Source organism: Sceloporus occidentalis, unplaced genomic scaffold, assembly GCF_023333645.1.
Source record: "Sceloporus occidentalis isolate IW3139 unplaced genomic scaffold, rSceOcc1.0.p SCAF_66, whole genome shotgun sequence".
Taxonomy (NCBI): domain Eukaryota; kingdom Metazoa; phylum Chordata; class Lepidosauria; order Squamata; family Phrynosomatidae; genus Sceloporus; species Sceloporus occidentalis.
In genome coordinates this window covers 2408516-2526546 of record NW_028317046.1, presented here as the reverse complement: position 1 = coordinate 2526546, position 118031 = coordinate 2408516, and the positions used below count along the sequence as shown (strand labels likewise).

General features: G+C 46.3%; 6 protein-coding genes across 6 annotated transcripts; 3 read left to right on the top strand and 3 right to left on the bottom strand.

Moving 5' to 3' along the window:
- The first annotated feature begins 3122 nt into the window (after positions 1–3122).
- On the top strand, positions 3123–6255 carry LOC149286860 (transmembrane protein 201-like). Its single transcript, XM_089493675.1, has 6 exons — positions 3123–3136; positions 3625–3745; positions 4280–4471; positions 5219–5395; positions 5617–5936; positions 6033–6255. Exons 1-6 carry the CDS (start codon positions 3123–3125, stop codon positions 6253–6255), a joined length of 1047 nt encoding a protein of 348 aa, XP_089349801.1.
- A 22986-nt stretch (positions 6256–29241) lies between these two features.
- Positions 29242–41307, top strand: LOC149286859 (phosphatidylinositol 4,5-bisphosphate 3-kinase catalytic subunit delta isoform-like). The gene is made up of 22 exons (XM_089493810.1): positions 29242–29382; positions 29634–29862; positions 30318–30541; positions 31005–31184; positions 31360–31503; positions 33940–34029; positions 34379–34597; positions 34704–34800; positions 35624–35751; positions 36016–36042; positions 36289–36504; positions 37046–37167; positions 37245–37388; positions 37678–37777; positions 38152–38330; positions 38811–38920; positions 38998–39076; positions 39405–39572; positions 39719–39842; positions 40278–40423; positions 40843–40975; positions 41170–41307. The coding sequence occupies exons 1-22, from the start codon at positions 29242–29244 to the stop codon at positions 41305–41307; spliced, it is 3138 nt and encodes a 1045-aa protein (XP_089349936.1).
- Positions 41308–45200: 3893 nt separating this feature from the next.
- Positions 45201–73074, bottom strand: LOC149286858 (calsyntenin-1-like). The gene is made up of 19 exons (XM_089493673.1): positions 72996–73074; positions 64003–64125; positions 56759–56788; positions 54800–54995; positions 54051–54259; positions 53486–53635; positions 52892–53077; positions 52529–52777; positions 51781–51902; positions 51425–51587; positions 50889–50939; positions 49892–50049; positions 48837–48985; positions 47969–48195; positions 47441–47611; positions 46897–47042; positions 46397–46532; positions 45749–45933; positions 45201–45401 (listed from the first exon to the last, which is right to left on the bottom strand). The coding sequence occupies exons 1-19, from the start codon at positions 73072–73074 to the stop codon at positions 45201–45203; spliced, it is 2931 nt and encodes a 976-aa protein (XP_089349799.1).
- Positions 73075–85039: 11965 nt separating this feature from the next.
- LOC149286857 (beta-catenin-interacting protein 1-like) lies at positions 85040–87671 on the bottom strand. The gene is made up of 3 exons (XM_089493782.1): positions 87576–87671; positions 87399–87489; positions 85040–85098 (listed from the first exon to the last, which is right to left on the bottom strand). Exons 1-3 carry the CDS (start codon positions 87669–87671, stop codon positions 85040–85042), a joined length of 246 nt encoding a protein of 81 aa, XP_089349908.1.
- Positions 87672–91919: 4248 nt separating this feature from the next.
- LOC149286856 (protein LZIC) lies at positions 91920–94661 on the bottom strand. The gene is made up of 6 exons (XM_089493770.1): positions 94561–94661; positions 93838–93973; positions 93059–93157; positions 92543–92638; positions 92174–92255; positions 91920–91978 (listed from the first exon to the last, which is right to left on the bottom strand). Exons 1-6 carry the CDS (start codon positions 94659–94661, stop codon positions 91920–91922), a joined length of 573 nt encoding a protein of 190 aa, XP_089349896.1.
- Positions 94662–104446: 9785 nt separating this feature from the next.
- On the top strand, positions 104447–106577 carry LOC149286855 (nicotinamide/nicotinic acid mononucleotide adenylyltransferase 1-like). The gene is made up of 4 exons (XM_089493759.1): positions 104447–104564; positions 105083–105266; positions 105459–105595; positions 106183–106577. The coding sequence occupies exons 1-4, from the start codon at positions 104447–104449 to the stop codon at positions 106575–106577; spliced, it is 834 nt and encodes a 277-aa protein (XP_089349885.1).
- Positions 106578–118031: the final 11454 nt, after the last annotated feature.

Sequence of the window (118031 nt, the reverse complement as noted above, 5' to 3'; positions counted from 1 at the left end):
GCAGGACGGGTGCTGCTCGGTGTATTGGGGGGGCAGGCGGGACGGGTGATGCCTTCGGCTTTCTTCATAATGTATAAAAAGTTGAACCAGTGCAAGGTATGGGATGTGCATTTAATCCTATATCATTCTATGAGATGGCACGTTTGGTTTATTTCCACAAATGTCAGACAGTTTTACCTTACTGAGAGGTGGTGGATAAGTGGAACAGCCTCCCAGCAGAAGTGGTAGAGGGTAATACAGTGAGGGGATTTAAACATCCATGGGATAGACAGGTTAACGACTGATTAAGGTTTTCGTTTTTGCAACATTTGTTTAATGCTCTTTTTCTGCTATTTGTTGCTATGGTGATAAGACTTGGCGCTGTAAGCTTTTATACACAACCCTGCTGTAATCATCGCACAGTTGGGGTAAAATCTGCCCATCAAATGGTCGTTTCTCAGTGGTCATTATTGTAACTGTCCTTTATTCAGCGATAACATATTCCGCGGCGCTGTACAATATAAAGATGTGCTGCTTATCAAACACACGTTTAACGAGCCACTGGAGTCCCGTACCAAATAAACCGACTGCTGGCTGGACCCTTCCATGGCTCCGGTGCGGCAGAGCAAGTCCTGCTTTCTGAAGGCTATATTTTGGATCCTGCATAGGGATCCATTGGATCTTTCTTGTTGCCCTCTGCGGCGGATGCTGATTGGTTGCCGAGTAGTGTAAAAGTGGTAAGCGCTTTGTGGCAGCGCCGGAGCGTATTGGTACCGGATCTCTTTACCGTGGGCTGTACGGTGGGTTTCCCGCAATATAGCCGGATGCCACTTGCGTACCAATGGAATTGTTCCAGATTCTAGAAGTAAAGGACACAAAACTTTCAGCCGAGGGGGTTTCGTTAATTTGAGAAGTTATCGTGATACATCGTGTAAGAAGTGATGCAGGTACTTTTTATTTGTAACATTTCATATATCACCATAGCAACCACTAGATTCCGCTGATTGGGACTTTTCATTGGTTGCTTTGGTGAGAGGACTACTTGTCAATCTTTGCACCTTTTACGCAGAAGACCCTGTGTTTCCTAGATCTCCTTTTCCATTTATATGATTGATTATAGCTCTTCTGTTCTTAGAAATATGAATATAATATTTAGCTTTCCCCGGGTATCTATAATGTTTCCGTGTAAAAATGTCATGCTACTGTGTAACGTGTTTGGAAGAAATGCATTTTATATGTTCAACATCTCCAATGCTACTCTTCACAATAAAAGCAGAATAGTTGTAGCAACATCTAAACTAAACGTTAAGATTCGTACAATCGCCATCATGTCATTGATGAAAAGGAAGTTTCCCTTTACTGAGACGGTGGTGGATAAGTAGAACAGCCTCCTAGCAGAAGTGGTAGAGGGTAATACAGTGAGGGGATTAAACATGCATGGGATAGGGCATATGGCTCCTGAATCTAAGACGAGACCAACGTCTGATTAAGGTTTGCGTCTTTACAGCAGGAGAAACGGGGGCCGAATGGGGCCGATCTGCCGGCAGGTTCTGTGTTCCTCTGCTTTATTGTCCGTCGTTGTATTCCCCTCGGCAGACATGATAATCGGAGGCTGTTCATCGCGTCTTGCGGGAGGAATCCTCTTTTCTCGTTATGTAACAAGCACACTGCTTGCTATTCAGGCAGCAGCCTTAAACGGCACCGAATGACCTTGTGCTCATAGACAGGTTGGTTTATTGGTGAAGCGATGACCTTGGACAGCCCCAAGCCAGCTCTGGCCAAGAGATAACTGTGGAGATGCCTGCATGATAAGCAGGTTCCCCCTGTGTACCTGCGCAGCATGATGTTCGCCAGGTTACGGTCTATCCTCTGCTATGTGTTACCCGGATTCCCCAGCCAGTTAGTGGGATTAGTAGGCATCCCAATGTTACCTGCAATGGTGTCTGTGTGTGTGTGTGTCTGTCTGTGTGTCTGTCTGTGTGTCTGTCTGTGTGTCTGTCTGTGTGTCTGTCTGTGTGTCTGTCTGTGTGTCTGTCTGTGTGTGTGTCTGTGTGTGTGTCTGTGTGTGTGTCTGTGTGTGTGTCTGTGTGTGTGTCTGTCTGTCTGTCTGTCTGTGTGTCTGTCTGTGTGTCTGTCTGTGTGTCTGTCTGTGTGTCTGTCTGTGTGTCTGTCTGTGTGTCTGTCTGTGTGTGTGTCTGTGTGTCTGTCTGTCTCTGTGTCTGTCTGTGTCTGTCTCTGTCTGTCTGTTTCATTTAGGAATCATGGGAGTTGCCTGTAGATTCACAGAAAGCCGGTTTTGTACTTTTTTTGCCAGATCTTAGGGCGTGAAATGTAAGATTTCAAGTACGTTTGTCAGCACATCATACAAATTGGATACATTTTTGAAATGCTATTGTTTTTGGTAAAATGCAGGCTATGGAGTCCTACAAACTGATCGCTGTAACTGACGTTCCGTTGGTGTAATGATTGTTCCTTTTGTTATCGTGAGCGTGCGGAGATGTCCCAGTTTGCTCTCCTATGTGGGGAGTATCACAGATCGCCAGAGTCCCTCTTTCTGTGAAAGATTATTAATAATGATTATATTTTATTTATATTGAGTAAAGAATTCCCGCAGCGCTTCTTACAGTCCCTACGTTCAAAAGACCTGAAAAAACTAGAACCGACAGACTAAGACGAGCCGATACGTTAGGGAAAGAGGTTAAGTGATATTTTGTCTATTTTGTTCTTTTGAGACAATTTTAATGAATGTTAATCATAGAGTTATATTATAGGCAATAAATTGTTAGGTTTGTGGTGTCTGGGAATCTCCTTCATTATGAAATATATTAAATAGGGATGAATGCTTTTCCCGTGTTGGCACATGTCCTCTGGACTGGCCCGGGGGTGAACGGCAAAGCGGATCAATAACGTTTTGTCTAGCGTTGTTTTGTAGTTCTTTGGTTTAACGCGTTCGGCAGGGCTCGGGCGGCTTTGATTCATAGGAATTAACTCTGCCGAGGGGGTCTAGTGTCTGCCTTTTGTGTGCGTCTGGGATTGGCTTCCCCTGCCCGTGTATACGGAGCCGTGTGACGAGGCTCTTTGTGTACAACAGACATGTTCCAGGCTCTGTGTGGGACTGTCGTGGGGGACGGCTGCTGTCGGCGATGGAGTTGGTGGGGTAGGTTTGCCATGTGTGAAAACGCATCTTCTAACAGCTTCATTTGTTTAGTATTCGGGTGTTGAGCATCGATATCCCAGCCGCCTTGTACGTCGCTTTGTTTCTGGAGCAGATTACTGTAGTTATGTGAATGTCTCAGGAACCGGCTGATACAGCTTATAGGATACAGACAGAGGAACAGAGACACGTGACATAATGGGTACAATGTTCCAAGCGTGTCAGTATCTGGAAATAACAATGATGGTTCCAAGGTGGTGGAGGGATCACCCGATCTTCATTCTTACGCTTTATTTAGATTTTCTATTTTATTTTTTTATGCAATACAAAAATGACCTGTTTTGCGTTGTGGGAGCTGCCATATTGTGTGTTTTTAATTGCTGCCTGACTTGAAAATGTATGATTTATGGACTCCTAAATATGTGTGTGTGTGTGTGTTCTGCCGGTTTTATTTTTTATTAAATATTGCTTTCCTATTTTGTGATTAACAGGAGACGTCCTACACATGTGCCTGTGAATTGCTGGTTCTGTAACCAGAACACGGTGGTGCCGTATGGTAATCGGAACTGCTGGGACTGCCCCAACTGTGAACAATATAATGGCTTCCAGGAGGTAAGTCGAGAGAGGTATATTATTAGGGGGTATGAGGAGGATACCTTCCAGATCAGAGCACTGTCAGCCTCGTCATTAGCTGGATGCATGTTTTCTGCAGGTCATTCACAACATACATTGACACATTTATCGCTTTCAGATCTGGGGGGGGCTGACCGTATGATTTAGTAGTAGTCAGAATGTCTGTAAATGTCCAAATGTAAGTTCTGCAGGAACAAAGGTTTCCACCCGACCTCTTGTCTTTTGGTTCCTATTTTGTATAGCTACGTATTTCAAGTCCAGGCAATCTCTGCCACCATCATGGCCACCACGCCAGCTCCAGTTTTCTTCACTCGTAATGCTCTGCGTATGTTGAGCATATAGGCAGCTCTTGACTTGAAACTCATGTCGTTTGACTAACCTGTACATGTTCTAGAATCTGCACTGTAGATAATTGAAGGTGTCAGAGCTGTGAAGTTATCCAATGTGCTTTTGAAGCCTTTCCCGTTTCGTGCTTGCCCTAACTTTTTTTTTTATTTATTTAATGCTCTACAGAATGGAGACTACAACAAGCCCATTCCTGCCCAACACAGCGAACATCTGAATCACGTGCTGTATGGAGGAAACAGCGAGTCTGATGCCAAACCCCAGCAATGGGTCAACTCCCAAATGCTGCTGTGCAAGAAATGCAACAACAATCAAAGTACCAAGATAAAGCTGCTGGCGTCCTTCTCGCCCCGGGAAGAGGTAGGTACTGTCCTCTGCTAGGCTTTTAGGCTCCTTACTGACACTAACCTTCCTCTTCCAGTGGTTGTGATGCCAAAAACATACTTGGTGTTTCTTGCCATCTCGTTTCTTGACTTGCTACACAAGACCAGTTTGTTGCCATCATCAAAATGCACCAAAATCAAAGCATATGCATTTAAAATAATAAAATGTAAGCAAAATTAAAAAAGCATGGTTTTTTTTTTCCGTCAAATAAGCCATTAGCGAGGCTGACACGCTTCAAAACAACACTGCTGATTAGCGTAGTTGGTCGTTTATTGACTACTTTTGCTGCACTTCTTTAGGTTAACTTCAGTACGTCAACAAGTTCTGTCTACATTATTGACTTTGTTGGTCTATTAAATAACTATTAGTGCATCACGTGATTAACAGAGAGATGACAATGTAGGGGCAGCTGCTTGCTGCGCTCACAATGAACCCTTTCGAAATAACAGCTGCAGGCAACAGGCGGTTGTCATTTTTATGCCCCAAAGGCATGTATCAACTCTGAAGAACCGTTCAGAGATTGATATTTGTGATTGGGCTCACGTAAACGGGCCGTTTTTTGTTGTTTGTTTTGGGCCTTAATCGGGATTAGAAATTCAGATTCGTTGTAAACCTCTGCTTATGGACCGATTTGTGATCTGTGGTGCTTTTCCTGCCCCTAGGCGATTTCCCTGTGTGGATGAGTGAGGTTAACCAGGCTTTAAATCATTTTGTTCTGCCTAGGATCAGTACGATGAAGAGATTGAGGTCTTCAAGCACCACCTAGAGCAGATGTACAAGCTGTGTCGTCCGTGCCAGGCCGCCGTAGACTATTATGTGAAACACCAGAATCGTCAGCTGAGGGCGTTGATGCTGAACCACCAACTAAAACGCAGGGAGATGGATAAAACCTTGGTGCAGGTGGGTAAACTTTGGATCTTGTGCCCCCTGGGGGTAGGTCGAAGTGAGAGGGGTAGCATATATTATAGGGCCACCAGTATTCTCATGGCTCTAATTAAAATATTTTTTTTTTCTTTCTAGATGCAGTAATGGTACCATCAACTTTTCACAGTTTAAAGTGTTGAATCGTTTAGCTTTAAAATAAAATAGTAATTTTTTTTTCTTTTCTTCTTTTCTGCCAGAGCTGCTTTACATCCAGCAGAGCCCCCATGCATGTCATCGCCTTTCGTTTCCTTGCCTTCCTAAGCTGTGCATTCCTGTTGTCCTGGGCATTATTAGACTTCAAAGATGTGTCTCTCGGAGAGCAGACTCAGACGGCCAGCTCTTCACCTGATCGTGCCAAGAACAGCTCCTTCTGGGAAGAAATCCTGTTCATGGTACCTGAGCCAACACTGGAGACCCTGAATATTGCCTGGCGCTTTGGCCTTGCCCACCAGACAGAAGTAGTGTTTATAGGGTTCCTGATGTGCATCTTTGCCATACTCTTGGGCGGACGTGTGAGGTCAGTATGTACGATTGCTTTCTAGGAATGATTTGTAACATAGCGTCTGTTTGCTATTGGGTTCCGTATGAATTGTAAACATTTTTTATTTTGCAGGCTGCGGAGGGTTGACGTGTTTGCTTCCTTTCTTTGGATGCTAGTTGCTGGTCTCTACCTCTCCGAGGAATATCTGCTGGCAGAGTCACCAAGCTGGCTGGACACTGCCAAACTTGGTACCACCTCTCTGTGCTGTCTCGTTGGCTTCACAGCAGCCGTCGCCACACACAAAGCCACAGGTCAACGGAGACACCGGCCAAGAAGGTCAGAACCAGAGCAGTGAACCCTGGGACCGGAAAACGCACTTCCCGATTCTCAGCTGTTCAGTCTGCATCTCTACCTCTCCGTCCTTCATGGTTTTCTCTCAGCGCTCTGTTCATGTTTCGTGTTCGTTCCTTTGCTTTGCAAAGGCTAGTATTAACTTGCATCCACATTTCTCTTCATGGCTGAGAGTAGACTGGCTTTTTATATGTTGGGAAATGGTAATGTGAAAAGTATATTTTATTGTGGGTGGGAAAAAAATGAAGTCCCAGCACCCTTCTGCTCGCTGCCAGTGTGTCTAGTTGGCCTCGCCTATTTAATAATGGAGTGTTCACTTACTAGGGGTGCATGCATTCAGAGCATGTGTTAAAAAACAAGGGGAGCCGTTGCATTCAGGGAGTATTATGTAAGCTTTGATTAGAAATTCTAATAATGTGAAAGTGCCAATGAACCATTTTTTATTTTTTTTTTCATCTTGCAAAAAAATATTTAAGTAGGACTTATTTACCTTTTAACGTTTCCAGAATTGTTCCCTTAAGAGATAAATTCCTGCTTTGCTTCTCCCTGCTTGCCTTCTCCATTCTGTTAACTGTTCAGCCGGCCTCCGCTGAGCCGTCTGTCTATACAGTGCAGTCCGATCCTGTAGAGGGAACTGAACCTTCACAGGAAAGCAAAGATGGAATTACATATAAAGGAAAGGTTTTGAGAACCCTACTTTTAATGTCCTAAAGAGTTTCACCAATGATTTAAGTATATTAAAGTGCTTACTACGTCAATATGCATTTTTTAGATAAGGGGGTCTAACCTTGTTAAAATGTTGTAGTGCGCTGCCTCCTCCTCTCTGCAGGGGAGGGACTCACTATAGAAAGCAACAACTGCGCATGAGAGATCTTGGCAATCACACAAGTGTATGTGATGTGACAGGGACAGGAGCTTTTTGGGGAGGAGGGAGCAGGTTATCTTGAATCTTTGTCAAACAGGTAAGTAGAGGCTGACTCCCAAGTGTGTCTAAAGAAAAGCTGCATAAAGTCGTGGCTTCTCCGCGTTGAATGGTTTATGAGCCGTGTGTGAACCGTGTGATGGTTCCCACTGGAATAACTGCAATTTAAGTTAGTGTTCCTTGTGGCAGGATCATTTTGTGAAGATTTACTCTTTTATTGTGTGTATGCAAATCATCATAAAGATTTCGGGAAACCGCTTAGAATCAAGCAGAACAGATCTTCCGAACTAAAGTTAAGGTTTCCAGTAATTCATCCGCAAAGCGTAATCCTTACAATGTGTGTTCTTTGTGTGCTTGTCACATCTTGAAATCATGCAGTTTGGGCTTCGTTTACACCAAATGGCAATATGCTTTAAAAATCATGCCACTTAGAGAGAGAGAATCTCAATCTAATTCTTCTAACTAACAGTACAATTATTTTTTTTATTTTTTTTTCCTTCTCCACTTGAGGATCCATCCGGTGATGGCTTTTAATTGGGTATAATTGTTCTGGAAGGATAAAACAGTACATGTTGTGGGTGTTTTTTTTAATCTTTTTAGTGAATTTGAAGGTAGGCGATCAATGATGGTGATCAATAAAGTACTGCTTCCTCATTTACATTTGTGGAAGGCAACACTACAGTTTTTGTGTTTTTACTGTTTTTAATTTCTTTTAAATATCTTGTAATAAGAGCACAACTTGATACAATTATGTATTAATTCACTATGTAGAATATTAGGGGAGCTTTGTAATCCCATGCCTTTTATTTAATTTGTTTGGCGGTGTTATTTATTATACTCTTTGTATCTTATTTAATAGAGGGGCAAGCGTGAGATGGACCTTTTTGAATCCTTGGTCCATATTACCGACTACGTAAGGGCATTAAAACACAAACTGGATTGTACAGCACATCCGTGGGTTCCCTAAATGCCTAGAGTGTCAGAGGGGCGCCCTGTACGGTATTTACCAGCACGTGAGCTGCCCGTGTCCCGGTGCGATTACACGGATGACTGCTGTTTTGTCTGCTTTGTAACTTTTTTTTAAATTTTAATGATTTTTCCTAATTTCATCTCAAATTGGCACGGCTGTTTTTTGTTCGTGATCCGTTTTCCCAGCTAGCCTCGGCTGTTCCGTTTCGCTGTGCCTCTCCACCGGTCTTCCTGTGACTCTTTTATGGTTTTATAATTTGAGCACTCTGTATTTGCAAATCATAGCAGTCAATTTTTGTTTTAAATAAATGGCCGTAGAGCCCGTTACACCAAACCAACTCGAGTCAAAGATGTGTGTTTTCATACAGTGTACACGGAGGGTGGAATCTGAACCAGCTTGTGATGGCCCCTTTTATGTGGTTATTGCTTCATTTCTACAATAAACAGCTTGCGTTTCAAATGGCAAGAGGGGGCAAAATGTATCATTTTATATACACACACCAGTAAAAAGGCCTAGTGGTGACAGGAAACCGTTCATTGACTGGATTAATTATGGAGGAGCTACCTTGTCCTGGGTGGCCCTGCGTGATGTATAGTTAATATAGTGAGATACTATTCTTTGGTGACTATGCCACATTTTGATTTATTTATTAAGGAAAAGGTTGTTTCAGCTCCTTTACAATACATTTATTGGTCCAATCACAAGGAACTTCTGCTAAACTAAGAGCTTGGCTGGCCCTGTATAATGGATAATAAAGTCACTGAGATTTCTTCAAATTCTCATCACCCATTGACCTATACATTATACAAGACCGACTGAGCCCCTCTTGCTCGAGAGACTTGCCAGTGTTGGCCCTTAGTAATACATATTGAAGTGAGAGTTAAATCCCCCGCTCTTTAGCGCATGAACCCCTTAACCACGGGGGAAACTAGCAGTGTTGGGGGGGGGACTGGCTAATTGATCAGCTGGGAGTCTTTAAACCATAAAAATCCCAAAATGCTCCTATTGCAGCGAATTCCTTCATGGGGACATTAAAGATCCCTCTTTATAAACCAGTTCTCCAGATAAGGCTACAATTTTAACGTCACTCTCCCTATGACTTACAATATGCTTTTGCTTCAGTACCCACAATGCATATCTCCAGGGCTTTTGACCCTTTAGGGCTCATTCCAGGACGTGTAGCGGAAGGGACAGCTGCTTTAATTAATTTCCCGAATATGTTTCATTCCTACAAAACAGCTGCTAACGATCGGGATGTTGATACTTTGTCTGCCAGATAATCGCATTTGCACCAACTGTGGGGACAAGTGTCCGTGGATTAGGCTTCCCGTTTTCCTTTGTTTTCCTGTCCGCCTCTCGGTAAAAACAAACTCAAAGGAGCCAGACTCCCGCAGACGAAATACGAGGCGTTTAAAATAGAATCCGATCCTCTGCCGCCCCACCATGGCCAACTACTTGCCGGGCTGAGTGCGGGGAAACACTACTCCTTTGTTCAAAGCTCTGGGATCTTGCGTTAAATTTGCCCTCTTTACAAACTGTTATCGTGCAGCCTCATTGTTTTAAAAGGGAACTATTCTAGAGATAATCAAATTAAAATTAAAAAATAATAGTATTTAAGCAAACTTTATCAAGTTACAGAACCCTAGATGTTCTTAGGAGAATCTAGAAGCCAGCTTTGTTTTTTTGTTCCTGTATGTAATGCGATGACTTCATAAATTCTTAGGCTTTGAGTGTTTTATTTCAGTTTATTTACCCCAAAATGTTATTTAACCCCCTCTCCCCACCCCAGCAGGTATACATCTGGAGACCCGACCTTCCTCTTCCGGAGCCTGACCAGCGGCTGTGCTGCCCCCGAAGTGCCAACTCCCCAGCTGTCTACTCCCCCAGGACTTGTGCATCTGTTAACCCAAGAGACGTGCCGCCAGTCGGACGCGTTCCCCTCATCGCTGCCGAGACGCCTGTACAAGGCTCTGTCTCTGGGGACCCTACCCTCGCTTACACGGACAGGTAACACCACCATTCCAAACACTTATTTATAATGTGGTTGATCAGAATGATTTTGTAAAAAAGAAAAAAAAAAAAAACTACGGCACAATCATTTTGAAAATTTCATTTTTAATCCGCAGCTAATAAAATTATTCAAATTTGAGTATCGACAAATCACCCGGGTATTTTGCTTTCATGGCACGCGAGTGTTCTTTAAATTTGTTTGAAATCAGTGCCTTTGGTTAAAGATATTTTGTCAAACCTTGCGAGTCGCTTCATCCCTGAACAGGAAGGCTTTTAGGAAATAATTTGTTTGCGTTACAGACTCTGGGTACCTGTTTAGCGGCAGCCGACCCCCTTCCGTCACCTCTGCGTACAAGTATTCTCCCGGATCAGGTAGGAACTTCTGGCCGCCTAAGAACATGTTTGTAGGTACATTCTTGTGGAGTCTGTGGCTTCGATTGGGGGCTGAAAGACTTTATGATTGACAGAAGAAGTATTTACATACCGTTCTTGTACTTTCAGATTATTATTCGCTGTTGTCTGGAAGCTCTCCTCTGCCCTCGCCAACACCTTCAGTCGCCGGCTCCGCCACGTCCAGCAACGGGTCCCTGTATCACAGACGTCCGTTGATCAGTCCCCCCCGCTTCAACCTGCAGGCGCAGAGGCTTGGGATTTCAAACGCAGAGCCCAACGGGCATCTCGCCAGAAGGAGGAGTTTCGAGGAGACGTCTCACCCGGACAGCACAGCGTCGCCCGCAGACGTCGCGTACTACGTGGCCAAGAATCAGGGTGAGTGTCCTGCTCTCGAGACACAACCCTGTAGGCTTTGATTACAACAATACCGCGCCGCACATAACGAGCTGTATAAATGAAAATGAATCGGTGTATATGGGTTAGTACAGGGATTATTTATTATATAATAACCTTTTATTTATATAACACTTCTTACAATAAATATATTCAAGGGATACGACTAGAATTGACCGGCCAATACATTAGATAGAGGGTCCTGCTCGCAAGTGGGATTAGCATTCATAATATATTTTAAAGCATTTTATTACAGGAATAGATAGATAGACCTTCTTCTTTGTTTGCAGCCAACACAAAGGTCTTGTTAGATTCGGCAAGCGTCTCCAGCAATCCGATACACAAGATGGAGAACTGCACTACCCATTCCTCGGAGTGTCAAGTGGACACGACCACGGGCTTCTTGGATTCCCGATCTACCTCGGGGGGTACGTGGGGGGGTCGTAGGATACCCGGGGTCTGCGCATGCGTCTGAATCCAACTTCATCGTCCCTTTTCTGTTCTGCTCCACAGGTCGTAACGGGCTCAAGCTGACCCACGGCTTTCTGGTTGTAAGCCTCACGGTGAACGTCGTCTTCTCCTGTTGCTGCCTGTACCTCCTATATCACTGACCGTATGGACTCTGTACAGAGAGCGATATGTCGTTTATTTAATGGTGCTCCTGAAAGCACGGCGGCCGCCTGACCATCCAGCTGGTATCCCGCGCTGCTCCGTCTCAGTGCTGCTGCAATCTAACCCCGAGGAGCCTGGCCTGGTTTAACCCATTGCTGTTTTACGGGGTCTTCTTGGGGAGGTGCTACGTGTTACAATCCCCCCGTGCTTCGTACTGACGTTCGGACCCCTCCAGGCCTGCTGCTTAAGTAAAGGGGAATTCCCACCAACACTTTATTACTCGAGAATCAGAGAAAAATCCGTTCATACATTGTTCCGTTTTCCTATTTAAACAGTTCTATTTTTACATAATTGAATGTTTTCAGGCAGCTGCGTGTTACCCATTTGTATGTGTTCTGTTATCTGAGCCCAATGTGCTAGACGAACACCCCGACTCCTTATTATATTGCTTGTGGTAAATAGTAGAGTGCCTCGGTCTTAATCCCCCGGCCAGACATGCTGACTAATGAAAGTAATGTGACGGAAACCAAGTTTTGGGCGACGTTAAGCTCGGTTTCTCTGTATCGCACTGTATGTTATCCTCGAGGAGAGGATTTTGATGAGACTTCCCCTTTAAGTACGCATCGTGAACAGGATCTGGATGCTCAGGCAGTGACCGCGTTTCTAGTATGCATCAAAACGAAAAAACATTTTGGGTGCTAGAATGTTCCTTGGGGGGGGGGGTTCGAAAGGAGGGGTGGGAATAAAAAGACTGAAAAAAAATATTCTAGCAGTTTTTTTTGTTTTTTTTCCCCCCTTTTTGAATGGTTCACTTTTATCCAAGGATGGGGAAGTGTATCTTAAGTCAGATCAATACATTTTATTTTTCGCAATGATGGGAAAGCATGGTTTCATAGTGTTGCTGATCGCAGTGTGATGCGTGCGCAGGAAGCGCTCTGGTTGCGTTTCTTTAGGTAAGTATTTTATTTGCTGTGTGTTACCTGGTACCTAACATCCATTTTCCTTGGTGGTGCTGTTTGGGGCAACAAACTTCCCTTTAATGCCACAAAACGCTTTGCAGGTTGTACTGTACAAAAGTGTTTCTTCACTGGGAGGGCAGTGGATAAGGGGAACCGCCTTTCAGCAGAAATGTAAAAATTCAGTCCACTGAAATAGTTTACTTTTACAGGAGCTGAAACCATCGTGAAGATAACCCAAGAACTAAGCAGGTTTCAGGTCCTATAGCATAGAATGAATGGGCCAATCCGGTGCATCAGGGGGCTTCCTAAAATACCCCAAACAATCAATTCACCAAAGACGAAGGCAAAAGCTCCTGGACACGCAGCTTAGAAATGCAGGGAAGCGTCAGACTCTGCCTTATGTTGTCAGGGTGATGATGGGTTTTCAGGCTTAAAGTATTACTGAGTTATAGCAGCAGCAAAAAAACAAAAAAAAAATCCCTGTGTGGGAGACCTGTAGAGCTGCCTTTATATTTATTCTTGCTACAAACCAAGACACCTGGTACGTGCATGCACCAACCTCCCAGCTGAAGAGGTATGGGCTAATACAGTGAAAAGGGTATTTAAACGTGCATAGGGTTGGTTTGGGGTATATGGATGGGGCAGGAATGCAGTCAGAGGCAGCCTCTGGTGGGGTCTCCGGCTTTTTTTCTCCAGGCAGGCTGCAGGGCCGATGTGTTACTTTGTTACACTGTGCGGGGTCAGGCCCGGGGCTCTGGGTCAGGGCTGGGTCAGGAATAATGTGTAAGAGATCCTGACCCTCTGGTGACACCGGCTACTGGGCGGAGCTACGACCCTGGTGGGTGTGAGCAGGTGTAGGAGCCACACAGCACCTAGCTCACATGGGCGTGGGAGAAGCCTGCTTGGGTGTGACCTCACTGGTAAGTAACTTGATGGGGCGTGGTTAGCTAACTAACAGGAGCGTTCAGAGGAAGAGCGCGTAATGGCCCTGGGCGTGGTTTGGAAGACCTCTTACTCCCGGCGGGCGTGGAACGTGGTACCGGTCCATCCATGTACTGCTCCAGGGAGCTGTCGGGCTGCAGTTTGCAGCGGGGAGCGGGTGCTGAGGACATGCAGGAGCGGAGCGAGTACCCACAGGAGCCCGCGGACCACAAGCCCCCTTACTCGTACGTGGCCCTGATTGCAATGGTCCTGGAGGAGAGCCCAGGGAGGCGGCTGACCCTGAGGGACATCTACAGGGCCATTGAGCAGCGATTTCCGTACTACAGGCGGACCGAGTCCAAGGGCTGGCAGAACAGCATCCGTCACAACCTCAGCCTCAACGAGTGTTTCATCAAACTGCCCCGAGACCACGCCCCCGCGGGGAACAGGAAGGGTAGCCTGTGGGCACTGGACCCCACCTTTCGTGATATGTTTGAGAAAGGCAACTACCGGAGGCGGCGGAGGGCTCGAGGGACCAGTCAACCCCCCATCAGCGAGCCCTACGCATCTTACCCCGGCCCCCCTACCTTCCGCTACCAAGAGCCGGCTGGTTACTACCTACAGCAGGGATCCTTCCATCTGCTGAGTGGCCCCTGGGGCCCCCATCCTAGAAGCAGCCCACCTCACATGCTGCTCTCCGCGAGGTCCCCTCTATACCCGGGGCTGCCACCGCATCTCTACCCACCAGGCTGTTACCCCACGGAGGGCCCAATGCTGCACTACTGGGAAGAGGAGCGGCAGTACGATCCCTTCATACCAGCTCGGATGGATGCCTGATCTTCGCACTCACTACTCTTTGGAGTGCTCCACACTACGCCCATAAGGAAAGCCCTGTGCTGGATTAAAGAGCATGAACCCCACAGAACAGATCTGCCTGCCGGTGCCACATCTGCCTGTGATAGCAGCACTTCCCGCTGATTACCGGACTCCATACAACCACAGCCTGGACTACAACTCCTATCATCCATTACCCAGCCTGATTTAACCCCCAGGAATGTGTTCCCCAGATATTCTAGATGTAAAACCTATAGGCAGACATTGATTGTACCCCCCCCGCCCGTGGGGGGGCACTCTGATTATTTCTTTAAAATATATATTTTCCCCCAGAATTTCTTAAACACCCAATAGCTTCTGATCTTTAATATTTTCAAATAATTTATCCCCACAAATTAATTTTCTCTTTTAAAAAACGCTCATCCCCATCATTAAAATATTTTGAAATTAATTTGATCATTTCTGTGTACAAGGAGTTCGTTTCCAATGTTTAAAAAAACCCACCAAATTCTGAATTGATTAATTAATAATAAATGCAATTAATTAATAAAATAATAGTTATATATTTTTCTTAAACTATAGACTGAAACATTTGTTAGATTTTGGAATTGGTGGTTTTCTGTTGAAACATTAATTTCCTGATATTTTTTTTATAGAAAACAGTTAATTATTAAGTGTTAATGAATGTTTGGAACGGAATATTTGTTGCGTTTTCTATTCTGTTTATTAAATGTTTTCAGCCGTGTTATTAATGTTTGGATTATTTTATTCTCTATCAGACATTTGGTAAAGATGCTGCCTTTATCGGCTAACTGACGTATAATAGATTGCAAGCTTTTGAGACAATCTGGGTCTCTTCTTCAGGGATAGAGACCTTAATAGTCATCTTTTTATCAAATTTTTACTAATTCTGTGGTTGACACGCAACAGCTCTATACAAAGGCTGGTTTGTATAGCAAAGTTCTGCAAGCTGTCAAACAATGCTGGCTGGGGGTCATGGGAGTTGCCTTTGGTTTCTGATGTTGACCAGTACAACGACTGCTCTCAGGGGGCGAAAAAACTCCTTCTGCAAATGGTAATCGTAGGCACAGGAAATATATCAGATACTGCCAACAGAAGTGCAAGCAAGTGTATAGATCAAAAAAAAAAAAAGTTTGTAAACTGCAATGCATGAAGACAACAGATTTCTCACTTTTTTCTTTGAAATTTATTTAAATCAAATTTTAAACCCATAAACTACTTGCTTACCGGCCTATATGTATGTACCGGGTATAATGTATAGGTCAACCAAGGTCCAGGACGTGACCTTCAGACAGGTGAAGGATCTCTTCTTCAGTATCTCCAGGAGCCACGGTGTATTGTAACCTGTCCTCCGGCCCCCAGAGGGTTAAAATAAAAATATATCTGTCCAAAGAGACGCCTCACATCCTGGAGAGACTGCAACCAAGCAGAACGTCTGCATCCAGGGACTTAAGTGTATGTAAATATTACTAAGTATACTTCCCACGGGGGTTATTCCCTCGACGTGTTTATACTCTAACGAGGCGAGATAATTGGGTCCCCAGCGAGCCGTTATTATATTTAAGAGATCTGCTGTCATTGTGATGATGGCTGCACATAGTGCGCGTAAACTAGTTGGGGATCCATAAATGCTGCAGCGAGGTCGGTTAAGCATATGCCTCAGCCGGAGGTCCCGATTAAAACTATGGGTCAATCTAAAACTGGGGGTGGAACAGCCTCCCAGCAGAAGTGGTAGAGGGTAATACAGTGAGGGGATTAAACATGCATGGGATAGACATACGGCTCCTGAGTCTAAGACGAGACCAACGACTGATTAAGGTTTGAGTCTTTACAGCAGGAGAAACGGGCGACTAGATGGGGGCCGGATGGGGCCGATGCGCCTGCAGGTTCTGTGTCAAGCCGTTAGTTTTCCAGACCTTTGGCTCAGAGTGTTGAGTTTGTTTGAGTTTCTGGAAGCCGAGCGCGTTGCGTGGAAAGCTCTATGATCGGCTTCCATGGATGTCTCAATCGCAGCACCGACTCCCAGCAGCAGGGGGCGCCCTGTGAATGCAGAATCAGTACAGCATCTGTCAGGCTGCGTGGGGCAAGTTTGCATTTGATGGCTGTAAGACTTGAGATCAGGTGCATGGTCCGTCGTTCCACACACCCGCCATGTTTACCCCGTTCACCCACAATTATTACCGTTTAAATGGCAGCGATGCACAATACGATAAATCACAAAAAAGATGGCCTCTAATGAATGAGATGATGAAGTGATGACGCTCCTGGGCCTAAGAGCTTACAATCTAACACCTTCTAGTCTCGCAAAATACACCCAAAAATAATGGTTACAGTTACAGCCTCACGACCTTTCACCTTTCCACTTGCCAGATGGCAACCTTCGCAGGGCAATAACTGGAAGAATTGGGTGTCAGAATTCCAGCAGTGCAGGCGGCACTCGTTCTGTGGTTCCTCGGAGTTGTCGTTGGGTAACAGGGGCGATATTTCTGTTCGCGCTGCAAGCAAAGAAGAAGAGAAACTCGTTTCCCGTAAACGTTACTTCTCGTTATTAATGTGGGGAGGAAATAACCGTTCACCCAGGGAAAGGGAACTCGCAGATTAGGTGCCTGATGCCCGGGCAGAAACAGGAGAGGCTGCAACGACCTTAATCAGTCTTAGATTCAGGAGCCGTATGCCTATCCCATGCATGTTTAATACCCTCACTGTATTACCCTCTACCACCTCTGCTGGGAGGCTGTTCCATGTAGCTACCACCTTCTCGGTAAAGTAAAACTTTGCAGGAAATGAATCCATAACAGTTCAGGGAGAGGGTTAACCAGCAAGACGTTAGTGAAAGCGTAGAGTGAGTGAGGAGAGGAAGCGAAAGGACGAGGAAGAAGAAAATGCAACAGGAAGCAAAAAGCCGCGGCACGGGCAGAAAAACGCAGCTCACGGGCGCGCATGTCCAGCTACCGGCCACGCTGACCCAGGACGGCCCGACCACCACAAACCCGGCCCTGGTGTTATATAGGGTTGCCATATCAGCATCTTTTATATCTCATTTCTTTCTCCCATACAGTATGAGGGATGTCCAAAGAATGGAAGGGGGGAAATTGCTGATATGGCAACCATGAGATTTACTCAATGAAAGATATTCTCTAGATTGTAAACCCGCCTCACCTGTTTCTGTAAGTCAGTTTGTTATGTGCTACTTGTCTGCCCACTGTACAGCGCTACGGAATATGATGGCGCTATATAAATCAATATAATAATAATTCAAAGATCAGAAAACTTCCCGCAGAGGAGGGTTAGCCGGCCCTGGTGCAGAGTCCCGGAGCAGAGGAGACGTTGGAGATCTGGAGTCGGCTTCCATCAACCTGCCCCTTAACCCCTGAATGTGCCCCTCAACCTCTCATCATGCCCCTCAACACCCCATTATGCCCCTCAGCCCCTCAATGTGCCCCTCAACCTCTCATCATGCCCCTCAACACCTCATCATGCCCCTCAACACCCCATTATGCCCCTCAGCCCCTCAATGTGCCCCTCAACGCCTCATCATGCCCCTCAACCCTTCATTGTACCCCTCAAGGTGCCCCTCAGCCCCTCAACACCCCATCATGCCCCTCAACGTGCCCCTCAGTCACTCCAACTTGCCATGTGCCACCGCATGGCTTCCTGTGTGCGCCGCCATGTTTAAAAGACCCACATAAAAGCGTTAGTGGCAATGGCTGAAGTGTGGTGACTATAAACATGCGCAGCGCCTCGGATCCCGGCTGCTGGTAACCACCCATCTTTTCTTTCATCTGAAAACCTTTTTTTTTAAATTGCCACAATGTAAAGATTAACTAAAGTGAACGTCTCTTTGGTCTGCTCTCGGGAGCCGATGTTTGTTGAAGAGACTTGCGAGCCTCCACCACGGAGTTGTTGTGTTTCCGGTGGTTAACGTGTTTCTAGAATCGTCCGACCCCCTCTGCCGGGAGGCGAAACGCGCTGACTTTTTCAGAAAGCAGTTCTACAAAACAAGCCTTATTTCCTCTTTCCAAAATAGCAAAGCAAGAAGCTAACCGCCGGCTGATAACAGCTTCGGGCGGGAATCCGCAACAACTACTTTTGCAATCGTTGTTGCCCTGTTTGGCACGGCCGGGCTGTTAACCAGTTCCGTACCGTCATGGCCACGGCGGCTCGTCGCTGGTTTTCATGGCATTTGCCCAGATTTAACGAGAGATAACCCGGCCGTCGGCGTTGCCGTGGCTCCCCATCCATCGGGCTTCAGTGGTGACTCGGAAGCTGAATTCTGAGTTTTTCACCCCCGTTCTTGTAAGGTTCAGCTGCTGGCGGGGGCTGTTACTCGTTACCCCGTGTAAGATCCGCAGAGGCCGATAGGTCTTCCTATAGCTTTACTACTCCATACCTCCCAAGTGCCCTATTTTTCACCAAATAGCCTCGATGTTGGGCACCATCTTGTTATCCTGGGTAGTTGCCCCGCTGTCCCGCTTTTTGCCACCTCTGATCTCCCCTGACTGACCCAATGGGGGTCTGTGCTGGTGCCTCCTTGCTGATCGTTCCAAGGTGGTCCCACTGCTGCTCTGTCCCCCTAACACAGTTGTCCCGATTTGGATACCTGAAATGTTGGCGGCATGGCAACCAGTGACCAGGCCGTTCTATTGTCTTAGCCAATCAGGATGAGTCAGATTATCCCTCATTGGTTCCTTTTACATCCCGGATCCGCGGCTCAGTTGACAACCCTACCGGCATATGTGGACCCTTAGGCCACGTCTCTAAATACGACCTGAGTACAACTCAATAAGTGGCCACCGCATTAGGCCGTTATCACAGAGACCCTGTTGACGTCAATGAATCTTTGGGATTTCGGGTGAAGTCGTGGGGACCGTTGTGCCGAGACCCCCTTATATTCTGTAACGGAACCTTATTTACCTTCATTGGCTTTTACTGAAAAATTTATTGAAATGATTGCTTAATATTATTTTTCGGGAGCTTTACGCTTTTTTCAGAGAAATTATATTTACCGTTTGGCTATTTACAGGTTCTGGAGTCTCCGAAGAAGACCACTAATGGCTCCCAATAAGGGGGGCGCGGGGGGGGGTCTTTCTTTCTCCAGCTGGCCTCCTTGAGAAGGACCTTCAAGATCACGTTACTTAATTAAGTGAAATCTAGACCCGCAAATCAATAATAAGAAGCCGGCGTTCTGTGATTTATGACTCTGAGATGAGCGGATATGGTGGAGATACCATGTATGGACCTCTTTCTTCGCCTTAAACCGAGGGGCTCACCTACGGTTAAAGTAACAGAGGGGTCTTTGTGTTGGTAGCAGGTGTGGGTTACGCCCCGGCGGGTGGTGAATTTATGACGGACCGGCAGCTGCCTGTTATGTTTCTGATCGGCCTTATCTTAAAGGGAAGCAGTGGTTAATATGTAACTTTCTTCTTTTATAACAGCCGCAAACACACCTGTCAGGGTTTCCATACCGGGAATTTACTGAGAAACTGCGTGGACTGTTTGCCAGCAGGTTGGGGGAACTATTTCACGTGGCGCACCTCGCCTGCTCGCTGTTCTGTACAATGACCTCTTGGGTAAAATGTGCTAAGGTCACTTTGTGCACCGGAAAATGATTTCCCCTAGAAACATACTATTCTTCCTTCCATAATGATATGAGTATGACTGTGGAAACAATAGAACGGCTCAGTTTTAATCACCCAGCCAGACTCTCTGTCTAATGAAAGTCTATGGAGGAACGGACTTCATTAGCATCGCCATAAAGCATCAGCTCAGTGTGGTGTTTGAGCCGGGAAAGTCACCCAAAATATCACATGACTGACAGCAACGGCGGCTCCAGGTCTGCAGATAAAGGGAGTTTATTGGAAGAAAATGAGAAAAAAACAGGTTTTGAAATTCCCCAGTTCTACATTCAAAACAAAATACATCCAGAAAGAGCATGAAAAATCGAAATAATGTTAAAATAATGAAAATGTATGTATTTTTCACTCATTTTATTCATTAGGTTACTGAATTGCAGCAAAAACGTATATAGTTTTTTTACGTTGTTTTTAGTTGTTTTTAAGTTAGATTTATTACCCTCCACGAAGCTTTAGTGCGGATTTTAATAATGAATCACATTTTCACGTTCTGACTTCAAAACTTTACATTCAGATTTTTTACAGTAGAATTCTGACATCACAATTCTGACATCATCATGTTCTAGCTGAATATCGGTAGAGTCCGTGTGAGTCATTATAAGAACTTTGGCTGAACTTCACATCGCTATCAGAATATTTTGTTCCATATAAAGCATTTTCTTCCTTCTTTTTCATTAAAAGTCTAGCTGATTCAGCCTGATATATTGTTATATGATTGTTATTATGTATTTTTGTTTCCTTTTTTTATACTTTACTTTGTTTCTTTTTTATTAGCTTTTCTTCAATTTTTTTGCATCTATATGAAACAATTCTTCTGGATATATTTATTATTATTATTATTTATTTGTTATTATTTTTTATTTATTTATTTTGTCAATTTATAACCTTTTTAGACAAATCTCTATCCGAATTATTAGCCTTTATTCTCGACTTTTTCAACAATATTTTTTTCCTGCTTTGCCCCTGGTGAGTTCAGCCAAAAGGAGGATATTTTTTATTAGTTTGGCTCATGTAAGATATGGAGCTTCAGCCCAAATGAGCTTTAACAGAACCTGAATGACTCTCGCTACGCCATGACTCCCCATCTGTAACAGCATATATATATACAGTATATATAGCATGATGTATGATATATATGATATATGAGATATATAACATGTATGATATTGTCAAATTTTAATTATCGTTTTTGAAGTCTTTTCACTATTGTAACAGCACCTCGGTATCTGCTAACCGGAATGTGACTCATATACCGTAGGGGATATGATGCGTTATCCAATCCGCACACAGGACACGATGATATATTATCAGAGTCAGACATCATATATGAGTCATACCCGGCGTGTTAATCATTCAGAGTACTGAATAAGAAGCTGTAGGTAACGGTAATAACGGGAGTGAGTTACCCCGGGGGGGGGGGGGGATTCCGCTTTAAATGGTTTCTACAATTAAAGTGCAAAAGTGTAAAAAATCACTTAAGGGGAAGCTGCAGCTCCTGAGCTTCGGATCCACGCCTCCTCTGTGGTCGGACAGTTCTCCGATTGGCTGCTTGGCACACAGAGGGTCTCATTAGACTTCATCCCAGCACTGAAAGGGAGATTTAAAGAGACCCCTCAGCTGTCATAGACAGTACATGGCTGGAGCGTCTCTTTAAAGCCATTACCTGCTTTGATTCAGGTGGGTCTCTCCGTGCTTAATACTCTTTGTCCGGCCTGGCGCGGCGATGCTTCTTTCTGCTTCCATGCGGACGGTTATTTATAGATAAGATATACGGTTACACAAATGCAGAAGTGCCGCGATCTTTACCAACAAAACCCGCTGCTTCTGTTTCAATTTCTAAAATTGCATTATTTTCTAAATAACTTCTGGGAATCGCAGAGGAGGCGAGGGGACCACGGAGACGGCGGAGACAGGGGAGACGGGGGAGACGGGGGGAGACGGGGGAGACGGGGGAGACGGGGGGAGACAGGGGAGACGGGGGAGACGGGGGGAGACGGGGGAGACGGGGGAGACGGGGGGAGACAGGGGAGACGGGGGAGACGGCGGAGACAGGGGAGACGGGGGAGACAGGGGGAGACGGGGGAGACGGCGGAGACGGGGGAGACGGCGGAGACAGGGGGAGACAGGGGGGGACGGGGGAGACGGGGGAGACGGAGGAGATGGGGGAGACGGCTGAGACGGCGGAGACAGGGGGAGATGGGGGAGACGGCAGAGACAGGGGGAGACGGGGGAGACGGCAGAGACAGGGGGAGACGGAGGAGATGGGGGAGACGGCTGAGACGGGGGAGACGGCGGAGACGGGGGGAGACAGGGGAGACGGGGGAGACGGGGGAGACAGGGGAGACGGGGGAGACGGCGGAGACATTGGGAGACGGGGGAGACGGGGGAGACGGGGGAGACGGGGGAGACGGCGGAGATGGGGGAGACGGCAGAGACAGGGGGAGATGGCGGAGACGGGGGAGACGGCAGAGACAGGGGGAGACGGAGGAGACGGCGGAGACGGGGCAGACGGAGGAGACAGCGGAGGAATCGCGGAGACGGGGCAGACAGAGGAGACAGCGGCGACGGCGGAGGAAGTGCGGAGACGGCGGAGACGGCAGAGGAAGCTCGGAGACGGCGGAGACGGCAGAGGAAGCTCGGAGACGGTGGAGACAGCAGAGGAAGCGCGGAGACGGCGGAGACGGCGGAGACGGCAGAGGAAGCGCGGAGACGGCGGAGACAGCAGAGGAAGCGCGGAGATGGTGGAGACAGCAGAGGAAGCGCGGAGATGGTGGAGACGGCTCCAGGCTCTCCTCTACATTTAAGAATAATACAAAAATATATAACTAAATTAGGGGGAAAACCCCAGATTATGGCAAAAATGAAAATCCATGTAGATTATAGATTTTTTTTTGATTATTCCGGATATATGTAAAGACTCGAAAGACGTATTTTTCAGTTGCAGGTCAGTGGCGGGTATAAGGCGATGACATCATAATTGCAAAATATACATTTTCTTTCGACATCACGTACGGGCACGGGGGGGGGGAGTGTAAACCCACCCTAAATGAGCATTTCTTCTGTTTTCAGGCATTTCAGCGACCCGTAAAGTCAAGGTATGGGAATTTTCCATATAGTTTAACCCTTTCCACACCTGGGAAATAAATATAATATATAATTGGAGAAAGACCAAGAAAAACCACAAAAATTGCCCCCACCTGTAGGGTAAACTTGCCCCGGTCCTGACGGGGTATATACTGACTGCTGTCCAGGTAATTCAATTATTCTTTAGGATTATACATTTCCACATTTTAATTAAATCCTTAAATGAGTCAACTCTTCTCAAGCAGGGTTTTTTTTTTTATTTAAATGACACATCACGTAACACCAGTGGGGGACTTTACGTACAGTTTTTGTGCCCCCCGGGCAGGTAATGGACTTCTCTGGCCATTAGCCCCACACATTCACCTCATCTAAAGGCTACGGTGACCGGATTTGCCCCTGCTTGGTGAGCGTATCCGGCCGCTGGCCTTAAAGTGATAGGACTGCCTCGTCATCGCCAGGTGCTGTAGCGGATACACCAAGAGATCCTCCATATACTCCAGTCGGCTGGGAGTGATATGAGTTGTAGGCCAGACCTGAGCTCCCTATGCCTGCTCTATATCATGTTTGTATGTCGCGCATGTTGTATGTCGCACTATTTATTTATAGAACGCCTGATGTTTTGTGATATCTCCTCTCCTCATTACAAGCAGGAAGCCGAAATCTGCTTCCAGTAGAGACATCAAAGCGTCTTATCAGACAGCCGGCCGATAACAGCTTGAGGCGAGGCGTGAACATAAAGGGTTAAAGTCCCAGAAGAGCTGAGCATGGCAAACAAATCTCTGTGGGCTTTAACCGCTAAACTGTGAGTTTGCGAGTTGATTGCTGCAGCTCCCTTTATTCAACATGCAGAGCGCCTAATTACCGTGGGGCTGCCGCTCCTCAGCGCTGAGCGCCGGGATATGATGTAATACCCCAGAGCTCCGCCTTTTAAAGACAGATGGCGCCACGGCCGAAGTGTTATGGACTCGGCACAGTCCTCCATAGTGTTTGTGGTTCTGGGTTCCGGCCGCGGCACCGGTTCAGGTGCCCGGTGTAGGAACGCCCCCCCCGTAAAGCATGGCGGTAATATAGGGAAGGAGTAATAATGATGTCAGAGGGGCAAAACGGAAAAAACATTACTGATATCTAAAAATAATGTTCAAAAAAACATTTAACAGAAAGGTGCGTAATTATCACAAAAAAAAGATGTTTTATTGCCAAAAAACCCTAAGAGAGTGTGTGTGTGTGTGTGTATGTATGTGTGTTTGTGTTTATGTATGTGTGTGTATGTGTATGTAAGTGTGTCTGTGTGTGTCTATGTATGTGTGTGTATATGTGTTGAGTGTGTGTGTATGTATGAGTGTCTGTGTCTGTATGTATGTGTGTGTGTGTGTATGAATGTATGTGTGTATGTATGTATATATGGATGTGTGTGTATGTGTGTCTGTGTGTGTATATGTGTATGTATGTGTGTATGTGTGTGCATGAATGTACGTCTGTGTGACAATGAAAGAGTTAAAGGGGTGTGGCTGACCTGCACGATCGCTGTCAGACATGACAGTCACGCTCCCACAAAGCCCTTTCCACGCCCACCTTTCCAGTGGATACACGCTGTGATTCGCTGCCGCCTCCTGATCACGCCCATTCCACCTCTTATGGGAATCGCCCGGCAGTTGGAGACCGGCCTGTACCAGGGAAGGAGCTGCGGGCTGCCGCTGGAAAGGGGTTCGGGCGCCGGGTCTCCCTCCGACCCGCTTATCTGACATCACTGCCCGCAGACGGCGCTCTGCTGGCCGGGTTCATGCCGTCTGGATACGGAGCGCAGGGCGGCGGGGTGACGGCAGGTGAGAGCTGAGTATCCTCCAGGAGCCGGGCCTGTTATTGGCTGCACGGAGGCTTTCACTGCCTGCCGGTTACCGGCTTACGCCCGGCTGACAGAGTGCGGGAGGAGCAGCGCTCCAGTCAGAGGCCCGAATTTAACACTAGGGGGTCAGAGGCTGAGACGGAACGGAAGGAAGTTTTACTTTACTGGGAGGGTAGTAGATAAGTGGAACAGCGTCCAAGCAGAAGTGGTAGAGGGTAATACAGTGAGGGGATTTAAACATGTATGGGATAAACATACGGCTCCTGAATCTGAGAAAGGCGCTATGAGGGCTGAATGGCTCTTATCTGCTGGCAAATGTTATGTTATGCTCCTCTCAGGGCATCAGCGTGGCCCCGGGGCCCGTGTGGGAGCCCAACATATGACACGCGTGTCTCGCACTCAGCCGGGTATCTGGTTTTTGTTCTTGTTTATAAACACTGCTGGAATGTGAAGAAGTTGAGACAATGTATCTGTCACCGTGTCGGCCGTTCAATGGCGAGTGACCCCCCCCTAACCCGCCCAGGGGGCTACCGACGCGTCCTATTCGGGGTCTCCCCAAGAGCTGACATCCTCCGGGTATTTGATGTGTTTTTGGGAATGAGGCGTGAGATGAGGATGAGTCAGCCGGACAGTAAGCGCTGTCACTCAGGGTGATAATTACACCGAGTGACATGCGGTGGGGGGTAAAATGCGGTTGTTGTATCTGCTGCTTATACAACGCAGAGATGTGTGCTGGTAATATGTAGAGCCGGACCACAACATCGCATCAGGACCGTTTATCACTTTGTGAAATGAGTAAAAAGAGCTTACAATCTAGAGGGCTTTGCGGTTGGCGTGCGAGGCCGGGCCGTACGGCTGGGGGTTCTGGGACGATGCGAGTGAATGAAATCTGTTAATGTGTTTGTTGATCTGAGAAGGAGACTCTCCTGTCCTCTGATGGGAAGTCTGCAGCCGATTGTTTGTTTTTCTTTGTGTAAAAACATTTCTTTGCTGCGGCCAAACAGAGAATCATCCGGCCCCGGCTGCTCGCCCGTTTCTCCTGCTGTATCAACTCAAACCTTAATCGGTCATTTAGATTCAGGAGCCGTATGTCTATCCCATGCATGTTTAATACCCTCACTGTATTACCCTCTACCACTTGTGCTGGGAGGCTGTTCCACTTATCTACCACCCTCTCAGTAAAGTAAAACTTCCTTCCGTTCCGTCTCTGACCCCCTAGTGTTGGATTCCGGTCTCTCGTTGACGTTTCTGCAATTTGTTAAATCTGTTTATGGATTTAGTTGTTTTTTTTTTTCTTCTATTAACATGAATGAAACTGTTTATTATAATGTTTATTTCTTTAACCCCTTAAGGACAATGGGTGGTCCCAAAAACCCATTGAAAACAATGCGTTTTGAGCCTGTACATGTACGGGCTTTGTCATTAAGGGGTTAATATCTGCTGTTTTTCCGTAAAGCTGTTTCTCGTGGTCTCCGTTTATAACTTTTGTTTTGGGGGGGATATTGGCGCAGGGAAACGGGAACGTCTTGGGTCACGTGACGAGCATTAAGCAGGGGCGGGAGGGAGGCGGGGTTTATGTGAGCGTGGATGTGTAACTGTGTGTCAGAGTGTATGTAGGGCAAAGAAGGCACAGACAAGTAGTTTGGGGGGGGGGGGCAATGATGGCACAGCCCAGCTGCTGATGTTTGGGGGCCCCAGGGGTATTTTTGCACCAGGGCCCCATGGCTCCTCGTTGCGCCCCAGCTCCCTGATATTCGGCGATTCTGGTGTGAGACGGGGTCTTTTAATCATAGCGGAGAATTCAATGTTCTTTCGGATTGATTCTGTTGGTTGCTATGGAGATAAGAGTACTTTTTAGAACTTTGAAAAATGACTATTTTTATTATATGGTATATTCTGTACATTGGGGGGGGCTATTTAGCGAGCCCCCATGTGATTTCCCAGCAGAAGGAATTTAGCAGCCATGAGAAAATCTCGTGGTTTTTTGGGGGGGGAGTGTACCCCCTTCATGTATCCGTGCCGTTATTACCGTATTATTTATGGGCTGTAAGCTCTTCGGCTCTTCCGACCTATATTCAGTTTTATTGATGGCTGCGAGTTCATTTATTTAATCGTTTTTATGGCCGTTACCCGATCTCCCGGGAAGCGAGGATCAGCGTTGAGGAGCGGGGCTGCGGCAGAAACGTAACGCCCGTCGGGTGTATCCTGTAATAAATATCAGATTGACCCAAATATTAGAATGTGGTGGGTTGTTTTTTTGTTTTGTTTTTCCTTGATTTTATTCATGTCGGTAAAGTTGCTTTAAAAAAAATAAAATAAAAATTGCGGTTGCTCTGCGTCTGATTGGTTGGTATCTGTTTAGAGTGAAACTTTTCAGATTTCTTTTTAAATATTTTCTCGCATTCTTTCCTCCCTGAAAAATGGCAAAAAAAAATTAATGATATAGTGCCAACGGTTCCCGCAGCGCTTCTTACAGTCCCTGCATTCAGGGGGTCTGATAAATCTAGAACCCTGCGGGACGGAGCCGATGCGTTTTGGGGGGAAATTTTATCTCTGATTGTAAGAGAAACACGCGGGGAAAACCCAAATCTGTTTATTTTCAATACCGTTTGTTGTCACGAATTCCGCTCGATTCTGACTCGGCGAGGAAACCAAATTATACAAAGAAAAAAAAAAATATCGCCCGCCGGCCCAAACTGCGCTTGGCTCGCTTTGACCCTTTAAGTGCCAGAAGGGTGTGCAGCACGTGGCATTACGTCGGCCTTCCAGTCCTCAAAGGGTTAAAGGTGCGGCCAAAGTCTGGCATTTGCGACATATTTGGGAGTAGTTCGTTGCCGGGTCACGGATACAAAACCTGAAGCTAAAGCTTTTCTAAGTACTTAACCCTTAAAATGTATTTTGTTGGTTTTCACCAGTTTCCGTATAATAATAATAATAATAATAATTTAATAGCATTTCGAGTCAAGAAAACCAGGCAGACCAGATGGGCCGAACGATTCGCCTCCCGATTCTTTCCGTATCGCCTAGAGTGTAAGCTCTGCGTATATACTACATATATATGCATCTGCACTGTGTGAACTCCAATCTAAATAAAATACACAGCAAATTGTAGAGAAAACCCTAAACATGGCTTTCCCGTTCCCATGCTAGATTCTGGAGCCAAATCGGGGAGGAAAACATGTTTTTTTTGTGTGTCTGTAATGAGGTCATCTGCCCGGTGACTCAGATCTTACCTACTCCAGCGGAGAATCCCCCACCGAACTTCGTTCATTTATTCCAGCGTTTCATTAATGTTTGCGGGAGAAAAGACGTTTTCTTTAGAAGTTGGGTTGTTTTTTTTTTTTTTTGACACTTTTTTTCTTTTCTTTTTAAATTTGTAAAGTTAACTGTATACATGCCGGTGTCTGGGCGAGGCAGAGGGAAGGAACGGGGGTCGATTGCGAGCTGCGCTGCGGAACCTAAGAAAAACAATCGCCAAAATTGTCAAAGTTACAAATTTCAAAATGTAACATTTTTATGCGTTTTATTTATTTGCGCTTCTGCTAAACCATGAACTTCGCACCGGTCTGAGCAGCCGAGTCGCCTCCTCGATACACGTTTTTCTGATCCTTATTACAGCAGCAGCAACGGTGAAATATTTTTTATATATATATATATATATATATATATATATATATATATATATATATATATATATATATATATATATATATAAAAAAAATGCACAAATTTAATACTTTTGTTATAAACGTAGGGCTGTCCTTGGTGCGGCTCGTGGGAAGTGTCTAAGCTATAAAACAAAGGCACCGGTACACCGTGAACACGGAACACGCGGTCTGAGGACCGCAGGGCGCCGCTCACCAACCTCCTAGGGGGGTCATCGACAAACTCCTCGGGGTTTGTGGCGAGAGCGAACGCTTGCGTCTTTACAGCCATTGGATGTTTCTTTACTAATCTCCTCCATAATGCTTTAAACAGCCAATCACAGCGTGAGATGCAACCTGGCCGAAAACTACTTTAGATTAAGATTAATCAACGACTAACGATGAGTATCGAGTCGGTTGGTGTCCTCGGCGCCGGTTGCCGTGCAGACGGTTCTCGTGCCTCCTGGCCTTGGCTGTGTGCCGTGGTGGTGATGGTATGTCCGAGGGCCCTGTGGCACGATTTCTGGTCCTGTTGGGTTATTTTAGGCTGCAGGGGCTATTGGCACAATCAGACTCCCATCACTGAGATGACGTCCATCTGTCGGCAAACATGGACGCCGCGAGGATTGTTGGTTGCTATGGCTGCTTCTGGCTTATAATGAGCGAACCGGCCAGAGCGTGGCTTTCCGCCTCTAATACTCCATCTTCTTCTCTCTTGCCAGGGCTGGTGGGGCGGTAGCCGCCGGGCAGGATGCCTCCTGGAGTTTACTGCCCAGTGGACTTCTGGGCCAAAGAAGAGAAGCAGAGCATCTCGGTGGATTTCCTGCTTCCGACTGGCATTTATCTCAACTTCTCTGTGCCATGCAGCGCCAGCCTAGGAAACATCAAAAAGGTACAAGAGGCCTCGCTTCACACACACATTCGTATACTTACACGCATACTCGCGCCATCCTCATTCGCATACTCGCGCCATCCTCATTCACACACACATGAGTTTCCCAATGGATTTACGCTGAACCACGTAGATAGTATTACGGCAGAGATTGACCTAGACCATGCGCCGCCCGGGAAAAATTACTTTCTAATCTCCACCATCGTGTCCTGAGTAAGGATTCCCGCTGTTTTTTTAAATTGTGTTTTCAGCTGCTATGGCAACGGGCGCAGCAGGAGCCTCTGTTCCACATGCTCAGCCGTCCCTCGTCCTACGTATTCACCTGCATCAACCAGACGGCGGAGCAGCAGGAGCTGGAGGACGAGCAGAGGCGGCTCTGCGACATCCAACCCTTCCTCCCGGTGCTGCGGCTCGTGGCCAGGGAGGGCGACCGAGCCGAAAAGTTACTCAACTCCCAGATCAGCCTCCTCATTGGCAAAGGTGAGACCCCAAAGTCAATAATATAAATAAAATAAAAAAATAAAAAAAAAATACATGTAGAATATAAGGGTTTGTGTAAAATGGCCTTTATTTCCCGTTCCTTGCCGCGTGTGACCCGCCAGGAAGTTCTGTGTTTGAGACGAGCGGAGAGGATCCTGTTTCACGCGTTCTTCGCGTTGGATCTGATCTCCGGTTACAAATACATTTATTTATAGAGCTCTGTGGTGGCGTCACAACGGCGGAGGGGATAAAAATTAGCAATAACAATGAAACTGACAATATACGTTGTGTTTGAGACATACTGGTACAGGGGGAGGAGGAGAGGTTCCGGTTCATGGGAGCTTGCAATCTATCTGTGTGGCTACAATGTTGCACACGCGTCACACACACCTGTACCTGCCTGAATCTGTTGGCTGCGTCTTCTGACACCCAACCCCCCCGGTCTCCCCGTCCAGGTCTCCACGAATTCGACTCCCTCAATGACCCAGAAATAAACGATTTCCGCTGCAGCATCCGCCAGCTGTGCGAAGAGACGGCGGTTTGCCGGCAGCAAATGGACTGGCAGGACTGGATGGGGAAGAACTTTCCACCCCAACTTGTAGCGGCTGCTAAGATGTTACCCCGGGGATGGACGTCCAGCAAAACGCTCATGATTAACGTCAAGTTTGAAAGCAGCGAGGTACCGTCCCGGGGGTCTTTAATCCAGAACATTGTTTAGAAACTCAACGTTTGTTGAACAACCACCGTTTGTTTTCAGGGACCCCAAAAAAATGTGCGTCTAAAGGGGCGCTAATAAAATTCAACACGTTTTAATGGTTTTGATCCACACATTTTTCCAGCAAATGAGCAAATGCGTGGATCAAAAGTTATTTGGTTTTTACATTTTTTTTTTTTTTCCCCCTCCTCGTCTTGAAATTCTATTGGTGTTTTGCGAGGGTCTAAGTGGTGGTCTGTCTCCATTGTATTGAGTGAGCCCTTTTTCCAGTTCATACTGGGATCAGCCCAGACCAACCAGTATCCTCCCTGTGATACGAGTCAAGCAGACCACTTTTTTTTTTTTTTTTCTTTTTTTCCTCCTCTCCCCCTCCATCGTTCTTCTTTCCCTCCTTGAAGCCTCGCTATATTTTTTGTTTCTTTTTCAGCAAAGCTTCACCCTCCAGGTATCGCCGATGGACCCCCCCATATCCCTCATCTCCTTGGCGCTGAAGAAAAAATCCAACGTCTCCGGCCAGCCGTTCCTGGAGCGGCCAGAGGAATACACCCTGCAGGTCAACGGGGTGCTGGAATATGTCTACGGAAACTACCCCCTGTGTCAGTTTACAGTAAGTGACAGATCTGGCCACATCTCCGTACCCCAAATAACTTGGGGAGCAGTCCTCAACTTCCTGTTCTCAGGACCTGCATGATTTATTCCTCCCCACGTAGTTATCCCTCTCATCTTCTTGATCTTTCCTCCCATACCCTCTTCTGAGATCTTTCTATTCTCTTAACTTCCAGTATATCAACGGCTGCCTGCGCCAAAACCGCACCGCTCACCTCACCCTGGTCTCCTTGTCGTCCACGATACCGGACAAGCCCGGGGACTTCATCATCCCCGGCTCCAAACTGCGCCAGAAACCACCGCCGCTGCCAACCAAGAAGGTGAGAGACCCGCGGGGGCCACTCGTCCCTCTGGGTGGGTGCAACCGTGCTTCAAATTAGGAAGGCTCAACCTGTAGACTTTCAGATGATCTTTAACCCCTTAATGACAATTGCCGGTTCTGGCACGGCACAGAAAAACAAGTCGATTATGACAAATGACGTGCCAGAACCGGCACGCCTTTAAACGGGTGCAGAAAACGATCTACGTTCGCTTTCTGCACCCAAACGGCGTTGCTGTAATGCCTCGACCTCGAGGCATTCAGCAACGCCACGATCGGCACCAGGGGCCATGTCTGGCCCCTCCCCAGGGCGTCAACAACCGCCATACATTGTATGGCGGCAGACGCCCGTTTTAAAAGCGTTTAGGAGGCGATCAACGATCACCTCCTAAACTTAAATGGTGTCGCTGGAATGCCTCGATCAGGAGGCATCCAGCGACACCAAACACTTACCTCTAGATGGACTGTGACCGCTCTCCGGTGATCTTCGCCATCAGCAAGATGGCGGCGGCCCGGAAAAAAAACCAATAAAGGTGAAAAAGTTCGCTAGAGGGTCTCCAGACCCTCTAGAGAACTCTGGCTCCACTTGCAGGTTGAATACAGGTACTGCATTCAACCATGCAAGTCAATGGAGCCCAGCTTTCTAATCACAGTGTGATTAGTAAAAATAAATTAAATAAAATTAATAATAATTAGAAAAAATAGTAAAAAAAAACAGTAAAATGTAAAAATAATTTCCCACTGATGTCACTATCAGGGGAACCTTCAAGTTGAAATGTTTATTAAAAAAGGCAAAAAAAAATAAATATATATATATATATATATATATATATATATATAAAAATATATTTTTGTGAGCAAGTCCTAAAATTAGCACATTAGCTTAAAACAATTCTCGCATGGAAAGAGTTAAAATACTGGCATATTAAATGCCCATGGGGTGTCTACTTTAAAAAAAATGTATGATTTGATGGGGTAAATTGAATTGGCCGGGTTCAACAATGTCCCAAATAACACAGAAAAATGCACACGTACCAAATGTGGCCTTTTAGTTCCCCCAAAAAATGACAAACCCATGCATGTGGGGTATCACTGCGCTCAGGAGATGTTGCTGAACACATATTGGGGTGTCGTGTGACAGCGGCATAAACCAGGAGCTGTAAATTCATACATAAAGTAGGTGTGTGTGGGAAAAATACACACACAAAAATACTACTGCAAACTTTGAAAAAATGCTGGTGGTAAAATGTGTGCATGCAAAGAGTTAAAATACCAGCATTTAAAATACCCTGGGGTGTCTAGTTTTCAAAAATATATGGGTTTATTGGGCACACTGAAATGGTCTGGCTCAAAGATGTACCAAATAGGGCATGGGCAGTGGATCCCCAAATGCCAAAGTTCAACATTGAAAAATGCGCATGCCCCAAATGTGGCCCTTTTGCCCCCAAACAGCCAGGCAAAATCATTCATGTGAGGTATCACTGCGCTCAGGAGATGTTGCTAAACACATATTGGGGTGTTTTGTGATAGTGACATATACCAGAACCTTTTAATTCATACCTGAAGTAAAATGTGTGTGGAAAAACAAATGCAAAAAAAATGACTACCATAAAGTTTGACAAAGGCTGATGGTAGAATTAGTGCTTGGAAAGGGTTAAAATACTAGCATTTGGAATACCCTGGGCTGTCTAGTTTTCAAAAATATATGATTTGATGGGGTAAATTTTATTGGCCGGCTTCAAAGATACCCGAAATGGCACATGGGGGGAAGAATTACCAGATTTGGAAAAAATGGCTTTGAAATAGCAAAACGCTACCTGTACTTTTTGCCCCATAATGTGTAGAAAAAAGCAAAAAAACATAAAACCATTGGGTATTTCTAAACTCAGGACAAATAGTAGAATCTATTTAGCAGGTTTTTTTATTACCTTTTATAGATGAGTAAAAGATTTTTCAACTAAAAGTTAGAAAGTCATTTTTTTTCTAAATTTTTCACCATATTTTATACTTTTTTTAATAATAAATAATATGATACAATCAAAACAATGTCATCTAAAGAAAGCCCTTCTTGTCCTGAAAAAAACAATATCTAATGTGTGTGGGTTCAGTAAACGGGAAAGAAGAAAATTACAACTAAACACAAGCAGCGCAGAAATGTTAAAACGGCCATTGTCACGAAGGGTACAAAAAGTAAAATCAGCCTTTGTCTCGAAGGGGTTAAAGCAACGCCCACAATCCTCAACCTAGAAAGAATGAATTTTTGGGGGATGTTTTGTTTTGGGGGGGGGGTAGGTTTTGGTAAAATGACTCTGACTTCCCAGCTTATGTAAGATACGGACTGTGATGCTTCAACACTTTCTGATCTTCATTAAAAACATTATTTTTTATTATCTAAAAAATAAATATATATATATATATATATTTTTTTTTTTTCCAGCCGCATTACTTCTCGCTCTGGAAAACCGAGCAGCCGTTCTCCATCCACCTCATTCAAGGAAGCAACGTAAATGCAGACGAAGGATTAAAGGTTAGGGGGCGCTCTGTGTTTAAGGGGGGTCTTGCTTACGCTGAGCGGATCCGGTGTCGTGTATTCTCCGTCACGGAATAAAGGACGACCGGGGAACGGCTTCTGGTTGCCGTTCTCATGGCGTCCGCACACGCGGCCCGTAACAAATCTTTTTGGGGTAAAATGATATTGTCTGTCTCATGGCCCCTGAAGTATCAAAGTTTTGTCTTCTGAACCGTAAGACGGTGCAGAAGACTTCGTGGTGTAACGCAGCTGTTGTAGTCCTCAGAGCTGTCCTGGGTTCTGCGGAGCTATAACCCGGAAAGTTCTCGTCGTGGGTTCTGGTTGCTCCTGACTCCCGTTCTCGTAGCTCCTGGTCCAAAGCGGTCTGTACCACGGCAATGAACTCCTGTGCAAAACCGTGGCCAGCAGTGAGGTGGACGCCACGTCGGACCCGGTGTGGAAACAGACTCTGGTGTTCGACATCTCCGTGTGTGACCTTCCGCGCATGACCCGGCTCAGCCTGGTGCTCTACACCGTGGACAAGTCCAAGAGGGCCAGGTCGACCAAGAAAAAATCCAAGAAGGCCGTGAGTCCCTTTCATTTTTCTGTATTCCCGCGGGTCCCCCGCAGACGCGGGTTTATTGATCCCCTTCGGCAGGTCTTCGCGGTGACCCCGTTTATTTCTTGGGCAGGATTACCCCATTGCCTGGGTGAACACCATGGTTTTTGACTACAAGGACATGCTGAAGTCTGGAGATTATTCTCTCTGTATGTGGTCCTCGTTTCCAGGTAAGAAAAAGAAAAAATGAAGTCATGCAGACTTGTTTCACTCACTTGTCTGGACGGGTGATTAAGACTGAGCCATTCTACTGCTCCCCACGGGCAGTATGATAAGGAGTCGGGGGGGGGGGGGTTTGTCTAGTAGATTGGGGCTCGGATAACAGAGCAGCTGCCTGAAAACATTTTCTGCAACAAAAAATAAACAAGTTTTAGGAATATTTTCAAACCTGTTTTTCAGGAACAGTGTTTCATTTTTTTTTATTTTTTGTAACAACAAAATGTTAAAGGAGTTTTCGGGTTTGTTTTTGTTGGTTTTGGGCACGTACCCGGGGCGTTCCCGTCCGCTTATTCACAAGAATCGTTGTTTGTTTTTTATTTTTTCTGCTTCCTTCCCCTCGGTATCTGTCGGCCGCTCGCTTCACCACAAAATTCTGTAGAATTACACCCGGTCAGAACGTACGCAGAAAAGCCACACGACAGCCGCATGGGGCCGCAAATAACATCTAACAACTGTTACTGGCTGAATGGGGCAGTAACTATGGAAACCGTCATTCCCTAATTTCTTTATACAATATGACTGCATAACAGGGCTGGAGTTGCCTTATGACCTCGTGTAACATGTATTTTATTTTTTATATATATATTTGATGTTGATGAGTCGAACGCGGTCCGTTACATCACGGTTGCGTAATCCAGCGCGGGGTCCTCGCGGCTTTAAATGCTCGCGTTCTTGCTGGAAATATGAAGCCCGTCGGGTCGGCTGAGAGTTGTGGCCCTGCGACGTCTCCCTGTCTGACATCGGAAAACGTATCGCCCCTGTCCTGTCTTCCAGATGAAAAGGGGGACCTCCTGAACCCGATGGGAACCGTGCAGTGCAATCCGAACACGGAGAGCGCGGCCACCCTGCTGATCTCCTTCCCCGTGTTCGAGCACCAGGTGTATTATCCCTCCATCGATCAGGTAAATCTGCCCCGATGCTGCCGTCGGGTGTCATTGTGTTCAGCGCTGTACATGAAAGGGTCCTCCCTGTGATGTGCGTTTGAGACACGGACCCCAAAAAACCTCCGCTCTCCTACATTGTTTCCGGTTACCTTCCTTGGATTGTAACTATGACATCACAGCCCGCTGCCCCGACGTTTCATCCTTTTTATTGTATCCGTTTTAACGTCTGTTTCATCTTCGGCCAGCGGGGTATAATTTATATTCGGTTTGCCCGCCTTCTAGATCCTCGAGTTGGGAAGATGCAGCGGAGTTTCCAAAACGACCCCCAGTGAGGTAAGAAGCGGTGGCGTTGGCCCCGGGGGGGGGGCTGATTGTTCTCGGTGTTCAGAAGCTCTTTGCTAATATAATAGCGGGGAGCGGCCGCTCTCGTCTTCTTTCTCTTTAATGAACGTTCGCCTCTTTGTTGGCGTAATTGGGTCCGGACTCAGAGAAGCCGCATGACGAGGTGCCGCGTGCGTCACTGATACATAACAAGGAGACCGCTGAGGCCGTTAGGAGATGAAATGCAGCAGGTGCTTCAGTGTTTTCTTTTCCCGCGAGCAGAAGGAGCAGCTCGAGGAGATCGTGGAGCGTAAGGGACAAACCGAGTTATACGAACACGAGAAGGACCTGGTGTGGAGATTGCGTTACGCGATCCGAGATTCCCACCCGGAGGCGCTCTGCAAGGTGCTCCTCGCCACCAAGTGGAACCGGCACGAAGATGTCGCACAGGTGACAAAGTAACCAGTAATTTATCCCTCCCCGGCGCCTTATACCGTAATGTCGGAGAAACCTGGTTTTCTCTCATTTTTGTCCCAATAAACTCCCTTTATCTGCAGACCTGGAGCCGCCGTTGCTGTCAGTCATGTGATATTTTGGGTGACTTTCCCGGCTCAAACACCACACTGAGCTGATGCTTTATGGCGATGCTAATGAAGTCCGTTCCTCCATAGACTTTCATTAGTCAGAGAGTCTGGCTGGGTGGCTAAGACTGAGCCGTTCTATTGTCCCCCACAGAAAGTATAAGGAGTCGGGGTGTTTAGTAGATCGGGGATCAGATCTATGCAGCTGCCTGAAAACATATCCAAAATAAATGGTTAAAAAAAAGACAGTTTTTGAGAACTTATAAAATATATATATATATATATATATATATATATATATATATATATATATATATATATATATATATATATATATATAATTACACGTAATAAATAAAATATTTTTTTCTTGGTTTGAGGTAGTAGTCCTTGCCTTGTGTCTCCAACAGATGGTGTACTTGTTGCAGTCCTGGCCGGAGCTCCCCGTCCTCGCGTGCCTGGAGTTGTTGGACTTTAATTTCCCCGACCGTTACGTGGAGTCGTTCACCATCGGCTGCCTGAGGAAGCTGACGTGAGTGCTGCTGCCGGGGACGGGCGGCTCCTATCTGGCCGGCCGTGGGGTTTTTAGCCGTGTTTTTTGTTCCGTAGGAACGACGAGCTCTGTCAGTATCTCCTGCAGCTGGTGCAGGTCCTGAAGTACGAGTCTTATCTCGACTGTGAACTAACGAGGTTTCTCCTGGAGAGAGCCCTCATCCACCGCAAGATCGGCCACTTCCTGTTCTGGCATCTCCGGTGAGCGGCAGCCGGTTACCGAACGCTGGTCAAAAACCAGGTTTTTGGTAAAATTCTTTCTAATTTTGCCGTTCCTGTCTCTACGGCGGAGGCGGCTCCTTGTAAGGGAACCCGCTTCATGTAACTTCATTTTGGTCCATTTATTGTTGTATATCCCAAGAATCCTGCGCATCCAAAACCATTACTATAATCCGGCTATGAAAAGTAGTGTTTTTTTTGGTTTACGAATCTTCAGATTATTAAAGGTTTTTTTGGGGGGGGGGGTTCCCCCCCATCCTCGCCTTTTCAGCTCGGAGATGCACGTTCCTGCCGTGGCCGTGCGGTTTGGCCTCATTCTTGAAGCTTATTGCCGGGGAAGCAACTACCACATGAAGGTGCTCATGAAACAGGTAGGGCGCTTTCTCAATAAAACAGATCGCATCGTGAAGGGGCCGCAATTTGTCTCTTCCAACAATGTTATTATGTACTATGTCGGCAGATCGGCCCCATTCGGCCCCCGTTTAGTCGCCCGTTTCTCCTGCTGTGAAGACTCAAACCTTAATCAGTCGTTGGTCTCATCGTAGATTCAGGAGCCGTATGTCTATCCCATGCATGTTTAAGCTCCTCGCTGTATTATTTACTGGTTCAGGAGTTGACGGGTAGAAGACTGCCCCCTACTGGCCTAATTTTATCCCAAATATTTGCCGTGGCGCTCCTGGTCTTCCCTTCTCGAGGCACGTAGGACGACCTCCCGCCTGGCATCTGATCGTCTTCTGTGTTTCAGGGGGAGGCGTTGACTAAACTGCGGGGTCTGAATGAGTTTGTGAGATCCAGCGTGCAGAAGACCGGCAAACCACTGGCCAAGGAGGCCATGCATATGTGCCTGAAACAGGAGAACTACCGCGATGCCCTCTCACACATTTACTCCCCGCTGGATCCCAACCTCATACTTACCGACGTATGGTGAGCGCCGTCCCGTTCGATGCGTCCGTCTGGGTTGGACGGGATTCACCATTGAGCCTGACGTTCATGCATGCGCTCCTTACTCGCCCCGGCTCCCAAGCTAACGGGCGTTTGGAGGCAAAAATACCCCGATGTTTCTCAGGCTGGAGTAAATGCCACCTGATTGTGCAAACACCTGCAGGAGCGATGTTCTGCTGGGGGGGGGGGGGTTACTCGGCTCCGAGGTCCATATCAGGCTTCTTATAATACTGACTGTTTGTTTCCTATTCAAAGCGCCAGGACATCCCTAATTACTGATTAGGGGCTTGTATGCGCTGGATGTCTCCCCGATGGGGTCGCTTCTCATGATTTAATTGCGATGGCTGAACGCTGTGAGCTCGGACCATGCGCCCCCCTGCCGTTATCTGACATTTTATTTGGCAGCCTAGCGCCAGGGGGTCCTCGCTCCTCCTTACCTCGTTGTAACCGTCTCTTCCGCAGCGTGGATCTTTGCACCTTCAAGGATTCCAAGATGAAGCCCCTTTGGATCGTTTACAACAACGAGATGTCCGGCGGGAGCCGCATCGGGATCATGTTTAAGAATGGAGATGGTAAGATTAACCCCGCGGGGTCCGGGGACTTGTCTCCTGATGAGGCCGTCTGTCTTACTCGATGTTCTCTGGCGCAGATCTGCGGCAGGACATGCTGACCTTACAGATGATTCGGCTGATGGACTTCTTGTGGAAGAGGGAAGGTTTGGATCTCCGGTGAGGGAACCTTCAGTACTTGATATATAATTGAACTTTTGGTAGAAGCCACGGCGAGGGCCGGTGGGTTTATGGAACCCAGCAAAATATTTTTAAAAGGTCTTTTTATGAAACCATGCTTTTGGAGAAGTGAGCAGCGCCTCAACTGCTGCTCCTTTTCTTACTATTCCTTACAGACTGTAGCGGCAAAGATGGGGGATTTATTTATTTTTATATATATCAATCTGTAAAAGACAATAAGTAATATTCCCTGTAAATTGACCCAAGTCTTGGTTTTGTTGAAACTCCATATTAAGCCCCCACGTCTTTCACGTGTTTTGGTTTTTAGGGTGACTCCTTACGGGTGCCTTTCAACGGGAGACAAAACCGGCCTTATTGAGGTTGTCATGCGTTCTGACACAATCGCCAACATCCAGCGCAACAACAGCAACATGGCGGCAACGGCGGCGTTTAACAAGGATGCCCTCCTGAACTGGCTGAAGAGCAAGAATCCGGGGTAAGCGAGCAGATAATTGGTAATTTAAGGTCACCGGAAAGGCTTTTTCTGACCTTTTTAAGACTCTTGTTGGCTTTAATGAACCCGCCGGGTGGTGACTGCCTGGCCCGGCTATGAAATATTCATCGTCTGCTCTTCTCCGGCAGGGACGTCTTGGAACACGCGATCGAGGAGTTCACGCTCTCCTGCGCTGGATATTGTGTCGCTACGTATGTTCTCGGTATCGGGGACAGACACAGCGACAACATCATGATCCACGAAACCGGCCGGGTGAGTGAGCGGTCGCCAACATCTTCGGCAAACAAACCGGCGTGTCGCAGAGCGCGTGTCTTGCCGGCTTTTTAGTCTCTTATACACACTGCTCGCCAGAGTCCAGCGCAAGCAACGTATAGGACAGTAACTTGGTGGCCATATACTGTGTGTGTGTGTGTGTGTGTGTATAATTAGACTGCAGACTCCCAATACACCCATCTCAGTGTTCCAATGCCTCGTTGGACTGCGTTTATGGCTTACAGATGTGCATTGTGGGTGCGTAAAGAATGTATATGTATCGTGACATACATTGTATCAGACTATTTACATATATCGTGACATACTGTATGAATATATATATATTGTGACATACACTGTATGTTAGACTGAAGTTAAAAGCTCTGGTCTGAATTCTTTTTTTTTTTTTTTTTTTTTTTTTTTTTTTTTTTCTAGCTCTTTCACATAGATTTTGGGCACTTCTTGGGTAATTTTAAGACCAAATTTGGCATCAAGCGAGAGCGCGTCCCCTTCATATTAACGCACGACTTTGTGCACGTCATCCAGCAGGGGAGGACAAGCAACAGCGAAAAGTTCGAGAGGTGAGATGCGGCTATCCGACGACCAGAATCCAGTAATAATCCCGACAGCTGAACATTTATGTATAGATTGTGAATTGTCGGGGTGCGAGTCGCCTGTACGTTTCATGAAGCCTACGTGGAAGTCTCTCGTTAAAGTGGGACGGTCAAGGTTCTGTCTGACGCACACGAACCAGTTCGATGGTCGTCGGTCTCATTTGTAGCTGATCCCTGTGATGCGAAAAAGTCAAATTTTTTGTATTAATCAGCAGACCATAAAGTGTAAGGATTATACCCAAAAGTTAGAAAGGTAAAGAAGCTCCTGGTTGACAGTCAGTGTGCGTCTGGTAACATTGAAGAATTTTAAGCAGAAGGAACAGCTGAGCTTTAACTTTTTTTTTTTATTATAATAAATATTAAAATACTTTCTATTCCCCCTTTAGGTTCCGTGTCTGCTGTGAAAGCGCTTACATGATCCTGAGACGTCACGGCGCTCTCTTCCTCAATTTGTTTGCGCTTATGAAAGCCGCGGGTTTACCGGAGCTCAGCTGTTCAAAAGACATCCAGTATCTCAAGGTAGGATCGATTCGATTGTTTTTAAGGACAAAACATATAATTCTTACAAATTCAAAGTCTGTAAAGAGTTGAACTTCCTAACAGACGAGGTGGATAAAATGCCGCAGCTCCGCTTTTTACATCTGACAACGTGGAAGGCGCGTTGACTCAAAGACCCGTATATAATAATAATTATTCTCGGTTGTTCCCGTCAGGACTCCTTGGCGCTCGGTAAGAGCGAAGAAGACGCCTTAAAACATTTCCAGATGAAATTTAACGAAGCTCTGAGGGAGAGCTGGAAGACCAAAGTGAACTGGTTTGCCCACAATGTGTCCAAAGACAACCGCCAGTGATGGCCCGTCCGCTCTGGGGCTCGTACGATTATTACCGGTTAACCCAGTGAGAGGGATGGAACCGAACCGGCTGCGCTGGACCCAAGGCTTGAATGAAATGCCCGTTCATGGCATGGAAGCTCTCCCCCCCCCCCCCCCCCCCCCCCTTTTTAAGGAGTCTGCTGAGAAACGATGGTCCGGGTATCGCACAGGTACTTCACCACCCGGCCCCGACGCTCTCCGTCAGCTTCGACTCGCTATGAGGGTCTCGCTCCTTTTTGTAACGAGCCGGCAACAAACCCCTAACTTAAGGACCTAAACATCGAATGTCTTCTCACGCTGTAAATCCGCGGACTGGTGAAGGACTCGGAGTCCGTGTGTTTGGGACACTTTGACCAGGAGTTAGTACTGTAGCTTTATGCAATTTGGATGCCAGGTCAGGCTGGGGGTCTTCGAGGGTTCCCACCGGCTCTGTAACGATTGAGTGCTGGGGGGGGGGGGGCGCGCAAAGGGACGATGCGATCCATGTTTTGATGGGCACATTGCCACCAACTATGGCAGCCTTAACCATTACATTCATTCTTATATTATACGAGTTCGCCGTTCTATCTCGGGGAATCCTGAACTTATTCTAAGAGCGACGGGTGCTGTCTTCAAACCGTACATTCACAGGCTGAGCGTAAGCTCTTAAACCTAGCACTCAAAGGGTTGTGTGCACAGAACAAGTACGGTAATTAATAAAAGCACTCGTACAACATATTTATGAGACCTACGGATCGGGCTGTATTGCAATCTGGGCCGGAATCTGAAATTCTGGCTTTTCTTTTTGGGTATTTAATTTCAATTTGATGCCTGGAGGGTCCTAGAGGTTCTTCTATCATCACTTGGGTACTGAAAGAAGCGAATGGTTGCACTGATCTAGATAACGCAGATGACAAGTCGTCCTCTGCCAGCTTTTCAATGGATCTTAATGCCTTTTTACGAGGCAGCGGCGCAATAAACAAATGCTGTGTAATTATGTTAATAAATATGTACATTTTGCATGTTTTGTGTAAAAATGTCTTGTGAGTTAGAATAGATTGTTTTGGATGCGGTTCCCGAAGACTTGAGATATGAAGTTGATCAAACGTACAGAATGCACGTTCCTTACCCACGGACCTTTATCGCGTTAACGCTGGCTCCTGAAGGCCGAATAGGCCGCGCATGCACAACTTTCTTATGAACACCTATTTCTGCGAAGGAAATGTTGCAACAGCGCTCTGCAAGTGAGATGACCTGCGCAATTAAGTGAGTAGAGCCCAGAAGACACTTTTTAGAGGGTCTTACCTCAAACTCTGTGCCCTGGTGCAGGGCCGCTCCTCATCGTGTATTATTTCTTGTAGAAGTGAGCAAATCCTCAACCACCGCAGGTTTTCTGTTTTTCCCCAAAAAGCTGTTAGAGCCTAAAAGATCAGAAGGCTGGTAATTGTATTTCTGTCTGGCTTCTCCAGTGCCAGGGGGCGGCTTCCCCTTCAAAGCCCATTCATTGATTTATTTATGCATTATACAGGGCCATGCCACCTCGTATAGCAGGATACCTTCACCGGGGTTGGTCTTTCATAATGCGTTTAAGTCTGTCGAAAACCCCTGGTTTAGTGAATACACCCCACTGGATTTCATCGCTTTACAGAAGAGAAATCCTTCGCGGGGTGGGTGGATAGTAAACCTTAACGGACGAGACGGCGCGGACCCCGTTTCCTGGCGTATAAAACAAAAACGAGGGAAAAGATCCGTATCTTGTATTTAGAACCAGAAATTTATTGTAGCTTATAGACTGTTCAAACTGACCTATCACCAATATACAAATCTGAAAAGTTATCGTCGCGGCTACGTACAGCATCGGGAAGTTTGGGACGCGGTAGCGGGTGCGTTTCATGTCGCTTTGGGTTTTTTTTTTAGTCTAAATACAGCAGCTACGGTGATATTAAAAGGGCGGACAGATCTACACAATAACATGAACACAGGACGAGCGTCAGACAGAAGGTAAAAGGCCCCGGAATACGCGAGCGGCTATACTCAGAACGTTATCACATCATTAAAACCAAACCCCCCCCCCCCAAATATTTTACGTAGAAATCTAAGAATTTACATTTATGATAAAAAATAAAACCTAAGCCTTTTAAGCCTGCAGCTTTCTCCATAACGCCCCCCCCGCACGCTGTCTTAGGAACCTTCAAGGGCCACAGCCTGCACTCAAAGGGTTAAAGTGCCCTTTTTCTGACCCACTCTCCATAATTACCCCTTTATCACCTTTCTAATCTATGAGCTCCATTCCTTAACCATCCCGTCCCCTTCATCCCATTCTCTCTCTTTTACTAAATTACAAATCCATTGAAATCTAATTGACCAGAAACTTAACATCCATGAAGTTCCCACTTACAGAAACTACCCCACCATACCACCGCCCCGTCATACTACTACCACCCCGTCACACCACCACCGCCCCGTCATACTACTACCACCCCATCATATCACCCCATCATACCACCAACAACCCATCATGCCACCCCCTCTTACATGACCATCTGGATGGGGGGGGTTAAGGACACACAAAAAAAGTAAAGATTCTTAAAAGCCATCATTTATATACATGGAGCCAAGCTCAGCGAGCACAACAGCAGGCGAGTCGACTAATACATCTAAAATAAAAACCGCCTCCACTGGGAGGAGGAGAAAGGCCAGAAGTACCCACATGTATCATTCCTGCTTGGCAGAGCTTTAATGGTGTGCTGGCGCTTGTAGGGGTCGCTCCAGCCCCCCTCTAAGGCCTGGAGGGCAGTTTAAACCCCCAGGGTATTTATCGTAACATATAGACAGAGCTCTGCTTTAAGCGAGACAAGCTACTGTACGCTTTAACTACAACTCCCATGATCCTCAGAAGCCTTATGCTCCATGCCGATAAACCACAACTTCCATGATCCCTCACGCTTCATCTGACTGCATAAGTCGACCCCACTTGGTACTTCAACAGTAACCGAAGCCCAAGAAGGTCGGCTACGCGGTCCCCAGGGTTTCACGAACCAAAACTAATGAGCAGGTAATGAACATGCGGCGGTAATGCATTAACTCTGAGTGCAAGAGGGTTAAGCAATGCAATGCTTCCTTGTGGCACACAAAGGGTTACACTCATTTTGCCCCCCCCCCCCCCAATGCTTTGCGCGTGGATCGCTTTGCGCATCCGCAGACCTCAGCCAGCCACGGGGGGGACATTTAAAAGTCACCTCACTGAGGCTCCACAGACAACCAGCCCAAGGGGCACCGGGCTACCCAAATGCCAACCTGCGTTCCGTCAACCTGAACTCCATTTACACCACCAAGATGGACATAATTACATCGATCCTAACGTATTTACAAAAAATATTAAAAAGTTAGTTTCCCGGCTGCATTTCCCATCCCCCGTCCCCACTGAGAAGCCACTCATTGCAGAATCGGTTATATTATTCAGAAAGCCGTCTTCCCCGCCAGGAACACCCCGTCCCTCCACCAGAGAAAAGGGCGCTCGACTGGTTTTTGCCAATAATTTTCAGCATGCACTAATTCAGAAAAAATCAACTAAAAACAATAAAATCACTGGTCCTTTTGGAGTTAGTGTGCCGCCCCCCCCCACCACCACCAACTGAAATGTTTGCATCGTCCGGAAGCGAAATAAGGAATGAAGTAAGAGGTCCAGAGGTGGCCGCGTCCCGACCTTCAGGGGTGTCGGAGGGAGCGCCGGCAGAAAGTGCAGAATGGAACAAGCTTCGTGTTACACGTCCCCGGTCACCAGGGGGCAGAGGGGAGGCACGCACATATCCGTGTGTCTGGAATGGTATTGTTCATGGTGGGCTTGTGGGGGGGGGTTGAGTGTGACTTGGGCTGATGGGCGGTGTTGGCAATCAGTAGGTGAGAGTGGAGTCGTCCCACTCGAGCTGCTGCTGCCGGTTGACGTTCTGCTGGTCCTCCTCCGGCTCTCCATCCTCTTCCTCGCTGCTTTCTGAATCAGCGCTGGTGATGTCATCTTCCTCGCCGTCCTCGCTCTCCTCCTCATCGTCATCCTCCTCTTCCTCCTCCTCGCTGCTGTGCTGGTCTTCATAGGTCTGCAAATACATGAATGAAAATATAGCATTAAATAATGGAGGAATAATCTTCCATTACTATCTTGTTTTTTGAATTATGCGTGGAGCTCATCCCTGATAAAGAGTCTCCGGGGGGCCGAATCCACTAATTACATTCATCACATTAAACCGCGGCACTTCTATCTCGCCCTCACAAAGAGCGTACATCAACACAACAGACGAGCGTTGGCCAGAGGAGAACAAAAACACACAAAAATAACGCGAGCCAAATAAGTTATTTCTCATCATATTGGAGAAGCTTCTAAACCCATAAAAATATCCCGGCAACGGGTCTGATGATATGATTTTTATCACCGGATAAATCTTACCTCCATGGGGTTGACGGTGATGGTCAGAGCGGAGTCGTCCCAGTCCATCTCATTCTCCTTGCCTCCTTCCTGGTCCCTCATTGTCCGCTGGTGAGCGGCGCGGATTCGAAAAACTCCCAGGATGATCATGAAGACCAAGAAGCTGACGCACACCACAATAACAATGGTGGCCGCGCTGGGGACAACTGCGGAGGAAGACACTGGGTTAGACTACGACAGTGACAGACGAGTGCCGCCGCCGCCAACAATATATGGAGCTGGCTTGTGAAATGGCCCTCCGGACTAAAGCCAGACTCATCAAACCCCTGCCCTCCCCGTGCCAAGTAACAGAGCAGGTAATTAACACCTCCAGGATCTCCATATCCACCTCTTTACCTGAGCAGAGTCCTAGCATTTTTTTTTTTAATGGTTACTTGGAATTCTATAATCAGCATCCATAATAAATGATACTGTTGAGGCAATTATGATTGTTCCTAGAAGTAACTCATCGTTCACACAGAAGGGGGCGCTGCTGAGTTTGTCTTTGTGATAAAGAAGCATTAAATAGCGAGCATGGATTGTAAAATACTGAAGCGTTGCCTCGTTTGTATCGGCAGCCCGAGCTCCGTGGAAAGGGCCAGCAGTGGCCGGGAGCATCCTCCGACGTACCTGATGTTGCGTGAGGACTCGGTAGGTTGTGCCCAGAGAGGTCAGAGAAAGATCGGTGGACCGGATGGACAAACTGAGGCTGGGCTACGATGTGGTTGGGTGCCTCTGCCGGGCTGGCCGTATGGATGACATTCACCTGGCGAGCAAAGAAATGCAGGATATAAAAAGTCTGAACGAATGATTCATCCCATATTATCATAATAAAGGGACTGATGAAGAATGAGAATACGGTCATGGTTATCGGTCAATGTTAGTATCTTGCACCCTGGGTTCTATGAATTTGGAACATAAAAATAATGATTGATAAGGATCTTAACGTCATGTCACTGGGGCTTAATCACTAAGCAGTGAACGTAGAGTTGAAATGCGTTATCTGTGTAATATGCAGGAACAGTGACCGGTTTCACCATCTGCTTCGGAAACGTTCAATTTTAAAAACCATCATTTTACATTCTCCAAAACACACAATCTGACTTCACAAAACATCCCCCATGTCTCACCTCCACCTGGAACTCGTTGCTGCTGTAGCGCCCGTTCAGCTCGGAGCACGCCAGCTTGAATTTCCGGTCGAAGAGGGAGGCTGTGTTCCAGTTTCTGTAGCGGATCAGATGCAGAACCTCCTCGTAGTTCACCATTGTGTCAACACCTAGAAAAGAAGAAGGATCCCTTTATTGAAGGACGCGATTACTTGATCCAGTGAGAAATCAGAGGCCATTTGAGTCTAAGGTGGACTTTTTCCATGTTTTGCCTTCTTCTGGATCAACAGCGGGGTTGCACTTGATGGACGAGAGTCTTTTTTTTCCCAGACTAAATTACTTTGTTACTATTTCACATTCCCAGCAGCCAGGAACATGCGATACTGTATCACGGATCATCAAATAAAACCAACGCTGCTGGACCAAGTTACCGATCAGATCACACTGACGTAAAGCAAGATGTGTTAACCTATGCATGTAGACAATCAAACTTGCTTCAAGGTGACGCCGAGATATGAGACAGACTGAGGGCAGACCGTTTGTGGAGGTCCCCGAAGCGTTCACTCACCTGTGATGACCATGCCGAGGTTGGAGCTGCTCGTCTCCAAGCCCTTCTGCTGCAGGTGGGTCAAATCGACTTGCAGACTCTCCTGATCCGGGTTCAGCTCTTCTCCCACCACGCTGACCTCGCAGGTGTCCAAGTTATGCATGATTTCCTCTGAAACCAGGGATTCCTGAACTAAATGATAATAGAAAAATAAGCACATACATAAATACATACACACATATATATATATATATATATACACACACATACATACATACATACATACATACACACACACACACTTGCATAAAAGGAACCCCTAAAGGACATCCCATGTCTGCTTTGGTACCACAGGCTGGTTCTTAGCTCTTTAAATATGTTTTTGGGGTACACTATGACCTCAATTCCACTTTTTACATATTTTCCTTAATCCCTGGAATAGGGTCAGTCTGCATAAGGCACGGCACCCGGCCAACGGCGAGTTACCAACGCATCTCTGCCGGCGACGAAAAAACCCCCAAAACACTTCATCCGTGAGCCCAAACCCACCAGTGGGATCTTCGTCTTCATCTTCCTCCGGCTCCACTTCCCTCGTGATCGTGCTGATGATACGGAGTTCGGGGAACAGGGCGACCCCCTCGCTGCTCTCAAACTCCGAAGCGGATCGGGCGAAGTGATCGATGCCGCTGACGCTGATCTTGGGCTCTTCGGGCTGAAGCACCATGACGTACCCGTCAACATCCGGGATTGTGAGGCACGTCTCTTCGTTGAAGCATCTATTGGTTAGAAAAACAAGCGGTTTGATATCCTAAATTCAAGGTATTATTACTTCCAAAGATAAAAAGATCTCTTAAGAATAAGACAGAGAAATCTACATGTGTCACTAGAAATAATGATTTCTACATTCGCTTTTTGTCATATATAGTAATGGTAAGATGTGATCTCCTTATCAGCGACATATCTTCATTAGCTCAGAGGACTCAAGGGCGCTCGGATCTCTTTGCTGTCGAATATAAATCCTCATCATCTCTCAAATCCCTGCACTGGGAGGGTTATTATTAGGTAATAATCTTACTCTCGTCGGTCTCTGCGGAACGCCATTATATCTCCATGAATGGAACAACAGATTACACGAGATCCCGCCACCTGCGGCTCTGGGATTTAACCAGCCTCGTTCGATTCTGACGGAAAAAAACCCCACATTCCCAACATAAAAGTAGCGCATGGAAGCTTCCACCTGTTCTACACTCCCATCACTCTCAGTTATTCCAAATTAATGAGATTCTGATGAACTCTAAATCCAGAATCTCCGAGGATCATTAGTTGCGTTTACTCGGTTTTTACGGCGTGTCGCCCACCGAAGAGGTCTCTGGGATCCCGGCCCCTGCCGGACAGATCCCCCCATGGTGGTACGTACTTCACAGAGGTGGTGATTTTAAGACGCCGGATCCCAGGAGTCGGGAACTGGCGGGAGTTCAGGTAGGAGATGTGCTGCATTGCCTGGTCGAAGCGGTCGATGTCGTCTCCTTCCAGGGTCAGCGTGGACTGGTTGGGGCTCAGGTTGATCTGAACATCCAGAGACAGCAAAGGACAGATTAATAAATTATTCACAAATATCTGACGTCCCTCACCGCATTTCACCGTTCATAAAGTCCACCATCATGTTTGAAAAATGATCTATTACTATAGCAACCAACAGAATGATCCCGCTGATCCACTCTGTCGGTTTACACGCGCAAGATACCTTTAAGACAAGGCCCTCTCTGCCCCTCTCTCTCTTTAATACCCCTGCAGGCAAAACCTCTGGCTCCTATTGGTTAAAACCAGCAACACCAAAAATGCTAACTTCATGCATCAGTGATTCATGGGGGCAAATAATGGATTTTATTCCCTGTGGAAACGCAGCCCCGGGGTCTCCCTAACCGTCCCGGAGCATCCCACCGAGAAACACGTTTAGAGGCAATGCTTTTATGTTTAGATAACCTGCTCTCTTTGACCCCGCATCCCGGAGGTCCCTTTACAGGTATCTGGAAGTCCAGGGACTCTGACTTTCCAACCCAACGAAAACAGCGTTAACAAGAAATACACTTCTGCAGGAAATAACACTAGGAAATCGATATCCTCGCGTGGCCGCGAACCATTATCTAATCATTAAAAGACAGAAAAGGACGGCGGCCACCTGACCAGGAAAACATGAGTAAAAAGTAAAGTTTGTGGGAAAATTATCTACTGAATAGAGGTACACATTGTAATTATACATATACATATATATACACACATATACACACACACACACACATATATACATACACACACACACACACATATACACACACACACATATATACACACACATATATATATATACACACACAAATATTTATAGAACCTGAAAGATGTCCCTTAGAGCAGCCCGAGCAAACGGCATTGTTTTTGTATTAATAAGAATCGCCAGCGTCCTCCATGTTTTACCTTCATGCCTTTCCCGATGTTATCTGCCGGCTGGAACTCCAGCCCTTCCTTGCAGGTATACAAGCAATCGATCACCTTCTTGCTTTCCAATCTGCCGGAACGGATCATTAACCCCGCCAGATTTCCCCGGAAGAACTGGGCCATGTGGAGCTCGCCGCCTGCAGGACGAAACGAGCGAAGGTGAGCTGGGTCTCGGCACTGGCGTGCGCCGGCGGCACGGAGCCCAAGGAGTCGCCGCTCGGCAGATGGTTCGAGCCGCGCATGCAGGTAGGTTAGTAACGTTCAGTGCTTGCGAGGCTCTGGTACAGGCCCAGAGCGACGAGGGAGTCATTCACATGCAGATGGTCCCTGGCGGTGCGAGGTGGAATGGCAGACATTTTTTGGGAAGAGATGATGAGTTATACAAAATGTACCTTAAAACAAATAAAGTAGCCAATTATTACAATAATGTATAAACATTATGCGGTTTTCCCTCAGGCCATGAAGAATCTCCAACATAAGGGAAGAAGTCCTGCTTATTACTACCGTTAATTGTAAGACGTAAACATGTCCGGCAACATGGCTTTCGATATGTATTTTTCAGCGGTCTGGGTGCTGCTTATAAAGGCTACCGGCCAATATGGCTACTCAGATGGCTCTATGCGACGGTAAAATACACCAGCTGACGGGACTGACGTCTGCTGAAGTTATGTCTGGGATGTAACGTTTCCCATCAAACTTAATGTCTATCTCGGAGACACCACCATTATGTTTCAGAAGTGTAAAGCTTTGGGTTAGCATTCCCCGGCGAACAATAAGATGGAAAAAAAACATGGAAATTAAGAAAAAAAAAAAATTAAAGAGAACAGAACGGCAGCCGTCCCAAAATATGAGAATGAGAAGGAAGAAAAAAACGCAGAGAAAGTGACGTTTGTGTATCATGCGGAGGCGGATGGGGTGGAATGTCTAAACGGTTTGGTGGAAGTGGGGGATGGGAAGGGTACGAAACTGCGGCCACCTGCATCGCTCTCCGCCGCTGGGTCAGTGACATTTCCACCTCCCGAATACTCTGCAGAAAAGCAAAAAGGGGGACAGACACGGGAAGTGACCGCAGGGTTACAGACATCGTTACACCGGCACAACACGATCAACAAACGCATCGCCTAGAGCATAAAACGCTGGCTCGGGGCGCTCTTCTCTTTGTGTATTTTCACCCCGAGTTCTGTTTTTCCAGGTGTGATTTTCGTACAGAAGTTGTCATGGTTTCCAGAGCACGCGGAGAGATTTGCTCAATGATCCCTCGAGAAAGTGTCCTAACTGAGCTCTAAATAAAAAAAATCTATCCCAAAAACTGGAACACAACCGTCATTTTACAATCATAGCCGTTCCACTGCTATCAGAAAATACTCAGAAAAACCCCCCAAAAGTTATCGCCGGCAGAGAACGCCGTTCTTACTTTAGATTAGTACAGGGTTTCCCAATACGCTATAACACATGATTTAAGGCATGACACAGGATGCGGCTCCTCGTGGGCCGGAGCTGCTGAACGCTTACCTTGCCAGCAAGCACCCACCACCAGCTGGGTATCGATCTGGGCCGGGTGCAGAGGGTAATCTTCCGTCACAGTGAAAGGATCATAGGTGACACCATCCACGTACAGCGTGACGGTAGGGAATTCCACGGTGAGGACGTAGTGGTGCCATTCCTTATCGCACGCCTGAAAGAGACAAGCCACGAGGTTAACCTCCTATTTCTGCCATGTGCCTTCCCGTGGGACATGTGCGTGAGACCTTCGGGGGTGAGAAGGGTTAATGGCGGTCCCCGAGCATGGCGAGGCAGTCCCCTAAACCAGGAACCAGAATAACCGATAAAAGGCTTTTTTGGAGTACACGTTACTTTGCTGTGTTTACCTGGTCCAGTTTCCAGTGGAATTCTGCTGGCTTGTAAGTCTTCTCCTCCGAGGGCTCTTGGCGGAACAGAAAGCCCAGTTTGCAGTTGTTTATGTACAGCGAGTAATGGTGACGGTTCATTTCTGCAAAGAAGGCAAGAAACAAAGTGTTTAGACACCCCACGACGAACACAACTAAGTGACTAACGAAGGTCTTTAAGGAAAGGATTAAAACAAGATTTCCGCAAACCCCGAGGACCCGGGTGATGCAAACCCACAACGGGGACCTCCAAGCAACCCCAGAAATATAGAATCAGAAGACAAATGAGACTTTCCGCTGCAGAGGCAGCCTGTGGTTTCTATGAGATAATCCAAAGAGATGTACTACTGCCCAAAAGATTAGAACTCGCAGAGATGAGTCTTTTAATCCCGCAGGCTGCGAGGCTTCAGGAACACCGGGAGGAGCAGAAGGTCGCGTGAAGATCAAAATTGTCCATTATGGAATCATGAAGAAGGAAGACGTGCAATTAAGCTCTTTGGGTGGTTTATGCGTCATCTGGAAAAATCTATACCTTGGAATTATCAGGGCTTTTGTACGTTTGCCATGCCAGCAAAAAACGATACACAGCACAATCAATACGTGTAACGCTATCGATACGAGGGACCCCGGCGCGATGAACACGTCCAAAAACATTCACAGAATACGAGGAAAATAGTTAAAACAAAAGATCCGCTTCTGCAAAAACAAACAACGTGTAAGCTTTACTCACCCGTCTTGTCAGAATTACACAAAATGGTTTCTTTTTCTCGGCCGCCCGGCCCGTGTCTCATCCACACCGATATGACGAACGGTTCTTTCAGGTCCGCGGTCACCACGCCGTCGGGGATCTTCACGGCCTGCGTCCCGTTGAATTCAAATACCTGGTCGCTGTCATGGCCATTATCTGTAGGAAGTCCCACAGTCCAGTTGGTGGCGCTACTGGGTGGAGGCAGCAGCTCTGCGGTGTTGGAAGACGCGCCTGGGTTTAGACATAAATGTTTCATATTAAAATGGAAACAATGACTTAGACTTTGAACTCATGAAACAAGGTTTATTTTAATGCCAATAATGTGTGTGTGTGTTATAGACTTACCGCATAATCTGTGAATTGATTTCTCCGAGTAGGTGTCTCGGTCGCAGCCTTTGCCGATGTGACTGGTTTCCAGCTGCACGTTGGCTTGGATGGAGGTAATTGGTTCATCGCAAGTCTCCAAGTGTATTCCCGGAAACAAAGCCAAAGAACCGGTACCGGGCTCATACTCTATTCTTTTACTCCAGCCTGTGCGGGGAAAAAACATATAAAGATGAGTGAACAGAGATGCCGGGAGACCCGAACCACCAACGGCGAGAGCCGCGGGCCCCCGGGAGACCGGAACCACCAACGGCGAGAGCCGCGGGAGACCAGAACCACCAACGGCGAGAGCCGCGGGAGACCAGAACCACCAACGGCGAGAGCCGCGGGCCCCGAGAGACCGGAACCACCAACGGCGAGAGCCGCGGGAGACCAGAACCACCAACGGCGAGAGCCACGGGCCCCGAGAGACCAGAACCACCAACGGCGAGAGCCGCGGGAGACCAGAACCACCAACGGCGAGAGCCGCGGGAGACCAGAACCACCAACGGCGAGAGCCGCGGGAGACCAGAACCACCAACGGCGAGAGCCGCGGGAGACGAGGACGCTTCCCACCTTGCCAGCTGGCCTTGCAGGTCGGCTTAATGCTGATTTTAACCAGGATATCTTCTGCAGCCCTTTTCTTTCCGCAGTCGTAGGCGGTAACCGCGAGTTTGTACTGGCGTTCTTTCCCATAATTCAGTTTTTCTGTGTTCTTGATGTAACCTGAAAATTAAAAGGAAGCTTAATCAGTTTTGGCACATTTCAACACACACACTTTTAACTGGATGGTTTAAAAAAAACGTAAGCAAAAAAAGCAGAGGAAGCGTCTTCTTCTGCCTCAAATCCTGGTATTTGGGGACGAAGCAGCTGCAGACAGACAGACGGCGCGAGGTCTGGGGTGTAACTCGTAGGAAAAGCGAAATAATGCGTCTTCCCAGATGACCAAATACTAAGAAAAACACACTTTTTCCATTTCAAGTGGACAAAAAAAAAAAATTCTAAGTAGTTGGCATGGAAATCAGAACAGGTTTAGAAGATATGCATTTTGTATTTGCCTAATTTATTAAATTATGGATAAATGAAACATTTATTTTAACGGAGGGAAACCTCCTGAAGGATCAGGGTAACCGGGTCTTACCGTCTTTGTCGATAGTGAAGGGAACATCGGGGGTCACTATCTCGTAGCTGCAGATCTGGCTGAACTGGGGGGAGCAGTCGGCGTCCACGGCTTCCACCTTTAAAATATTATCGTATTTCTTCCCCTCGATCACCGTCGCTTTGTACGACTTCTCCTTGAAGACGGGTGCGTACTCATTAACGTCGTTCACTTGGATGTGCACGGTCGCCCTGTAGCAAACCAGTAATGTTATTCGGAACAGAGCGAGGCAGATTTTACTAAAATGGAGTAAATTATGCGCATAAATCAGCTTACGTGCCACGCAGACCACGCGCTCTCTGCCACCAGGCTGACCCTTTAAACATTAATGAAACTTTGCTGCACTCCGTAGCCGCTTATTATAACCCCATTAAAAGGAGATCGGTGAAGATGCATCGGAATCTATATGCTAAAACCGGAAGCGTGAAGGACCGGCGACCCGATGGTCCCTTTAGATATTTAGTCAATTTTAATGATTACCCATAAGCCTCCGTGGCTGAACACAGGCCCTGGTCTGAGGAGAGTCTGCAAAGAGCTTTCTGTGAGCGACACAATACAAGGTCTGATGAGCCCTCCTTTGGGTTTGGTGGACCCAAGAAACCCTAGGGAACCCCCCCTGGGTGCCATGCCTCATATTTCATTTTGGAACTTGGTCTGGGGACCCCTGTGATAAGCTGATCGGTTGCACTATGGACCCCCGAAAAATTGCCAGATCTCCCCATGCGTCTTACTTGTGGGATCTTTTTGTGTTTGAGCCGTCTGGCCCCTTGCCGCAGTCGTAGGCTTGAATGGTGAACGTGTAGTCTTTTTGTAGCTCACAGTCCAGCTTCTCCGTGGAGCGAATCAGCCCCTCTCCCGTGGATTTGTCCAGCACCACCGCCTCGAAGGGGACATCTTGGTCATGTATCTTAAAGCCACAGATTTCACCTGGAGGATTTCACACGTTACAAAGAGAAAAACGCAAAGTTACAAGTTTGAATGGGCGGCTATTTAACCCTTTTACTGACGGGAAGTCAAAAAAAAAAAATAATAATATGTAAAAGTGCAGACTTCCTCTGGCAGGAAAAGGGTTAATCCAGAACATTATGAATTGCTATAAAACAGAGAAACATACATCATCAGAAAAAAAATTAATAATAATTAAAAAAAAGAAATAACAAAACATGACAAGTTTGCAGCCAGGGTGGGTTGTGAGGATCTGTGGTCAAGGCAAAAAGCATGTTTTTAATAAATGGGGGTGAAGTGAGGTCCAAAGGTTTATTAACAAAAAATTTAAAAGTAAAGCAGATGCCTGCCAAGTAACTTCAATATATCGCATTCATTCATGCAGGAATTACAAATATATATATATATATATATATATATATATATAGACAGGCATTTCACAGGAGTACTTAGAATAATGTCAATAATGAAAATGAAACAAAAAAAGGCCAAAATAAAAATAAAAAAGAGAAATAAAAATAAAGGCATGCAGCCAAGGCGGCTGGTGTGCATGTTAAGGTAATCATATTATTGGCTAAGCATTTGGGCAGTGTCAGCACCTTTTAGATATAAAAATAAATTACATAAATATCTGTGAGGGAGAAAAAAAAATAAAAAAATAAAACTAACAGTAAGATGAAGTCTTCCTGTGCAATGAACCTGGCTAAAATTAGGGAATCGGAAGAAAAAAAGAAATCTGGATCACACAGAAATATCTACAGCTCAGACATCCATTTCAGCAGGTGACTTGCATGCGATGGTTCCGCAGGGGCGTGGCTCACGGGGGGGGACGCTCTTCAAACGTCAACCCTTTAAAAACAAAGATTCTAGTGTAGGGAGTCACTGATTCTAGTAAGGGTCCTTATGGGAAAACCATGACTTCTGAATGAGGTCACCTATATTCAAGCAGGGATGAAAGCACCGTTTTTAATGCCAGGAGCTGCGGCTACCAAAGCAGGTAAAAGATCTCAGACAACTCCCACTGACCTGAGGACAGCTGGGGTGGACATGTGTAGACACAAAAGTAGGCGGGGCCTACGTGTACAGGAAGTGAACGGCATGGTAGCGGTGTTGTAGCAGGTGGGGCCTACGTGTACAGGAAATAAATGATACTGTAGGTGTATAAAAGCAAGCGAGGCCTATGTGTACAGGAAGCGAGTGGCAGAGTAGTGGTAATAAAATAGGCGGGGCCTAGGTGTACAAGAAGTGAATAGCTTGGCACTGCCATTAAAGTGGGGCCTAGGTGTACAGGAAGTGAATAGCTTGGCACTGCCATTAAAGTAAGTGGGGCCTAGGTGTACAGGAAGTGAACGGCACAGTTGTGGTATTAAAGTGGGTGTGGCCTATCTGTACAGGAAGCGAATAGCCCAGTAGCTGTATGAGTTAGTTGGGCCTCAATGTACTGACATGGATGTCTGATCACTGGATATTTCTAACCGGAAAGGGTTGGTCACATAGCAAATCTTTTAACTTTAAAATACAAACTAAAAAATCATAATAATAAAACAGAAGACTTAAAAACGGGATCAGAGCAGTACAGGATCTTCTGTTTAACCCCTTCAGAGCCCATACAAAGTCATAGCAGGCTGACTAGCGCTGAAGGAGTTAAGTGCTGATTCCCCATTTTCAGAACAAAAAAAAAATTAAAATATAAAGGTTAGTGGGTTAATAAAAGTCGTAAGAGGATAGAAAGAGCCCTTTATCACCTTCTTTGGTGACTGTCACCTCAAAACTCTCTGAAGGGAGAAAAAATAAACCTGTGTCAGTAAATACAGGACAGAAGGAAATGCGACAAAAACACACACAGGAGACAGAAGGTAATCAGTGCAGATTAGATCGGGCACAGCAGGAGCTATGTGTAAAGAGACAATCTGGAGAAACGTGGGTGTTATCGCCATAGCAACCAATGGACTACCCATCCTGTTCCCCCCCAGCGAAACGTCTCTCTGCATATAGCTCCGAATACTTCATGTACCTGTTACACCTGGAACACAATGACGGCCTTTTGTGTGTAAATACACAGTCTTTGCCAATAATACCGCACCCCTTGTGTGCACATTTACAGAAACACTGCGGTCACATTTCCTACTATGCTTCCTTAACCTGTTAATCACCAATGCGGTATGTATTGCATTGCTTGCCCTTGACACTTAAAAGGTTAAATATCCAGAAATTACCGGACTCATACAGAAGGCAGAGAAGCACATGATGAAGCAGGGGCCGACAAGCTGGCCTCCGACAGCAATCAGAGTCCTAAATCCCAGCCAGCGCAATCTAGAACATCCGTTGTTAAAAGGTTCCTTCTGATGGACCTTTAAGAAGAGCCATAAAACAACAGGTTTCTGCTTGAGAACAGATAGCTCGGCATCTTGTGCGGCTGGGAACGCGCATATTAATTGATTTAGATAGCGCCCTCATAGTCCGCAGCGCTGTACATATGGCCTTCAGTTCAGGAATGGCGCTAGCAGAGCTTGGAAAAGAGGAGATAGACAAACAGATGTGAACAGGTCCCTAATGCCCCGCCCCTGACCACACCTTTAGCCACACCCCTAAGACTGAGTTATTAATAAGCGCTCAGTAACATCGGAAAAGTTACAAAGTACAGTAACTGGACACAGTGTTACTCAAGCTTCTCCCATGGGAGATGAAATACTATTTGACGAGTTTTATTGTTAGTGACAGTTTATTACAATGTAGAAAATTGTGTTTTACGTAGCACAAAAAAAAAAAGTTTCCGATGTCTAAAATATTGCAGAAAAAAAAAATATAAAAAAATAAAAAAATTCAGAAAAGTTAATTTTATTACATTTAAGACTCAAAAACAAAAAAGTTCAAAAGGCATCACATTAGGTAAAGTGTTAATTGCACTTTGAGATGTTGGGGGTAATTTACTTTTTCCTACCCGGCCATAAATACATGTAATCAGAAGGATTTTTTTTCTTTTCCACCTGGACGGAGGGCTCATCGCTGGATCGGCAGGGGTCTGCGAATAGTCTTTAGAAACCCATTAAGGAGAGAACATCTGAAGATGCAATCAAGCTTCTGCTTCAATCGAGATTCCCGCATCCACGTACAAACGAGCTCCGTGCAGGACAGGACACGCCACGGACGCCACGTCAAATCCCACGCCCTCCTTTTAACGCAATTACTCTTCTCTCTACTCTCTGAACTTAACTTGTTTTATAAAACACGCAGTCTGATACGCGGCTGATTGATGTACAATGTATTCCGACCAAAGTAACAATATGACAAAATAAATCCAACATAAAAATAAACATTGCATAAAATATATTGTTTCGATTTAAGTCATTTCCCTTCTAATCCATGCTCTTTGTACCTGTTTTTTTAAGGATCCACCACCTGGATTAACCTGAAAACAGGTACATCAAAAGTCTTCTCTCATGGTCTGACAAACCCAGCAGAATTGGACCATAACCCTTCATAACGGGTCAATAAAAGGGTTTTATACAGAGACTGTGGTACTATAGAGAGTCAATATACATATAGTATACAGGCCATTGAGTAGCTCCAGGAGAGGTTACCTTTTTGTATCCTCCACTGCCTATAGTACCCGTATAGTAAAGGCAAACGTCTGTCTCATAAAGAATGGATGCTGGCTTGCGGAGCGCCATATTTAGTGAGTATTGTCCTCTCTTGTCCTTGGAATCCGCTCTCCTTTGCTGCTGAAGGACATGCTATAATATGCGGGAATCTGAGATAAATGGATCTTGCCTATAAAAAAAAAAAAAAACCTATGACGCCAACCCTCTCTACCAGGCCGCCGCTCCATATGTAGAGCAGCATCAATCAATCCTAGAGGGAATTTCTGGAAACCATCAGACGCACACAGGCTCCGAAGAAATCGAGGAGGCAGATTTATATAAAAAACAAAAATAGAGTCAAAATCAGAGGGCAAAATAAAGGGTTAAAAAATAAGGGCGACGTGGAGGAAGAAGGGCTTTTTATGTAAAGTTATTACTGGTTCTTTTTAAAGGCTGCACCTTTGTAAATACACTAACACAACAAGAAGCGAGTGGTCTTGTTGAGGCACGGTGGGGTTAACGCGTTCCCCACCCTCCCCGTCACAGCGTTGGCACCAGATGTTTCGGCTAATAGTCCCCACCATTGTAATAAGGGGCGATCGGCGTGAAATGACAAGACATGCTTCCTCCTCCGTGACAAGGGGCTCGTAAGTCAGGTTTTTGTTTGGAAAGGCCTTGTAAGGAAGGCATCGTCTGCTCGGAGCCCGTATCAGGTCCCTGGAGAGGAGAGAACAGTCACATAAAGCCCCCCCCCCCCCCCCCCCGGCTTTATCAGAAGAAATACTTCAAAGGGGGGGGGGGGGGAGTTGGAGGAACCGGCCCGTGACCTCATAATTACCAGCGAGGCGTGCGCCAAATTAGCAAGATAAATAAAAAACAGACACAGGGGACAGCCGAACAAAGGAGGAGGCGCAGAGATATTTTTAAAGCCTAATTAAGGACAAACATACATCAGTCTTCCTATGGAATACACGATTCCACGCGTTCTGTAGCTTATTTCGCCAATATCTCAGTCTACCGCATACAAGGCTTTACCGCACCGGCACGTGGCCAACATGACAGTCCCCGGGTCTTGGTCATCTAGTAATTGTCCAGTGTGTACAGCGAAAGGGCCACATGGCATCAACGGTGCGCAACAAGGTTCATGATCCAACGTTTCAGTGGCACTGAGTCTGTATAACCAACCGGTCGAACTCATTGACCTATTGATAACCGAGTTACCACCAAGGCAGGGCTCCCCATTAGGCGATGAGGCGCTTGCCTAGAATACTGCTTTCTAAGAGCGCCTGCTTAGCTCTCTGGGGCAGCTTTCCCAGGTCTACTGCGCATGTGGACACAAGGGTACTGATGGCTTCCAATCCTCTCTCTTCCTCGGCAGGAAGATCTAGGATTGGCCCCTACGAGCCAAAGGAGGGAGACAAAAGACCAGCGACGTAATAAAGACGCGGCTGTTCCTTTAACCGACTCCGGTTTATGAGACCTTTATTTTGCAGTCAAGACGCTGGGAAGATGCCCCAAAAAAAGCACCGTTCCCTGCGACTTCCAGGAAAAAATGGTGAGAACAACGCTGCCGGTTTACTGGGAACCGCCAGCCCAGAAGGATCTCATGGAGGTTTCCTCCTGCGCACCATATTGAATACGAAGAGGCGACGAGCTTTAAAGAATGCAGAGATATGAAAGGAGAAAGCGGTGCGGAGGGCAGATCCCTCAAGGAATATGGAAGGCTTTGATTGCAGGAACTCGTAGCCGCCTGCAGCGAGTGGAGGCTACAATGCAAGTTCATTCAAATTCCGAGCACGGCTCCCCTTCCACTCGCAGCCGCTTCTCAAAGACCTCTTCGAGGATCAGACTCCCGTTCCCATGTTACAAACGGCATCCGTATGAACCGTGCTCGGTCTGTCCTGTCGGTTAATGATAGATCTCACGGTCACGGCTATTAGCGCGCGCGTATTCCTCGTTTCCTATTGTGCACAGCCGAGGCGCGCAGTGGAATAAATTGCCTTCCTTGACGTTAAACACAAACCGCATTATGGAAATCCATCTTCATCCATCAATAACGTGGGAAAAAAACGGCACACAACACACCTCATTTCCAGCAGCGCGTGAATACGGCGTTCATTCATTCTTAAAAAACGAAACGCGGCGAAAGAATGAATAAAAAAAAAAAAGTGCTTCTCTGCCTTAAACCTCTTTAATGGACAGCAGCAGATCAGTTACACCATTACAATGTCTGCTTAACCAGCAGTGGCCACAGGCAGATCGAACCACATGTACTCCTTTTACACTTCAGCCGAACGATAGGGAACAGCAGATATTTTAGGGTCGCATTTAAAAAGCGGTTCTGCTGCCAAGACATAGTGGTCTTTTCGCCATGGCAGCCAACCGTACGGTCCCTGGAGGGGCAACACGTTACGGTTGACTGCTGTGACAATGCCATTTAAGCACCGAGTCGGTGAGTTTAAAGTACAGTTATACTAAAAGCCTCGCAGAGTGCCGGTGCAGCCCCCGCCAAGGTAGATTGTATATTGAAATTGTCCAGTTTTAAACATCAAAATGAGCAAAAATCCTCACTTTGAGTTAATTTGCTGCTATTCAGTACATTCCAGGATACATTCCAGCCGTCGGCGGACATTACGTCAGACGCGGTTACGCGTTCCTGCCAAACGGCTCAGCTCCCCGCACTTTATTCCCGTGGAGAGGAGATACAGTTCTGGATCAATCATTGATATCATTTTACGGCCATAAACAATCCGAGCTGTTACAGAAACCGGACGGGGAGGGAAGGACGGGGGGGGGGGGGGGGGAATCGAGTCCTATAGAGAGACGCATACGAAGTATGCTGTAAACACCGGGGGGGGGGGGTTGGCAGAGGGGGCAATAAGCGTCCAGGACCCGTCCTAACTACAATCGCAAAAGCAGTCCCAGGCTGGGCCGTGAGTCCCGACCATCGTGGTGAGACCTCGATAAGCTCTTAAACACGTCGGTGCAATCAGATCCTGCATGAAAACATTCTCACCCCTAGTCAATGGCCTTTACGCTATTCACACCCCACAAAACACCTACTACGCCGAGCCAGGACAAAGCCTTTGCAATGCATTCCTGGGGGGGGATCGGGGGGAGGCAAGGATACAGTGTTTACTATTGTGAGAAGAACAATGGCCTCGGCTCAACCCTCCGAGAACAGGACCTCGGCTCGGCCGCGGTCACATTTTGATGGACTAGCAATTCACGCGGAACAATCGCTCATGAACATTTCATGGACGTGCTGGGGGGGGGGGGGGATTCCTCCCTAATTAATCGCTACCGTTCTGTTAAACGCTCCAACCAGGTTCCAGATGATAGAAAATGCTCATTTCCATGACGCGATGTGTTAACAGCTCCATACAAAGCATTAACCTCCATCCACCGAGTAAAACCCGGCCTTATCTTGTATATTAACTCAAATGAGAGATGTAGGGTTGGCACGTCCGCCATTTTTTTTTTATGGACACATGTTTTCCACGTGTTGCCAACCAGCGCGTCTACTCTGAGCAGCAGTCCAATAGGCATGCCCGAGGACAACGGCCTCCGAATGTCCACCAATCAGTGAAACCCTCCACCTTCGGGGCAGATCCAGACAGATTCCAAGGATGAGTGAGATGTCTGCTTGGAGGGAATCTCTTTCTTCATCAAGTAATTGACACCTCCATGTGAGTTTGAGGTTTTGGCTAGGATATTGTTCTCGTTTTGGCTCCCCCGGCCCCCCAGGTGTCTTCTTCCTCCGCGTTACGCAAAGGTTGTGATGGAAGACCGCGGTAAATGTGTTCCACCAGCCACCATGCACCTAGTAAGCACGATGAGGTTGAGTTGAGATGGAGACATCTCGAGAGCCACCTGGTTTTAGTTTGAAGTCCACTCACTCGCTCTCCATCGCGATGGATTTCACCAAGTCCATCACCTTGACGGTTCCTCCATCACACCCATCCAAACCTTCTCAACGGCAAATAAAACATCTAAAAAATAATTTAAAGGGGGTCTCCGGAGATAAAATGAAAGTTCTGGAAATTCCAGAGATAAACCTGCGCGTGAGACGTGACCGAGCAGCAGCAACCAACAAGTAGAGGCAAAACCCATAAGATCAACTCTGAGATACAGACTGGAAGGAAAGAAGACATCCAGGAGCAATTCATAATACAGAATACCGGCTGGGTAAAGATTCCATCAACCTGAGGACAAGCAGCCCTCGGAAACCTTGTGCCGAGACGTTGGACGGTACAGACTGTTCTCTCGGAGGGTTGACGGACCGGGCTTGGGTTATAATAAGAGTTACGTGGAGCGCAATACGGCGACGTGCGAAAAATGATCTGCCATCATCTGCTACACATTCTCGCTAATTAGCAAGAGAACACGTTGGCGTTCTTCTGATCCGCGTTCCACCAACGCGCGCGACCGATTACCGCCTTCTGCTATGAATTTTTGTAATTTGCTTTCCCATTCAGCAAGATATTTATTGAAATAATAATTGACCCCCCTCTTAGACAGACGGCCACCAGTCCGAGGACACCGCTTCTTACGGTAGCTGGACGATAGAGCGCGGGCCCCGTTCAATGGCTAGTGAATAGCAAAACGTTTTATGAACAATTTGGTGGCAAACGGAGCGGAACGATTCAGAAGTGCTTCCCGTGCGGGTGGGGGTTGGGGGTCTGTCCGTCAGGGCCAGGGGCCAGAAACCCGGCGAGGCAGAAAACTCAGCTTCCAAATAGGACGTTTCTGTTGTGAGCGGCACGGACGGGGCGGCGAGTTAATGCGTGTGGATGGAGGACCAGGACGGACGCCAACACGTCACTAGCAATTTACAGAACGCTACATCAAATACTCCGGCGGCACAGCACGGGGCCCCGGGAAATACTTTATATTATCGCTTATATAAAACCACGCGTGCAACGCGGCAAAGGTAACAACTCTGCAAACACACGAGAAACACACAGTTAAGGGGGATCCGTCACGGCTTCCGGCGCAACCAAGTACCCAAAGCTTGTCCTCTCTGTGGCAGCCCATGGCAGAACCAGCGTTAAACAATGTATTCCCTGTCCATGTGTTCTCTAACAGAGGCTTCCTCAACCAATCAGCAACTTAACAGGGGAGAGAGAAGATCACACGGGGGTTTAAAATACACGTATATACCGGTATATATATTAAATATATAATAATGATTTTGTGCGTTTTACAGAACTGTGAGTCGGGAAAGCGACGGATCCGGCGAGGCCGGACGGATCACGGAAACACAACCCCTTTCCATTATCCGCGATACTTTCGTGTTCTGCTTCTGGCACCTCGTCAGAGAACATTTCGAAAATGCATAAAAAAAACCCACGCGGTTTCGTTAAAATCGTAACTGGGAAAGAAAAAAAAGAACGCGGGTTCTGTACCTGCGTAGCGCAGCGGAGCGTCCTTATCCAGCGCGATCAGCGGAGGATCCAGCAAGACCGCGTTATCGTTTTCCGTTACAATCCCGTGGTAAGTGGTTTCAATCCACGGCTTGTGCTTATTACCTGTAAATAATAACAAAAACACACAATTATTAACACAAAGCGGCCAAAAAAGTTTCGTTTTACCACTAAAATATCTAAATTCTCCAATATAAACACCGTCTCTCCTGCTGTAAAGACTGAAACTTCAATCAGTCGTTGGTCTCGTCTTAGATTCAGATTCGTCTTACTGTATTACCCTCTACCACCTCTGCTGGGAGGCTGCTCCATTTATCTACCACCCTCTCAGTAAAGTAAAACTTCTTTCCATTCCCTCTCAGTCTCTGATCCTCTAGTGTTAGATTCAGGTCTCTTTTGTTAAACCCCTTTATATATTTAACTGTTTCTCTCCCATCCCCTCTCTCCCCTGTCTGATCTCATCTGATGATTATCTGTCATTTGTCGCTGCTAAGGAGAGATAACCTTTTCAACCTCTGCTGTCTAATTAGTAGAAAAACAACCAAACAAGAGTCTCTTAGACCCTCAGGACGGCCCTCGCCGGGAGGTGAATCCGATACTCGCATGAAACAACTACTGCCCGTTTACGGTCACCGCAAAAAGGACTACGGCTCCTGAATCTAAGACGAGACCAACGGCTGATTAAAGTTGGAGTCTTTACAGCGGGAGAGACGGGCGACTAGACGGGGGCCGAACGGGGCCGATCTGTCAGCAGATTGTGTGTTTGCGGTCTCCACCGAAAAATGATCCTTTATTTTGAGCTCTAAACGCAGACCGGCTCCCATCGGAGGTACCATGTATAATTATATATTGTCCAACCCATGTAGAACATGCGCAGATTATGGTCTTTCGCGACACCAGCTGGTTTTCATTCTTTTAATCAAAAGAACGCGGTCAGCGATGGAGTTTTTTTCATGCCGCGCTCGGTTCCGTCAACGACAGCGAGAACTCTTTTGAATCCAGCCAATAAGACTTCGCGCACTGAGTGTGACGGGCAGAGCGACGGGCAGAGCGACACCAACTCACTTCTTGGCTAATCAGTCCCCAACTCGACAGCAATCAATTACCCATTAAAATAAACTTCTCTTCCCACAAATGGTTTTATCGGATTTATCGGACATCGCTTTGATTATCAGAGGTTAGAAATAAACCTGGAACAAAGTGAAAAGTCGCTCTGTTTCATCATAAAATCCCCAGGAGAACGGCAAAGGAAGTCCATTCCAAGCTAACTTTTTGGCCATCGGCCTCAGCTTGGAGCCAGGTCTGGTTTCACTGGAGGTCGTTCAATGGCTTCTAAAACCGTCTTTCAACCCTTGACCCCTCCGGACCAAAATAAGAGGTCCTTAAAGCGGAAATGTATTTTTAGAAATGTAAACCGATTTCATCCGACCGGCTTATCTCCAGGTCCAAAACGATGCCGGATACAAGACTGGCGACGTGACTTCAACAACAAACGAGACTCTGTCTACCCCCGGGCGGCCATTTAACCCACCGAGAACCCAACGTTTGTGTCTGAACTCTGAACGTTCTCTGGCCTCTCCTTCACTCGTCACAAATGCGCCGGGACAACAAAACGAAACGGCCGTCCACAAGCGTCTGTTTGAGGAAAGGGAGTCCAGAACCCGGGATTAATTCAGTGAAAGCGACTCAATACGTCGCTAAATACATCATTTCCATATCAAAAAGCTACCATGGAGTAAATAACCCAGAAAAAGGAATCCAAAAAAAAAAAAAAGTTTCATAAAAAAAAGAATAATCCAAAAGCAGGAGCCGCCAGAAACAAGCAATAGAGCAGCAGGTAATTCCCCCGATGAAACACCAATGACTGGTCTGCCGTGACTCAGAACCGGGTGTTAGCGATCAAACATACAAATCTCCACCAACAAAACCCAAACAGTCTGGCGCGTCACGGAGGGGGGAGAATGCAAATCCCATCCGGAGAGGTGTAGAGAAAGAACAAGAGGACTATTTATACGCGCGGCGGACTGAGACGTCCCTCTAAAGGCAGGTGGCTTTCTCCTCGAACCCAGATCCTTAGAACCCCGGGTTTTGCAGCAAAATGGCGTAGAAGGTACGAAAATAAAAGATTCAGGAAGCCGGGTTTTCTAGATCAACGGATCCCAGGAACAAAGTTACACAGAGAGATCCGGTATTTTAGCAAAAAGGGCAGCGCCTGGGGCCACAAAAAGTCCCCCCGCATTCCTTCACACACACCTGTAGTAGTCACCAAGCCTAAAAACATCCGCCTCCAAGCCACGTACTTTGGTATTGCAAAATCCTGATTTATGTTGAAAACGGCAGCTTGTTATTCCGACGACAACCTGCCGAGCAGCATTCAGCTCATTACTCGACGGAGCCGACCCTCCCACACGGCCATGCGGCCCTCACCACGCCTGCCATGCGGCCCTCACCACGCCGGCCATGCGGCCCTCACCACGCCGGCCATGCGGCCCTCACCACGCCGGCCATGCGGCCCTCACCACATCACCTGCAGCCCAGTACACTATAATGCCTATGATCCTCCAGAAGTCCCACTCAGGAACCGGCTACGCATCTCTGCTCTCCAACCTCAGAGCAACCGAATGAACGTGTTGGGGGTCTATTCACTAAACGCAGAGCTCCTGTAAAGGGTTCATCCCCGGGGGAGCTTCTGCTGCAGGAATCGCTTGACCGGCCCTGAATAATGCATAGTTAAATAAGCGAGATCTCTCAAAATCTCCTTACTCATTAAATAAATTATACAGGGCCAGCTCAGCTCTTCTTGCTGGAGAAACCTGCCAGCGTTGGCCCTTCATATTGAATAGTGAGGGAGCGAAGAGGATAAACCCCCTTTTTATGGTTTTTATTCACTCCCTGAATCCACCGCTTTAGAGCCGAAGTGGTTAAGGGAGCCATGGCCTCTAATCTGCTTAATCAGCTCCTTATACTCAGGCAAACTCACCGTAGCCTTAGGTGATGTGCATGCGCAGGATCACTGGGGGGTTTAGGAGGGCTGGAAAGGAGGGTGCGCTGGAAGGAGAAAAGGAAGCCTTTGTATCAACATGAAAGGACGGCTTCCCGGCCCGTTCATTACAGGGCACCTGGACCACGGAGATCAGACAGACGGCTACTAATTGGCCGCAATAAATGAGGTTTGTCTAAAAACAGCCCTCGTTAAGTGCAAGAGAAAAAAAAAATCAAGTCCAGGGGTATTAAAAGGAGGAATAAGTAAATGAAACCGTACGATAAATAACCGCGAACCAAACGACGCGCCGGCCAGACGGCCATGAATAATACAGAAGCTCGGAGCCTGCGGTGAATCGGACTCCCGCACCGCGCTCGCTGAACAAGGGCAAGGAAGAGCACTGACCGATCTAAACGCAGAGATCGCGGCCAGACGGCGGCTTTATCCGGAAAGAACCGTATCGGCTGCCGGGTGCGCAGCCCGTAATCCCACCCCGTGTCTTTGTTAAGTCATACACGCATGCGATGGGATGGGAGCGATAACGGGCCATTGGAACCCAGAAGTGATGGGAGGGATAAAAGCCTATTGGAACACAGGAGTGATAAAGGGCCATTGGAACCCAGGAGTGATGGGAGTGATAAAGGGCCATTGGAAGACAGGAGTGATGGGAGTGATAAAGGGCCATTGGAAGACAGGAGTGATGGGAGTGATAAAGGGCCATTGGAACCCAGGAGTGATGGGAGTGATAAAGGGCCATTGGAAGACAGGAGTGATGGGAGTGATAAAGGGCCATTGGAACCCAGGAGTGATGGGAGTGATAAAGGGCCATTGGAAGACAGGAGTGATGGGAGTGATAAAGGGCCATTGGAACCCAGGAGTGATGGGAGTGATAAAGGGCCATTGGAACCCAGGGGTGATGGGAGTGATAAAGGGCCATTGGAACACAGGAGTGATGGGAGTGATAAAGGGCCATTGGAAGACAGGAGTGATGGGAGTGATAAAGGGCCATTGGAACCCAGGAGTGATGGGAGTGATAAAGGGCCATTGGAACCCAGGGGTGATGGGAGTGATAAAGGGCCTCTGTACGCCTATCAAGAGATTCAGCTACAATAGTAGCTTCCAACATTAACCCCGTCTGCGCTGGATCTCTGATACGTTTCATGTTATTTGAACGGACAAAATTTGCTTTTCTTTTAAAAACAAGGAAGTTTCTAAGTTTGTGAGTTAATGTTAATGTGCAAAGACACTGTAGGTGGTGAAGTATTAATGCCCATATGGGGATGACCCACGTATTATTTTTCCTGTTTGATACATATGCTAAATAGCTAAAAAAATAAATAAAGTGCACACATGCAAATATACCGGATACCAACTACACGTCCAAACCGCTCCATCCACGAGACGGAAGAAACCCCATCTTATGACCCGCGGCCGGGCGCCCGCGCCGACAGGTCTCATCACACCTTTGGAGGCTGTCGGGCGTTTCGGGTGCATCGTGACGAGACGTGCCCCGCGGCTCCGTTACACACCCCCCCCGGGTGGTATTATTGGGAAGAAGGTAGTCTCCTCTGCCGAGCGATGACCCGAAGCCACACAAAGAGCGCACCTAGCAGATGAAAGAGCCCTTCCCTGAAATTTGGGATTAAGAACAAACGGCTCCATGCGCGGCTGTTTTGCAATCATCCCGAACGCTATTCAGAGTGTAAGCTCCTTGGGACAAAGGACTTTAGTGCATTAAAAAAAGGGGGATACAATGGAACTGCGAGATATTGGTTTTATGCTGAATTGTCTCAATGCATTCGTAACAAAGACACAATTTTAATGGCAAATGTTTTGTGCTGAAAAACACGGCAACTAAAAGACACACAAACAGCGAAGAAAAGATTTAATTCGGGACGCAAAAAAAAAAAAAAAAAAAAAAAATCAAACCCAAAACAAACCGCCTGGAATTAAAGCCCCATAAAAACAAGGCACTGCAGTACGAACAATAGTGACTCTGATCTTATCACCATAGCGATAGTGATCTTATCCCACCATTGGTTGCCATGGTAATTAAGACCACTTGTGAATCGTTATATACCTTCCTCCCTTTGTGGCTGTAAAGCAGCAGCGGCTCCAAACCCGGGCTATCACCGGAATGGGGGGTTTGGGCACCTTGGGCATGCAGGTAATGTGACGCTTTCATTACACGCGGCGAGTATTAAAGGGACATCGCTAGCGCCTGACCAGCGACTGTCGCCGCTCAAAGATATGTCCCAGGGAGCCCCCCAAACAACGCATAAGAAAGCACCTTGTATGCCTTCCAGAAAGGACACCATGGAAATGTAAAGGGACCTCTCAGGTAGCATTAAAGGGCATTTAATGGCTGGAGCGTCCCTTTAATAGGCAGAGAAAAAAATCTCCATCCTATGGACAGCAGGACATCAACTTCATTTGCCACTTTGGCACAAAGTTCAACCTCCCAGCAGAGGTGGTAGAGGGTAATACAGTGAGGGTATTCAATACGCATGGGATAGACATACGGCTCCTGAATCTAAGACAAGACCAACGAGTGATTAGGAGAAACGGGCGACTAGACGGGGGCCGGATGGGCACATACTGGGTGTCACGGCAGCGTCTCCCCTCCTCTGGTAATGGTGCAGCCCGAACGCCATCAAAAAGGCAAACGGAGGCTGAAGACTCCCCACCATAACCGCAGGATCCGGCGGAGCATTCGGGGTTAAGTGACTAGAGACCGATTAAATATTAAAGACGCTTACGGCATTCCTGGCAGAACCGGTAAGAGGGGTCGCTTTGGGAATAAATATTCCTCTCCCCGCTCGATACATCAAAGCCCGGCCTCTCCTGAGTGCTGAAGGACACCCGGGTCACGGACCACCCCGAGGACGGGCGACAGGAGCAGCCGCTGCACACCGGCAGACGCCATCCACGGAGGAAAGTCTGGACCTCACGGGTCTCCCGCAGCACAGACATTAACCCTTCCTCGGCTTCCTAGGACTTGTCATGAAGAGCTTTCTTAGAAGCTGAAAGAGGGGTCACCCTGCGCCCCCCCCCCCAGAGGACCCCCAGCAGCCACTGGGGTGGACGAGCGGAATTTCACGGGAAGTGAAATCATTGGATTCTCATCGGCCGCAGGACCCCAGCCGGCTTCTGCGAGACACAAAGCAATCAATCACTGGTCCAGAAATCCGAGGCACCATCTATCACAGCACAACACGGCCGGCCCGGCCCGGACACACGCAGATACACACGGGAACCATGGAGTGCGTCCACCATGCAGAGCTCTGTTTCTATTCTCCTTCGATCACACGCTCTCCATCCAGCCATCATTGGACTACATCTCCCATAACTCCCAGCCAGCACTACTCCAACCACAGCCGGAGACCCACCAGCAGTGATTTATTTATAACGACAACATATTCTGCGGCGCTGTACAATAAACAGAACGTACAAGTAGAGCATCACGTTTGAATTTAAAGAAATAAAAAGGAGAGCCCTGCTCAAAGGAGCTTACAATCTTTTGCGCCTAAATTCTGTTTTGGGGTACCATAAAGCGCATCCCCGGTCGCCTTACTGCCGGATTTTATACTCCGACGAGTTATTTTAACCGGTACGGATCACACGTTAATTCAGTGCTGAGAAAAGAAAAAAGCAACTACCATACAGTAGCGATCAATGAAAGGGTTAACACGGAATAAGCAGGCGCGTCAATGAAACAAATAAAAGTATTTTGCATTGAATTTTTTTTGGGGGGGGGGTCAGTCTCGCAGATAAACGCGGAGACGCCGCTCCTGCGCTGGCGATACGCGGCGTACCGGAAGCCGCTCGTTAAAACATCATCCTCTCCATCAGCCGTTTCCAAGGCTGCAAACCCCCTGGTAGTCGAAGTGTTAAGCGGCTCCATAAATAAGCAGGTTTGCAATAAAAAACGCATTCCTATTATTCCCCCCCTGGACGCGTTGTCATAAGACTAGCGCTATAAGTGGCTGCCGCTGCCGCACGCGGTCCAAAAATAAAGATTTTATTTTTTTTCGGGGCGGTATTAATTTACCGAGGCTTCAAAATAACTTAAATACCGCATATCTCACAAATTTAGCCGCGCACTGGCTGCGTGTTAACGTTAAACGCGCGAGGGGCGCGATTACCCAAACGAGACGTCGGCTGCGGGGCGGAAAAAAAAAAAAAAAAGTGGCCCACAAGGAGTTAATTAACTCTTTCACTGCTGCAGGCACCTGCTTTACGTCAACTCGGAAAGACAACCCCTGACTCAAAGGGGGATAAGGGCAACGTTTAACCCTTGAACCGCTGGGCGACGAAAAGCAACCATGCTTAGGTGCTGAAAGGTTTAACCCTTTGAGCACCAAGAGAGTAAAAAAAAAAAAATAATAAATAAATAAAATAAATCTCTGGCTAAAAAAAAATATATATATAAGTACATATATTATTTTTTTATATCAAAATTCATTTATAAAATAAATAAATAAAAAGTAGAATGATGGCCGGGTCTATAGTGATGTATAGGATGAAGCTGATGACAGCAGGTCGGGGGGGGGGGGCATGTCTCTACAGGTTAGAGCGATATATAAATGTATATAATGACAACATTTACCGCAGGCTCAAAATAAAGTATTCTAATCGTAGGATTTCTTGCACATAAATTTAAAACAAAAATCCGTATAATGACTCGTAGCTTTGAACATTTTTTCAAAAGCCGGCGGCAGAAAAAACCCCACCTTAAATAAATCATGGCCACAGGGGAGGAAAAAGAATATCGTGACATGCAGAGTATGCGGAGAGATCGGTACAATGCGGGATGATGCAGGGAAGAGCGACGCAGCCGCAACCATTGTCTGAAGCCGCTTTATTGGAGAGATTGTGTGTGGGGTCCGGAGTCCTGCGGAAATCTATGAGCGGGGAGATCTGCAATGCGCATACCTACAGACCCCATCCCACCCCGACGGAGCCCGTCACCGGCATCCCGGGACCACACGCAGCTCCGACCCCTCCGTGAATCCACGCCAGCGCCGGCCGCAGCTCCCCGTCGAGCCGTATGGAGCGCACGGACGGGATCTCGGTAGAGATCCGGGCGCAGTCTGTAATCAGGGCAGAGAACCAACATGGAAACGGGACGTCAACACGCTGGGACCCCCAAAGCAAAACCGGGGGGTTTACGTCAAGGGCCCCTCCTGAACTAATCTGGCGAACGGAACAAATATTTAAATCGTTATTTTCGCGCCCCCCCCAAACAAGTAATTGATCAGAGAGGATGGAGGGTTGTGCCCCGCAGCTGCTGCAGAACATCTTGCAAAAGCCAAGTCGCCACCGTGCTTCGCTGACACAAGAATTCCGACGGGCAGCTCTGCTCCGTGGAAACCAGATGAGCGATCAATGCATTCATTGATTAACCCCTCCGGCGCACACAGAGTTAAAGGGCAAGAGGACTGGGTGATCTCAAAGTCTAGAAATGTGATGTATTACTGGGATGTGCAAGAGCCGCAAATAGCACGCAGAGGGGGCATCACCAGGCAGATCCAAGGGGGGTAAAGCCCACCCTGCATGGGGCTCACAGACCAAGACACTGATAAATACCCCATTCCCTGCAGTTACCCCTCAGTTTTTGCCAGTGATGGGTGTGGTTTAGAAGGGGCATCTAAGCCCCTCGATAAATCGGTGCATCCCGAAATACCCCAGCAGGGATCCTACCCATGGGAAGGGTTTTTTTACACTCCTCCGTTACTCCCTGGTATCAACGGTTCAGAGCCCTGCGGGGTAACAGGGTAATACCGGGGGTGGGGTAGGGGGGGGTGTAAAGGATCAGGCAGCAGGGGAGCAGCCCCTCTCAATCAGTGCTCCCCAAAATACCCGGCTCAGGGATCCCTGCCCCCCATACCAACGCTGCCCTCCCACTGCCCCCTGCTGGGGCATCTACCAGCACACCATATCGCCATATAAACGGGTAAACCCGCACCCCAAACCCCTCCATCAGACTCACCTCTGGCGGCCCAGACCCCGCACAGCAGCCCTGTGATGAGCAGCAGGGAGGCCGGCGGAACCCGCCACATCCCCAGCATCTCGTACGCCCGCCTTCGGTGTGAATGCGCTCGCTCTCCCGCTGGGTGTATTCAGAAAGGATTCCAAGCCGCAACACCGACTGCCCGTATTACGGTGGGCTCGCTGTGCCCGGTACCCGGTGCGGAATTAAGATGGCGGATGCTGCTACTGAGGAGAAGTCTGTATGTCCACGGGCACCGCGGTTACCAAACCCTCCCCCAGCAGCCCAACCAGACCCTGGAACATTTGCGTTCCACACCTCCCTCCAGCCCCGCCTACTTTCTGCTCCATCCGCGAGTGCAACGGGATGCTCTTGGAACGCATGCCATTCCGCCCCCTGCACTGAGACACGCCCCTGCCTGATGGAGAGAGAGAGAGATGGATAGATTATCCCAGTGATGGAGAGAAGGGATTAACCCAGTGGAGGGAGAGGTGGGGGTTACACCTATGATGCAGGAATGGTGGCAAACTAGAGAGAGCTGGGGGCCAAATCAGTGTTATGGGGGGCAGAATGAATGGGGCAACCCTATGGTGAGACATAGAATGAGATGGAGATGGGGGACCGTGATGGAGAGGGGATTAACCCAATGATGACTAGAGGTAGAGGGTTAGATTATCTCTGGGTATTGGGGCAGATTAACTGAATGGATGACATCAGATTTATCGCACAAAGTTTACATCCCGGTCACTTTTTGGAACGACCTGGCATTTGAAGAAGAGACCTCAGTGGTCCCTAAAGTTTACATGATGTTCTCAGTGGTTACCCAAAGTCTCCAGGTGAAACGCGGAGAGTACCGTCCTAACCCAGCTCCGTGTCTTAAATGGACCAATTGGGGAGATCAGAGATTCCCCCCCCCCTGTGACCGGCCCACTGGGACACCAGGGGTGGGGGGGCATACCTGTGAACGAGGCATCTCGGTGCCCGCTCCTCGGTGGGAGTCATGGCGTAGGTGGGCGGGTCTGGTGGCATTGTGGGCGGGGGATAGCCCCAATTTTTTTAACTTTGTATGAAGGTGGGAGGGGAAATGGATGGGAAGTGGGGTGTGTCTAAATACCGCTCCTGTGCCGCGGAGCCTAATTACCCAAGAGGGCAATCTTCCCCCCCCTCCGGTTTTGTGGCTGGGGGCCAATGTAGCGCCTAAGAAAAAAATATTTTTTTCTTTATTATTTCTTCTCTTCAGCTTCCCGCTCCAATTATTCCCGATATAAAAACCGACCAAAGAATTCCGACGGTCTGTCCAATGTTTTATTTAAAAGACATCAATGCAAATTCCCCCCAGAAATATTCGCGGCGCGGCGCGGGCCGATTACTTATTCACATAAATTAAAATAATGTCTGCCTCGCGATGAACTCGTCACGTCAGGAACGGAAACGTCTTCTGTCTTTGTAATGAAGAAAATTCTGCGTCCGGACTGATTCTCCCCGAGCGAGAGACGGAATATTAAAATCAACAGGGGGGGTACCAAATTGCGGCTTTCTTTTTCCTCCCCGGCCCTACGCGGGGATGAAGCGGCCTTCTGTGTTAGTTTGTCCTTGAAATCTCCTGGGTGTGTAATGCAGAGAGAGAGCGACTGTCGCCTCCGCGTCTGAATACCGGCGACCAGTGCCTTATGTTTTGTGATCGCTGTAAAGGTTCGGGTTCCCCCAAAATGTAACAACGGGGGGAAAAGAGCTAACTGGGGAGTAATAATCACGCACGTTCCCCAAACTGGCTGCTCCCATGGGGTAAATACACGCCTAAACCTGGGGGTTCTGTGTTTCCAAAGTCCCGCTGGCGCTGGTGAGTGGTCCAGCAGGCGCTGCCATTTTTGGGGGCAGGGGGGGTTGTGCCGTTTCCCGGCAGTGACCCGGAGAAGCTGCGATTTACCCGGAGTCTCCGAGCCAAACCCACAGAGCTCCCATGTGTGATTATATATACACTCTATTGGGGGCGTGGAAAGGGGCAGGAAGTGGGTGTGGTCAGATGTGTGGCAACCATATCTGGGAACATCCAGGCTCCAGCTGGCAGGAAGCCTCTCCATTTTCGGGACGTGGGTAGGGGGTCTCGCTGCCACCCTGGACCTGGCGCCCTAGGCTTAGCCCCCCTGTACCCAATGAGCCTCCTTGCAGCACTCGGCTTTAGAGGGTCTTTTCAGCCCCCCTGGGCCTGTTAGGGGAAATCAGAAGATCCCCCCCCAACCGGCCCACAAAAGCAAGGCTGCTAACTCAGTGCATGAAAATTGGGACTGTCCCACGAAAAACGGGACTGTTGAGGGGTATGTAGGTTTAAGGCATTCATACATGTATAACCGCCTAATGCATGTATCTTGGAAATGCTGACACATAACATGTCCCGGGGGGGGGGGCTCGTCCCATCATTCCTGTCTCTGTTTAAACATGTTACACGCTCCCTTTTTCCTGTAAAAATCCTCTTTCTTCAATAAGTAGATTTTTTTAAGTATTTAATTTTTATTAGAGGTTTTATTATTAATATTAATAAAATATCCATAATCTATTCATATTATTTATTAAAAGTATTTCATTTTTATTAGAAGTTTTATTAATAAAATATTCTTAATGTATCCATGTTATTTATCCCCCCCCCCCCCATGACCTGTGCCTGGAAGCTGACGCCGCTCTGTGCCACGAGGACGGCCACGCGATTTAAAAAAACAACACATTTTTTTATATAATATTTATTAGTTTACGTCATATGATTTTTTCTGTAAATATGTTCTGTTGGGTTATGTTTTGCATGCGCAGACAAGTTAAACAGAGGCTTCGGCCTCCATCGGAGAAATAAATCTCTAATTACACTTTTGCGTTAATTCGACATAAACATAGGGGAGGGTTCGATACCCGCGCTCACAGCGGGGGAGGGGAGTTTATCTTCGGATCCTCAGATCCTTTGTTCTTCTGCCATATTGATTGTACGCCTGAAATTTGGGTAATTGTTACAATTATAGTAATGAAGGGCGACGTTTCCATCCCCGCGCGCTTTGCTGCAGAGCATTTCACAGAACAACCCGCTAAGGCTCCGCTCCACAACGGAGCACGGAAAGCACGGAGGTTTAAAGGTGCCGTTCCACCTGCTCTGCTGAGTTTTACATTTCTCTGATTAAATGCGGAAAATTCCTGGAAATAAATGTCAAATTTTGCCTCATTTATAATTTTTTTTTTTTTTTTGCCGGGATCGCTTAATGGTCACATGATACAAACGTGGACACTGCGCATGCACGGAAAGCGCTCCTATTGATTTGAATGGGGGCATTTTCCTGCCACTGATTGGCTGCTTCGAGCTTGAATGGAGACGCACCGGGGTAGCCAGTCTGGGCCCTGGCATTTTCACCATCTGTGCTAAAATGCAGGATTTAGTAGCGACATCATCGAGGGCGAGAGGCCAGCAGGGGTATGATGTCATGCATGTTGTTATTTATATACAGCGAGTGTAACAAGGAGACAGATTGTTAAGCAGGAGACACCAGAAGGCGTTTTTTGCTTCACAATAAACAGAATTTATTTCATAGAATTCATTTTAACCGATTTACACCCGGCGTCTAAACCCAGAGGTAACAGCGAACCTCCATCGCACCCGGAAACTCTCAGGGGTTTTGCCCCAATCTCAGGGTAATGGGGCAGATTCTCGGGGTCACGCAGTCTGAAGCTGACGCCTTCCTATTCTCCCCGCTGTGATCGTATATAAGACTCCCAGTTGGGACTATCCCAGTATGTTATGTTGATATCCCTGCTTGAATGCAGGTGACTCAATTAAATGTATCTTTTAATAATAGCAAACCAAGGTTTCCATGACAACCGGTATTAGAGCCATTTGGCGAATCTCCATTAAAGGGTTAACATTTCAAGGGGTCTCATTTAGAAGGTTTACAATGTAAAGCAAGCGCTACGGTATATGATGGCGCTATATAAAATAATAAATAGTAAAAATATAAAGAGTATTTATATCTTTTTTTGACAATGTGTTAAAAATGTAAAACTTTTTCATGAAATATTTTATTTTCCCTTTAAAAAGAAATGCTTCGTTTTAAGCAGCCAGTCCCTTCTATTTATAAGACCAACGCTCCGCAGCTGCCTAGAAATATTTGCTTCCCCATTTAACACCACAGACGTCTCTAACTCGTATGGCGCGCCCGTCCGCTAAAAGCCCAGAAATCCATAACGCGCTTTAAAGACTCGATCAATAACTTTGAAAATGGATTCCTTGGAAGTCGATCCCAGGAGTCCCTGCCGGGTTTTCCGCATCTCGTATGCATGTTGTGTTTTTTTTATCCAGATAATATTGGTGAATATTTATGGTAAATATAAGGCAAAAATAGCATCACGCCGGAGGGGGTAGGGAGACCTTTATAATGTATGGATAATGGAATATATCATAGCTTTAATGTTTAATAGAGATAATATATGAGAGCATCACCAGTAGGCAACCCAGAGGGGGCGGGGCTAGCTGTGCATGGGGTGGAGCTGGCCCCACATAGCTTAAAGTACGCAGGGAGTGGGAGGTGAGGTTTGTGAGGAGTGGGTGTGGCTAAACACCCCTCCCCTGTCTGGAGAAAAAGAAAAGTGATCCAGAGGTCCAGGGGGGAAAAGGCTTTACTCAGAGACTCCAGGTTAAACCCGAGGGAAGCAGGACTTCCCCAGGAGACTCCAGGTTAAACCCGAGGGAAGCAGGTCTTCACGCGAAGACTCCAGGTTAAACCCGAGGGAGGTAGGACGCAGGGACTGCCCCTCCTAAAAAAAGGACACTCGGGAGGCATGGCCCCGTAATGCTTGCTCCTTGGCTATAAGACCCCTTCAGACTTTTTCGTGGACATAAGACCACCGCCTGTGTTACCTCGGGACCGATCCCCCTCTAGCTATAATAATCATAACAAGCGAACAGGAGCCCGCTGTGCCGAACGCCATTCATTCTGTGACTCAAAGCGTTGGATCATTTCCTGCAGAAAGCGTCCGCAGAGGGCCGGCTCCCGAATTCGTGACTCACTATTCAAATAGACGAGAACATCAGCTGAAACGCGAGCGGCCACTCCAGCCAACGAGGGTGTGGGCGAGTGTGACTTACAGAGGTGACTTCACAGGAGCCCTGAGATAATGCCCCGGGGGCCGTTTCTACGAGTGCCCTGCTCAGCGTTACTCACGTGGATAAGTAATCAGGAAGCGGACGCCTTATATTATTTGTACCAAAAACTCCCATTTCTGCTCTTTTTCTGGCATTTTATGCAGTGGAAATTGGAAACGCTCATACATTTATACAGTTAGAGCCCTATATTTTTTTATCACAGTTTAAACCAGAATTGAGGGAAAGACTGGGACTGTCCCAGAAAACCCAGGACTGTTGGAGGGTACATAATGTATTATTATTATTTTTACACATAGTGCCAGCCAGAGGGGTACATCTCATGCAGCACAGCTGTCCGGCCCCCGGCCCTTGGCGTAGACGCACTTAAGTCCTTGTCTGTGCCCGAGATATCGCAACTAAAAAAGTGCATTCCCCGTAACGAAACGCTGAAAATATCCCCGTGAAATAACGTCGGCTATTTAAGGAGCGGCCTCGGCCGACACGAGACAGATTTCAAACAGTAACAAATTTATACCGAACCTGCGCCTCGCGGGGTCTGTACTTAAAATGTTAAATCTTGTGTGTAGGAGGGGGATGAATTTATTCCTCCCCGGCAGCTGCTGAAATGAATACTTTCGCTCCAATGATGTCCCGGCTCTTACAGTAAACTATAAAGGTAAACAGTGTTCGGTGACAAACGGTCCCTCTTATAACAACACAGATGTCGTGTCCCGGCGTCTCCTCTCACCAGTCCTGACGTAGGGATATGTCTGTGAATTGGGTACTGATAGGCAGTCGCCCCCCATAGGGAAGCTGAGAATTGGGGTGAAATGTGGGGGAAAAAAGAACGCGACGAATACAGTTTCGGTCTGGAATCTGAACGATCGCTAAAAAGGGAGAGATAATGTAACGGGGAGGAATAACCATGCGGATTCTGAGACCAGGAAGGGGAGAGTGCCGCTCCCGTGGTAGAAACATAGGCACACACTTAAACATTGCTTCCCCGGGGTCTCCGACGATGACGGGCAGCGAACCATCTTTAATAGAATGCAGATATAGGGGTGGAATTCCCTGTTCCCAAGAGCTTACAATTTACCGGCGGAGCTGTGGTATTTCAAGGGCAGAGAACGCAACCTTCTGGGCGGTTTTATTGGAGTCCTGATTTGATTTGAGTTCATTCTTAGAATTTGGGAAGAGGACCCATTCATTTACCCCCCCCCCCAGTAGCCCAAAGAGCATGCCAAATCTCAGCCTGAAATATGTCTGCTTAATGGCTTCCCAGGGATTGTATAAAGATCAGCTTCTCCTTTCAGGGGTCTGATTTACAGGATGAAGGCCGGACCCCCCTCGGACCCCTCGCCCCTCGCCGCCCCTTCCCACAGCAGTAAGAAAAAGCCGTTCCCTTTCCGCTTGGATGAGCGCGAGGAATCCGGTACCCTCACCGCCTTCCATAGCCCCAAACGGCACCGACACTCGGCTCTGCTTCCCTAATCACATCAATGAGGAGCAAAGGCGCTCGCTCACTGCGTACAGGGACGGGGAGCTGTCCCCAAAAATAATCATTATGAACACTCTTATAATCTTTTATTTACCAACTAAATTTAATAAATCTCTCAATACTGCACTCATGACTGTGAACATGTGCCTTTTTTGGGGGGGGGGTTAGTATGTGTGTCTGGTTGTGTATGTTAAAGTGTGAGTATGTGTGTAAGTGCTAGTGTCTGTTAGTGCGAGTGTCTGGGTGTATGTAAGCGTGTGTACGTAAGTGTGTGTGTGTATGTGTGTAAGTGCGAGTGTCTGCGTTTGTGCGGAGTGTAAGGATGTGTGTCTGGGTGTGTATGTTAGTGTGTGAGTTTGTGTGTAAGTGCGAGTGTCTGTGTTAGTGCAGAGTCAGGATGTGTGTCTGGGTGTGTATGTTAGTCTGTGTGTTAGTGCAGATTGGCAGGATGTGTGTGTCTGGTGTGTGTTAGTGTAAGTATGTGTGTGTTAGTGTTGAGCGTCTGGATGTGTGTCTGGGTGTGTGTTAGTGTTGAGTGTCTGGATGTGTGTTAGTGTAAGTATGTGTGTTAGTGTTAAGTGTCTGGATGTGTGTCTGGGTGTGTGTTAGTGTAAGTATGTGTGTGTTAGTGTTGAGCGTCTGGGTGTGTGTTAGTGTTGAGCGTCTGGGTGTGTGTTAGTGTTGAGCGTCTGGGTGTGTGTTAGTGTGAGTGCCCCTCACTCTGGATCCTCCCAGTGTTTTTGAGCTATTTGGAATAAAATAACACTACTACTAATTTATTATCGAATAAATTTCTATCGAAACGTCTAGAATTGTCTGAAAGTTTGAAATGAGTTAATGTCAAGGTTTTTATGTTGTTTTTAGATGATAGGCCTTCCTTTCTCCTAAAAGGCGGTAATAAAAATTGCAGGTTTTTCTTGTTACTTTGGCCGCTCTTATAAGTTGGCATGTAGTGGCTGCGTAGCAGACAACGTTCTCTAAGATTTATGCGATCAGAACCCTCCGGAATACGAGAGAATCTGGAAGTTCATTCGCTGGAAGAATCCGAAATTCTCTACGAATAAAAATAATAATATAAATAATAATGATAATAATAATAATATAAATAATAATGATAATATAAATAATAATGATAATAATAATAATAATATAAATAATAATGATAATATTAATAATAATGATAATAATAATAATGATAATAATAATAATAATATTAAGCCGGATGAATTCCGACTCCTTAAAGAGCTTTAAATAAAAGGCACTCCGTGGAGTTTGGAGGATCTTTTCCTGGGATCCCAAGTCAATCAGCTGCTCCTCGCAGACCGTCTTCTGTCTCCGCGCCCGGAGTCCGTGTCTTTGGAGATGTCTTGGACACCGTTGGTGGTCCACAGATCAAGGTTGAAGAGCAGCTGGTCCATCCCGTCACTGGTTTTGCCAGACTCACAGGTCCATCATCGATGACGTGAAAGCCACCAGTGTTCATGCAGATCCGCTGGTGGATCTCGGAAAACCGGCGTTTTGAGTGATAAGTTATCTCCGGACCTACGCTCGCTATAGCTAAGACGATGGATGATGGGCGCTATAGTCCAGCTGTTAGAAACGTAACATTCTAAATGCCAAGATCTAGGGTCGTTTGTTCCTTAAATGGATATATTTCAGAAAGGAAACTTCTGTATTCGGGGGGTCCTGCCCGTTTACGCAACGATAACCGTATCCTCGTACATGAACAGAGACTGCTGAGCCAGCTGTTTGCAGGGCCGGACTGGCGCTCGCTGCGGCGTATACAAAGAATGAGACGTTCTTCATTCACACCCCGAGCAGCTTCCTGCCCTGCAAGTCCCGACAGCGCGTAGACGCGCTCGGCGCCCGGAGCATCTCGCACGGCTCGGCGAGTCACACCTAACACGGCGCAGGCACACGTAATCATTCATGTTCCATCAAGACTGACTCTTCCATTACATAATGTAGGTGTGTGCGGGATGCCTGGAGGTACGCAGATTCTTAAATAACTCACCTGTAATCAAGCAGGGATGCCAGCTGCGAGACGAACACCAGATACATAGAATCCGGACTTAAGCAGGTCCAGAGTGGGGAGGACTAAGTGGCCCTGGCACTTTAAGGCCAGCTGGATACGCGCAGCCTCGTTACATTTTTACACTGCAGGACACAATCTGGCGCTGGAGGAGCAGTAAATGTGCGGCACTATGGGCCACCGACCCGCTGGGCATTTGCCCAACGTGCCAAAAGGTTAGTCTGGGCTTAACCCTAAGAATCTGGACATGGTTTCCTATATGGGGGGGGGGGGTCGATAATACGTTTCCACTCATAGTTCCTTCACTGCTGTGGAGACTTGTAGTTCATTTGCATGCAGGGTCAGACTGATGACACCGTAGGGGCGGGGCTAATTAACTCAGTTCTCTCCAGCTGTACAGACGTTTTATGATAAATCCCCCGTAACAGACTAAGAATGTGAAATATTGAATCTATATAAAAAAAGTATGAATTTTTATAGCTTCTTTTTATTAGCTTCTGACCTTGTTACCATGACAACGGGTAATCTCAATTACTCACTAATGAGCCACGCGATCAAGCAAAAGGAAAAGAAACTGAACTTTTCGAATTTACAGTAAGAAAGCACGAGAGGCTAAAATCCCAGATTCCAAGTAACTGAAGATCCATAACACAGTAGTGCTAAATTCCCCTTTTTAATATTTTCATGTACGTAATAACCTATACATGTTCCTGCAACGGGAAAGTCTGCCTGCGCCAGAGGGCAGGGAATTCAGGTTTGTTCCAACGATGATTATGTCTTCATACGTCGAGACTAACGAGATCCCAGCCGCGGGGAGGCAGTCGGGCTGTTTATTCGTCACCGGCTGAGATGATTTTAATTTATAGAGATTTAAATCCACCCGAGCCTCGCCCTGCGCTGTATAAACCATAACCGCCAGGAACCGGGCCGACGTTTCACCGGTGTCTCGCATAGACCTGCCCCGCCGAGCCGTTACCAAAAATACCCGGGGCCATAAAACTGTTTCTGGATTTTGGATACAGAGCAATCTCGATGCATCAAAAATACAAAAACTCTATTACTATTGTGCCAAATAGTGGAATTGACACCGTTTTGGTAACGGGATAGCGGCAGGACAGAGATTAATTAAATCTCTAATTGGGACAATATTCCAAATCCCACGAAAAAATACATTTTTTCATGGCATTTAGCAAGTGATGTTAAACTGCACATTTTTATATTTTATTGTAAATCAAGGTAACAATTAAGGGAAAAAAAAAACAGTTGTTCGATAACCAGAAATCTGATGAATCCAAGATCTGTATCCCTCCGCTTAGGATATCAGCTATAATTGAACGGCCCCCCGCAGCCCAGGTTTATATGCACCGCCCCCCCCCCCCCCCCCCTCGGGAACCGCTGACCACCCGCTGGCGCAGATAGCAGCCAATTTACTGGATCCGCGAGCGCGAAAAACAAGCAGCGCGGGGCGCGAAGAGACAGAACGGAAATGTGTAAAGTGTCCCAAATTACATCTTTTGCCCAAAACCTTCACCCTTTTTCTTGTCTCTTACAGTAACAAAGTTTTTATTCTGAGCCGGTTTCTTCCTTTCCCCTCCCCCCACTCTTGGCAAACCGCATCTACGTTCCTTATAATCACAAACATTAAAAGCCATTCCATGCTCTCGTTATTGACGTTGTGGAATAAAACAAACCCCCCCCCCCCCGGCTGCTTAAATATTAGAAGACAGGAACCCATCCGGATCCAGATTTGCATCATATTTTCATGCAAAAAACGACATAATAGCAAACTTCATCTTTGCACTCAAAATACAAAAATAAAGATGACCCGTTGTTTGGGCTTTTTGTTGGGCAATCCGACAATAAGACGTTAAACACTTCCACCGATGTATTCCGGCCCAGGACAGCAGGTCCAGGGGGCAACTACAAAAACAGGGGGCAGATCATCTTCTTGGGTGATCATGGTGGGCATTTGATCTCGGCAGCAGGTCTATTTACGGGATGGAGGCTGCGCTGTCTAAGCAGAGCGTCCATAGACGGCATTAAAAGGCATGACAAATCACGGCACGCCGTGCGCCTTTTAATGTATTAAAGCGGCTGACCTGGAGGGGGTGGCTGGGGGGGCACAGCCCCAGAGGAACCCCAAAAGTCAAACATGTCACTGGTACCTTGTGCTTGTGCTTCAGCTATTGGGAAACGGCAGCGCAAAAGAGGTTAAATCTGCTAAATTCCACCAGCGAGAACAGGTATTTATACATAAAACCAACACGGTGATGTCAGGAAGACGATAAGAACGCATCACAGCCGCTTACATCGTTCTCATCCGCCATACATTCGCACCCTTTGCAAAGAACCGCATTTCAGCCTCGGACGACAGAAGAGGAAACATTACGAGCGGAATTCATGTAACTTTAGTGGACCAGCAAACGCGGGACAAAAAAAATACACAAAAGGGTTAAAACAAAACAGCTTCCGGTGCAATGAAGCACCCACGATAAAAAGGGATGCCCCGCCGAGACGCTCGCTTCACTGCCGGAGCGAAAAACGGGTCTCTAACCCGCCATCAGAACGCTGGACGGGCGGATCACAAAGGGTTAATTCCCCATTCCAGGACCCTGACAGGGTTAATTCACTCCCTACCAAGTAATCTGCGCAGGAAAGCTGGTTAAAAACTAAAAATAAGCAAAAAAAAAAAAATCACATTGACTATGGCCAATCCTTAATAATAATAATAACAATAAAAAATTACAGGAACGCTCTCTCTTTTCAGTCCCCCGTTAGTTGTAATAAATATCGCAAAAAACATGCACTCTCTTTCAAGTCAAAAACACAGTGTCGTAACAGCAAAAAAAAAAGAGAAAAATCACTGAAATTAAAAAAAATTCAACTACGAGTCCATGGAAAGATTTTCCGACCGAGAGCCCAGAATATAAAAGCAGCCGTATTCAGCGAAGCTTCCAGTTGTAGAGAGGGTCCAGGGGGGGGCCGCGCGCGGAGCTGGATCCATACGGAGGGTCTCTGTTCCACCAACGGGAGCGAGAGAAAAAAAAAAGCGGACGTTAAAAGAAGAAGTCGGCTTCTTTCGGAGGTCAGGTAAACATTGAGAAGAAGCGTCTCCTCGAGACGGGACCCCCGGTTTGCTCTTTAGGGGCCCGGGCTGTTCGGAACCCGCTTCTCGTGTGCAAAAAAAGGTGGAAGCATCGGCAGGCGGCCCGACGGCGAGAGGCGGGCGATCTAGAGCTAAAATAAACGAAAGTTACGGAAAACTTTTAGGCGAGTGATTAAAAAAAGAAAAAAAAAAAAGCGAGGAGAGCGGGGCGAAGGATCCAGAGAAACGAAGTCCCTCCAAACGCTGCAGAACGTCTCTCCCCCCCGTCCGTGCTCTTCATCCGGCATTCGTTCCGTTACTGCCTCCGGTCCTCCGTCTCCGATCGAGAAAATGCCATGACCACATCCTCGGCGCCTGGAAGCCAACGAGAAATAAATACGAGCGTTACGGGCTTATCGCTCTCTGTGCCGGGCAGAGGGGATCGGAGGTACTCCCCAAACGGGCCGTGATCCCTGTCGCCTACAAAAACCTGGACTGTCTCTGAAACACGGGACACTTGGAAGGTATGAAAGGGTAATACTTCCATCGAGGGGCTTACCAGTAAAGGTTAAATCATTTTGCTGTTATTTTTTTTAGAATTACCAGCCACTGCAGCACTTTTATTTTTTAAAGAGACGTCGGAACGCGACCACGAGACGGCTGCAACACGAAGAAGCGACGCAGGCCGAGACGCCGTGCTGTATTACAGCCCCCCGTGGACTAAACCCGTCCATACTGCATGCGGGGAACGGCAGAGACATTTCCCTCCAAAAAAACACAAAAATGGATTCCTGAGAACAATGACCCGGGGCACAAAAAAATGTAATAAAATATATATCTAAAATAAACGAACATTCTAAAATTGTCACCCAATTACTGGAAATATTTATTTTGCTTTGTATTGAAAATAAAAAAAAAAAAACAAAAAAAAAAAAACACTGGGAAGAAGCACTGGTGGGAAAAAAATATGTAATAAAAAAATTAAAAATGCCAGTTTGCGTGCGAAAAATGATTCCTCGAGGAACGTTTGATGAGAGCTCAACACCTGAGACCTGAACCGGATTCTACTCGGGTCGTGAGCTTTTATTTTTTATTGTAAAATTTAGGTTAAAATGTTTTTTGGATTTTTAGGATTTATTTTTAATTAGGAAAGTAATTTTTTTTGTTTTTTTACTTCAACCCGAATTACCAGCGGAGCTGCAAAAAAAGAGAAGCAGGCGAGCGGATGCGCTCTAATAATCCTCCCCCCACTACCCCAACCCTATAGGGAGCGAGCCTCCGTCACCGGCAGAGCGGGGAGACCGCTCTGGGGTTGCCACGGCAACGGGATGGCAAATCGGCAGCTCCACGTCTGGATGTCTAATGAGGATCACAAGGCAACTCGGCAGAAAGCATAGAAAAATAAATAAAAATGAAACTGCCGGCGGAGTGAACACAATTTATCGTTTACTCCTCTGGCACTGAAAAAAACCCAAATAATATATATTTTTTTATATATAATATAAGGAAGTCTTTTTCAAATTTTCTAGGGAATGGTAAAAAAACAAACAAACAAACAAAAAAAATACTATACTCCTTTACTCGATTTTGTACAGAAAAACACCCGACATATTAAACCAACCTAAAAATTAAATTATAAAAAAAAAATGTGTACTTTGAGAACAAAATCAAAACATATTGACGCTAAAACCCCCAGAAATATCCAATTCATCCCACGCGCTTCAAACCCACACGCGTGAAACGATCTGCTCATCACGCGAAACCCTGCGGGTGCCAGAAAGCAATGTTTTTAATTTATTTTTATTGCGATTGGGTGAAAAATACAATCAGGGTGACTAAATCTTACAACTGAACCCCAATCGCAGATAAAATCAGAATATAAAAGTAACTTTAATTACTAATTATGTGATTTGAAAACACAACTTTCTGCAAATATACCATTTAAAAAAAAAAATCACTATTGTATGTTTGTTTAACCCCTTAATGACAAAGCCCGTACATGTACGGGCTCAAAATGCATTTTTTTCAATGGGTTTAGGGACCGCCCATTGTCCTTAAGGGGTTAAATCCTTTATAAACATCTTTTTCGTTTAGAAACAGGATACATTTTATAAAAATGTATTTTATGCATCTTAATAATGAATACAGCTGGCACAAGATTCTTCTCGAGAGGAACATTTACGCCTCTCGCAGCTCTCATCCCTAACGAAACACTAAATACGAGCAGAAAGACCCTTTATATCTGCAGATAATGGCGTCGGCACCAAGAGACCCCCCTAAAGCCAGGACGAGGGTGACGGTGACAGACTGGGGGGGGCATGCGCAGACATCGGCATTACTACGGGGTGCTGCAGTGACATCTAGTGGCCATCGCAGGGAAGTACAGGAGATAAATCGCCGGGATAAAGGTGCCCAAAAGAGATCGCCGTCAATTCTTCTTATAATAATGTTTTTGGGGGGTTTTTCATTTCTAAAGACAGACGTTCCGCTACAAATGCAGCATACAAGCCGGGAAACACAAAATCAAGACTGGGCTCGGCGAAGTCCACGTTATTAAGTGCAGCTTTATTTACACCGAGTGCCCAGTCTCTTTGATGTATGTTTTATGGAACACGTTTACAGTCTCCTTATTTCTTGCAGGTATCCATCACAAGCAGACGCGGCCCGATACTTACCCTGATCGATGGAGTGCTGGGGCAATTGGCTGAGCTGGCTGTTGACCACCCCCGCGTACGACCGCAGGAACCCCTCTTCGCTGGGGGTGAGCTGTCGGAAGAAGAGGGACACGGTTGGCCAAATAACCGGAGCAGACAGTTTAGCTGCGCGTTATACTCAAGCCCGATAATACTCACGTTGGAACCCATCTTCCGAAGCATGAGCAGCACTCGGACTTTCTGCTGAATGTACATTTCTTCCGGACTCTTCCCGGGGGGCCCCTCGCGGTTCATGCCCCCTGCCCTGCTCCCTAAAACAGCAGGAAACAAAGCCTTCTTTTGGTCTGGTTGTGAATCATCCTCTGCCCTTTGTCACGGGGGAAGTGTTTTACAGTTACACGCTTCATCTCACATAACCTACTCGCTCAGGATGCGTAAAGGAAAAGGCTTCCCCCAGCCGCTAATGGATCTCCTCTACACAATAAAGTGTTTCTTTGTTACCTGCGACGGCTACAACCTTTCCCCGCGTAATAACGGCTACTAAATAACCATCAGCCGCGCAATATGCCATTCACCGAGCCGTCTGCCCGTGCGTGCAGGGGAAGGGATTTGAGTTAAAGCTAGCGGCGTGGTCTGCGGCAGGCATGCAGCGCAACGTATTCACTGACCTTATGGTTTACGTGCCGGGATCTGCAGCCGAAAGGGTTAAAAAGTTGAAGAGGACCCTGAAAAATAAATTAGCTCTGAATTAGCGTGATTTATAATTCAGATTATATATAAAGTGTGCAAATATACATATATTCTCTATATACGGTATATTATATATGTCTCCGGCAATGACATGGTTAACGCTTTTATTATTATTGTTGTTGTTGTTGTTGTGTTTATTTCCCTCGTTAAATTCCTGGCTCAATTAAGTCAGCGAGTCATCGGTTGGCTCTTACTCCATTTATTTTGCGGTGTAGGACGGGAGGCTGATGTGACGCGGCACGGGAAGCAGCAGGACGCCGTATCGCTGCCAGCCGATCACTGGAGAGGAGCCATCCGCCGGGCCGCCACCGACCAAGTTACCTCTAAGGGTAGGAGGAGAACCCGGCAGGACTCCCCGTGTTGAAGCCGAGTTGCTTCCGAGAGCCGCTCCGCTCCAGCTGCACCCAACGCTGCATAAATAATATGTATAAAGCGCCAACACTCCCCGCAACACTTCTTACAGTCCCTACATTCAAAGGGTCCGGCAGAACCGACAGACTAAGCCGTCCCGATACATTAAGGAGAGAGGGTCTGGCCTGTGACGAAACGAAGATCGCTTTCCATCAGCATCTGGCCGCAGAGACCTACAGAAAGTACCCGGCGGCCGCGGCGGGGCATTTACCGGCCAATCAGAACGTCCGCGTTAATGCATGGAATATTTCAGTTATGGCACCAGCTGTCGGGTTGAACGCACAGAATGTACCCCCCGGTATCACTCATATAATTGTAACGATTCCGAGTCTCCTGTCCGAGGCCGGCGGTCACAGCCTCACCGCGGCTAACGTAATCTAATCCGGGACGTATGTCCATCCCGTGACTCCCAGCAATCACACGCGTCACACGGTAACCCCGCGTCCGGCATCAAAAGCAAGGTAGGTCTCCTACCGGGGCCGGACTGGCCACCTGGCGCACACACACACACACACACACACCAGGCTAGTGCCAGGGGGGGCCACTGGCCAACAACACTCCGCCCTGCACACCCAAACGCGTTTTGCCTGGACCCGTCGCCTACTCGCAGGACGGGCATCTCGTCCGGATTGTGACGCGATGAACGGCTCGTTACGTCCCGTTTACCCCGTTGTACAGCGCTGCGGAGTGCAACGGCGCTATATAAATCCATAATAATAGTGCCTCCGCAGGGCATTTCAGCACAAAAACAGATATAAGGAGAGTCCCCAGACTGCTGCCCCCCACTTTGTGGCCGTGAACACCGGGTGACCGGCCCAGCTGGGGCAAACCGAGCCCCTCAGGAAGGATACAGGGTGGTTCGTTTAACATGTTGGAGGAACACTGAGGGGGGGGTGTTAGCTGGGGTACTAGGGGAGTGCAGAATGTTGGGGTAACATAGAGCCGGGGGGGGGTCGAAGGCAGTGGGGGTAACAGAGAGCAGGGGGGGGTGGAAGGCAGTGGGGGTAACAGAGAGCGGGGGGGGGGGGGGGGGGGGAGAGGCGGCTGTGGGGTAACAGGAAGCCGGGGGTGGTTGCCTAGGCAAGGAGGCAGTTCAGGCGAGGCCGGGCAGCCTCCGGATGCAGGCGGGAGACAAAGAGCAGGCCGGCCGGGCAGGCAGGAGCCTCGCACTCCGGGACTCACCGAGCGGGCAGGCCGCAGCTCGATCCCAAGGCCTCGCGAGTCCGGTGCCGGGCAGGGTGTCGGCGGCTCCGGCCTGTGTACGAGGGAAGTCCGGCCAGAGCCTGAGAGTCAGCGGCCGGGGAGGGGGAGCCAGGGGCGGGGCCTGCTGCGGAGGAGGAGCCGGCAGCCGGCGTCACCCGGGCAATGGTACGTAATAATACGAATACTAATTAATACGAATTAATACTAATACTAGTAATAATAATAGTAACAATAATAACAATAGTAATAGTAACTATGGTAATAATGGTAACTATATTGCTAATAGTAATAATAATAGTAACAATAATAAGAGTAACTATAGTAATATTAATGGTAACTATAGCACTGCGATACGATGTATCCTCCAGACAGTTTCAACCCCATTGACCGGCTTTCATTAACGCCGGCTGAGGTTCTGGGAGTGATTTCACCTTGTGGAGGGGATTTGTGCCACAACGTCGCTCCCACAACCCGGAGTTTCTCAATGGCGTCCCCGAGAAGCAGCGATTCACCGGGAGCCTCCAGGCGAAAGCCAGAGAGTTCCCGGGTGTGAAGATATAGAAGACTGCCACAACTGGTGCTTTTGCTCCCAGTATGTTATGGTTGATTTCCCTGCTTGAATGCAGGTGACTCTGCAATGTATATCCTTAAATGAGGACAAACCAAGGGTCTTGCTATAAGAGCCATTTGGTGAACACATTTGATGAGTCTCTACAAAGAAATCTGTATGACGGGCTGTTAAAGGGTTAATATTTCAAGGGTCACAAGTTATGAAACAGACCCTTTAGAGACTCGACGTAAAATTCTCCATTGAGCGATTCACGCACAGAAAAAATTATCTAATTATTACAATTATATTATAACATTATTTAATATATATTATAATAATAATATTCTAGTCATATATTAAATTATTAACAGCGCGTCACATACTCTACATACTTCGCAGAATATGCCTCCCCTACAGAGAATGTCCATCCATTTCAGGATGATTTTTAAATATATATAAAAAAATATATAAATAGAAAACTCTGGAATATTAGAAAATTCCACCGTAATTCAACAAAGCAAAGAGAAACCAGGAGAATTCCATCAGCGAGAGGATCTGGGGTGAGATTATAGAAGCCCCCCCCCGGGCAGTGGAGGGTTATATCTGATATTACGACGATCCTCACACCCTTAAGCCCAGCAGCTGAATGCACTCTTCCTAAAATATATCTACTAAGCGTGCGGTCACCCCGCGCCAACACGTAACACAATCTGACACGCGAGGAGTCAGCTCATTCCTACCGCGAGCCCGACCCAGCCGATGCGATCCTCGTTCCAGTGAGGCGGATCCCGTGCTGGTTTGAGGATCACACGGGGCAGCCGAAAGTCTCACATCCGTTAATCGGAACGCTAATAGCCAGGGATGGACCAGGACAAGATGGTTTTCTTGAGTCCGGAAGGAAGGTCATTCAGCCCTTGATTCAATGTAACAACTAACAATGTTGAGTAGATGGTCTCCTGTTGAGCGGTTCAGAGATCTCAGTTTAGTTACAGAAGGTACATCTCCACCGACCATTCAAATCTTCAAACTGACCGCGTCCTGGGATTCTCCGGTTGCGCATTAAACCCTTTCCCGATCACGTTCCCATTTCCAGGGTTACTCTAACATCTAGAGATCTCCAGGTTCCTATTCTCCAACTCACGAAGCACCATTAAACATATTAAAAAAGAGATCTGGAGAATATCATCAGCATCCACGGAGAATCCCGTATGGTTAGGTCATTCTATCCAGCATTTCGGCTCTAAAGTTAATAGAATTAGCACCAAAAAAAAAACCAAAAATGCTATATGCAAAAAAAAAAAAGTAAAAAAAAAAAAGTTTATTGAAAGTAGTAAAACATCCTGCATAATACTTATCACAGCAACATGTCACAAACATCAATTATTAAATATCTCATAACATCAAGTGAAAGACCATGACTCAACGAACCTTTTGTGGCCTGTAAAAAGTTAAAAAAGAAAAAAAAAAGAAATCTATACAACGTCAGTCTCTGGACGGGGCAACGGAGAGAATTCATTAACCCCCGGGGGCCGCTAAACACACTCTGTTCTACGGTAACATCGGATTCAAACATAGAAAAACACGACTCGGACCCAACTTTGTGCTCAACGTCAGTGACACTTGGAAGTTCATTTCTTTGTATTCTCCACTTCGATACCTGCGAGGGCCAGAACTTTGTCCCCTGATCCTGCGCGTCAAACAAGGCAGGAAAGAATAAACAGAAACATTTTAGACTATAGCGACAGAACGCAAACACATCCTATATATATTATTATTATAATAATGATGATGTCATCATGTTGCACGGATAAAACACACAGTCCAGTGAAAATGGGATCTAAACTGGAGAAACTGGGAAATCTATGGCATGGCCAGTACTCACCCAGTCCTTCTGAGACCTTCTGAAAGTGGCTGAGGGCGGCTCCTGCGTTCTCCGAGAGGAACGCTTCATCTTCCGGAGTCAACTGTATTCAAAATATAGTTCATTAAAGGAACAGCCTGGTCCCCAAAATGTTGTTTTCTATCTTTTAATGCAATTACTAGAGTGTATTCTGCACGGACATTGTTTAGTGATTCAAATTATTAAATGAAATCAAACAATATCTTTTTTTTTCTTGAAAACTTTGTTGGTTTCAGAAATTTCCCTTCTGTTTTCCGGCAACAAAGGATTTGAAGGGAAACAAAACCACCAGCGATGGCGTCTCCGCTTCAATGATAACTTATTCCGAATGCATGGACCTCCGAGGTTTACCTTCTCTCCCAGCTTCCGCAAGGCGGTGAGGATCTCGCCTTTCTGCTGCGTGTAGAGGTCCCGGGCCAGCTTGCCTACCATTAGATCTCGATCCATCTAGCAGAAAAAAAAGACATATTAAATATTATCTTAAGGTGGCACGATGCCCAGTCATCATCTGTCTGTCATCCCCTAAAGTAAACTTTGTGCAAGGGATGGAGAAAAAAACAAACTTTCCAATTTATTGGAATTTTCCAAATGTATCAGCAATAAGAAAAGCGCAAAGGACGGGCGAACAAGCTTCTGAAATGAGAAATGATGGAGGTGGGAGAGAAATACTAAATGATGCGCTTTCATCTTTATCCTGCCTTCCACCCACCTCATTGGATTTCTCTTATCTCAATATCTCAATGTTTTGTTACTTAAAACAACCGTTTTGACCTCTGCACGTAAAACAAGAGCCGGAGGTCACTATTTTATCCTTTTGGAGGATAAGGAGCTAAAAATATATAATAAAGAAGACCAAGAAAAACTTACTTCTGCTAAGCGCGTGCGCAGCTGCCCGGGTTGTTTCTTCGCAAACATCCTGATAACTTCAGGGGTTTTGAAGGCTTGGCTGATCGCGGCTTGGATCGCCTGAAAATAAACACGCCAGCGGCATATCGGTTTATTTTTAAATGCAGGATAGTTTGGGGGGGGGGGGCATTCTCATTTTTACGTCTTAGAATGTTGACAAAGCAAAGGAAGCGACGATCACAATAATTTGTTCCAAGTAATGGTTCCAGGTCACAATTAATTGACGCATTGTTCAGATATCCCAGAAACTTTCCCAAACTCCTAAACCAACAAAAAAATATGGTATCTTCAAGCCGGCGAGTTAAACCCCTTTGCAAAAATAAGTTCTGGGTTTTTTTTATATTAAAGTGTATTATATGTGTTCAAACATATGGTGTAACCGGCTCTTTCCAAGAGATAAATGTATTCCTGGCAACTCGATATATTTTTGCGTGCAGCAAAGACCCCGTGTCCCAAACTGGTATATTATCCTTCTTTAGACATATGGAAAAGAACAAAGTGAAGAAAAATTTGAAACATTTCGCCGACTTCTCCCAAGCTCTACATACAGAAGAGATTTATAAAATGCTCTAGCGTGTACAGGTAAGTCTGCGTTTTGTCTGTTTTCTCGTTAAATTGATGATTACACTTTGCCTGGGCTTAATCTCTCACTAGCGTTGCTTCAGCAGCTGATAAATGTCATTCACCTCCGACCCACGCCCCGCGATTCCTCGAAACACCCTGGAAGAAAATGATCTCACCAGCTGCATCCCGCTCAGCTCATCCACCAGAGTCATGTCTCCAGACATGATCTTCTTCAGAGAATCGTTAAACTCGCTCAGCTGCTCGAGCGTCTCCTTCTTGGTCTCTTCGTACTCATCGGCGTCCAACTCTTCCCTGAAGGAAAACAAGCCTTCTGAGACATTCTCCACCGCGGGGCGAGACAACCCACAAGAACTCCGGCCGCTGCTGAACTACAATCCCCACAATCCCGGCAAAGTATTACTAGATAATTTAACTCACCTCAACAAAATACACTTACACGCGTGTGCACGATCTATCGTTCAGCATCACAGAATATAATGGATAATTAAAAACAGTCTAGTCCATCACGGTCAATGTTTCCATTTACAATGTTGGTTAATAACAATGGAGTAAAACATAGTTTCAAATCTTGCCCCCCAAAATCACCCGCATAGGCATTTGCCTCTTTCCTTGCCCCAGCCAGCAGATGTTTTTGGACAAACACATCTCCTGAAGGCTGAAATATATGCCACCATACAGCTTCAGGGGTTCTATGGGTTTAACGAGACACCCCCTCCGAAAGCACTTGCATTGATATAAACCGGAGCGCCGGTACTCCACATTAAAAACATAAAAGTGCCTTTTTGTTAGTAGGGATCAGTATGGAACTGCACAGAAATGTACATTTATTCATATATTTTCCACAGCTTTAGAATAAGGCCACCTTGGCTGCATTTTACCTGCATTCCTCCAGATCCTGGAGTTGCTGCATCAGCCGATCTAACTGTTCTTCCAGATTCTGCCTCAATTTACCCGTCTCAGTTTTGCCTCTCGACGCCATCTTTAATAGTCCCTTAACAATTTCAAATAAAACACATGTTCTGTTTGGCAAATGGGGGCTAAACTTTTTTTAACTGTAACAGGTCAGCCCCTTTTATATCACTCTCTATGGTTGTACCTCTTTCTACATTATCGCTCAAAAGTTTGGGGTCACTTAGAAATTAATTTTGTTCATTAAAATAACATGAAATGGATCAGAGATCCAGCACAGACGGGGTTAATGCTCCTGTGTTCCAATAGTGAAGTTTGGGCAAAGCTTATACCTTTTATTAGGCCGGCATAGAAAAGAAAAAGTTACATAAGGTTTTAGGACCTCCGAGGTCTCTTCTTCAAATGATGGACGTGAAGAAGAGACCTCTGAGGCCCTTAGATTGTATGCACATCTTTTTCTGTATAGATTTCCACTAAAACATTTGCAACACAGTAATGAAGGTGATATAGAGCACTGAAATGGTTAAAATGCAATTAAGCTAACCCAGACTTTCATGCAAATACATGAGAAATAACCCATAATATAGAGCTATAAAGGAAGACTGCAACAAAGGCATGGAGCTGAACGGGTAAAACCAGGGTTATTAAATGATTAATGAATCCTCCAGCCTTTTCCCCTGTAGTAGTAGATACATGGAATAGATGTACAGCACAATTTGTGACCTTCACGTCACATGGGCTGATGACTCCTGTCACTGAGCGAGGTACACAAATCGCGGCCACATTGCTCCACCCTACCTGCTTCCGGAAATGGGCTTCACAAAGCGCAGGACTCTTCCGGTGCGCGTCACGGCTCGCGAACCAATAGCAAAGGAGGAGGTGTGTGCGCCCAATCAGAGCGGCGCCTTTACAGTGTGCGGTGCTGAAATTGTTCCCCCATGAGGTGGGTGAGTAGCAGTGTCACGGGGCAGATTGTGTGTCAGGGGGGCACGGGGCAGTTTGTGCGTCAGGAGGCAGTGTCTCGGTGTACACATAATGCAGCTCCCCGGGGCTCCTATACATATGACTTTATACTCCATGAATTCATCTTTATTACCACACTGGGGTGCAATGGTCTGACTCCCTCCTACCCCCCCCCCCCCACGCTGTGATCATATATAGGATTACCAATTGGTCCCTTTGCTCCCAGTATTTTATGGTTGATCTCCCTGCTTGAATGCAGGTGACTCAGTTACGTGTATCTTTAAATAATGACAAGTCAAGGTTTCCTTGGCGGCGAGTCGCTTCATAGAATCTTCACTATGGGCTATAAAAGGATTATCGTTCGTTTACAATCTAAAGGAACTATAATATATATTTAACAAATACAAAACTTTTTTATTGCCATTGAAACATATAGAGTATAGAAGAATGATACAATGTAACACATTTACTCCATACATTAATGTGAAGGTATGTCTTAATTGGTCTTTTACTGAATAAATGACTTTGTTATTGATAGTAAATGTACTTGCTGTTAGTTGCCAGAAAAATCTTTTTGCCCCCCGGCGGCTGGAGTCCCATCGCAGCGTGCCGTGCGCTCCGGCACTTGGTGACGGTGGGCAAGGTTACCTTTCTAAAGGGGTGAGATTACCCCTTAAACCTTAGGGGATCCTGCATTGTCATGTCTTCATGTCCACTGCTATGTTTATATATATAATAATAATAATATATATAGATTGATTAGAGCTATGGTGGGGGATAACCTTGTGAATTACGCACCCAATCTTAATTATACCCTTTGGCTTTTATTTATTTTTTTTGGAAGCCCGAGGTGCGTGCTCCATTGGGTGCCGCATTCTGTGCACAAGGCAGCAGAAGCCGGACTACGATACCGAGTTCCCTCACGGAGAACTCGGACAAATTCCAAACCCCCCCCATGGGAGGGTCGGATCTTGAGTCTCACCCCGAAGAGTGAGACTCCTTGCTGGTTTTGTGAAGAGAGGAAGGGGCCAGAAGGCTCCCAATCCTCCTCCAGCAAAGTCCAGGCTTCACTGCCTCTTAAAAAGAAAACAGTGTCCAAAAACGTGGGTACAAAATCGTGTGCCATAGAATTGTGAGGGCCAAGCCGTGAATCAAAAGGGGGACAAATTAATTGGCACTCGTGAAACGAAGTGAATTAAATAAATTAAAGAAAATAATTTAGGGACAGGCCATTGCTGGCCTGCCGGATTCAAAAATAAATTTCTTAACCCCAGGACCAGAAGGTACCTGGGGAAAAGGTAGTGCTGGTAGGCCGCCAGTGAGAACGTGCGCTCACCGTGTGCAGTGGCGTGCAATACCACACACGGTGACTCCAGCATTTCTGCCGGGGCAATTCCACCTCGGGCTCCATTTGCTATCCCGAACCCTAAGGCCAGAGGATCAGCATAGTACCCCCCCCTTCCCAAAGAGGAACTACACTTGATCTTAGCCAAAAGGCCAAAAACCCTTTGGCTTTTATTAGTTTCCTTTCATGTATAGATAGGTTATTAACATTTGTCTATAAAGTCATTTAGTATTTTAGCTTTAACTCTTTGTGCCAAACAGCATCGTCGGTGTGATCAGTTACTTGATTTTTTTATTCTAGATGAATAAATTCACACCAAGGAGCTCTCTGGATTTGCAAAATTGCAAATTGGAATCCCAGCTGATAATACCGCTCTGAGGGTACGTCATTCATCTCTGATGGGTGGGGGTAAGGGGGTGCTGACTCCACCCACTTCCCTTTTTTGCATATTGGAGCTAGCCACGCCCCTTAACTATGTATAGTAACATTTGCGTTGTGCGCTCAATCTAGGTCCTTTCACTTTAAAAATCTGTTCCATTTAGGCTTATGAGTCGGTCTAATGTCCTGCTGACCCTTGTAAAGCCAACGACACAAGTTACTGTATAATATGAGTGACGTGTTGTTTACATCGAAATATATCACCTGTAATGTTCAGCATGTGTTTTGTAGACAGTTATTCCAGCGAGAGCTTAGTTTCATTGATTTATTAGATTTTATTTTTTTATAGCAAATGACATAGAAATACTTGAACATGGAGAAGTTCTCTTACTTAATAAAACAGCTTAAAGATAAAAAAAGATAAGAGCTACACCAGATTATCGTGTATACTGAGCTGTGAAAAAAGCTAAAATCAGAGAATAAAGAAGCAGTACTACTGGGGCTGCATAAAACCTGATAGATGCTAATTCTGATGAATCAGACTCGCTCCCGACACCATTGTAAATCACCCCTTATGTATCCAGTTACGGGAACGTGAACGCTACGCTTCAGTATATTAGTTATTATTATTTTATATAGCGCCATCAAATTCTGTAGCGCTGTACAATGGGGTTTTATATGATGGTCGTTCTGTTCTAGTTAAATAGATCCAGCAGGTTCATCTGTGAACCTTCTAAATCACAGAATCCTCTTTATATCTGACGAAATAGCGCAATCTGATGTTTGCTTCTTAATTAGAAAATGACATCTTTAAAAAGACAATTTCGTTACAGCAATGTTTCATCATTTTCTAACGCAAGCTGGGTTAAATAAGGCTAATGGATCGCTCAGCCAAAGGTTGATGCCCATAGGTGTTCATCATCATGAGTAGATCCTAAAATCTCTGTCCTGTTCACAAGACTGGCTTTAGACTATTATATATCTAGAGCAGGGGTTCTCAAACTGCGGCCCTCCAGCTGCTGCAGGACTACATCTCCCATAATGCTCCTTCAGCTAAGGGGCTGGCTGAGGAGTATGGGAGATGTAGTCCTGCAGCAGCTGGAGGGCCGCAGTTTCAGAACCCCTGATCTAGAGGCTGAATAACATTATAAAATAAAATATAAGGAAAGTGAGACAATCAGGGTGTCTGTAGACAGTTAACATGAATTCTGCACAAAAGTTCTTATCTGTAGTGTTTCTAGAATTATCAATTCAAACTCGTTCAGTACGTGTAGTCAGCCTTTCCTTTTATTCTCCACGACTCATCTTTTAACGGCAGCAAGTCCTCCCCACCTCCATGCTTTCTGCACTAAACTATGCACAGTGCAATAATTAATTCATGCAGGGAGCCCTGCCAAAGCCGCCGTCCTTTGGGAGAACCTGACAGAGACCGTCGGTTAAATGAGCGCTGTCTTCAGGGAGAGCCGGGTCTGCTTAGTAAGGCGCGTAAAGACCGGGGTCTTAATAGTTAACCACAGTGAACTACCGATGAGCTGCCCAAAGCCCCACTGCACGTTTATGGGGGGCAAATAATATCTGGGATCACATTAAGGCAGGTCCTTCTTAAATCACGTGGTTCTTCTTCATGGGAAAATTGCACAAATCGGTTCAGTAATGAGGGATCCGCTAGACGTGCCACAGGCAGGGGCAGGAGGTCACAGCTTCATAGCAGATCCCAGTCCTTGACGCTTTGTTCAACACCAGCCCGGGAAATGTGTAATTTAAAAGCCAAAAAGGTGCCAAAACCAGGTAAAATCCTACATAAAAAAAAAAAGAAATGTGGCAGAACAGAAAGCTTTAACTTATATTTCGTATAAACACCTTTTTTTATTGATGTGTGTATGCAATAAATGGCAGTTGTGGCGCGCTTACCTGTAGAGAGAATGGAAGCCACAGATAGCACCATGGACACGTAATACAGCTCAGGCGTGTTAATGGCCTGTATGTGAAAAACATACATACAGGTTTAATATATATATTTAAATAAAGTGGGATAATATAAAGCCAGCGATGCTTGCTTCGGGTCCAACCCTTACCCAGAGACCAGGGCGTGCGCTAAGGAAAAGATAGATCTTTGGAAAAGGGGTTTAAAAGCACTTTTAATGCCTCCCAGCTAATGCAGATCTAGCTTTTTACTTAAGTTTTCAGACTTGACCCTTTCTGTCCGCACTCGGCACTCACGCATTCTTTGGCGAGTGACGTCAGCAGGAAGGTGACGGCTCCTTCGAGGAACGACGCGCACCCGAAGACGGAGAAAGAAAATCGAAGCCAGCCGGGGATCGGATCGATCAGGACGAGAAGCAAAGCGAACCCTGCGGCAGAAGCATCGTATATATGGTTAGAGGCGTAGGGGTCTTAACCAGGGCTCGTCTCTTAAAAGGAAGAAGGCCATGCAGTTTTGGGCCATCACTCAGCACTAAGTAGGTTGAGATCCTCTGATCTATGGGGTTGTCCTACAAAGTAATGGGGTTGTCAGCCAGGCTTAACGCTGCTGACAATCATCCCTAGCCATAAGTTAGATTCATAGGGGATGAGAACTTCCTGAACTACTTTAACTCAACCTCAAATTATCTGGACGCACCAACATCAGCATTCCTTCTTCAACCATGCAACCTGTTTTCAAGCAGAACACTTTAAACAAAGTGGGTATATCAATCTAGATTTTTTTCTTCTAACTTGGCTTACCTGTAGCAAAAAATGTAAAACCAATGAAGCCGACGAGGTTGGTGAGGAGAGGTTGGCTGCAGAACCGAGAGGAACTTGGCCTGGAAAGAAAAATGTCACGATATGCAACGTAGATATAGTGTTAATTGCCGAGCGTGGCATCTTAAAGTGACAGTACCCGACAATCCGCGTGGGTGCTTATAAGTTTACAGAAATAAGCCCAACGCATGTCTGATATAGGGGACCTTTTTTCTTTAAACGTGTGTAGATGTTTTGAACGGTGAATGAATAAATATGCCTGTTGGTTTTCTTATTTCCTTAGCCTTTCCTTAGTGAGAAGTGATAATACTAATAAGCCTGCTTGCGGGGAGAGCAGAAGGAGTCTTCGTGATTATTTGTCCTTATTCGCTACGGTTTTGCTTGAGATTCCGTGAGAGGGTTGATGCATCGAGGCGAGAGATAACGTCTACCGTATACCACGGCGTTAACGTACCCTGAACATGCGCAGCAAATGGAAAATCTGTGTTGTAGTTAAGAATGCCCTGGTGTTCGCGAGGTGCCGTGTTTTATGAATAAGGGTTATGTTGGCGTGAACCTCCGAGGAAATACATTCCGCCCCAACTAAAAGGATTTTGAAAACTATGGGTCAGGCTGCTGGTTCAGTCTTCTCTCGAGTGCGTAAGAATACTTGTCCTGCTAGATTTTCAGGTAAGATCGTCCGGGCAAAAGCCATGCGTCGGAAGCTATGGAGCAGCGTTAGAATTACTCTTTTAGCTATTTAGAATAGTTGATTACTCTATATTAATGGACGCCAACAGGATCAGGACCCAGGTGGCAACTCGTCTTCTGGAGCTGAATACCATTGTCTGTCTGAACCTGGTGGGAGTTGTAGACTACGTTATGACTGCTTGGATCTCATCTGAATTCATGTAGACAGAGGCAACATTTTACACAATGAAATCATTTATTTCTAGGAAGGGTTTGCAGAACTAGCAATGGAAGTTCCAGGCTGCGTTTAGTTACATTGTTACAAGTTACATTCAGCAGAGTAGGTGGAACAGCATCTTCAATATATATATAATGTATGTGTATGTATATATATATTAGGAGGGTTACACTGACCTTTGCAGAACGTAGACTTGTGGGACCGCAAGGGCCACGCCAAGGAGCAGCACTGTCACCAGCCTAGAACAAAAATACATAACAGGACACTGGCAGTGTTCTCACGATGGATCAGAAGGGTTCTAGACCCCCCTCCCCCAGCATAATGAAAGGTTTGGTGGCTGTAGCTTAGCATTTTTTCTTAGTTTTGTGAAATCAATAAACAAAATAGAAAATTTACATCTGGGGGGGCGAAGGTAGAAACTTACAGTCTAGTTTGGTCCTTGTGATGGAGCCAGCGGCTGAGGTGGTGGGCCGTATGTGCCAGAAGGTAGTGGATCATTGTGGATGTCCTGAGAAGCCGCTCAGCGGTTTAAGCGCCGTGTGTCACCTGATACATTGTGACAGCGAGCTGCTGCTTAGGCAGGACATTGCATATAAATTATATATTTAGGGGAAAAAAATGGCTTGAGCTCCTTCCCGTTTAATTTCAGTTTCAGATAAAAGCCTCGTTGACCTGTGATATATGGTTATCATGGCACCGCTGCCTTAACCTCACACTGATCCTTAAACTGTCCTCCTCAAATGAGATTTCCGTAGCTTCCTTCTCCCTTCCGATTTAGAATCTTCTTTGATGAAACCTTTGAAGTATTCCTCTCTGGCATCCACGTGTATCTAACAGCCGCCAAACGTAAGAGACGCATCCTGACTATGTGACCTCAACAGAACCTTAACGTCTCCTGGTTCAGAGGCCAATTCACAAGAAAACTTTGGATCTTTTCCAACCCACAGGGGCATAAAACATCCAGATACAATGAAAATAAAGTCCCCAGTGTACCAGATACAGAAAGACCCAACATACCTGTGCCAGGAGAACCAGTCCTTAGATGGTGGTGAATGCCTTAAGATACGGACCGAGGTGTCTACTGCTAACTAAGCCAAGATGTGTCCTTCAGATGCTCACGGTGTCCTGTAGGGCATTAGTCGGTCCATTGTCCCCCATCGCTTTCGCCTCTTTCATTAGTGTGATGGCAGAAAGCAATTCATTGTCCGGGGCTGTGGCAGTAGACGGCTTAAAACTCAAAAAGAATTCCTCGCTGAACTGGTGGGGAGGGTCTGCTTCCCCCCCCCCAACACCTCCTACCAAGCAAGCTTTTGGATCACTCCTTTTACAACTTCACTCATCTTTACCACGACCCAGTTAATGACTATAACAAAGACCATGAGGGTGACCGCCAGACCCTGGGCAAGTACCAGCAGCAGCATGGCTGTAATGTAGGGGCTCGCAGGGAGCGGCCGGTCCGCGGCCAGATTACTGTCTCGCTTCACTTCACAGCTGGTTGGGCAGAAACAAAAGTACGGAGCTCAACAATGAAATGCGTGGGAAAGCGGGAATGATCCCTCAACACAAGTGGACCATTCTTCGGTCATTTCTCCTTGTTATCCAGCGCCCTCTCCTGCACACGAGAGCGCGACCGCTTTTTCACATGGGGGAGCTACTGAAAAAAACATACAATTTTCCGATGGGAAAGGGTATATTGCGACAATTCTATAAACAATGTTTCAGCCTTTTATATTTAAATATTGTGACATTTTAGCCTTTTATATATTTTAGAACATGGCGTATCTGAAACCAAAATGTACACGATGCACAAACCATCGCTGGGAATTATTTATCGATATTACTTCTTTATCGCTCAGGAGGGTCTTCGCTATAACAAGCAAAACTTTTACAATCACCATAGCAACGGGTGCAATATCCCTACTGATTTTTCCACTTTAGCCTATTTGCGCTGTAAGACCCTTTATACGACCAGTGATTTTATTTGATTTATATTTTGTTTGTTTTTTTTCATGTTTGTTTCAGTTGCGATATAACGCTTTTCCTTTTGCGCTTTTTTTATTATTATTTGCAGTCTCGGCGGAGGGTTGGCATAAAGTAACCGGTGATGAGACGTAGCTCCGGGCGCTCGCCGTGAGCTGGGCTTCGTATATCCTTATGTTGGGATTATCCAGGATAGCTGCGTCCCTTAAACCAAATCTCTGTACGTGTAACATATATACGTGGTTGCTAGGTAACCAAAGCCACCTACTGAACGTCGGCGCCTTGGTATCTTGCGCTGGCTGCACACAGGCTCGCTTTGGCCCGCGGAACGCACAGGGGGCTGGGGGTGAGTTTTATTTATTTATGTTTTAATTTTTTATTTATTTTGCTTTGTTTATATTGTTTTTTTAATTTTTTTTTTTAAATATTATTTTTACAAATATGGTCATGGTCTAAACGGGCTGATCAGAGATCTCCAATATAACCAGCCCATTCCTGATCGCCCAAGAGGGGAATCAGTCCCCCGATGTTACGCACTTGGCTGCCGCCCCCCCCCTGGACCCACCACCCCCCCTGGACCTACCACCCTAGGTCTGAATAAGTCACTGGTTTAAACCGCAGCGATGAATCCAGATAAAATAACCCAGTTACGCTCTGGAATACACTGCAGATGGAGGTGGAATCCATAATTACTGTGGGGCTTCTAAGAAAAGGGAATTCAGGGGCAGACATGAAGGATATCATGAAAGGAATTACAACCTTTTTATATATAAAATGTGTATCATTACTGAGCGGCTGACAATCGCTTCTGTGGAATATATTAAATATGTTGGTATATTATTGGCCTGCTCACAGGAGCTTACAATCTAGAGGATCAGCATGATTACCCCCCCCCCCCCCATTAAGCTATCGCTCTCGTGTTATTAAGTTACTGTTTGTAGCCTTTGAAGGGGGGGTAAACTTCAGGATATTATTTTAACACTGGCCCTGCCACAGGCTGCCACCTATTTCAGCCTCCATGAGCTGAGCTTAATCCCTCAAACAGGTTACACTGATCGACAAAGAAAAAGGTGGATTTAATAAATGAAGTTGTGCAGACGGCGACTGATCCACTTTAAAGACTTTAACATAGAACTAATCTCAAAGCTAACAGAATCTATGAATGACGGGCGACTACGTGAAACACCATACTTTGCTGTGTAGTGAAAAGCTCTGAAGGGGTTAAGGTTCGGTTTTCTGACACTTTTTGTAAGGTGTTTTTTATCTCGTAGACACGGATATTGCATTATCCTCGTTTACGCAGTCTTTCATCACGCGCCGGTGACTTCTAGTATGTAGGGTCTTTTTTTCAATTCATTTGTCTGAACGGCAAAGGGGTTTTTTTTATTTACGTCCGTGGACTTCCATGTGAATATCGGAGGTTCCGCGGTTGTGAATATGCGAACGTCCTCGCATCTAAAATTCCGCTTCTTGCCTCGTAATAGATTTTGTCGGTAACCCTGAGGCCGTCCCTCTGAATTTGCGGCTGCCAGCAGGAGTCATGGAGGATTGCGACAATCGGGCTGAGGTTGTGCTGCTGGCCACTGGATCGTTTAACCCCGTCACCGTCATGCATCTGAGGATGTTTGAACTGGCCAGAGACCATCTGCAAGAGACAGGTACGGCTTTCTGGTGTGCGTGTTAGCGTGCGTTTGCGTGAGTGTTAGAGTGTATTTGTGCTTGTGTGTGTTTGTGTGCATGTTAGAGTGTGTGCGTGTTAAAATGTGTTTGTACGTGCTAGCGTGTGTTTGTGTGTGCGTGTTAGAGAGTATTTGTGCGTGTTAGCGTGTGTTTGTGTGTGCGTGTTAGCGTGTGTTTGTGTGTGCGTGTTAGTGTGTGTTTGTGTGTGCGTGTTAGTGTGTGTTTGTGTGTGCGTGTTAGTGTGTGTTTGTGTGTGCGTGTTAGTGTGTGTTTGCGCGATCAAAAGACCAATTCAGGAACCAAGACCTCATTAAAAGTGGGCCTGTGTTGGTTTATAAAGTGAGTGAGAACCGTCCACCCTGTAAAGTATAAGCTTTGTCGGTTGCGCTCCAGCACTAAAGGTAATTACGAGCGACTCCAAAATGATTTCCTTCGGGGCGGGAGAATCAGAGTCGGATCCTACACGGTCTCATCGATGTGCCATCTTCCCCCACAGGTAAATACAAAGTGATTAAAGGCATCATATCCCCGGTCGGTGACGGGTACAAGAAGAAAGGGTTGGTTGAGGCTTCTCACCGCCTTGCCATGGCGAAGCTGGCAGCGGAGAGCAGTGACTGGGTGGAGGTGGACCCATGGGAGAGCGCCCAGCCAGAATGGATAGAGACCGTTCGGGTGCTAAGGTACGAGAGACATAACTCAGTGTACTTATATGACCAGTCTCAATAATAAATAAATGCCCATTGGACTATTCCATGGCTGGTTAAAGTAAGAAGATCAGTCTTTATACTGACCCCCCCCCCCCACAGTGCTAGTATTTAGTTTTGTTGGTTTTTACCCCGTTTTATTCCGAGACATCTCTCTCATCCTCGCAGGCATCACCGGCAGAGCCTTGCAAGGGTCCCGAGAGAAGAAAACCCGGAGAGCAAAACCCCGCAGAGGAAGGGCAACAAGCGGAAACGAAATCACAACCACCAGGATGTGCCGGACCGCAGCCTCGCTGAGGGCAAAGGTAAAAGACGGGAGGGAAAGGGGTTTATCGAGGCGTTACCAGGCCGAGGCAAACATTGTGACAGAGGAGGGATGATGGGAACTGTAGTCTGCAGCAGCTGCAATGGGAGGGTGTCGGGAGATCACGTTTATAGAAACAAAATCCAAAGTCCGGATAAAAATGTTTCCAGAGCAGTGAGGGTTCTGTTCCTTGCGGTTTTCCCAGAAGTTGGACTAGTAAATCCTTGAGATTTTTGCACTTTGTGTCGTTTTTTTCATAAATTATGTTTCTCAACGTATTTTTCACCTAACCGGTTGCTGAAACGTAATATCCAGAAGAATAATCTGTACGTATTTTATATATTTGTTTCTAGAATGTTCCGAGCTTTCTAATGTTTCAGCTCTGGAAATATCGTCTCGCCTACCAACCTCCGTTTGTACGGAATTTTTTTATGTTTGTGTTAAAAGCTTCTGTTTGCTCACAAATAAATTTTTATACCCATAAAGTTAACAAGTAGGAAGATATTTAAGCGGCGCTCTAAACCCCGAGTTTGCCGGGGAATGGGGTTATTGATCTTTTGGTTAGAGATCTCGCTTCTTGCTTTGCAGCCGTTCCTCAGGTGAAGCTGCTGTGCGGGGCGGATGTTCTGGAGTCCATGAGCGTCCCTAACTTGTGGAAAGACGAAGATGTATTCGAAATAGCCTCCTCGTTTGGGATCGTCTGCATCACCCGACATGGAAATAATGCCCGTAAATTTATGTACGAGTCCGACTCCCTCTGGAAGCACAAGAACAACATCCACGTGGTGGAAGAGTGGATCACCAACGACATTTCCTCCACCAAGATCCGCCGCGCGCTCAGGAGAGGGCAGAGCGTCCGCTACTTGGTACCAGAGCCGGCCCTGGATTACATCCAGCAACACGATCTGTATAATGAAGAGAGCGAGGAGAAGAACGCCGGTCTCATTCTAGAGCCTCTAGCACGAAACTGCAAGAAATCCTAGTGTTTGCGCTTTTATGGAGCGTCATTCGGTTAAAACACATAGCTGGATAAGGTCTAGGGCAAGGGTGTCCAACCTGCGGCCCTCCAGCTGCTGTAGGACTACATCTCCCAACCTCCTCTGCCAGCCACTTAGCTGAAAGAGCATTGTGGGGTATGTAGTCCTGGAGGGCCGCGGGTTGGACACCCCTGGTCTAGGGTTATCCACCCTACAGCCTAGCTGTAGAAGTAGCCATAGAAGTCTATGTTTACTTGTATTTTTGCTACCTGAGCTACAAACCGACCCCACCAGATTTTGATGCCCTCTATGCTCTCAGTTCCTCGCGTCATTTTGCTCCGTGATGATGCGGGATATTATTTTTGGGAATAAATATTATATTTTGGAATAGAAGGACATGGAAGATGGGATCTCTGTGTACCTTCCAAACGCTGCTTGTCTTATAGGTTCAGAAGCCCCGTCTAGAAAACACTCGGTCGTGCCGGTACTATATTGTTTTTGTCGCTCATTGGCGTAAAAAGTAAATAAATTTACAATGGAATTAATCCAATCTGATAGCTGTTCTTTTCTGTTGACAGGTTGAAAGACTAAGGTGACCCCTAATAGTCTATTAGTTTGGATTACAAGTTCTCCTGTTTAAAGAGCTCCGTGGGTGACTTGCCAGCGGCCCTTACCGGCTTTTCACTAAATTTAATGCAAAATTCAGCAATATTTCACTGTATACCAGCTTGTTCTTAAAAAACCTGAAATCACAGGAGAGCGTGCTGGTGCTTTGTCCATAAAAATGATATTAATAGGGGGGGGGGGAAACAAGAATTAGTGAAGAAAAAAAAAAAGACTGCTTTTTCAATGACGGCAAGTGATGCAATGCAATGATGACACACCAGATGTTGCAATTAGAGATCATATTGTGTAAAAATCCTCAGTTTCCAGTATAAAGGTCAAATTGTATTTGAAACTTGAACTTTTATCTTGTGACCTGTGTTTCTGTTTAGCGACTGTCCAGACAGATGTGTACAGAGCGGGTCATCCCGCGGGTGAGCAGATAACGGGGTGATTGCCGTGTAACGCGTCTGTTATACAGTAAGGCAGGGGTGTAACTTCTAAGTAATTTGGGGTCCCCCAACTACTGCTGGTTCAACCTCTCCTTCCTTTACCTTGCTGCACACAGCAGACGTAAAGGCAGCCGCAGGTTGAGGTTGTTGTAAATCTAATGGGGTAATTTTTTAATAGTATGACATCAGACCATGGGAATGATGCAATACCATGGGAATAAAGTTGACTGCTCCCCCATTAGATCACCCAGTTTTAAATAACAGGTTTTAAATAACAACTCCCAGCATCCCAGCCAGGCTCTGTATAACAAGTGCTGCCTGGTACTGAATCGGACTAAAATAATTAACACACAGAACAAGTAAACAACTTACATACAAAACAAATGTATAGAATTCGTCTGGATCCCTCTCTGTGATATCGTGCATAAAGTCCACGTATATTATGACATCACTGTCCCTTTAACTCAATGTATAAGACTGCTCCAGATTCAAAGTGCTATCTGGAGCAATCGGCATAAACCTTCCGTGGGTTGCTATGGCGATTGCTCCGCATTTAGAACCGTCTTCCGGAATACCTCTCTCTGGATATGGCCCGTAGGCTGTTTTTAGTAAGTAATGTAACTTGCGTTCAGGGTCACTTTGAGACCGAGCCGCATGGTGTCGTGTAACATTTACAATAACTGCTATTTATTTCTCTATCAGCGGGAAGCCAGCAGCTTGACAATGGCCGCCCGGACCTCGCTATTCTTCTCGAGGGTGGGGAGCGGCTGCACCCTGATCTCAAAACGCAGACACAAAGAGAAAACCAGGAAATACATTTTTAATATTATTTGGGAAGGTATTTGTGATCAGCCCCTGTTACCCCGCGGGTGTTGGCACTTAAATCGGTTTAAAATCACAGAGACCTAAAAGATGCCTCTCCGTGAAGGAGATCAATCCATGTGCGATTTACTAAGAAGAGAAGCATCGCCTGGAATGCTTCTATCTTTCTGAAGCCTCCGTGTTGGATGAACAATTAATTTTCACTGCCAGCCCTCCCCTTCTGTCATGCGACGGGTGGTGTACCGCGCATGCTTTTTGCCGTCAGCCAAATTCAGAGATTAGCTTTGGCGAGCGGCGCCGGAGGACCGCGGCGCATTAACTGCTGAGGGACACTCAGCCATCATCTGAACTTTAATACATATGATAGCTGAAAGACCCCTTTAAATATTTCTTGCCCCCCCCTGTGAATGCATTGAAGGGGGGTTTTAATCCCCTAATATACATTTGCCCCCTATCCCCACCTTCCCTCTATTTACCATGCAGGAGATATACTCACCGCCAGTCAAGCGTTCTAACGGGGGTCTAACGAGACCCCCACGCACATGTATGTTTATGTAAATAATGTATGCGCAGGTTTAAAGAATGCGTACGTTTAATATATTCATATATTTAGGAGGTGGTCTTCGGCAGGCAGACGGCAGGGAAGGTTGTAGGTCGCTGTGACACAGTGGCCTCTGTGAAGAGATACTCTATCCTCGCTCTGCTCGCGGACGCTTTCTCCCCTGCCAAGTCGAACAGGTCAAACAAATACTCGAGTGCAGCCCCGGACGTACGCCGCGCATGCATTAACCAAAGTCTCACACTGTAAAACCCCGCAGGGTCCCTTTAAAGCTTAACGTTACGGCTCTCATGATCTGCGGAACCGTCCCCAATAATAAAGGATTCTGAACGGTAATGGGATTTGAAAAATATATGACGCTTCCCCTTTAAGATACATGAAGACCCCTGGATACTCTCCACGACGTCTGCCCCAATAATGTGTAGCAATGCCCTATTCTTTAACTCCGCAGAGACACTGCGTAACTCCATTAACCCTTTCGCTGCGCATGATATATATATATATATATATATATATATACTGTATGTATAAGCTTGTTTGAGCAGGGCCCTCGTAACCTGTTGTTTGTGTAAATGAGATTATGTTACATACTACTTGTTATGTCCCGTCTACCCGTTGTACAGCGCTACGGAATATGATTATACATGATTTTAGTGTATATTTCAGATGTGGATCTGTCCATGATCACAGTTTTCTTTTTAATTATTTAAGCAATGGCATTTTGTGGAGTAGCTGTTACATTGCTTTAACGCCCCGGAATATGTGTTTTTAAATCAGAAGGAGAGAAGAGGTTAAACCAATAAGCAGCCGGTGCCTGAACCTCCCCCACCAGGGCTGTCACTCCCCCAGAGAATATATATAAAGCCGGCTGGGGCTATAGGGTTTATTCGTTACCTTCGCCGCCGGCTGGTGACAATACCCACAATCCTCACCAATGGCGCCCCCAGATTACAGCGGCACCTGGAACATGATCAGCAATGAGAATTTCGAGGGCTACATGCAATGCCTCGGTAAGGATGGGGACGGCTGCCAAACTTTGGGGGCGAATGCAAAAGAGATGTAACTACCCAGCAACACACCTGAGAAACGGCAGGGTTTGCACCGAGCATCAGTACGTTACCCCAGTCTCAGGGTCTTGGGGGGGGGGTAAATGGGCAGATTCTCCGTGTCACGCAGTCTGGAGCCAACTCCTTCATATTCTACTCTGATCTTATTATATCCGAGCCATCCGAATGGTGCTTTTCTCCCTGCGATATCACAGCTGAAATCCCTGCTTGAATACAGGTGACCTCGTTCAGAATATTTTTACCTCCTGGCAAGTCATTGCCTTCATAAAGACCAATATATGAACCATTTGGCTGCGCAAGGGCTTTAATCTGCGGCTATATATGTTATTTTAATACCCTGTATAAAAATTGGTTATATATATATATATATATATATATATAATTAGTAAGGGCAATAAGGGCACGGAATTCACTGCCAATAGAGGGGGTTCTATCGGATACACCGGATGCCTTCAAAACGGGTCTGGATATTTAAAGTAGAACAGACAGGGGTATAAATGATAGAATAAAACAGTAATATTTTACAGCTTTTTGGTCCAAGGAGAAATCTGATCGCCTTTTGCAGGAAAGAAGGAATTTTTCCCCCTAAGTGGCAAAAAATGAAATTAAATTAGGATATATATATATCTTTTTTATTATTTAATTTTTGGTGGGTTTTTTTTTTACATTGTTACATAAATACACATGTTTATTAAAAGCTCTTCCTCCGATAGAACAATCCCAGTATCTGTTGTGAAAATATTCCTTTGAAATGTATCAGTTTTGGCTCACGCTGGACTTTTGTCTGTATATTTCCTATCTTTTTTTCCGGATCTGTTCCTTTTAACTCTGTGTTCTTTTTATCTTGCGCATGACCTCCCGCCCAGAGACAAAATTTTAGTTTTTTTATAACTTTTTCAGGACAGTTACAAACTTTCATTTTGAAATAAGAATATTTTCTGTTACATTGATTTGTTACTTTCTTTTGCTTCAAGTATAACTCTAAAGGCAAATAAACTCTTTAAACTTGGATCAGCAAACACAACGGGCCGTTGGAACACAGGAGTGATGGGAGTGATAAAGGGCCATTGGAACACAGGAGTGATGGGAGTGATAAAGGGCCATTGGAACACAGGAGTGATGGGAGTGATAAAGGGCCATTGGAACACAGGAGTGATGGGAGTGATAAAGGGCCATTGGAACACAGGAGTGATGGGAGTGATAAAGGGCCACTGGAACACAGGAGTGATGGGAGTGATAAAGGGCCATTGGAACACAGGAGTGATGGGAGTGATAAACGGCCTCTGTACACCAATGCAGAGATTCCATTAAGTGAACCCGAATTTTTGAATGGTGGTGTACAATTATAGAAAAAAAGCAGATGTAATATTATGAGTTGCTTATCTGTATATGTCGTGTCCTGCAAAAACATTTCGGATGTGTTCAGAGAGGAGCGTATCCTCTGATGAGGGGCATTAGAGTCCTGTCCTGACCCCGCTATGCCTAGAATAGTAACAAACTCAAGCCGCTTACATTCATAACCCAAGCATTATGACTGCAGGTCCTGAATCTTTTTTTTTTTTTTTTTTTACTCCAGGTATAGATTTTGTGACGCGGAAGATGGCAAAACTCCTGAAGCCCCAAAAAGTAATAGAGCAGAAAGGGGATACATTTACTATCCAAACAGTAAGCAGTCTACGGAATTACCTGGTTAAGTTTACGGTGGGGGAAGAATTTAATGAAGACATGAAGGGCCTGGATAACCGAAAATGCAAGGTATGGAAGGAACACCAAACGGTTTATCTGCTACGGTTTGGGCTGTGCTAGCGGACCCAAAGATTGGGTTCAATAAATATCAAAATTCTGACCCGTGATTATCTTCTAGATCTTCTTGATTCAAATAAAAAATCTGACTGCGGTTTGGAGTCAACAAGGAGTCCCCCCCCCCCCCACTAAGTGGCAACATTTAAAAAAAAAACCAAAACCTTAATTGGGTTGAACTTTATGAATTACTGTACTTTTACTATTAAATGCTATGCCTTCTATAAACAGTAGAGGGCAGCATTGCATTAAAATCCCAATGCGCAGAGTAAATGTTTTAATTTGGGCTGCGCTTAAATGTTTTAAAATTCTAATCTTTCCAAAACGACTCCTTTTTATTTGTATCTTAGAGCATCGTGTCGTGGGACAACGGGCGTCTAGTCTGTGTCCAAACCGGCGAAAAGAAGAATCGAGGATGGGTCCATTGGGTTGATGGCGATGAGCTGCATTTGGTATGAGCTGCCAGGTTTTATATTTTATTTGTCCATCTCTAATTTTTTATTATGATATAAAAGTGGAAACACTTCGCCGGCCGGGTGACCATTCCTAACTGGCCCGCTGACCCTTGGAATTCTCTAACACGTAATAAAAAAAAATAATTTTTATCATGGAGTAAAAACCCTGAAAATCATTTTTTTTAATACTTTCTTTATCATCCGGCAGGAGCTGAGCTGTGAGGACCAGGTCTGCAAGCAGGTGTACAAAAAGGTGCAGCCGCCTTGCTGATCATGCGCGTGATCGCCCTTAAACACCTTAACCCAATATTCTACCATCTATGCAATCATATTGGTTTTAGTTCTTGTATATTTATTTTGTCCCGCTGTATGGAAAAGTAATTTTGCTACGTTTTGTATAAAGAGGGTATTTTGTCCCCCGCAGCTGCTAATGAAAATATATTAAAAAGAATATTAACGGCTCTGAAAAGGCTTTTCGGTTTCATGATGACTTGAAAATATATTAAAGTGTCCGAAGTGTTAGATTAAGGGTTTTCTTCTCATTGGGCAAAGGGGCAGATGGTCTGTACCCCAGCTGGGGTATAAGTTCAGTGGGGGGGGATCAATGGGACTATAAAATACTGGATTCAGAATTTCGGTATTTTGATTTCTCTGCTTCCATTCCACAAAAGTATCCGTCGCTCGCAGGTCCAACTTTGTCCTCCTCCGACAGCATCGCACCTTCAACAAAACCTACAAATCAGCATCTGGCGGGGGGATAGCCACCCAGCGTGACTGTACGGATTTTATTCCGAGACAGACGGCGCTTGTCTTTCTCCTTCTTTCATCTCCTTGTCACGCAGAACACCGGTACGAGTCACCTGGCTGGATTTGTGTCCTTTTCCTTTAGCCCGTAGAGCAGCGACCTATCAACACCGATCAACAAAGATTCTGAAAGTGTTTAGGTATTCAGCAGTACTTGGATTCCGTTCTGCATTCAGCTGTTAAAGTGTTAATTTCAGCAGAGTAGGTGGAACAGCAGCTTTAATATTACAATATATGCATGTAAAAATAACCATAGCCACACGCTCCATCATACAAACACACGATACAAATCTGGCGCCTGCCTCTACTCCTTTCGGCCGTGGCCGGAGCTTCCGCTAGTTGTAGACGGTCTTGGATATACCGTAGAGATGGATTATCCATCGAAACACTGTGGCCCCCAAGATCTTTGGGCCCCTGTGGCTCTCTTTAGGATTCCTAGTGGATTATCTGGCACTAGGAATGGTTAGTTGGGTGTCCAAGCTGCATCTGCGCACATATACGTAACCTCAGTGATGGACGCCGAGCCCCCTGTGCCAAGGTCTGCTGCTCGGCGAAGTTGGCAATTTCAGATAACGGGCCCGATTGGAATCAAGGGGCTGAAGCTGCAAAGATTTATGCTATGAATTAGAATCCATCTTAGGTTACACTTTGCCAATATAAGGCCAAGACTGCTCTCAGCACCCTCAGCCAAATTTAGCTGTGGCTATCTGGCTGAGGGTGTTGGAAGCTGCTATACATTGGCTATATGTAACCATAAAATAAAGACATTGCAGATATGTGGGGGACAGGCATAACCCCCCTGGCCATAAGCCTCAGACAGAAGCTTGGACAGCAGCATCCACAAATAAACCTGTGCCAGACTACAAATCCCAGAACCCCCTGCGCTTAGTGTTCAAATTTCGCAGCTTTATTGCACGAGGATACGCTGCTGAGCGGATTCTTTGTCGCGCATGCGCAACGGAGGCTGTTTTACTGACAGGAGGGCTTCCCGCAGAGGACTCTGGGAGGGCAGCTGTTCGGTGCCCCTTCATGTATTATGGCATGGGGGTTATTGCGGAGCCTCGGGGCAGACAGCAGACCCTCTGTGTGTCACCAGGGTGAGGAGGCAAAATGTGTTGTTTTGCTTGCAGGGGCAGTTAGGTGGGGTTGGTGGGTTTTGGCATGACGAGGAATATAATAATATATAATAATATAATGGGATAATGTTTTACCCCATCACTGTTTACATGCATTAAGAATTATAGCCACCAGGGGCATTAATACACATAAGTGTGATGGAGCCTGCCCTGGGGCAAACAAACATGTGGATAATCAGATATCGTATCGTTTATTGCCCCGTTAAATATATGCAATTAACATTTACAAACTTATTGATAATTCCCGAAAACTAAGATAAAAATATGGCGGTTAGAATATCGCATCAGAGTCATTCGGCGCTTCCGTGTGACCTCGCACAGTCGGACCGCGTTCTGTAACGTTTTATAACCGCGATCAGCATGCTTTGCTTTCAAAGCATCCCAGGGCAACTACGGAATTATCTAAAATAATGATATTTAGTGGCGCCTAAAAAAAGAGAGCTTAAAATATATTTATTAAATGTTAATGAACCAAAAATAACAGTTTTTTTGTTTTATCTTCTAGGAAGAAGTCCGTTTGAACGGCTGAATCTTTAGTTCGTGTTTATCTCCCAGGGCCATGTCGGAAAGCAATTCTTTGCAGGTATTGGATCCGGTTTGTTTATTTGTTGCAGAATTTACGTAAATAGACAAAAAAGCCTTAATTCAGTCTTTTTTAAATATTCACACAGACCGTGTCTGATGATCGGTCCAAGAGTTGGCCTGTTATGTCTTCTGCAAACAGTCTATAAAGCTTCTTAGATCTTTCTAAGATAAATAAAATACAGAGACAAAGGTGGAGAGACCCGGGATACTGCCCAACTGCCCTGTAGTACCCCCCTGTTGGCCCATTAAATTTGTATCTGCTTATCAGCAACCTACTCATTAACGTAGTTACTGCGAATCCATAAAGTTCCACCCTTCCCAGTTTAACTGTTAATCTAGAAGAAGTCAAAATAAATAAATAAAAAATTCTAATATACACCCATATAATTATTTTTAGATTGTCAGCTCTTCACCTTTATATAAAAGGCTAGATGGCAGCTCACAGGCGGGGTCCTCAACTCCTGTTATATCTCTATGCGTAAAAGTGTATTTGTTAATAAAACCCCATATTTGGCTCTTAATAAGAGGCAGTCAGATCTTTCCTTTGTTTGATATCCCCTGTGTTTCTGGGGTGTAAACACTGCATTTTTATATTTCAAACATACTCTTTTGATTGGCATCATTTTCTTTGATTTTATTGATTTGACTTATTTTGAATGTATTTCCTTCTTATTTTTAGACCTTTGTGACGTTTAACGACGTTGCTGTGTATTTCGCTGAGGACGACTGGGAATGTCTGGAAGAATGGCAGAAGGAACTGTACAGGAACGCCATACAAGAAATCCATGGTGCTTTAACCGCCATGGGTAATAATAACGATGTGTGTTAAATTGTATAAATAAAAATAAATATGTTTTTTTAATAATTATTTATTATTGATGGTCAATTTGCAGAAAGGTGGTAGCTATGGCTCCTAAAATGTTATGGCGGGCCTCAAACTTTTTTGAGCTCTATGTATATATATTGATATGTATGCAGTCCTGACCTTGGGGGCAGCACCCCCAGATGCCTCCCCCTCCGTGGGTGGCATCCCAACTACAATAAAAGGTGCTGCGGTCCTTTAAAAAACAGATTGCTGGGATATGATGTCATATCCCGACACGCAGCGCCTTTTAATGAAGTCTATGGAGGCTGTGCTGGGAGAAAGATCTCCCTAATAACCGTCCCGTTGTGCAGTGTCACATCAGGAGGTTTCATCACCCGAGAGGGTGTATTTGTAGCGGCTCATAATAATGTTTTTATATTTTTAAATATAAAAGTATTTATGTTTGGGTTTAGTCATTTACTTTTGTTATAGAAACATTATACTGTTTTGTTTTATACTTAGGATACACAATCAGCAACCCCGATGTGTTGGTTAGGATTCAGAATATCGATTCAGCAAAACTCTGTAATCTGGATTCCTCCAAACAGAAGAGCAGCTGTAATTTCATGAGTGGTAAGGAGGTTCTCTTTGATAACTACATGGAAACATACGCTACAGTTTGGGGTCACTGAGCTGTTTTCATGGAAAGCAAGGACATTTCTTGCTGTAACATAATCGCAAAAGGGTTTTCTAACCATCAATTAGTCTTTTAAACTTAAACTTGGATCAGCGAACACAACGCGCCATTGGAACACCGGAGTGATGGGAGTGATAAAGGGCGATTGGAACACAGGAGTGATGGGAGTGATAAAGGGCCACTGGAACCCAGGAGTGATGGGAGTGATAAAGGGCCACTGGAACCCAGGAGTGATGGGAGTGATAAAGGGCCATTAGAACACAGGAGTGATGGGAGTGATAAAGGGCCATTAGAACACAGGAGTGATGGGAGTGATAAAGGGCCATTGGAACACAGGAATGATGGGAGTGATAAACGACCATTGGAACGCAATGGTACTAATTAACTATAAAGTCTCATTATCCGCAGGTTATCCATCACGTAACCCTGATGTCTTGCTGCGGATTAAGAAGCAGACTAACAATTTTACAGGGGATCGATTTCAAACAGAAGGAAGAGAGGAAAGACACGTCCGCTCTGAAACAACTATGTCAAGTAGGTGATGTACACCTGAAATAAAAACAAATATTGTGATTATTTTTTTGGTTTTATATCATTTTCACATTTTTTTTTTGCCAATAGGTGACTGTGTGCAACATCTTGATTGCTGCTCAACTACCCCTAAAGGACAATTTTTTAAAAATCAGTTGGCCAACATGAACAAGGAATCTGCCAAGTCTTGCAGATCAAGTAAATGTATATATTTTAGTTTTAAGCAGCCATTCTAATGAGTTTTGCATGATATGATTATGGGAAAATATGTATTTATGTGTGCCGTATCACACTAAAAAGGTAGACTTAAATTAATTAGCCTAATTAGGCATTTACAAGTTAATTTTTGAAATGTAATGAAATCCATATTTTTCTGCCTTCGTATCTTTAGCTGGAGACCAGACATCAGGGACTGATCTACAGGAACAGGGTACGGATGGAACAGATACGGAAAAAGCCAAAGAGAACGTTTTCTCATGGGAGGAAATCTTCGATAAAGCGGAACCAAAATCTCTCGGGAAAGAAATACCCGCCGAATGCTTACGAGACATCGGACTGGCGAGCGAACCCCCCGGCTCGACCGCTCAGAAGAAAGCAAATTCAAAAGAAAGACTGTTTATTTGCTCGGTTTGCGGGAAAAGCTTTGGGGGCAATTCGCTGCTAGCCCGTCACATGAGGATTCACACGGGAGAGAAGCCCTACTCGTGTAGCCACTGCGACAAAAGTTTCAACGATAAATCCTACCTCCTCCGTCATTTGAGAACGCACACGGGAGAGAAGCCTTATTCGTGTTCCGTGTGTCTGAAGAGCTTCAGTCAGAACTCCAGTGTCGTCGCGCACATGAGGATCCACACGGGCGAGAGACCGTTTCAGTGCAGCGAATGCAACAAGCGATTCAGCGACAAGTCTTACTACGTGCGGCACACGCGCAGCCACAGCGGCGAGCGGCCGTACAGGTGCGGCGAGTGCGATAAATGCTTCAGCCAGACCTCGACGCTTGCGTCGCACATGCGGATCCACACGGGGGAGAAGCCATACAAATGCAATTACTGCGACAAACGCTTCAGTCAAAATTCAAGTCTTGTTGCTCATAAGAGGTTACATAAACACGAAGAAACGCTTTGAAAGTATTGTTTGTGTAGCA

What these genes read in the sequence shown, in the direction of transcription:
- LOC149286855 (XM_089493759.1), top strand. Translation starts at nt 104,447, where the DNA reads ATGGAGGATTGCGACAATCGGGCTGAGGTTGTGCTGCTGGCCACTGGA. An exon ending in AGACCATCTGCAAGAGACAG is followed by an intron (nt 104,565 to 105,082) that starts GTACGGCTTTCT and finishes CTTCCCCCACAG; the next exon opens with GTAAATACAAAGTGATTAAA. An exon ending in CAGCCTCGCTGAGGGCAAAG is followed by an intron (nt 105,596 to 106,182) that starts GTAAAAGACGGG and finishes CTTGCTTTGCAG; the next exon opens with CCGTTCCTCAGGTGAAGCTG.
- LOC149286856 (XM_089493770.1), bottom strand. Translation starts at nt 94,661, where the DNA reads ATGGCGTCGAGAGGCAAAACTGAGACGGGTAAATTGAGGCAGAATCTG. An exon ending in CAGGATCTGGAGGAATGCAG is followed by an intron (nt 93,974 to 94,560) that starts GTAAAATGCAGC and finishes GTTTTCCTTCAG; the next exon opens with GGAAGAGTTGGACGCCGATG. An exon ending in GAAGGTCTCAGAAGGACTGG is followed by an intron (nt 91,979 to 92,173) that starts GTGAGTACTGGC and finishes TTTGACGCGCAG; the next exon opens with GATCAGGGGACAAAGTTCTG.
- LOC149286860 (XM_089493675.1), top strand. An exon ending in AATATAATGGCTTCCAGGAG is followed by an intron (nt 3,746 to 4,279) that starts GTAAGTCGAGAG and finishes AATGCTCTACAG; the next exon opens with AATGGAGACTACAACAAGCC. An exon ending in TGGATAAAACCTTGGTGCAG is followed by an intron (nt 5,396 to 5,616) that starts GTGGGTAAACTT and finishes CTTTTCTGCCAG; the next exon opens with AGCTGCTTTACATCCAGCAG.
- LOC149286857 (XM_089493782.1), bottom strand. Translation starts at nt 87,671, where the DNA reads ATGAACCGCGAGGGGCCCCCCGGGAAGAGTCCGGAAGAAATGTACATT. An exon ending in TTCGGAAGATGGGTTCCAAC is followed by an intron (nt 87,490 to 87,575) that starts GTGAGTATTATC and finishes TTCTTCCGACAG; the next exon opens with CTCACCCCCAGCGAAGAGGG. An exon ending in CCAGCACTCCATCGATCAGG is followed by an intron (nt 85,099 to 87,398) that starts GTAAGTATCGGG and finishes GTTGGCTTCCAG; the next exon opens with GCGCCGAGGATGTGGTCATG.
- LOC149286859 (XM_089493810.1), top strand. Translation starts at nt 29,242, where the DNA reads ATGCCTCCTGGAGTTTACTGCCCAGTGGACTTCTGGGCCAAAGAAGAG. An exon ending in CGCCGCTGCCAACCAAGAAG is followed by an intron (nt 31,504 to 33,939) that starts GTGAGAGACCCG and finishes TTTTTTTTCCAG; the next exon opens with CCGCATTACTTCTCGCTCTG. An exon ending in AGTTGGGAAGATGCAGCGGA is followed by an intron (nt 36,043 to 36,288) that starts GTTTCCAAAACG and finishes TGAGGCCGTTAG; the next exon opens with GAGATGAAATGCAGCAGGTG.
- LOC149286858 (XM_089493673.1), bottom strand. Translation starts at nt 73,074, where the DNA reads ATGCTGGGGATGTGGCGGGTTCCGCCGGCCTCCCTGCTGCTCATCACA. An exon ending in AACACAAAAAGATCCCACAA is followed by an intron (nt 54,260 to 54,799) that starts GTAAGACGCATG and finishes GGTTTGCTACAG; the next exon opens with GGCGACCGTGCACATCCAAG. An exon ending in ATCAATTCACAGATTATGCG is followed by an intron (nt 52,778 to 52,891) that starts GTAAGTCTATAA and finishes GTCTAAACCCAG; the next exon opens with GCGCGTCTTCCAACACCGCA.